The sequence below is a fragment of the Heloderma suspectum genome, chromosome 7 (genome assembly GCF_057233095.1).
Source record: "Heloderma suspectum isolate Gila_16-S chromosome 7, 16-S_ref, whole genome shotgun sequence".
NCBI classification, from domain to species: Eukaryota; Metazoa; Chordata; class Lepidosauria; order Squamata; family Helodermatidae; genus Heloderma; species Heloderma suspectum.
In genome coordinates this window covers 68216929-68361107 of record NC_139464.1, presented here as the reverse complement: position 1 = coordinate 68361107, position 144179 = coordinate 68216929, and the positions used below count along the sequence as shown (strand labels likewise).

The window sequence follows — 144179 nt, the reverse complement described above, 5'->3', positions numbered from 1 at the left end:
AACATACATTGCACCTCTTGTTGCTGTGAGTTTTATCATGGATTAATTTTGTAATATATACGTTAATGTTTTCTGGGGTTTTAATTGTACTTTCAATGGTTGACATCTATATTTATACAATGTTTTCAGAGATCACGCAAGTTCTTTTGCACTTTTTTTAAAAAACAGAAAAATTGGGTTAAAATTTGTGAAATTAATATGGGACCAGTGTGGTTGCTACTCCCCATGTATTTGCTTTCCATGCAGGAGAATAAGATTATGTGGGAGGGGCTAACAATGAAGTTACTTCTAATGATCTCACTGTGCTAGTATTATCAGAGAGGTTTGGGATGGTACAAGTCATGGGAGGTGGCAGAAGCAGTCCATAATTTTCTTTGTGCCATTTACACTAACCAACGGTGCATCTTTTAGATGTTGTAGGCTTTTGTCATGGCCTGGTCTTAAGCTCAGAGTCAGAGAAGTATGAAACAGCTGAATGAGACATACATACAGAAGTATGAGACAACAGTCCAGGGCTGCTATGCCAACATCTGGGGAACTGGAGCAGGTTCCTAGAGTGAACCTGAGGCTAGTGGTGAGGACCTTGAAGAAAATGAGCCAGGACCCTCATGGGTGTCTTCTTCTTGGCTTCATTCATTGAGTCATTGACCATCTTCCATTCCACCACACCTGCCCTCTGGCACAGGGAGCGCACCAGGTAGGAGGCCATGGGAAGGAGGAGAAATGTTCATCTTCAGGTCAGGCAGGTGGCCCTTTAAGGATTCGTGTTAATCAGGCAAGGGCAGGGGGAATCTTAGAAGGGGTAGACTGGATCCAGGGATTCTACCTCTAGCCTTCTTTGCAGAAAGTTGCTCACTTGGAGCTTTCCATGGTACTGCAACCACTGGCCTGCCTTGTGGGTTCTTGCTATGGATGGATGAGAACATCTTTAGATGCTTTCCATCTCTACTTATGTGACCCTCCCCACCCCAATATGATGATTCATTTAATTGTGCTGTGAATGGACTCCTATGAAGTCCTAGATATGCTTTACAAGGTTTGATAACATTAAAGTTGCAGAATAAAGTCTGACATGTATAATATGGAGGGAAGGACATCAATGCAAGATTTATAGAAATGGGTTTTTTAATAGGAACTCGTCTGTCACTTTGCATTACACTGATCATTCAATTGCTACTAATTTAGCTTAAATTCACTCTTCGAAGCAATATCACCCTAATGTACCCAGCAGTTTCTAGGAAGGTCTAGGTAGGCAGTCCTGTTCTTTGTAAAATTGTGCATTATGCCAATTACCGTTTAGATTTATTGCTCTTCTCTTTAATGAACAAGCAAGTGTTGCTTCTAGCTGGTTATCTTTTTAAAAAGAAGTTAGGTAACAAATGATTAATGAAAGTAACAGTCAACTAAAGGAGCATATATATACAGGTAGCAATTATTGCACAAAAGCAAACAATGACTAACTGGAAAAATAACAAGTGACCTTTGGACAGGTGGTGGCAAAAGATTACACATGAATTATTCAGTGTTGAAATAATTATTCAGAGTTGACATTAAGGGGTACTGCCTGTGGCATTCTGGGAGTGGAGAAACATGGGTACATCTAGAATTCCTGCTCCACTGGCCTTGGCTTTAATTTTACAATGGGAGGGGATGTAGTTGGGGAGAGGAGAGGAAACCACAACCAGCAGCAGCCTCATATGCAGTGGCTTTTAAAACGTTTAAAATGTTTGTGCTGCTGCTATAGTACCACCCCCCTGAACTGGACAAACCATCCTTTAAATGGCCACCCCTGATTCAAGGTGTGTGTGTGAAAACATGTCAGGTTTTAGGGGCAAATTCCAAAACTGGGTGAACACCGCTCACCCCAGCACTGTCTGAGATGTTACCTACAGTAAAAGAAAAATGTAAGGCCTATAACAACAGTTTTGAGCAACAGTACCTATACAAACCCCCTTCATGGATCACTGCCTTGTTGTGGTGAAGGGGCTTGCATAACTCAGTGAAGCCATAAGCTATGCTGTGCAGGGCCACCCAAGACGGACAGGTCATGGCAGAGAGTTCTGACAAAATGTGGTCCACTGGAGAAGGAAATGGCAACCTACTCCAGTATTCTTGCCAAGAAAACCCCATGGAATGTATCACAAGGCTAAAAGATATGATGCCGGAAGATGAGCCCCTCAGGTCGGAAGGTGTCCAATATACTACTGGGGAAGAGCAGAGGGAATTCCCAAGTAGCGCCAGAAAGAGTGAAGCGGCTGGGCCAAAGCCGAAAGCACACTCAGCTGTGGATATGTCTGGTCGTGAAAAGAAAATCCAATGCTGTAAAGAACAATATTGTTTAGGAACCTAGAATGTAAGATCAATGAATCAAGGTAAGCTGGAGGTGGTCAAACATGAGATGGCAAGATTGAATATCGACATCTTGGGAATCAGCGAACTAAAATGGACAGGCATGGGCGAATTTAATTCAGGTGACCATTATATCTACCACTGTGGGCAAGAATCCCTTAGAAGAAATGGAGTAGCACTCATAGTCAATAAAAGGGTGGGAAAAGGAGCACTGGGGTACAATCTTAAAAATGATAGAATGATCTCAGTATGAATCCAAGGCAAACCATTCAACATCACAGTAATTCAAGTCTATGCCCCAACCACTGAGGCCGAAGAAGCTGAGGTTGATCGGTTCTATGAAGACCTACAACACCTTCTAGAACTAACACCAAAAAAAGATGTCCTCTTCATCATAGGGGTTTGGAATTCTAAAGTACGAAGTCAAGAAATCACTGGGATAACAGGCAAGCATGGCCTTGGTGTACAAAATGAAACAGGACAAAGGCTAATGGAGTTTTTCCAAGAGAACACGCTGATCATAGCAAACACTCTTTTCCAACAGCACAAGAGGCAACTCTACACATGGACATCACCAGATGGTCAATATCGAAATCAGATTGATTATGTACTTTGCAGCCAAAGATGGAGAAGATCTATACAGTCAATAAAAACAAGACCTGGAGTTGACTGTGGCTCAGATCATGAGCTTCTTGTTGCAAAATTTCGGCTGAAATTGAAGAACGTAGGGAAAACCACTAAACCATTCAGGTATGACCTAAATCATATCCCTTATGAATATACAGTGGAGGTGAGGAATAGATTTCAGGGATTAGACCTGATAGACAGAGTGCCTGAGGAACTATGGACAGAGGTCCGTCACATTGTTCAGGAGGCAGCAACTCAATGCATCCCAAAGAAAAAGAAATGCAAGAAAGCAAAGTGGCTGTCTGAGGAGGCTTTACAAGTAGCTGAAGAAAGAAGGGAAGCGAAAAGCAAGGGAGAAAGGGGAAGATATACCCAACTGAATGCACAGTTCCAGAGAATAGCACGGAGAGACAAGAAGGCCTTCTTAAATGAACAAGGCAAAGAAATCAAGGAAAACAATAGAATGGGAAAGACTAGAGATCTTTTCAAGAAAAGCGGAGATCTCAAGGGAATATTTTGTGCAAAGACGGGCATGATAAAGGACAAAGAAAGCAGGGACCTAACAGAAGCAGATGAGATTAAGAAGAGGTGGAAAGAATACACACAAGAACTATACAGGAAAGAACTTAATGTCCCTGATAACCAGGATAGTACGGTCACTAAACTTGAGCCGGACATCCTTGACAGTGAAGTCAAGTGGGCCTTAGGAAGGCAGCATTACTAACAACAAAGCTAGCAGAGATGACAGTATTCCAGCTGAGCTACTTGAAATCCTAAAAGATGATGCTGTTAAAGTGCTGCACTGAATATGCCAACAAATTTGGAACACTTAACAGTGGCCACCAGACTGGAAAAGGTCAGTTTACATTCCCATTTCAAAGAAGGGCAACGCCAAAGAGTGTTCAAACTACCGTACAATTGCGCTCATTTCACATGCCAGTAAGGTTATGCTCAAAATCCTACAAGCTAGGCTTCAGCAATATGTGAACCGAGAATCACTGGAAGTACAAGCGGGGTTTCGAAGAGGCAGAGGAATGAGAGATCAAATCGCCAACATTCGCTGCATCATGGAGAAAGCAAGAGAATTCCAGAAAAACGTCTATTTCTGCTTCATTGACTACTCTAAAGCCTTTGATTGTGTGGATCACAACAAACTGTGGCAAATTCTTAAAGAGATGGGAGTACCAGACCACCTTACCTGTCTCCTGAGAAACCTGTACGAGGGTCAAGAAGCAACAGTAAGAACCGGACATGGAACAACCGAGTGGTTCAAAATTGGGAAAGGAGTATGATAAGGCTGCATATTGTCGCCCTGCTTATTTAACTTATATGCAGGGTACATCATGAGAAACACCAGGTTGGATGAATCAAAGGTCGGAATTAAGATTGCCAGGAGAATTATCAACAACCTCAGATACACAGATGATACCACCCTAATGGCAGAAAGCGAAGAGGATCTAAAGAGCCTGTTGTTGAGGGTGAAAGAGGAGAGTGCAAAAGCTGGTTTGAAACTCAACATTAAAAAAACGAAGATCATGGCATCTGGCCCCATCACTTCCTGGCATATAGAAGGGGAAGAAATGGAAGCAGTGACAGATTTTATTTTCTTGGGCTCCAAGATCACTGCAGATGGTGACTGTAGCCATGAAATTAAAAGACGCTTGCTCCTTGGGAGGAAAGCTATGGCAAACCTAGACAGCATAGTAAGAAGCAGAGACATCACCTTGCCGACAAAGGTCCGTCTAATCAAAGCTACGGTTTTCCCAGTAGTAATGTATGGCTGTGAGAGCTGGACTATAAGGAAGGCTGAGTGCTGAAGAATTGATGCCTTCGAACTGTGGTGCTGGAGAAGACTCTTATGAGTCCCCTGGACTGCAAGGGGGTCAAATCAGTCCATCCTAAAGGAAACCTACCCTGAGTGCCCATTGGAAGGACAGATACTGAAGCTGAAGCTCAAATATTTTGGCCACCTAATGCAAAGAGAAAACTCCCTGGAAAAGACCCTGATGCTGGGAAAGATTGAAGGCAAAAGGAGAAGGGGATGGCAGAGGATGAGATGGCTAGATAACATCACCGATGCAATGAATATGAACTTGAGCACGCTCCAGCAGAGAGCAGAGGACAGGAAGGCCTTGTGTGCTATTGTCCATGGGGTCACGAAGAGTCGGACACGACTTAACGACTGAACAACAACAACCTATACAAACACTAGTTTGAAACTTCTGAGGGGGCACTGCTAACTTAAAACTATTGGCTTCTCACCAATGATTCCCTGGAAGTTCTGTTCAATTAATATTTGTACAGTAGGCATAGCGATATTGATTATGTGAAGGATAAGCCTACCAATGGCTACTAGTCATGATGGCTATATATTATCTCCAGAATCAGAGGCAATATGCCTCTGTATACCAGTTGCTGGGGAACATGAGCGGCAGGGTGAAATTACACTCACGCAGATTGGTAGGCAGCAGTATTGCAACCGAAACTCTCCCCACGACCTGAGTTCGATCCCAGTGGAAGCTGGTCTCAGGTAGCTGGCTCAGGTTGACTCAGCCCTCCATCCTTCTGAGGTCGGTAAAATGAGTACCCAGCTTGCTGGGGGAAAGGTAGTCACAACTGGGAAAGGCAATGGCAAACCACCCCGCTATGTAGTCTGCCATGAAAACACCAGCGCAAGCGGCGTCCCTCTAGGGGTCAGTAATGACCCGGTGTTTGCACAGGAGGAACCTTTCCTTTCCTGCTTGTGGGCTTCCCACATGGATTGGCCACTGTTTAAACAATATGCTGAACTAGGCAGGCCTTTGGTCTGATCCAGCATGGCTCTTCTTATGTTCTTATGATGTTATGAGAATTATTGATTTCAGCAGCATACATGTTAATTATACATGCATAACTGGAGATTTTTAAACAGTGAGTCCCAGAGACTTAAAAAATGGCAACAAGCAATTGGTACCAGGAAAGAAGCTGGACTGAAGTGGGAGAAATGTCTGCTCCTATATTAGCAGAGACACCCAACAGGTATTCCATGGCCCTGGACAAAATAAACACATCCATTAGCTTTACTAACCTCTAATAGTTTGAAAAAAACTATTTTTTTTTTCAAAGGGTCAAGTTATCCCTTCATAAAGGGTTTTGTTCTGGCCCTGTGCCCAGGTCTATCTTCCTCCATTCTCACTCAGTCTATGTAGTGGATGGGGAGGGGGCAAGTATAATTTAATATCTGTCCTTGACAAGCCCTTGCACTTTCATTTCTCCCATCATGTGTTTTGAAAGCACGGAAGAGATCCTAATGGCCTTAGGGGACTACTCTATCTCCTTGATGGTTGTAGGTCATACTTGTTAAAGCTAATGGGAATTGTATGTTGCAACCAGGAAAGAATACACTATTCCTTTTAATATGAGAAAGCAATGCAAAAAAGAAGCGAAAAACTCTCATTCTCTCTCTGTGTGAAATGGGGATGTACATCACAATAAGTTATGAACACATTTCATATAAAATGGACACTGAGATTTTAATCATGGGAAAATGATGAAGCTTGTTGCTTGAAATAATTGCAATGCTTCTGTGCCTTGCAAATAATTCTTGGGAGACAGATATGTTTTCAGTTATATAGCAGCCAAAATGCATATGAAAAGTGAAAGGAGCTTACCAGGGAATTAATTTCTCAATTTCATTATCCCTTTTTCTACTTTCCTGTATCCGCAAAAGTAAAATATTATGAACTCTAGAGACTCAAGTCATTAGTCATTTATTATTTATCATTTTAATATGCTGGGATCATGGAGGAAACTCAGCAGTGAAGGAACTCATCAGCTAGGAAAACCAGACACTCTTTAATGTCACCAAGGCTGCAATCCTATACCCATTTATATGGGAGCAAGCCCCATTAAATTCAGTGGGACTTACTTTTGAGTAGACATGCATAGAACCGCAGTGTACACAAAGCCTGGAGATAGATAGATAGATAGATAGATAGATATGATGCAGATGTACTGCAATTCACAGTGGGGCAGAACTCACTCAAATGGAAGAAAAATGCATCTTCTACAAATTTCAGATGAGTTAGGAAAATATCATAAGTTAAATAACTCATCACTAACTTTTTTAAAAAAAATTAAACAGTCTAACCTGGCCAGCTGCTCTCAGGGTTGTAAGGTTTTCCCCATATTGAGGTGAGCATTGCAAGCTCACCAAGATTTGCAATTCCATGCCAGGAAACATGACTCTCATCAACCTCACTAGCATCGATGGGTATCTTCATATGTACTAGTCAATGCTAGAGATGGACAATTTTTTTCATTTCATTTTTTTCCTGCATTTGTTTTTTAAAATCTCAAGTTCTTTCCATTTCTGTATACAAAGACATTTGCCAATTTTGGTAGATTCTAAAATGAACTAAAATGAAGTTCTCAGTCATCTGCACTGACCAAAATCAATATGTACAAGTATTCCCAGCATGGAGAGGACCATGTTGTACCTTCCTGCCATACAGCTGAGGGGCCTGTCAGAAAAACGACGTGGCAACCCTAAATCAGCACCACAAACATAGTTGAATAAGCAAATTTTGAACCCAGACTTTTAAGAATGCAGCTCACAAAGCCCTGAGCCTGGCTGGATGAATCTGACTTTTTGGATATCTCCCACATTCAATTTCCCGCACCCTCAAGTTCTTTCCATCCTGTTTATGAAGAAATTTGTGAATTTTGGTAAGTTTGGTATAAAATGAGCTGAACATGATTCTCACCCATCCCTGTCAAGGCATGGCAGACAAGCCCCAATTCAACTGCTAATCTAAACTCTATATAATGTTGTTCACTTTCACAACTCACAGGAATGTGGATGGAGCAAGAAGTGCAACCTGCCCATGTACATAGATATTTTCCAGCTGGGAGAAATGAAAAAAAAAAAAAAAATTTTTTAAAAAATAAATATGTGGCAGAGATTTGGAAGAACAGGAAGTGTGAGGCACTTGCCTTTGCTGCTCCTTCTGCATTCACATGACACATCCGAAGTCACCCTTCGTTCACTTTTTATGTTATTCACAGCACAGTTGCTCTAGCCATGAATTTCTGCGCTGGTTGACTGAAGGAACTGATATCTGCTGTTGAGCTGTCTCCCCTGACTCCTGAGTGCAAGAAATGCTTTGGGGACATTCCAGCACTCATTTAGAATCTGATCGATGCTAATTTTGAAGTGCGCACAGAAGAGCTCCTCAAGAGATAGGAACATTTCCCATTCTGCATGCTCAGTGCTATTGCAGCTTTCTCTTTGATCTCATTCTAATACTTTTCCATTGCCAAAGACATAACCCACCCCCAATTAAATATTAGCACATCTGTTTGCAATGGGGGGTGGGTGGGGGAGAAAGAGATGCAAGCTAAGAGAACTAGAGACCTAAAGCATCTTTGTGGCCTGTCTGTGGGCTATGCTTTGGTAGAGGCTAGCTGAGGCAAAGCCTAGGCCATGCTGGTGGCTCTCTCTGCTCTGCTTGGCAGTGTTTTCAGTACAGCCCTAGGTTCTAAACCTGTGGCAGAAAACCTGAAAATGGAACATTTTCAAACTGATCTCTTCCGAACCCTCAAAGGTGAGAAAGCTTCTTTCAAAAGGCAGGTAAATAAATAATCGAATGGCTTCCAACAGAAACATAAAGGACTTATGGTTTCTACCCTCATTCAAATCCATATTTGTTTACTATACCTTTACACATAAAGCTAATGTTTAGAGACTGTCCAATAATTATTCATAGGAAATACTTTGCACAAGACGATTTGGTTTTTCCTTTGAATGAAATTCCAGCTATATTATTTGAAACCTTGTGGCTAGCTAAATAATGTCCTGAGAGTAGGTGGCTGAAGTATTTATTTCCCCTCTTTATTACAAAACCAACTCTGCTAGTTATTGCATCTCATTTCCCCCATGAACACACCATTACATCACATTTTAAATGCTAATTCTTTGTCCTAAATTAGATACCATGGTTTATGGCTAGTTAAGATTTCTATAGCACCAACACTGTGCAGGATAGAACACTTTAAGAGCAATAATAACCACTTGTGTTACAAACATTTCTGGCATGTGGAAAAAGAAATAGATGAACTGTTCAGATGAATCTAATAAGCTTGAACTATATAGGAGGTGGGACAGGCACAATCTCATTTCAATTAATAATAATGTTAAAATGCAAAGTAAATAGAAGCAAAATACATAAAAATTCAAATTCTATAAACTACATTGATATCTATTTATATATAAACTTCTAATTACTTATTTTCCATTAATGTTAATGGCACATTAAATACCAGGCCCTTTCTTTATTTTGGTACAGCAGGTTTATTTAATGATATATTTAATGTTAATGGCACATTAAATTTATGGCACATTAAATGGCACATTAATGGCACATTAAATTTATGTTAAATTTATGGCACATGTTACGTTATGTTAAATTTATTTATGTTGTGTTATTTATGTTATTTATTTATTTATTTATTTATTTATGTTAGTTATGTTAAGTTTATGTTAAGTTTATGGCACATTAAATGGCATATTAAATTTACTTAATGTTAATGGCACATTAAATCCCAGGCCCTTTCTTTATTTTGGTACAGCAGGTTTATTTAATGATCAGTACTTACATAATCACACTTCATGTTTAGATGCACCTGTAGCTGATGCTCATTAGTACGTTCAAAGTGAGAAAGCAGTACATTCATTTGAGAGTCTTTTTCAACTTTCTTTCAAGTTGCCATCACGCATGTATAAGGAATAAGACATGCTATGAGATTACACTACCACTACTGGATAATCCCGGAAGCCTCAGATAGGGTAACAGGATTAAAATGTATAGTTAGCTCATCGCTTTGAAATCACAGTCATTGGCATCTCATATCCTAACAGTCAACTCATTCACTGAGTATGGATCCTTATGTAGCCAAAACAACAACATCCATACAAAGGAAAGATGTATCAGCAGGAGAGCCCTGAGGTGTGTGGAAGTACAAAAAAGGTTAGAAAAAATATGTAAGGGCAGGACCAAAAGCTCGATGGAGGCTGAATGCAGTGGAGGCTGATGGCTCCAAAGTCAGTAGGGTGGTGAATCTCCTCTGGGTTTCGGTCAGAACCAGTCAGCACTCTAAAGGAGCTGTCCAAGGTGCTTCACACCTTGGATAACTCCTTTAGAGTTCTGACTGGTTCTGACCAAAACCCAGAGCGGATTTACCACCCTACTGACATTGGAGCCATCAGCCTCCACTGACTGAATGTATGCAGGGGCCGTGGATATTGGCTAGGTAGATCCAGAGAAAGGGAGGGGAGAATGAAATGAAGTATTCTGGAAAGAGTAGAACTTGCTGGCTGGCATCCTGAACAGGAGTACTCCACACTGCAACATTTTGTTGCAGGTTTCACTTGTTATTTTTTAATTTAATTTGATTATTATTACATTTATATCCCACCTTTTTTCTTCTAGTAAGGAACGCAAGGTGCCTTGCATAGTCCTCCTCCTCTCCGTATTATTCCCACAACAGGCCTGTGAGGTAGGTTAGGCTGAAAGTCGGTGACTGGCCCAAAGTGACCCAGTGAGCTTCATGGCTGAGTGGGGACTAGAACCCAGATCTCCTGAGTCCCAGTCCAACACTCTAACCACTGCGCCACGCTGGCTGTTATTGCTGTAGTAACACATTTAGGGCATGATCTTATGCATGTTTAGACAGAATGCATGTGTAGCATGGCTGGCTGGGGAATGCTGGGAGTTGTAGGGCTTTTTTCTGTCTAAACATGCATAGGATGGCACCCTTAGAGGAATATACAGGGAAGGATTTTTTATTGCCACTAATGGTTTGCCTACAAAAGCTCTTCATTTTTACATACTGTGGTCTTTCTAAAGAAGCAGTCTGACAGCCATTCAAATAATTGACTTCAGTGGCATGGGAACTACATTGTAAGATGATTGTGTTGCTTTATTTTATAAAACTGCAGCTTCTAATAAGATACCTATTTAGAATATGTTATTAAAGGAATAACATATAGATATTCCATTAATGAACAGAATGTGGATGTCAGGAGCTGAACTGAACAAGATCTTACACTCCTCACCTTTATATGTTCCAGGGGACGTCATGGCAGGGAAGGAAATGATATCTGGAGTCCCAGAAAAATGTCACATTCTGCAGAGTCCCACGCCTGTTCCAAAAGAACAAGTTGTCCTCTTAGATGTCCTTCCATTGTATGTACTGTCACAGAGCACACCATCACAATGTACCGAGTGCTTGAACATGAACTCCCACAACTTCCATTCCTTTCACCTCAAGTGGATCAGCCCTATACGATGCGCACAGCACAATCCTGTAATCTCATTCAGCCCTAACACTTGCTGTTGTCTTTTCAGGACAGATGGTCTCAGTCAAGCTTAGATCTCTCATTGACAATGACAGTTACGTGCTTCCTGGGTGTTTGTGCTCTGGAAATCTATCCTGATAGGTCAACAAGTCCAAATCAGAAAACTCTTCTCTGTTACTAGGGAATAGTTGTTCATAGACCTGGTTTACACATAATGATACCCCAGGATTTTTTCATGAACCAGCGAGTGCGCCAGTTCGCACTGCTCAGTCACTCCCACTGCAAGCAGGAGTGGCTAAACAACCCAGCGGTGCTCCATCCTTGGGTTGTTTGCCATGCCATGTGAACCAGGAACTCTAGCTTCTCTCTCCTTCGACAAGTCAGAGTTGAAACCCTGGGCTGGAATTCTGGCTTGGTGGAGAGACAAACCCGAGTTTCTGGTCTGCATGTCATGGAGCATCCCTGGGTTGTTTAGCTGCTCCTGCTTGCAGTGGGAACAACCAACCAGCATGATCGCTCATTCACAATAACCCAGGCATTAAAAAAATTCTGAGTTATTGTAATGTGCTCACCGGGCCTTGAAGAATACCATATTTACCTATTCAGGATGGAGTCTATTACCAGAGGAAGACGGTTTTCTACCACTTAAAGAGGGACTGTGCATTTTGAGGGTTCCACTAGGTAATACTACACAGCCAAGCTTCAATTGAATTTTTTATTTATTGCACCAGCTAAAATTCATCTCTAGCTCAGCTAACATAAAGACTGTCATGTTTGTTTTTCATTCTGCTCTCTACTTTCCCAGAGATCTGTGTGTTTCACCCAAGGCAAAAGAAAGATCTGAATTACAGCCAGCCTTTGTGTTTTTAGAAATAGGGGTCAGCCATTGCTTCTTTGACCCACAACACCAGGTGTAATCTGATACCTGCAATGCCTTGTAATTCATTCAGACTGCAATCTCTGAGACTGAGCCTAAAATACAGACCTCAGGGCTACAACATCTGACTCATCTTTGGACTTTTTTGTCCTCGTGCCTCTGCTTTCTGTACCATTCACCCTGATTAAGAGTTCTGGAGAATTCAAAAGCTTTCACGTTCCTTTGTGGTGTTTTGCTTGAACCTAGTAAGGGTATTGCCAAACCATGAATATAAGAATAGGGTGCACCAATGTAAGTAATTGCTTCTGATTTCTAAATCCTTGAAAGAAAGGAGCTGGAATGGTGTTGAGGCTTGGCAGGTGGCTAAAAACATAGCAATACATTCCAGTGTAATAAAGACAAAAGCAATAGTTTGGTTCCATTTTAATACAGGCCCTTAGTTGTTTGCTATCCAAGGTATGCTAGGTGGCTACTGAAGAGATGACCTTCTTGTGTCTGGCATGCTTTCCTGATGGAGGCTCACCTGGCACCTCCGTTGATGACAATTTGGCACCAAAAACCTTTTTATTTGGGATGTCAGAGGAATCTGTTTCGGGGTGGAGCTCAGCAAGCTTTCATTGGTTTGGCCCCCTGGACTTTGGTCTGTTTTCCACTGTGGAGCCCGACTTAGTCTGCAGCAAGCCAGGCCAGTTTGCTGTTTTTCTGTGTGTGTGTATTTTTTTTTTTTAACTGCACAAATTACAGCTGAATTTACAGCCTCAAAGTGAGCAATTCACACACATTTGTGCAAATCCCAGCTGTAATTTGTGCAAATCTCTATTTGCACAATTTATGGCTTGCTTCAAAAAAATATGCAGAAAGCTCATGGAGTTTGGGGGGAAAGCTGCTGCTCAGCCCTCAAATGCAAATGAGAGATGGGTTTCCCAGCAATGGACATCCCTACTTTTTATTTCCCTATACTTCTTAATGTTTCAATTCTCTTTTAAAAATTGCTCTTTTAGAACTCCTGCTTTTAATATGTCGTTGTTATGCTGTTATTTTAATGTGTCCTTTTTGTAAGCCACCCTGAGAACATGTTGAAGAGTAGGACAAATACGCTCTAAATAAATAAAGAGGTTTTGTTCTGTATTGTTTTCAGACTACTTAGGGGCTCTTCCCATGATCACTCCAGCAAGTAGTAGCTGTGGGGAAAAGCCAGGCTAGGTTGGCTACCAGCCAATCTCAGGGCACGCTAAGCCAGACCTGTGCACTTCACTGCCACATGCCAGAAATTAAATTCCGATTTTGGTATATGATTGCTAATATGGATTTAGGGTCATATGTGGTGCATTCTAAAAGCTGGATGTGGCAGTGTCAGCTTAGGATCAGCTTAGCATGCACTAAGAACTGAGCATCAGCACCTGCAATTTTCTTGCAGTCACTATGCCTTGAAATGGTCATGGGACCCAGATCTTAGAAGTGGGCTGTATCGTAATTACTTGGATCCAGTGGGGGTTTAACCCTCCTCCTCCTCCACAACACCCCCAATTTCATCCTCACAGGTACAATCCCCTCCCCCATAGCAGGCATACCCAATGTCGCATCCGTGGGCCTCAATGTACCCACAGTAGGGATGTCTGGATTTTGTGAAATGCATCCCATGTGTGTTTTGTGGATTGTGCGGTGTCATTCATTCTGGCATCTGTTCACATACGGATCTGATCTTTTTTCCCATTATGTGAAAAACTACTCCAGAGGGTTTGCAACAATTTATGTAATTTATGTTAGCATGTAATGTTTAGGGTTCTGTCCCCCATTCCATTCAGCTTTGTCCTGTGTATATTTTTCAGGATGGCATATGTCTCAGGAGAAATGTGTGCATTTTCCTATGAATAAATTTGTGAAATTTTGGGGAAAGAAAAAAAATAAGATCCCAAAGTCCATGGACTCCACATGGCCCAAGGAGGCCAGTCTGCAGTGGATTCTACAGGTTGGAGTCTTAGAAATCCAAACTCATTTTAGTCTGCAAAGCAAAGTGCCTCCCTCCAGTGCCACATTGTTTTTATTTCCAAGAATGCTTCTGGGCCCAATGTGAGCCCCAGAGGCCTTCTCAGAAAATAAAAATGGAAGGTGATAAGGGCATCCTAGGGGGCCTGAAGGGGTGGTGGGGAGTGAGGGAGATGTTTTTCCTCTGTTTGTGTGTATGTTTGAATGGGTTGCCTGGCTTTTTTCTTTTTGTAATGTGGTGCGTGTGTGTTAATGACTCCGCTAGTTCCTATGGGGCAGAAAATAGTAGGGCTGTGCACGGATCCCCTGCTCCACTTCGGATGTCACTTTGGATACCCCTTAGTGACCCCTATCTGCCTCGGACCAATTTGGACCCCCTCCGCTTCAACTCAGATCCGAATCCAAAGTGAGATTCAGATATCGGGATCACCCGTTTTTGGCGTTTTCCCATTGACTTGCATGGGAAAACACAAATGGCCATAACATTTTCAGTTTTTATAATACATACATGAAATTTGGAAACCTCTCAGCCCCTCTGGAGGGAATTCCACCTGCCAAATTTCAGACAGTGTGGCCCAGTGGTTTTTGTGCTAGGTGCAGGTGAAATCTGATGTTTTCCACCAAGACTCCCAAAGCAAAGAGATATACTTTTTCCCTGTGTGCACAGACATGCATGAAAATTTGGCCCCTCCTGGCCCCCTTGGGGGCATCCCACTCACCAAAGCCCAGGCAGTTTGGCCCACTGGCTTGTGTGCTAGGCATGGGTGGAATTTGATGTGCCCAGAAACTCGGACCTAACTCAGAAGGGATAGTGTGTTGAAGCGGAGGCCACTATCCCTAATCTCTGCTGCAGGTTTTTTTGAAGTGCGAAACAACCCTTATGCAGAAGAATCACTATGGCTGAATATGCACATTACCTGGCAGGAAGGCTGGAAGAGGTTTTTTTATCTGCTTTTGTTTATTTTTAGAACACACTAAATGTGTATTTTGAATGTATGTTATATTTTAACATTTGGGATTTTTTTGGCCACACCACTCCTGCCAAATTTCAAACAGGTTTTAATTAAAAACCTGATTCTAGGGAACTGGAGGAACTGATAGTGTAGCAAATGCACATAATTATCCAGTTTATGCAGTTGGTGATCTTCGATGACTTCAGGCTCTCAGTGGTCTTCTGACAGAGGCATGAAGACAGAGCAACTCTGCCAGGCAGGACCTCTGGTAGGTAGTTCTAGAACTACTACATGCCAAATACAGCTGCTATAGGGAAAAGCTGCCTGGTGAACGGCCATGGACCTTGGGACTAGTTACACTGATTTTCTAAATGAAGGATCTACGAAAGAAAGAAAGAAAGAAAGAAAGAAAGAAAGAAAGAAAGAGGAATGAATGGGCAAAAGTGCAATGCCTTGCCCACTGGGGCATATTGTATTGGGAAGAGTGGCCTGGGACTGCAAACCAGACAACACCAGGGCATATTCTCTAGGGAAGAACAGCCTGTGGCCAGAAAGGCAGATACAAACTGTATCAAGCCCGCCACGAGGACATATTCCTTTCTAGGGGACAACCGTGAGGTTCTTCCACCCTGGGGTTACTGAGGTTCTTCCACCCTGGGGTTAACAGCAACAGCAAATGAAAGACAGATACAGAAAGAAAAGTCCCAACAGACCAGGGGTTGGAGGGGAAAGGAGTAACAATGCATCACTCATCGCCCACCTCTGCCCCTGCCAACATCCTGAAGACGCCTCATACTGGGCTGGCTTGTTTTGCCACACAGGGGAATATTATTGGAATAAAAAGTTAATTAATATAAATCCTATGTCTGTGGTGCTTTCACCACTTTCTTGTGATGTGGACGTATTACTTTTGTGGAACAAAGCAGCAAAAGTGTGCGCGCACACACACGCACACACACACACAGAAGACCAAAAGAAAAGCAGAACTACCTAAGCAAATAAAAGGGTTTATGTATTATTTTATATTTAATTTTCTTTTAGGGAAGGCAGGTAATGTTCAAGAAATACAAGAGGATGGCAGAGGCAATACGATAACAGCCAAGAGCAAGCAAAGAATAGAGAAAAAAAAAACCTTCTTTAATTTATGTTTTGGGAGGATCAAGACAAAAAAGAAACAGACAGTTCACTTCAGAATGGGGGGGGGGAGAGGGGAGCCTAACACTAAATGCGTAGGCTGCTGTAATATGCCTTTATTTAAGAATTTAGAAAAAAAGAAACCACTAATTGGTTGAATATTAATTAAAAAGCGGGGGGGGGGGGGAGAGAGAAACATGACCAGAAGTCAATGTTTGTTTTAAAAAATCAGAATAATACTGGGTTCTTAAAAATCAGGACAAGACAGAGTTGAATGAAAAAATGACAAGGACTACAGTGAGCAGCGGTGAGAACGTAAAAAACAAACACAGCCTTTTCCGGAGTCCCCAAATGAGCAACTTGACCAATCAGCAATGGAAAGGCGCATGGGGGGGGGCAGCATAGCAACGAGTGAAGAAAAGCTATGTTTGTTTGAAAAAATCTTGAAAAGACAGAGTGGAATGAATAAACAGAATGAACAACTTGGAGGAAGAAAGCTGCAACAGGTCCCACCAAAAACAGTCCCAAAGGAACTGCTCACACAAGGAGCGAAGGAACAATCCCATGACAAGCTAGCTGTTTGCTTTTAAAAATCTAGAAAAGCCTGATAGCAATGGAAAACTAATGAAGGAATCTAAGAAGAAACTGCAATGATTGCACGCACACCAGATCTAACCACACACCAGCCCTCTCCCAAAGAAACAGCTCACACAAAAACAAAACAAACAAAAAAAGCAGCCTTTCGCCTCCCTCCCTCCCTCCTCCACCATCACTCTGATTGGAGACTGCTGGCGTAGGTACAGCCCAAGAGTTCCCATTTGCCCAAGCACACTCCCTCCCCTCCCCTCCCTTCCCCCTCTGCTTGCCTTCTTGCCTCCCCCCACCTCCTGCATCTGCTCACCTTCCCCCTCCTCCCTCCTCCTCCCCCTCCTGCCCATCCTAGTGATCTTTCAGAAGTTGATATATTTTGGAGTCAACCTGTCTGGACTGCTCAGAAAAGCGCCGAATATATGAGGCAGAGGAGGCACTTCGTGGAGGAGACGCTTTGCCTTGGGGTGCCTTGGTTCTGTTCTGAACTGATTCGTATCATGAGGAGGCATGACCAGCCCGCTTCGCCTCATTGTTCGGGCTTCATAACAAGGCCCTAGAAAATAGGCACTTGGAGCCCATTTATTGTGCTGTTGTGATTCCTCACTAGGGATGTACGAAAGTCACTTACCTTTTTGAAGGGTGACATTCGCGGTGGGGGGGAGGCGCTCTGCCCCCCCCAAATTCTCTCTGGCCAGCTCCACTCCGCGGTGACATCCAGCCGCTGGGCAGCCTGCACAGGGACGCAAATGGCGGCTGCCGTAGCCGCCGCCATTTGCGTCCCTGTATTTTGCCATGATAGGCTATGTAAATATTTACGTAGCCTATCATGGGGGGGGGGGGGGGGAAACAGCGAATGCAAATGGTGGTGGCTACAGCGGCTGCCATTTGCGTTCCCTTTTTGGGGGGGGCCATGATAGGCTACGTAAATATTTACGTAGCCTATTATGGCAAAAGAGATGGGTGCAAATGGCGGCCACCACCATTTTTTTGCCATAATAGGCTACGTAAATATTTACGTAGCCTATCACAGCCCAAAAAAAGGGAAGGCAAATGGCGGCCGCTGTAGCTGCTGCCATTTGCATTCCCTTTTTTTTGCCGTGGTAGGCTACATAAATACTAGGGATGTACGAATTGTGTACCTTCCGTGCCACTTGACTTCCGCAGTTTGTGGCCAGTTCTCCATACCGTCATTCGCAAGCCCCTGGAATTCCCCTCTTTTTTTCCTGCTCCAAGAATTACGAAGATAAATCCGTACCGACAGCCATAATTCTGCATAACTTCCATAAGAAAGGCTATTTTTCGTAGATATTTATGTATTTTTTCCCTGCCCTGAGATGTGTAGTAATTACTTTCAGGCAAAACACTTCCTCCTCCTCGGGGCTTCCCAAAACAAGGCTGCCCAAAACAAGGCTGCCCTAAGTGTGCCTGAGCGATGCACTCTTTGCTTAAAGCAACGCTGTTTGAAAGAAAGAAAAAACCTTTTAAAATGACCATGCCGGTCTGGAGCCCTGCACGAGGTATTATTCCTCCTGCTAGGCTTTCTATTTCCACATCCAGCCTTGTTGGTGACATTGTGAGGCTAAAATGGAGAGGAGAAGCAACTCTGTGCATGTCTACTCAGAAGTAAGTCTTATTGAGTTCAATGCGACTTACTCCTACACATGTCAGCACCCCACTTGCCCCCAGCTCAGCTTTGTATTTCCACATCCAGCTCATTAGCAATCCTGTTAGTTATCTCACTGGGTGACTTTGGGCTGGACTCTAACCACTACATCATACTTCTGTTATATGAAACTCTTGAAGAAAAAGAGACAGTATAATGGAAAGTTCTTTCTGAAGCAGTCACACTTGTACAAATGCAGCATGAAGAGAAAGATCAGCAAGCTTCTCTTTGTTTGAATAAAAAGCACACTCTGCACATGCTCAGGGAATGGACAAAATGAGGAATAAACATACCAGGGAATATGAAGAACTATATTCTTCCATTATGTGTGTGTGTGTGTGGGAATCTCCCTCAATCCAGCTGTTCCCTGGAAACCCCCCCCTTCACCCGAGGGTCTTCTGAGATAACTAACAGGAGGTTTGATAATGAACTGGATGTGGAAATACAAAGCTGAGCAGAGAGGAGATGCAAATGGCGTCCCTGCGTTAGCCGTGATAGGCTATGTAAGTATTTACGTAGCCTATCACGGCTATAATGAAGAAGCGAATGGCGGCTGCAGTCACCATTCGCAAAGCAGCATGAATGGCAGCAGGTAGGTGTCCCGTTTTGCATGCCTTCCGCAGGGTGGGGGGGGGCTTTATTCCGCCACGGATTTTGGGGGGCTGAATGCACTTGCATTTGGCCTTACCAAGATCCATGGTGGAATTCTCTGACATCCGTATTCCTCACTCATGGCAGCTTATGGGTGCTTAACACGATGTCGTCATCATCCAGGGCATCTCCCATGCTCTGCAACCATTATAATGGGGGGAGGGTTTCTAATGAGGAAAGTCTGGTATTTCTGTGAATGGTGGCATGAAACCCTGTGTATTTGCATAATTCTGCCATACTAACAGTGCCACCTTGTGGTTGTATAATGGAACATATAGAAAGAAAAACCCTGGTGGGGGGAGGGAAACCATGTGTAAAGGAGCAATCTTATTCCCACAAAGAATCTGGAAGCAGAAGCCTTGGTACAGTGGCGGGTTAAAAGCCTCATGTAGATAAATCCTTGGGGGTGAAATTTGAGGAGGGCAGGGTCTTAAAGCCAGCTCCCTGCAGGTTATCCATGGGGGGCTGGCTTTTGGCCCCACCTTAAATTTCACCCCCCAGTTTCCCCTCCCTGTTCCTATAGGAAATAATGTTTCCATTAGTTCTAGTGGGAGGAAGCCTTCTGAGATGAGCTTTTAGACTGGCTTGGAACAGTTACTCAAGTTCTTTAGTTTGTTTATTTTTTAAAGAACTCAGGTGAATGCTGAGTTAATTGAAGGGGAGTTTTTCGTAGCCCACCCATCTCTACATTTTATCTTCATGACCTACACACTGTTCTTTAATGGAAGAGACTTCCAATGCATGTGCACACAAAAATGGCTATTGCCTTCCAAGTTGCTCAGTGAGAAGGGAACCTCATACTGCCTGCCCACGACCACAACTAGGACAATGACTGATAGTTTGTCTCAGTTCTTCTCCTGGGGGCATGGCATCTCCAGCACTAGAAAATGAAGGCCATGCAATTTCTAATAGTTCAAAAACATTAAAATTTTTAACACTGTTCATCTCATAATCCTTTCATGATGATGATGATCATCTCATAAATGTATAGAATCCAACAACAATAAATGCAGAGAATCCATCATCAGCAAAATTGATTATGATATTTTTGCCTGAAAGTAGCCTAGGTGTTTTCAATAAGCATTTGCCAATGCTACATGCTTCTGCATTTGTGGCTGCAAGCATGGTTACATTCCTCAGCATTAGTACAGTGCATATTTTTTCATACTTGGCAGCACAAGAAATTTATGTCAAACAGTCAGGATTTTATACTTCTCATAAAATGTCACATGCCTTTACTTGGGTGTTATAATCACAGGTGTCCTTGCAGTACTTGTAAAAATCAAGAACTACAATGAACAGGCAATTTATTGCTCGTCGACCTTTGAGTTGACACTAATAGATTTTATTTAAAATGACTACATGGTGGGCTTTTAAAAGATTGTTTTAAAATAAAGGAATGATCTGTATTGAGAGTGAAGCAAACACCCTTTTCACTTGTTGCCTGTCAACCCACATAGTAATTTTGCTAGCAGTAAGAAACTACAACCTGCGTGGAAGCCTTCGGTTAAAGGATAGGAAATAGGGACTAAAGCAGACTGAAGAATAAAGAAAAAAAATAAGTGAACTGAAATTTTACCTCAATATCTTCAGGAAAGGTTTTTATCCACCTCCCGTAACACTGGGTATTACTGATACTGGGCTAAACGGAAAATTTCTCACCAAATACAAACTGTCCAATGACCGCTTCCACAAAAGACCTTTCTTCCTTAACATACTTGTGTCGCCCTTGCACAAGTGGTTGGTCCAATGGATTATCTGTGTTGTTATTGCTAAAGCACACGTGTGCTCAGCTAGCCATCCTTGAAGCATTTTTACAAGAGATGTCTGAATCTCTCTGTGAGAGAGAAATAAGCTGCATTTGGATGTAACACTGCACCATAATTTAGTGCTAAAGGAATGAGCTTCAGGTTCATGCACTTCAATCTCCTCTTCCGGGAGGAGGAGATTGGAAACATCTGCTTTCATTTTCAACTAACTACAGGTTTTTATTTCATCTGACGCAGGACAAATGTTGGTTAGTTTAAACTATGGTTTGTCCAAAGAAGCCAAACTCTGGTTTATGATCCTGGCTTGTTTGGTTAGGATAAACCATAGTTAAAACTAATCATAGTTCAGACCAAAGAATAAGCTGAGGTTAGTTGAAAACGGAAGTGGATGCTTCTGTTCTCCTTCTTGCAGCTGCATCAAAGTAGAAGATGGGAGAGGGAAGCAGGTTCTTTCACATAATGCTAAACTATGGTTTAGTGTTATGTCCTAACACCCTTCTATGGTTCCTCGCTACTTCTGGACAAGCACAGGAAGTATTTGGGAGCATATTTCTGGCCCTTAGGGCCAGACCTTAGATACTGACTAGGCAGAGGGACTATTTGTGAGCTCCAGAAGCTATCCCCTACCAACAACAGCTAAGTCTGAAGGAGAACTACCAGAGACCTTCCTGACCATTGGAGAAACACCAGCAGACCCTGAGGCAGGGCTTAGTCACTAAGATACCAGGAAAGCATTTGAGGCCTCCCTTACACAAGTAGGCCCAGGACCCTCCTTGCCCCTGCAGACAAGGACAGAGAATGCACCAAGAGATTAACCAGTGGTGCAAAGGTAGAACACTGCAAACTTGGGCTCTCCTCTCTTAAGGCAATTTAAGATGTCATTTGGGGATGGGGCAAGCCCAAAAGCTGAAATCAAAAAATGCCTAGCAGTAAGCCTGAATTGTGGTTTGTCAATTGCTGGTGCACCCCCACCTGAACCAGACCTTGATTCCAGGTTTCTGCTGTCTTTTGTTGTCCAGTGCTACACTTGAAGGGAGACTGCATCTGCTTTCCCAGTTGCCACCAAACCAGCCTGTACAGATGTGCATGACACCTGTTCCTTTCCCTCCATTGAGTTCCCCACTTTTCTGCCCTATGGCCTTGGATATCCCTGGAAATTCCACAGAATGTCTTGAATATCCTTGCTTCTAGGAATTGTGGGCCTAAATTGGATACGCATCCCCATTCTTAAGGTCCTGGCTAGTTGGCACTAGAATCATAGAATCATAGAATAGTAAGGTTGGAAGGGGCCTACAAGGCCATTGAGTCCAACCCCCTGCTCAATGCAGGAATCCAAGTCAGAGCATCCCTGACAGATGGCTGTCCAGCCTCGTCTTGAATGCCTCCAGTGTGGGAGAGCCCACCACCTCCCTAGGTAATTCGTTCCATTGTCGTATTGCTCTAACAGTCAGGAAGTTTTTCCTGATGTTCAGCTGGAATCTGGCTTCCTGTAACTTGAGCACATTATTCCGTGTCCTGCACTCTGGGATGATCAAGAAGAGATCCTGGCCTTCCTCTCTGTGACAACCTTTCAAGTACTTGAAGAGCGCTTCAAGACCTAAGGAAGACTAGTTTACTCATCCAATCAAAGATGGAAAATCAATCAGACAAAATCAAATAGAAGGTGAGCTTGAGATCATTGTCTGCACTAGGAGAATGACAATATCCATGTCTGAAAGTGAATCTGCTGGATTACTGTGATGTCCCTATTATCCTGCATTATTGCTGACTTCCTTAGGTCTTGTCTAAGCCTCTGCCCAAAGATCAGGATCAGCTGGGCTACGTTGAGCTCAGTCCCTGTGGCTCTCACTACTGATCTACATTGCTTATAATAGGAATCTGTTCCAAGCACAAATTAAAATGGTATCATTTCAATCCCCCCCTCCAAATGCGCCCATCCCAAACTGCACATTGTTGATTGCCGTTGAAAAACCAGCTCTGAGTAAAGTAACTTTGGTATAAGGAAAGCAGATAAGCAGAACAATCAGTGGAAGAAACTAAACCTTTTATACATCTATTAAACAAACAAACAAACAAACAAACAAAAAACAATCATGATGAGAAGTCAAGATTTCTAGAACTTCATTATACACAGTATCTAGAGTAATGTTTGTTGCCTGGAGTTTTCTAGTCAATGGACTAGAATTCAGAGCAAGTGAGTTTTATGCTACCTTGAGCTCAGTCCCTGTGGCTCTTCACTACCGATCTACATTGCTTATAATAGGCATAAAATCAGCATGCTGATGAAGCCAATTTGTTTAAGAAGTGAAATGAAGTATTAAAATAATTTGCTGAACCTGCTTTGGAACATAAGAATCAACTGTCCTTTGGTGAATGCCGCTATGAAAACTGCCGAACTTGAAAACCCATCATTACATTGTTTGGAAATCTTTAGAAGTCTATTTGTACTAGGGATGTTGGAGAATTTCTCCACAAATCTCCGGGAGGCCGAATGCCAATGCATTCGACCCCCTGAAATTGGTGGAGAAATTCTCCGACACCCCCCCCCCGGGATGGGACTTACCTCGTGTGAATCTCCCTCGTGGCAGCGGCTCCCGGCGGCGGTTCGGCGGCGGCAGCCGGTCTTCCGACTGGCTGCTGCCGCTGCCGCCATTTCCAAGTAAAACAAAAAAACAAAAACGTGATAGGCTACGTAAAGATTTACGTAGCCTATCACGGCTAGATTTTCAAAAAACACAGTGATACTCTACGTAAATCTTTACGTAGCCTATCACGGCTGACTTTGAAAAAAAAACGCGTATGCAAATGGCAGCGCCCATGGGCGCTGCCATTTGCATACGCGCTTCCCCCCCCCAAAGTCAGCCGTGATAGGCTACGTAAAGATTTACATAGCCTGTCATGGTGTTTTTTGAAAATCTAGCCATGATAGGCTACGTAAATCTTTACGTAGCCTATCACGTTTTTGTTTGTTTGTTTTACTTTACTTTTTTCTTTCGCGGCCGGAGAGGCGGGGCGCTCCCCCCCGGCCAGAATTTCGGCGGGGAGGGATGGGGCGCCTCCCCACCTGCCAAGAATTTCGGGGGGAGAAACGGAGCGCCTCTCCCCCCCGTAAAAAGCTGCAGGACCAAGTAAGGGACTTTCGTCCATCCCTAATTTGTACTCATCTGGTCCTATGTGAGACTGTTGGACCAAGGACAGGTTTATGTGCGTAATTCACACTAATTAAATAAAGTGATTAAACTAAAGGACACACAAAAAGCATAGCAGTGGTCTGTAAGTATGTTGGATATGATCAGACTTTAGACAGCTAAAATTAATTAAAGCTTGAATGCAAGTTGCCTGGTATGATGCTAATGAATTTGATTTTTCTCCTCTGCAGTGATCTTTGGTTTCATCTAACACTCTTAAAATCCACAAACTTCTTCTGCACTGGATCATCATGTAATATCTATGGCTCCCTTGATATAAGTGTTGACAGTAAAATGGACCATGCAATCAATAGGAGTGGTTTTAATTAGACAACACATACTGGTCACATTAAGCCTTCCCAAATGAGTCCATTGCAAGCAGGTTTTGCCCTGTATGGAGGAAGGTTAGGAACTGCCAGCAAAGCAGGGCTAGTATTCATTAGCCCCAAGGATTACTTTGTTCATTTTCCAAAGCCATGTTATATACACAGCAAAAGTAAATCATACTAGCAGCCAATTGTCCAAATGATTCATAATTACACGAATACCACCAGATCACAGAAAGGTCATAACAATTAAAAACAACAACAACAATTTATACGATTCTTGGACAAGAAAACAGCATTACAGTACAATAAATTTCACAACTGGAATGGCCCTATAATGGGAGCAGGATAGTGGGGTGGTGGTAGTGAAAATAACACAAATTGTTAATCAGAATAGGACTTCAGCACATCATAAATGTTTAAAAGCCATCAGCTCCCAAGTAGATAATATCATCCAACATCGTGTAAAGAACATGTTCTCACTTTATTCTCTAGGAACTGATAATGGATATAAAAATCTGTTTCAAGCCCACATTGAAACAAATACGGATATGCCTTATAACAGCCTTCCCCAAGACATTGGCCATACTGGGTGGGGTTGATGGGAGTTGTAGTCCAACACATATCAAGGGCAACAACTTGGAGAAGTCTGCCTTATACTGTAGTGTTGATGCTGCATTATAATAATCCTGTGTTATATGTGTACAAAATCCATATCTCATGCATTTATTACATATAATGAATATACCCAAGATGAACATCTAATTATTTATGATAATGTTTTATTACATAACATTTCTCATAATGCTTCTACAATGCAGCCAACTAGATAGGGATTAACTCAGCTTCGATTCTGAAAACTTTTCACCCATCTCATTCTGGAACACAGCCAAATAAAAATTAAGCTCCATTTGTCAGTCAGGAATGACCTTGAAGCAAAGAACAACAGAAGGATAATATAACATTTATTATAGTCCCTATAATATAGTAATCACAAGAAAGACCACAGCTTGGCCCTCTTTGTAAAACTCTTTAACAGACTGTAGAGGTTTTAAAAACATTTTAAGTACAGTACCATCAATATATAAGGTTACCTAATGCATTTGCAGCCTACCCAGCCATGATGCATTTATCATCCACAAACGACGTCATCAGGAAGATGGTCTCCATTCTGATCACTGCTAGTCCAAATAGAGTAGAAGGATCAGCACGGGAGGGCGAGCGATTGTTATGCCAAAACAGCAATGTTATTCTAAGCCCTCACAACTGGAAGTATGTTCAATGAAGTATTTCTGCTACACTTCCTGCTTCGTTGTTGCTTTGGCCAATCGGCCTGGGGTGATGTGTATGTCTAAGTCCCTTTGTTAGAACTGGATTCAGGTATGGGGTGTTTGTGGGACTACTAGGGTGGCCACTTGTGCATAGGGATGTCGAAGGAATCTGTAACAGAATCAAATGTGTTTGGATTTCTATGAATCCAACCCACAGATTCTGCAGCACACTGGCTTTTCTCAAGTCACATAGGTTCTGCGGACTTACTGACCATTTTTTTTAACTTTCCAGTAAATTACACAAATTCAGTCATAGAAAAATACGTAAAATTTTAAAAAAACCACAAGCCAAAAATGCACATTTCCCCTACAGGCTAAAGCATGAAAATGCGCATTGGGGGAGGGATTTGCACATTTTTGCAAGTGTGAATTTGTGCACATGTGAATTTGTGCAAATTCAGGAAATTGGGGAAAATCCAATTCTGTCAACGAGTGGACGATGGAACAAAAGGCATCCGACAATCTGCAAAACACAGATGGGATGAATTTTACAAAATCTGTACATGTCTACTTGTGCATCACCAAAAAAGAGGAAATGGATCACCAAAAAATAAGACGAAAGAGGACAGTGATTTGCATAAAAGTTACAGGTGCTAATTCATATGTACATGAATATGTACATGAATACAATTCATACATTTACAAATAATTACTATCACATCATAGTGGGAGTGTCTGTGACTAGGTGACCTGTGTGCCTACTCAGTTTGCTATCCAGGTGCTAACTGCTGATGAGCAACTTCAAGGCCCCTTCTCTCCCTTCTTATGGTTCTTTATCTTGGACTGGACAGCCCTTCAAATAGAGGATGCCTTCAAACAGAGGACTGTCTTCTGATAGCCCTTCTAATAGAAGACTGTCCTCTGTAAAGTAGGACACATGCACTGCCAGCTCCAGCTATTTGAGCATCCTTGGACAAGACACACTCAATGGGCCCCCTCCACCAGTGAATCTACCTTCTCGCTGCCATTGTCACCAGCTGCTATTGCTTCTCGTTCTTGTTCTTATCATTGCTACTGCTTGCTTGCTTGATGGACAGGAAGTCAGTGGCATTGACTGCTCCTCCTTTTCACCTCCACCACTGTCAGAGCCAGAGCAAGAGGCAGGTGAACAAGCAGTTTGCATGAACAGGAGGAGCAAGTCCAGGGGGCCCTTGTCAGTTGCCCCCTGCTGGGGTGTGGGCCCTTAGCAGGGGCCCAACTGTGCCTACCTTTGACATCACCCTGGACACATGGCCACCCCAGGAACTACATAAGGTCCACCACCAACTTTGTGGATGGTTCTACTGGGTTCCAATGGTGTGGCCCTCAGTGTACTGCTCTTAGCAAGCTCCGTGGCTTGCTAAGAGTGGAGGTTGGCAAAAGCACCATAGTCGCCAGAAAGATCTGATGGGAGAAGTGGGAAGAAGCCCCAACTGCCACATGAGATCCCTTTCCTGGGTCTTTTAGTTTAATTTGGAAGCATTGTTTGAATAAAATATTGTAGCTTTACAGTCTTATGGCATGTAACAGATCCTTCGTCTTTACAAATCAGTCTGTAATCCCACTCCAGCTCTTGACACATATGTTGCATAAGTTGGCATCTATCAAGTTCAATCGGGCCTGGATGAGTATCCATGTGCAGATTGCCCTTGCTGGATCAGGGCATTTTATTTCTTGAAATTGTAGAAAACAAAGATGTCACCATAATGTGCAACAGATGTTCAGGCTGTAACACATTTTATTAATGCTTTAGTTTCTTTTTTCCATCTTTTACACTGAATGTAATGTACACATACATATTCCACTGTCTGTACAGCCCCCCCCCCCATCCCTCACATGCACACCATCTGTTAAGGTGGTAGGGAAATTCTCTTCAATAATGCTATCTAGACTGAAAAAAGAAATATTCCAGGACATTAAATGGCAATTCCAAGAAGAGAGTTTATGCTAGGAAATAAAGGTGTATTGGCTTAGATCCTAAGATAGGTTAACTTATGGAAGTCCATCGATGGAAAGTTCCCTCCCCCCTCCAGCCACCTGTGTTAAAAAGCCGCTCCAGAGGGTGGGGTGGGGAGGCAAGACCAGCCTCAAGTAGCTGATTTGGGATGTCAAGATAGGGCAGCACACTGTTAGTTATTTAATTTTTATTGTTGTGTTTATACTTCCAGGAGAAGCACTCTTTGGATTTTTCACTTTGGGTGCAAAAAATAAACTTGGCCAGCATTGGCTACTTGGGGAGGTGGGGGGAGGTGCTGGGTGCCATTTGGTATTCCACTGTAGGAAGCAAAATATCTTGGGCCAGCCCTGGGGCTGCTGGAGGAGAGCAGAGTTGCCCAGAATCAGACTTGGATCCTAAGCTAAGGTAATTTAAGGAAGTTCATGGAAGGAAAGTTTCTCATCCACTTCTCCTTCCTGAATCCTCTCTATGCCCCATCCCACTTCGATGTGGAGCCCCCTGCTCCTGACCCCCAGGCAGACTTTTCAGGCATTGCAGCTGTCTGCAAGGGGGAGGAAGGGATGGTAAACTTTCCATCCCAAAACCTCCATAAGCTAAAGTATCTTAGGATCCAGCCAACATCTTTTTAAAGCACTACTTGCTTTTGCATTTCCCCAACAAATGTTCTTCAAGAGCTCTGACAGAATGTAACACTCTGGTTACGGCTGAAACACAAAATGACTACCTACACTGTACCCTTAGAAGTCCTCTCCATAGGGCATTTTGCTGCCTGAGAAAAAAGCACAAGATAGCACCCTCCCCTCCCATTCCATGTACAGAAGCTGCCTTCGAATCTTACTCCTACACTGGAGATGGGACAGCTTTCTCTACTATACCTGAGGGCAGTAGGCTAGCTTAGAGGGTACAGGGCACAGCATGTGGCACACACAGCTCTCTACTCCAGCAAGTTCTCAATGCTTCCAACCCCTAAGTATCTGCCACCTGAGGCATCTGCCTCATTCTGCCTAATAGGAGGGCTGGCCCTGACCATCCATTTCTAACATGAGGAGTCCTAAGGGTCACAGATACAGACTTGTGGTCTGTATGTTTCCCCCCAGCCCTGATTAGGCCTTGTTAGTTGCCACTTTATTTAGGCACATGATCCCTGCCTTCAGTGGGGTTTTCCCTGAGTGTCACCATATAAGGGCCAGTGTTGTACCACTTGCCAGAAAGTATTAGACCGATTTCAGATTTACTATAGAGCAAAGTATAGAGCAGATTTACTATAAGGCAAAAGGAAGAGGGGCCGACCAAGGGCAAGATGGATGGATGATATTCTGGAGGTAACGGACTCGACCTTGGGGGAGCTGGGGGTGGCGATGGCCGACAGGAAGCTCTGGCGTGGGCTGGTCCATGAAGTCACGAAGAGTCGGAAGCGACTGACCAAATAAACAACAAATAGAGCAAAGTAGAAAATAAATTCAAATTATAGGTTCTCCTTCCTCCAACATCTACATTAAAAATGATAATTTAAGAATATTTTGTGCTCTTTTTCCCTGTAGTGTTTTAGAAGGAAGATGACAAAAACAAACAAATATGCCTTGGGGATTTTTAAGCGTACATTAGATTCTAACACCATCTTTTCTGCCATCTCCATAAAGACTGATAGCAAACACAATGCCTGAAAACAGTTCACTCCACAGTTATCTCCACTGAAATGCACTGAAGGAAGCCAAAATGAAATGAGGCCAACCAATGCAGGCTCTCCGAACTTCTTTGAGCAAATAAAATACAGAACGACAGAGCTGGAGAGAAGCCGGAGGCTACCGAAGGCCTCTTCCGAGTCATGCCGAACATGTGCTGTGCCTGTTAGAATTATTAACAAAAAAGGGCGCTCTGTGTCTTTGCTTCAGACGGAAATGGAGGACTCAAGTGCTGCATGGCTGGAAGGACCAATAATGCAGCACAACTGTGCCAAGTCATAAAAAGAAAGTGGACAAATGGGGAGGAACAATTACAGGAACATGAAGCTAAATGGTAAGAGACATGCCTATAATGATCTACTTCCACACTGCATGCTGCTGGAGGGTACAACTGTGGTACATATATTCAGATAGAGAAAACTGAACTCATGTTTAATTAGCCTGGGGAGGGGTGAGGCCCTTCCCATTTTCTATGAACATTGAGAGGAGAAGATTAAAGAGAGGCAAGAGAGTGGTCTTCAAACATCTGCCATGCAGAAGGTGGGGCGGGCTTATTCACTGTTGCTCCAGGGGGTTGGACTAGAAGCAACAGGTGGAAATTGCAGAGAAGCAGATATAGTAAGATATAGTAAGATATACTATAGTAAGATATACTATATATAGTATATAGTAAGATATAGCCCCTTCATGGATCACTGCCTTGTTGTGGCGAAGGGGCTTGCGTAACTCAGTGAAGCCATAAGCTATGCCGTGCAGGGCCACCCAAGACGGACAGGTCATGGCAGAGAGTTCTGACAAAATGTGGTCCACTGGAGAAGGAAATGGCAACCCACTCCAGTATTCTTGCCAAGAAAACCCCATGGAACGTATCACAAGGCTAAAAGATATGACGCCGGAAGATGAGCCCCTCAGGTCGGAAGGTGTCCAAGATGCTACTGGGGAAGAGCAGAGGGTATTTCCAAGTAGCGCCAGAAAGAGTGAAGCGGCTGGGCCAAAGCCGAAAGGACACTCAGCTGTGGATGTGTCTGGTGGTGAAAAGAAAATCCGATGCTGTAAAGAACAATATTGTTTAGGAACCTGGAATGTCAGATCAATGAATCAAGGTAAGCTGGAGGTGGTCAAACATGAGATGGCAAGATTGAACATCGACATCTTGGGAATCAGCGAACTAAAATGGACAGGCATGGGCGAATTTAATTCAGGTGACCATCATATCTACTATTGTGGGCAAGAACCCCTTGGAAGAAATGGAGTAGCACTCATAGTCAACAAAAGGGTGGGAAAAGCAGTACTGGGGTACAATCTTAAAAATGATAGAATGATCTCCCAAGGCAAACCGTTCAACATCACAGTAATTCAAGTCTATGCCCCAACCACTGAGGCCGAAGAAGCTGAGGTTGATCGGTTCTATGAAGACCTACAACACCTTCTAGAACTAACACCAAAAAAAGATGTCCTCTTCATCATAGGGGATTGGAATGCTAAAGTAGGAAGTCAAGAAATCACCGGGATAACAGGCAGGCATGGCCTTGGTGTACAAAATGAAGCAGGACAAAAGCTAATAGAGTTTTGCCAAGAGAACACGCTGATCATAGCAAACACTCTTTTCCAACAGCACAAGAGGCGACTCTACACATGGACGTCACCAGATGGTCAATATCGAAATCAGATTGATTATGTCCTTTGCAGCCAAAGATGGAGAAGCTCCATACAGTCAGTAAAAACAAGACCTGGAGCTGACTGTGGCTCAGATCATGAGCTGCTTCTTGCAAAATTTCGGCTGAAATTGAAGAACGTCGGGAAAACCACTAAACCGTTCAGGTATGACCTCAATCATATCCCTGATGAATATACAGTGGAGGTGAGGAATAGATTTCAGGGATTAGACCTGATAGACAGAGTGCCTGAGGAACTATGGACGGAGGTCCGTAACATTGTTCAGGAGGCAGCAACTCAATCCATCCCAAAGAAAAAGAAATGCAAGAAAGCCAAGTGGCTGTCTGATGAGGCTTTACAAGTAGCTGAGGAAAGAAGGGAAGCGAAAAGCAAGGGAGAAAGGGGAAGACATACCCAACTGAATGCAGAGTTCCAGAGAATAGCAAGGAGAGACAAGAAGGCCTTCTTAAATGAACAATGCAAAGAAATCGAGGAAAACAACAGAATGGGAAAGACTAGAGATCTCATAAAGAAAATTGGAGATCTCAAGGGAACGTTTTGTGCAAAGACGGGCATGATAAAGGACAAAGAAGGCAGGGACCTCACAGAAGCAGATGAGATTAAGAAGAGGTGGAAAGAATACACAGAAGAAGTATACAGGAAAGATCTGAATGTCCCTGATAGCCATGATAGTGCGCTCACTGAACTTGAGCTGGACATCCTCGAGAGTGAAGTCAAGTGGGCCTTAGGAAGCATTAGTAACAACAAAGCTAGCGGAGATGACAGTATTCCAGCCGAGCTATTTAAAATCCTAAAAGATGATGCTGTTAAAGTGCTGCATTCAATATGCCAACAAATCTGGAACACTCAACAGTGGCCACAAGACTGGAAAAGGTCAGTTTACATTCCAATTCCAAAGAAGGGCAACGCCAAAGAGTGTTCAAACTACCGCACCATTGCGCTCATTTCACATGCCAGCAAGGTGATGCTCAAAATCCTACAAGCTAGGCTTCAGCAGTATGCGAACCGAGAACTACTGGAAGTACAAGCTGGGTTTCGAAGAGGCAGAGGAACTAGAGATCAAATCGCCAACATTCGCTGCATCATGGAGAAAGCAAGAGAATTCCAGAAAAATGTCTATTTCTGCTTCATTGACTACGCTGAAGCCTTTGATTGTGTGGATCACAACAAATTGTGGCAAATTCTTAAAGTGATGGGAGTACCAGACCACCTTACCTGTCTCCTGAGAAACCTGTACGAGGGTCAAGAAGCAACAGTAAGAACCGGACATGGAACAACCGATTGGTTCAAAATTGGGAAAGGAGTACGACAAGGCTGCATATTGTCACCCTGCTTATTTAACTTATATGCAGAGTACATCATGAGAAATGCCGGGTTGGATGAATCAGAGGTCGGAATTAAGATTGCTGGGAGAATTATCAACAACCTCCGATATGCAGACGATACCACCCTAATGGCAGAAAGCGAAGAGGATCTAAAGAGCCTCTTGTTGAGGGTGAAAGAGGAGAGTGCAAAAGCTGGTTTGAAACTCAACATTAACAAAACTAAGATCATGGCATCTGGCCCCATCACTTCCTGGCATATAGAAGGGGAAGAAATGGAAGCAGTGACAGATTTTACTTTCTTGGGCTCCAAGATCACCGCAGATGGTGACTGTAGCCATGAAATTAAAAGACGCTTGCTCCTTGGGAGGAAAGCTATGGCCAACCTAGACAGCATAGTAAGAAGCAGAGACATCACCTTGCCGACAAAGGTCCGTCTAATCAAAGCTATGGTTTTCCCAGTAGTAATGTATGGCTGTGAGAGCTGGACTATAAGGAAGGCTGAGCGCCGAAGAATTGATGCTTTCGAACTGTGGTGCTGGAGAAGACTCTTACGAGTCCCCTGGACTGCAAGGAGGTCAAATCAGTCCATCCTAAAGGAAATCAACCCTGAGTGCTCATTGGAAGGACAGATAATGAAGCTGAAGCTCCAATATTTTGGCCACCTAATGCGAAGAGAAAACTCCCTGGAAAAGACCCTGATGCTGGGAAAGACTGAAGGCAAAAGGAGAAGGGGACGGCAGAGGATGAGATGGCTAGATAGCATCACCGATGCAATGAATATGAACTTGAGCACGCTCCGGGAGAGAGCGCAGGACAGGAAGGCCTGGCGTGCTATGGTCCATGGGGTCACGAAGAGTCGGACACGACTGAACGACTGAACAACAACAACAACAACAACAAAGATATAGTAATTGAGAAGCACGAAGCCTCAGATTTCTGAACCTCGACTTGGGTTTGGTACCGAGTCAAAGTGGACAGACACTGAATCGGTCCAAGCCAAATCAGGCTGTTTTCCAGAACACCGAATCAGGGTCTGAGATGGTTAGGGGTTGGTGCACACCTCTAGTTTTTTTAACTTTTATTTTGTGAATTGCTCAAGGAGCTTTGGCTGTTGGGTAGGAAAGATGAGCAGTAAATACTTAAATAAAAATGACAGGATCATGGTACCATAAGACCTAAGAAAAGAAATAATGAATCCCATACATAATGGCAGTCTGAGAATATGTCAAAGAAGGGCGTGACTGTTCAAAGTAGAGCCCTGGTTAGTTATGCACCAAATGTCAAACCTAGAAATGGAAGCCAAAAAGGTTATGATGCCTCATGAATTTCTGAAAAGACTTTGGCAGAAGCTAGGAAGCTTTGACTTATTCAGATTTAAGGGAAAGACCCAGTTACCATCTATCAAAATGGAGTGTGGAAACCTGAAAAAATGACTGAGCAACATCTGGCCTCCAGATCATATTTGGTTTACACTGCTGCTGTCAACAGGAGGGACAGAAGAGGTGTACAGAACACTCCCAACTCTAGAGTCAGAGGAAACAACTGAGAATACAGATGTAGGGAACAGAGAAAAATTCGTTCAGTCCATTTTTTCCCCTAAGAACTTCCCAAAATTTGCAAATTTCTCCATAAACAGGATGGGAAAAAATTGAGAAAGAACTTGAATGAGCGAGAATGGGAGTGATTCATCCACCCAGCTCTTAAAAGTCTGGGTGTTAATCCTGGCGTATTCAACCTTGTTTGTGGTACCAAATTAAGGTTGCCACCTCTTTTTCTGACAGGCTCCTCATCTTTAACAATTTACAAGGCAGGCGGGGACGACATGGTCCTTTCCATGCTGGAAATAGCTGTACTTATTGCATTTGGCCCATGCAGATGAGTGAGAATTTTGTCTGGATTGTTTTTTTCTTAAGTTCTTATCTAATTTCTTCATAAACAGGATGGAAAGAACTTGAGAGTAAAAACATCTGAATGTGGGAGAAAGCAAGACATCCTTGCATAAGTTACAGGCAAACAGGAGCAGCGGTTTGATTTCGCTCTTTAGTTTCAGATTAGTCACTCCTGCAAACATTGACTCAATGGGAAACTAGCAAAGCCGCATTTTATTTTATTTCAGATGCTTTAAAAAAAAACCTTAAACAAAAACTTAAAGAGCAATAGTGGGTCTGAACCTGTGAGGACTACTTATGGAATAATGAAATTCTACTTAAAACACTTAGAAGCTGTATCCCTGAAATAGAAAATGCTAGAAACATCAGACAATATTTTCTTGCAACAAAGAACCTCTCACGGTTATATAAAAATATCCCTGGGGAGGCGGGGGGGAATAATCCCTCCACCTCTTACTCCACACAAATAAAATGCCTAACATTACCCCAGGCTGAATTCTAAGATTATTATCCATTAGCACAGGTCTTTTACTGAGAGATTCACAAAACAATTATTTTTTGCTCAGTTACGCCCACAGAATTCTACGCATTTGCAATGAGCTTCAAGGAAACCATTATGTGGCAGAGATGGTTCCTGTTCTACTGTAATTCTTTCACTCATAACAGCAACAACTGGCCCCCATCCAGCGCTGGCCCAAGACATTTTACTGCTTGAGGCAAAGGCAAGATGGCACCCACCCCCATTCCACATACAGTTGCTAACCAGACTGGAAGTTGAATCTTACTTCAAAGCTGGCAGTGTGACAGTATCCTCCATGCCACAGCTGGGGGCAACAGGCTAGCTTAGGGGCAGGCCATGTGGCACACACAGCTCTGTCCAACAACCCACTGCCACTCCTCACCCCTGCTCAAGGCATCTGCTGCCTGAGGCAGCTGCCTCTCTCTCTGCCTAACGGTAGGGCTGACTCTGTCTCTATCCCTGCTTGTACTTTTCAAATACATAAAACTAGATTGAATCCAAATTCCTCTTTTCTGCTGCAAACTCTGGCAACATTGATTTATTTGCATGAAAGGAGGCGGGGGACGACGACACGCCCAGACTTCCCTGTCATAACATGCTCAAAGAATGTAACTGGAACCCCAAGATAAAGCAGCTGGAGCCAGATGCGAAATGGTGGCTCAGAAGGCAGAGCCAGTTACATACTCTGTCACTATGAACCCACTAGGATGACATCCATATACAAGTACAAATCTACAACTGTATTATTATAGATCAGGAATTCTAAACAGCCTAATTTGGTAGGGGAGCCATTTGACATCAGGTGTCAAAATCTCATGCTGATCTACTAGGAATCATTCAAAGATCTACCACTAGATCCTGATCTATCTTCTTTCCATCCTTGGCATATATGGTTCTCCCTCCCCCCACTTTCTCTTCACAACAACCCTGTTAGGTAGGACCCTGTGAGGTAAGTTTGGTTGGGCGTGGAACTGAAAGGTGGCATAAATGGCTAAATCAATAAGTAAACTGCCTGAAATAAATGCCTTGCATGGGAACACAAGAGAAGCCCTGCTGTTGAAGCTTCCCTTAAGGCAGGGATGGGGAACTTCTAGTCCTCCATATTTTGCTGGACTGCAAACCCTACCATCCTGCACTGTTGACCATGTTGGCTAGTGTTGATGAGAGTTGCAGTCTAACAAAATCTAGGGCTGGATCCAGATTTAGCCATACTTAGAGTAGACCCATTGAAATCCTGACTAACTTAAGAACCACTGATTTCAATGGGTCTGCTCTAGATATGACTAAATCCGGATCCATCTTCTGCAGGGCCGCACATTTTCCATCCCTGCCCTTAGACTTCCCTAAGGGAAAACTAACCTTATCATAACACAGCCCCATTTCCTCCAAAGGAGCTTGCAGAGGTGAACTCCTTAGAAGATTGGTCCTGAAAAGGTCAGCAAGAAACAAAGCAGACATTACTGAAAGCTCAAGATCCCAAAGAATGAGCGAGTAGGGATGGGGGAGAATTTCTCCCCAAAACTTCGGGGGGCCGAGTGCCAACACATTCGGTCCTCCGAAGGTTGTTCGGGGAGAAATTCTCCGCCCCCCCTGCCCCCCGCCCCCCCCGGGATGGGACTTACCTTTCACGAATGTCCCTCCCGGCGGCGGGTCCCGGCGGCGGTTCGGCAGGTCTCCGTCAGGGGCGGGGGCGGCAGCTGGTCTTTCGACCGGCTGCCGCCGCCGCCATTACAAGAAAAGTAAAAAAAAAAAAAGAAACGCCCCTGTGATAGGCTACGTAACGATTAACATAGCCTATCACGGCTAGATTTCCAAAGTCAGCCATGATAGGCTACGTTAATCGTCACGTAGCCTATCACGGGTGACTTAAAAAAAAAAAAGCACGTACGGCTAATGGTGGCCCCCATAGGGAGCCGCCATTCGGGTTCCTTATTTGGTCCCTGTAGTCTACGTAAAGATTTACGTAGACTACGGCGAAAATAAGGACAACGCAAATAGCGTTGCCCTTATTTTCGCCGTAGTCTACGTAAATCTTTATGTAGACTACAGGGACCAAATAAGGAATGCGAATGGCGGCTCCCTATGGGGGCCGCCATTTGCATACACGCTTTTTTTTTTCTTTTCAAAGTCACCCGTGATAGGCTACGTGACGATTAACGTAGCCTATCAAGGCTGACTTTGCAGATCTAGCCGTGATAGGCTACGTTAATCGTTACGTAGCCTATCACAGGGGTGTTTTTTTTTTCTTTTGAAGTTTGCGGCTGGGGAGACGGGGCGCTTCTCCCCGGCCTGAATTTCTGCCGGGCGAGGCGGGAAGCCTCCCCCCCGGCCTGAATTTCGGCCGGGCGAGGAGGGAAGCCTCCCCCCCTGGCCTGAACTTCGGGGGGAGCAGCGAAGCGCCTCCCCCCCACCGCGAAGCAAGCTGCGAGACCAGGTAAGTGACTTTCGTGCATCCCTATGAGCGAGCGAGCGAGCAAGCAGAGAAGGTGGACTGCAATAAAACTGAATCATTCTACAAAAGCTTTTACAGAGGAATTGCTTTCTACAGGGGACGAACATGCAGATTGTAAAAATCCAAATCTCGCAGAACTGCTTGCAATGCAGACTGACAGCTTCCTTGGAACACCGGAGAAACCGTCTTGTCAAAACATCCCCTAAGACTTTCTTGAGGGAAAACCCTTTTCGTAAGATTATTCAGTTTGGCAGCTGACCCTCTCTCCATAATTGTGCACTGAAATACTGTTCTTTCCATTCCAACAAGGCAAGACTGAATAACACAGGTCTTTGGCTATACTGACAGAAGGCTTCATACTCTAAACAGAGACTAACCGGGTTCTTAATTCACACTGTTGTGCCCAGCCATGACTGCCATATGGCTCTTGGTCAGACTGCCTTTCATCATAGCAGCAGTCTTTGCTTTGCACCAATGCATTATGAAGAGAAACTCAGGTCTCCCACTAGGCCGTTAATGGAGATTTAATAGGGCAGTTATGTAAGAATGACCAACTGCAAATGTGCTTAATTTAGGCTTCAGGCAGCTTGGAGATATATATATATATATATATATATATATATATATATATATATATATATATACACACACACACACACACACACACACTCACACACACACACATACATGTATATGCATACACACACACACACAGAGTGGCCCAAAAGTAGGTATACAGTTGTTTAGAATGTTGATGGGAGGGAGGGAGAATTTTCAGTCCTCCAGTACTACTTTAGAATCCACTTTCTTTGTTTTTGACTCAAGTTCGCTGCCATCTTTTACAATATCAGTAAAATAAAACAAAAACTAAACAACTGTATACCTACTTAAGGGCCTCACTCCCCTCACTCTCTACACTTAACTGATTTTACTGTCTGTCACTCCCTGTCTCTCACTCTTCTCAGTTGTCAGTCTGACTCCACCCACATAGGGATGGAGGAGAATTTCTCCCCGAATCTTCGAGAGGCCGAATGCCAAAGCATTCGGCCCCCCGAAATTGGTGGGGAAATTCTCCACTGCCCCCCCCCGGGATGGGACTTACCGTGGCCGAATGTCCCTCTCGGCGGTGGGTCCTGGTGGTGTTTCGGCGGCGTTTTGGTGGGGGCAGGGGCGGCGGCCGGTCTCCCGACCGGCTGCCGCCACCGCCATTGCAAAAAAAAAAAACTAAAGTAAAAAAAACCACACACACACCCGTGATAGGCTACGTAACGATTTATGTAGCCTATCACGGCTAGATTTCCAAAGTCAGCCGTGATAGGCTATGTAAATCGTCATGTAGCCTATCACGGGTGACTTTGGAAAAAAAAAAACGCGTACGCAAATGGCGGCGGCCCATGGGCGCCGCCATTTGCGTTCCTTATTTTGGCACGACTGGTCTACGTAAAGATTTACGTAGACTATGGCGAAAATAAGGGAACGCTATTTGTGTTGCCCTTATTTTCGCTGTAGTCTACGTAAATGTTTACGTAGACTAGATGTGCCAAAATAAGGAACGCAAATGGCGGTCCCCATGGGAGCCGCCATTTGCGTACGCACTTTTTTTTTTTTCAAAGTCACCCGTGATAGGCTACGTGACGATTTACATAGCCTATCATGGCTGACTTTGGAAATCTAGCTGTGATAGGCTACATAAATCGTTACATAGCCTATCATGGGGGTGTGTGTGTGTGTGTGTGTGTGTTTACTTTTTTTTTCGTGGCCGGGTAGATGGGGCGCTTCTACCCGGCCTGAATTTCGCTGGCGAGGGATGGGGTGCCTCCCCCCCGGCCTGAATTTCGGCCGGGCGAGGTGGGGCGCCTCCCCCCCCCTCGCCTGAACTTCAGGGGGAGAACCGAAGCGCCTCCCCCCCACCGCGAAGGAATCTTCGAGAACAGGTAAGGGACTTTCGTCCATCCCTACCCACACAACTTCTACTCACACATTCTCTCCCCCTCCCATCAACATTCTAAACAACTGTATACCTACTTTTGGGCCACTCTGTGTGTGTGTGTGTGTGTGTGTGTGTATACACACACACACACACACCACACCAGAAGCATTCAGACCATACTGAGGGAGGTTTCAAATTCCTTCTTCCCATCGTCCATCTTTAGGGTACAGCTTTACCCAGTGTGTTAATGTGTGAGAGAAGAGAGGTCTCTTCATAAAACATTTGGCTATTCACCAGAGTTTCTTTTGGTATGTAGTAGATGAGCTTCCACTTTGTTTTAGTGACAGAGGTGCTGCACAGTGGAGGCTGGTGGCTCCGATGTCAGTGGAGTGGTGAATCCGCTCTGGGTTTCAGTCAGAACCAGTCAGAACTCTAAAGGAGCTGTCCAAGGCACTTCTCACCTTGAATAGCTCCTTTGTAGTGAGGCAGTCAACCCAGAGCGGATTGACTGCCCCACTGACATTGGAGCCACCGGCCTCCACTGGTGCTGCATCTCTAAGAGCTACATGGCAGGAAGAAAATGTTAGACAGCACAGCTGCCCCCGTTACTGCATCTCCTATGGCAGCTTTTCCCAACTTGGCATCCTCCAGATGGGTTGGACTATAGCTCCTGTTGTCCCCAGCCATCATGACCATCATGGGGCTGATGGGAATTGTAGTCCAACATGTTTGGAAGGCACCAGGGCCAGATCTACACCTCATGTCATCTCGATACGATCCCATCCCAGTAAACCTGCCCCACCCACATGCAGTGGTCCTCCCCACACATGCTTATAGACGGTAAAAAAGAAAGTGAGGATCAGCTGCACACTTCGTATTCAACATAGTGCCTAGTTTAGTCCCCAGACATAATTCACCCTGGGCAGAATCCAACAGGGTGCTTACTATTCCCTTCCCTGCCGATTCCCTGCTCCACCAATTGCATTGCACAAGTGGCCCCCACCACTTGCGCAATGGCAAGCTAGTGCTTCTGGGTGAGAAAAACTTGTTTCTGAAGGGGGGAACAGCAGGCCCAGACCCACCATTATGTGGGGTCAAGCACCTGCCTCAGGCCGCAGAGCAGGAAAGAGCAGCGAATTACACCACTCTCCCTGCCCTGCAGCTGTCTGGCCACTTACTCCTGCCTTGTGCCCCAGCTGCCCGTGGGGCTGGCCCTGTCCAACCTCTCACGGGAATTCGTGGGACCTCTCGCAATAGTTGGGGCACAAGGTGGGAGCAGCAGCCACACTGGCAGGAGTGAGCAACCGGCAGAAGCGAATTGTGCTGCTCTCCCTCCCCTGACCCTGCCAGAAGAGCCTCCACAGCTTCAGCTGCCGCCCACGTGCCCAGCCTACCTGCTCTGCTGCTTGCTCAGGCAGCTGGCTGGCCGCTTGCTCTGGTCTGCCCAATGTTTCCTGCCTTTCGCCCCACCCAGCCACCCGCCCAGCCACCTGCGGTGCTCCTACGCTGTCGTGAGAGGCTGCAATAGTTGGAGCAGAAGGTGGGCTGGCTTGTGAAGTACGTAAGGGGGAGGCCGGCCGGATGGCCAGCCAAGCAGGGACGAGGGAGGGTGTGCAGGAGCATGGGTGGCGATGGCTGCGAGTGTGGGCAGCAGACGTGGCAGCAAGAAGAGCAGGTGGGTGGGGGTGGCACTTCCATGTCCCCTGAGGTGGCAAGATACCCTGGGCCAGGCCTGGAGGCAGGCCAGCAGAGCTCACATAAGCTCTGCCAACCTGCCTCCTACTTTCTACAAGCTTTTCAGCTCATTTAGGGGCTTCCCCCAGCAAGTGCTAAATCTCCCTTGCATAAGCAGTAGGTCCTGCTTGTGCAATGGAATTGGCGGGACCCAACGCTTGTGGAAGGGAATCAGTGGGGCATAAAGGAGTCGACGGGGGTGCAAGTGCCCTACTGGATTCTGCCCATTGAGTTCAATGGGACTTACTGCCAGGTAAGTGTGCACAGGACTGCAGCAGCCTAAATCAAACACGCCCTTATCCTCCTGTAACAAATTGCCACCATTAGCCTGGAAATCAACAAGAGACTAGAGGGTCCTCCTGAGGACTTTCAACGCCTTAGGAAGAACAAGGAAACTTACCACAGTGATCACATTAGCTGCTGGGATGGGTAGATTCTCCACTTCTTGGTCCCTGTCAGTCATAGCTAAGAGATTGAGAGATGGGTCATGCGCAGGTCTTGAGAATGCTGATTTAACTATGATGGCTGGGTGCAGCTTGCTGATTTTTGCATGGGAATGGTGCCCATAATCATTCCGATCACTCGAATCCAAACTTTTCTCGATACTTTGCACATGATGATAAATGAACATTGGCTTCCTGATCTTTCTCTGATGAATTGCCAAGAAATGGTCATTGTCTCCTGAAAAGCATCCTGTTTAAAAAAAAAAAGAGGAGGAAGAGGAGCGGGATGAAGAAGACCATAATCTTGAAGTTCAACGGAACCATCTTAAGCACAATGAGTCTATTTTTCATATTATTTCTCTATTCTATTTCATAAAAAAGAAGAAAAAGCCTCATTTGGTAATTCATATTCATTACCATCCTAAGGACGAGAACTGCATTGGGGCAACGTGAAGGAACACATATGAATGTGGTACTTCAAGGTTCCTCAGCCCTACACTGAGTGTTCATAAGACTTGAAATGTGTTTCATGAAGTGCTGGTGTAATATTTGTTGACATTTTCATTTAAATGCAATTGTATTTCCCACTGACTTAAAAGCAGGACCCACACAAACACATGCAATATAGTCCATATATACACAATAATGTGTGTGTGAGAATTCATGACTACATTTGCCATAAGAGAGGCAGCACTTGACATCTCAGGTTTTGACTAGTTTGCTAAGCTCTCTAATACTATATGGTAATGCATTTGTTATTTAAAACCAAAGCAAACCAAAATCCTACAGAGATGCTGCTCTCTTCAAAATATGTTTCCAATGGCTGCAGTGAAGGATGAAATTTGCTTCTATCTCTGATATTATCAGTGCAGTTTGTACCTTGTCTGTTGATTAGGACAGGCAAGGCCTGTAGAAAAGGACAGCATGGTGGTTCTGATCAAAAACAGCCCCACAATCTTGTCTCCAAATAATTGATTTCTCATATATAATGAAACCAGATGGTGACAGAGAATTTAAGAACAAAGTTGGACCTCTACATGACAGCATTAGACACAGGAGAAAAAGGATAGATTTGAAGCCAATGAAAGATATATGGTACATCTCTTTGGAAGTGGACAAACGTCCAAGTTACCATGTTTTTAGGTTTGATCTGTGTGCGCGTCAGCTCATCACCCAGCTCTGCCTCACTGCAAGGCCTATGTGCAAAAAAAATGTCTTGCAAAGGTCATGGCGATTTCAGGGAAGAAAATCCCCAGTACTCTAAAAGCATTGAAAATGTTAACTGAAAAGATCCAAAGAAGATCTATTGCATACAGGTACATTCTAGTGACCTAATATTCTCACGGTAATTCAAGCTAGATATTTCCTTTGATTATAATCTGAAACTCTGCTCCTGATTATCTAAACCAGGGATAGGCAACCTGGTGCCCTCCAGATGTTTTGGATCATAAACCCTATAACCCCGACTGGCTATACTGGCTGAGGTTGAAGAGACCTGTAGTTCAAAATATCTGGAGGGTATCAAGTTGTCCACCCCTTATCTAAGCCATGGAGGCAATGTCTCCCTGCTGGGGTGAAGAAGAGGGTCTGTCACTGACATGATCCCAGCTTTCCCCCTGCTGGCTGGGGATGGTGGAGTTGTCACCCAAGACATCTGGAGAATACCAAGTTGGGGAAGGCTGCTTAAGTCCATCTGGCTGTTCATCTGGAGGGAAAATGGGACCGTAGCCCTTCCCATGAGCACTCTCCAAATAGGAAAGAAGAACTTTCCAAAGCAGTTGATGCTCACGTAGCATGGAAAAGAAGGTAATGTAGCAGGATTTAAGAGCAGTGGGCTTTGTAAGGCACCAAACAGAATGACAGGCTGTATTTCTTTCATGCCACCTTTCAGGCCAAAATATATCACCACCACCACCACCACCACCAGACACACACAAGGGAGCTCACAGAAAACAATGAAACATAGAATACAACTAATTTAAGACTAATAAAAAAAAATAGAAAAAGCAACCATCTTCAAACACCTCCAACTCCAACTCAGCAAATACACTAAAATAATTTAAAACACAGGCAGCAGCCATATAAACAATTAAAAAAGTAACCCAGCATCTTTAGCTAAAAGCAGAACATCGTTAAAAGGTTTTCAAAACCTATCTAAAAAGCAAGCAAAGAAGGAGCCAACCATATATCCCTTACATGTGAGTTCCATATGTATGGGGCCACCACCAAAAAAGGCCCTGTTTCTTGTGCCCACAAATCGAATTGATTTTATTTATTTATTTATTTATTTATTAAATTTATTAATCGCCCATCTGACTGGTCACCCAGCCACTCTGGGCGATGTACAACCCACCATAAAACAATTTAAAACAATAAAATTCTACCATAATTTTTTTTTTTTAAAATACCCTAACCCACCCCAAATGCCTGCCTGAACAACCACGTTTTTAATGCACGACGGAAGCTCATTAAAGAGGGGGCATGACGGAGTTCCCTAGGGAGGGAGTTCCACAGAGTGGGGGCCACCACAGAGAAGGCCCTCTCCCTCGTCCCCACCAGTCTAGCTGTCCTGGCTGATGGGACAGAGAGAAGGCCATCTGAGGCTGATCTTGTTAAGCGGCCTGTCTGGTGTTGCTGGAGGCGCTCCTTAAGATAGGCTGGGCCAGAACCATATAGGGTTTTAAAGGTCCAAACCAACACCTTGAATTTGGCCCGGAAAACAACTGGTAACCAGTGCAACTCCTTCAGCACTGGAGTGATGTGATCTCGCCGGCGGCTGCCTTTAATCAGGCGAGCCGCCACATTCTGTACCAGCTGCAGCTTCCGAACTGTCTTCAAGGGTAACCCCACGTAGAGCGCATTACAGTAGTCTAAACGAGAGGAGACCAGGGCATGTACTACCGATGGGAGCAGATGGTCGGGAAGGAAGGGGCGCAGCCGCCGTATCAGATGGAGTTGATACAGCGCTGTCCGGCTCACAGCTGACACCTGAGCCTCCATGGACAGCTGGGAGTCCAAAATGACCCCCAGGCTGCGGACCTGGGCTTTCAAGGGTAGCCGTACCCCATTCAACACCAGGTCAACATCCCCCAGCCTCCTCTTGTCTCCCACCAAAAGTACCTCGGTCTTGTCAGGGTTGAGCTTCAGCTTATTCCTCGCCATCCAGCCACTCACTGTCTCCAGACATTTGGACAGGGATTCTACGGCCAACCTTGGTGAAGATTTGAATGAGAGGTAGAGCTGCGTGTCATCCGCATATTGATGACACTGCACCCCAAACCTCCTGATGATAGCCCCCAGTGGCTTCACATAGATGTTAAATAGCATCGGGGAGAGGATGGAACCCTGTGGCACCCCACAAGTAAGTGGCCACGGGTCCGAAACCTCCTCTCCCAGTGCTACCCTCTGGTACCTGCTGGAGAGGAAGGACCGGAACCATCACAATACAGTGTCTCCAATGCCCAACCCCTCCAGGCGGTCCAGGAGGATACCGTGGTCAACGGTATCAAAAGCCGCTGAGAGGTCGAGGAGAACAAGGAAGGAGCATTCACCCCTATCCAGAGCCCTCCTCTGATCTCAATGGCAGGCTGTGAGCAGGTCTCTCAAGGGCCAGAGAGGTTCATATGGGGGCAGAAGTAAAACTAACAACAACATTGGTTCTTTGTATGTCCTTTGTAGGGTTGCCATTTCTCTCTTTTACAGAGGGCTGTCCACTGCCAGAGGACTACCCTGTATTTGAAGGTATACTCTGTTTGAAGAGCTGTCCTGTCCAATGGTTTAAAGATAAAGAACAGGCAGGCACACAGGTCATCTGGTCACAGTCTACCACACTATAGTGAGATGAACTGTATTTCTACTTAAATTAACAATTCATATAAATTAGCATATGCAAATTTTATGCAAGTCATTTTCCTCTTTTGTCATCTTTTTGATGGTGCATTTCCTCATTTTTGGTGATTAATAAGTGGCCACCCTAGACCTTTGTAACCCATTACATTACATTCCTTTCTCTTTTCCTTTTTTAAAAAATAAAATAAAAATACAAACAGTATGGAGTTATTACTATTTACCAGGAAATACTTGCTACCTGCAAAAATTAACAAGGCTGTTACTTTAGCCCAGTCTGCCCCAACAAACAGCTGGGCTGAAGCACAGAGGATGGTGTTTTGAAGGAAGCCGGTATATTCCATTCTCCTCTACTATCCACTGTGTACACCATGAAGCAACCCTTATTTAGTCCAGGACCTGCCATAGACCTGCATAAAGAAACAGATGTGTAGAGGATCTTGAACTCCCATGCACAGGTCAGCCAACTTGGAACATGGCAGCTACAGAATTCATGTACCAGAATGGGCATGTCTGCCCCAGTTAAATATATTCCTACATGGGCCTGTAATACTGTACATACAAACTTCAAGATTCTTTGCACATCTATTTTTTTATGCCGGTCTAGGACTAATTGGCCTTGACAAACATCTGGGTCAACACAGCAGGGGACAATAGACAGTAGCAGGGGACAGCAACAAAAGCAGACAACAGGGTTATATAGAACTGTGTTCACTGCATGGGTTAGCACAAAAGGACTATTCAGGGTGAAATACCCTAGTTGACATGTCCAAGATGCGGTGGGAAAAGGAATACAGCTATGTATCCTGGTTGCTGTAATCATTGTTGTTGTTTTGGCTATATTTTACTTTGCATACAAGCACAGAATGTTCTTGAAACACCTCTAAATAGAGCAGAGTTCTTTAATAACCTAGCTAGTATTTATGGTATATGGGGAAGTCTGAGAACTTACAGCCTGTTGCAAGTTGGGGAAGATAGTCTTAACTGTTGTCAACATCTGAAATCAATGACACCAAATCACCCCATGATTTTGCTGTACCAAAAAGTAACATGAGATGCAGCAATATGGACAGATAGAAAGGTCCTAGGATCTATTTTCAGGAGAAGTCCTACACTTCTGGCTTCAGCCCACAATCCTTGAAAAGAGACATATCTACACTACAAACCTATATCACTTTTATTCCAACTCAACTGTCATGGCAACTCCCAAAGAATCTTGGGATTTGCAGTTTGATGTTGGTGCTGGGAATACTCTGTTACGGATTTCTAGAGCTTCTCAAAAAACTACAGTTCCCAGGGAATGACTCTTATGCCTATTTAAGTCTATAGTACACAGGAGGATCTTCACAAAAAGAAGAATGAGAAGCACACTGGAGTATTATCTGGATTTTCATGGAATGTGCTTTGGTCTGTCAGGGACACATGAAGAAAGAAAAGCCGAGTGTATGGTACCTATAAAATCTGGTTTTCACAGGTCACACAGCACTTGACAAGAACATACTTCCGGGTTGGGTGTGTTTTGTGTATGTGTGTGTGGGGTGGGGCTGAACGTCATCAACCTGGCAGGGGCTGCTCAACCAATGAGAGAGGCTTGTTTCCCCCATGGCACTACATTATTATGAATGGAGAGTAACTAATTCACAATTCTGAAGGCTTCCCCCTGCTACCACATTATTATGAATGGAGAGTAACTAATTCACAATTTCATTCCAGCAAAGTGTCACAGAGTTAGCACTCCCCCACCCCCAGCTTTCCTCAGTGTGCTCACTTTTGCATGAAGAAGCCAAAACCCCTGATTCTCCAGTGCAGCATTTGAAGGATCCATATGAGAGCACCCCACCACCCCAATTTCACCCCATTCCAGCAAATTGTCATGGATTTATAGCTTCTAACCCCTCTTTCTCCTTCCCTGGGCTCTTCTCCCTGCTTGCAATGACAGACTTCTCTGCTCCCATGATCCCAAAACTGTGGTAGATTGCTACTGTGATTAATCCCTTATGCACATAAGGGCTTATGTCTTTAAGCCCTTACTGATATGGTGTGTGTGAGACAGAGAGAGTTAAAGGAAGAATTCTACAGAAAGAATGGTGAGAGTGTCCTCTTAACTGTTGGCCAGTGACTACACTGATAATATTTACCAAGCATATTGACATCAAAAGAACTTTGAGTTGATATCAGTGCAAGATTGTCCTCTTACATGACATTGCTGAAAATATGGTGATGATAGGATTATCCTAGGAATGTGCCTCTGTGTCTGGGGCATTATAGATAACACTGTTTTCTGTAACAGACACTGCTGCCTCTCCACATAGGATTGCTCCAGAAATCAATCTTGTGTGGTCAATTTCAGTTACAGGAATTACTCTAGTGGGTAATCAAGCAATGCAGCTAACCAAATCCATTTATTTATTTATTGACTGACTGACTGACTGACTGACTGTCAGGGTATCTTGCTAGCCTATCTGTTCCTTAATCCACAGACCCGAAAATAAAATACACTGCCTTTGTCAGCTCTATTGTTAAAATGCAAAATATTTTGGAAGGCCAAATTTCACCTTTGTTAGAATCCCACCACTACCACCATATGCCAGGGTTCCCCTTATGATCTGGACCCCCTGAACAACAAGGATCTGTAGCCTCCTTAAAAGTCCCACACCTTTCTTCTTTTACCTTCCCCTTTACAGTATTGTGGGGTTTAGGCTGTAGACATGGAGTGATTAACACTCTAGGCACAGGGTTTAACAGCAATAGTTTGCTAGTAAATTAAAGCAAGCAAATCAAGGGATGTCAGAGAATTCTGCCACAGATTCCAGTGAGAATCCCCCAGAATCCATGGCGGAACAGCCTCCCCCCCCATGGAATCCCCCCGGGACGGAAATTACCTGGGGTGTATGCGGCAGTTGCGGCGGCTCCGGCTCCAGCTCCAACGGCGGCCGGTCTCCTGGCTGGCTGTGGCTGGGCTGCTGTGGCTGCCTTTTGCGTCCTTGCAGCTGTGATAGGCTACGTAAGTATTTACGTAGCCTATCACGGCAAAGAACAGGGATAAAAATGATGTCCACTACGCCATTTCCGACCCTGCTCTTTGCCATGATAGGCTATGTAAATACTTACGTAGCCTATCACAGTAAAGGCAGCCACGCAAATGGCCGCCATTTGCATGGCTGCCTTGCCGTGATAGGCTACGTAAATACTTATGTAGCCTATCACGGCTGCTTGCAAGGACACAAATGGCAGCTGCTACGACAGCCGCCATTTGCGGCCGCAACAGCACAGCTGCAGCCGGAACTCCTGCTGCGGCAGGAGCCGCCGCGGAGCGGATCCAGCCAGGGAGGATTCCGGGGGGGGGGACGGAGCGCCTCCCCCCCACCGTGGATGCCCCTGTGCAGAGCCAGGTAAGGGATTTGTACATCCCTAAGAAAATCACAACTAAAGGTATTTACACAATAGAGCTGAGTGATACAAAAGGCATTAAGAGAAAATAAAAGTTGTGAAACACAAGTTCCTTTATCCTAGCTGTCTTAGACTTCTCCAGCTTGCTTCTTCTTGCTTCTGATTCAGGTTCTGGTCTCCCAAACTCTGCTCTGACTGGCTCTCTCATTTTCTTTATATACCCTCCTCCCTCAAAATCGAAAATTCTGTTTCAGACCTGAAGAAATGAAACTTAAATGGGGAAATGAAACTTAACTGGGGAAATGAAACTACTCCTTTCAGGGATACCTCTACCCAATAAAAAAACTCTAGTTGTCTAAGCCTGGCCTTTTTTCCTTTTGCCTCTGTAGGCCTCAAACCTTCACACTTACTTATTTTATGGTAAGGGTTCAATTATTCTAATAATGTTCAGAAACAAATCTCACTGGCAGACTTACTTGTATAGACTTTGAAGTGTTTTGAAAAATCAACAAACTATATTCCATAAGCACTTTTTGAGCCAGAGTCTGCTCTTTGTAAATGTGAGCAGCCCTGTTGATGTAAAGTGGGCTTTAAGGACTTGAATCAAAGTCAAATGAAGTCAGTGGAGAGTATCACTTTGATATTAGTGGGTTTTGGATCAGGTCATACCTGTGAGATCAGAATTTGGCCCTGAATTGCAACTCAAAACAACAATCTCCCAGTTCATGAAAGAAACTGATTAACCGCTGAATACGCCTTCATTTCAAAATGTACAAAACATGCTTGTCATTGTCTGGCTTGTGTTGAGCGTGCAGAACAAATGGAAGCACGTAAGACTGGCTTGATATGATCCCCATTTGTCATTAGGAAATATGTGAACAACAAAGCAAAAGAGCAGGGTTTTGGACTAATTTAGCATTGGTCTATGCTGGTGGCATTACAAAAATGCATTGTTGCACATATACACCATGAGTAATGCTTGCTCAGGACAGCACAATACTTCCTGAAGAAAAATGGCCTGAAAAAGAGGTGCCCCAGCTATTCTAGACACAAAGAGATTACAGGGCTGCCCTCTACACTTGTTAGAGGGCAGTACCAGCTCCAGGATTTGGGAATCCCATGGCAAACCGTGCTTGGTGTGTCCTGCAAGAGGTACTTCAAAGAGTTCTTTCCTGCTAGCCTTTTGGGATGGCTTGCAAAATGTCACAACTTTTTTGAGCAGCAGGTCATTTCCTGGTTTGAGGCAATATATGAATTTTCTGCCCTCTTGAGCCTGGAAGGGCTCCCACTTCTACTCTACAGCAACAGAAAAATTAGTAAGGGGGAAAACACCTGAATAACCATAAAGAGTGAGAACCTCAGTTTCCTTTTTTAAAAAATTCTCAGTTTTGTACAGCACTTCAGCTTGGGTTGCAGGCCAAACTAGGTTCAATGGTAAAGGTGTCATTTGCTGCTATGTTGTAAAATAATAATAATAATAATAATAATAATAATAATAGCAGGCATAGGTGGAAACTGATTTTCATTGGGACTGTGAGGGACAGGGAACAGGGCTGACCCTTTCCTCCCCTGCCACAGTCCCAATGCCTTCCCTCCCACCCAAAAGGAAGCTCCATCTAGGGAAAATTAGGTATTTTCCCAGTTTAACCTCATAGACAATTCCAGATAAGTTTTGTACACTAGAGCATTTTTGCCTTTCATCTAAATTATGCAATTAGGAAAAAGAATGAGGCAAATCCAGTAAACCAAAAAAAGAGAGCGGGACGTTATCAGATGCATACACATGCCATCTCTGAAATGAAGACCTGGGACCAGTCTATTGGTATACAGATGGAGGGGACTGTAGATCAGGGGTCCCCAACCTTTTTGGATCCTTGGGTGCATTTGAGAATGTGAGAAACTTTTCTGGGCACCACCACAAAATGGCTCCCATGGAGGATGTGGCTTGTCACTTAATGGCTGCAGTGGGGGCCTGGCTAGTCAAAAGAGGTGGGGAAAGAGAAATAGTGAGGCTAGGAGGAAGGGGGAGATAGCAAAGCAAAGCAGTAGAGGGGAGAGAAAGAGCAAGGCCAGAGTCTAGAAAGGGAGAGAAAGAAGACTGCCGTAATATTTTCCAAGGTTTTTCAATGTTTTTAAGGGGCAGGGAGGGGAGAGCTTCGTGGGCACCACTGGGGATCCCTGTAGGCACCATGCCACCCACAGGCACCACACTGGGGACCCTCGCTGCAGAGGTTCCTGATATTGAATGCATTATGGTCTGGCATTTTATGTTGTTAAGTAATGGGAAAGGGCACAGTTCAAGAACCATATGATCTTGGGAAGAGGGATCTCCCCTTCCCTCTGTACCACAGCCTCCCTGACTCTTTCTGTAGCATTTTCAGGGAACTGGAAGGTTGCCATAGGGAGGGGAAGGGACATTTGCTTCCACCAGTCCAGTTGCATGCACCTAAATCTGAATCCAACCTCATATTTGTGGGCTCCGCTCAAAGAGCTTTGAAAATTCAGAACTCAGGTCTTGCAAACTACTGCAGTACTCTGATCTATGGGACAACTGTGCAAGTAAGTGTGCTTCTAGATGTGTTCAGGTAATAGTTAACTCCATGGCTGTTTAGAAAGGGGAACAGATAACAGGCTTATAGCTATATGTGACACAGACCAGACACGCGCGCACACACACACACACACACACACACACAGTTCTGTAACTTTAAAATAAGAGAATCCAAATCAACCCAGGAGTGATTGACAATTATATCATAGAATCATAGAATAGTAGGGTTGGAAGGGGCCTTCAAGACCATTGAGTCCATCCTCCTGCTCAGTGCAGGAATCCAAGTCAGAGCATCCCCAACAGATGGCTGTCCAGCCTCATCTTGAATGCCTCCAGTGTGGGAGAGCCCACCACCTCCCTAGGGAATTGGTTCCATTGTCGTATTGCTCTAACAGTCAGGAAGGTTTTCCTGATGTTCAGCCAGAATCTGGCTTCCTGTAACTTGAGCCCATTATTCCATGTCCTGCACTCTGGGATGATCAAGAAGAGATCATAGAATCATAGAATAGTAGGGTTGGAAGGGGCCTACAAGGCCATCGAGTCCAACCCCCTGCTCAATGCAGGAATCCAAGTCACAGCATCCCTGACAGATGGCTGTCCAGCGTCGTCTTGAATGCCTCCAGTGTGGGAAAGCCCACCACCTCCCTAGGGAATTGGTTCCATTGTCATATTGCTCTAACGGTCAGGAAGTTTCTCCTGATGTTCAGCCGGAATATATATTTCAGGAGCCATTATAAAATTCACTCATGCCTTCAATCTAGGCACCAAATGGACAGGTGCACACATTGGAGAAATCACAGTTGACACATGTCAAGATAATTACACATAAGCATAACAATGCAGCAGCACTACTTCTGTAGCTGTCCACAGGCCATTTCTGCTGTCTAAGAACCTAATGTAGCAGATCCCTGAGCAGCTATAAAAGGCCATCAGTTAATATTTCTAATTTCCTTTCCACAGAAATTATTCTTCCAAAAATAGAATTCTTCTTTCATACTCCCAATTACCCCTCCATTAGTTGAAAAACTGATCAGTTCTGTTTTTAGAGCTTTTAGAACTGAGTTGATAGGACCAAAGGGGCTGAAAAGTAGAGTTAAGCAACATTTTTGCAATGATTTGTTATATTTTCCAATTTTGTGGAGGGGCTAATAGTTTCACCTCTCACCATGAGTTTATGTTAGTGCCAATGGGCAGTATCCAACTTTGTTGTTCTGCTAACCATTAGGAAGGAGACACTCGACCGCTGTTTGCAGGGGCTGGGTCCTGCCAGCACAGGCCAAGTTGCTTTCCATGCAGAGAGAGGCACAGAGCTCCAGGCCTCCTTCTGCCCAGAAAAAAGAAGAACTGAGAAACATGGCACCCATGATTTCATGGGCAGGGGTGGGGTTTCTGGGCAGCCCCACCCCTTGATGTCATCTGGCCTGCCAGGCTCCATCCAGGAGGCAATCCAGCCCCCAGACCAAAAGCGTTTGCCCCCCGCCCCCTGCGTTAACACAAATTACATTGTGCTACCATAGGGGACTTTTCAAGCAATGCCAATAGTGTTAGCTTGCACAATGGGATTCCCCAGAAAAACACAAGTGCAATGTAGTTTGCATTAGCGGAATGACATCACTGTATACTGCCCAGTGACCTTTCAGTTTAATTTTTTTCTCAACCATATAGAAACTTCTTGGTAGTTCTGCTCATGTCCTTCTGCCAACATAAAACAAGCAATGAAAAGGAACACATCTGTGCACATCTACACCACTACTTTGACATGGTGAGAATATGGATTGATGCATTTTGCTTGTGAGGAAGGGGTAACGTGATTGATTCATCACACACAACTCAATGAGCATTTTGGTTTTTATTTAGCTCACTAGTCCCAACAGCTGAAGGTCTCTGGGCAGTTCACAACTATTAAAACAATAAAACACGACATGATAAAATACAATATGAACATCTAAAAGTTTAAAACTACAGTATAAAGTGAAAATCAAAATCAAAATAAAACTTAGCAGCAATGCAAAGATTTAAAATACAGTAACAGATTTAAAACAACAGCAACTGAAAGATGGAGGGAGAAATCCTACAGGGATAGGTGGCTGCCTCTGAACTCGGAGGTGACTGCCTATCCAATGCATAGCAGGAGAAGTGTGGAGGGGATCGTCCCCTCCGCACTTCAGCTGCCCTGCATTTGCGGCTAGACAGACAGCCAATTTCGGCTGTCTAGCCACAGGAAGTCAGAGCAAGGGAAGCAGCAGCTGCATGACACGTTGGATGTGTTGTACCAGCATTTCTGAGTTCCCCGTCCCGGCACGCCCCCCAGGAATGCCTCATTTTCACCGCTCCGCACTCCTCTTCTGAACACAGAGCGTGGGGCTGTTCTGCACTGCCTGCAAGGCAGCACGGCACGGGGGGGGAGGTTGGTTCTCGGGGGCTCTGAGGTCAGTTCCCAGGAACTGACCGATCCTATGGCTGCCTCACCACTGACTTGTGGCCATAGGATTGCACCCTAACAAACTAAAATGCCTGGGAAAATAAGGTCTTCACCTGAGCTGAAAAGAGCACAATGTAGTTGTCAGGTGAACCTCTTTGGGAAGCTCATTCCAAAACTAAGCTGACAAAGGTACTCCATGCCACCAAGTCCACCTGTGCCTCAAGTGACAATGCTAGATCCAAGAGCATCCACAAACTACAAAGCTCAACCTCCCTCCAGAACAGGTTGAAAATCACTTAGCTGGGCAGACAAACCACTCACTAACATGGGGGACTTGAGAATTGCAGCCATGGCAAAGCAATCCCACAATCCCTTCCCCAAAAGCACCAGTCAACTTACATTCCCACTGGGACAATTTGATCATATGAATTTTTCCCCGTGTCCATTCCATTTTGGGAAGAGTAACATTCAGTTAATTATTATTGGTCACTTTAATGGTAGCATATTTCATGTTCATCCTCTAGTCATATTTTATTTGATTCTATAGCCAAGACATTTAACAGGGACCTTCTTTCACATTTGTGGTTTCCAGTACTGTGGTCAGCATGTTAAAGTGAAGCGCCACAACACATTAAAATACAGATATGTTTGGAGTGATTCGGAAATTAATGTGCACAACAGAATTACCACAAAGTCCCTTCCAAACATGTGGGGCAACCCTATAGAGTTGAAGTGTGGAAGACTGCGTTCAATTTCCCCCACCCCAACACAGATGATTCATGTTGGCAGAATTTATTTTATTTATTTACTAGTGAATGGACCTGGATTTAAATGGGTTGTAATAGCCCTTAGGTTGATAAGCGAAGCCTTCAAGCAAATGTATACAGCTGCCAGAGCTGGACACATTGCACCTGCCCCATCTGAGTGAAGCCACAACTGCTGGCACCCCTAGGCACTGACCCTGCCATGGTGACCCCTATTACCCCAAGGGAGGGGTGTGTCTACTCCATTCTGCTGAGTGGGGCAGCCCCACAGCAAGAGAAAGGGGACAGGCATATAACTCTGTCCCTCAGTCAGCTGATCTCTCCTCACTTCCAACTGTATGGACTGTCTGCAAAGCTGTGTGCTGGTTAGGGAAGTCTGCCCCTAGTGGTTGAAGATTTTACTGCAGGGTTCAACCAGATAGACACTTTTACATTAATTAAAATTAATTAAAGTGTTTAAAAAACAAAATAACCCTGAGGTGCATACTCCTAGGACCCCCTTAGTATGCATGCCAAGTTTCAGGTGTCTAGGTTTCACAGTCTTGGCACTATGGTGCTGACAGACAGGCACACATCCTCATTTATTATCACAGATTTAGGATGCAATCCTATGCATGTTTAGACAGAAAAAAAGGCCTACAACTCCCAGCATGCTCCAGCCAGCCATGGCTGACCAGAGCATGCTGGCAGTTGTAGGCTTTTTTTCCCTGTCTAAACATGCATAGGATTGCACCTTTATTTATTGTATTTCTATACCACCTTTCTCAAGCCAACCAAGGTGGCTTACAAAGAGTTCAGTAAATAAAAAACATAACCAAATAAAGACATAGTAAAATCTTTTTAAAAAAACTTCTTAAACCATAACAATTTAAAAAGCCAATGAAAAAAGCATGTCTTTACCCCAGAGAGAGTGGGAGCCAGTCGCAACTCCAAAGGGAGGGCATTCCAGAGTTTGGGAGCAACATAGAGTCGAACACACACACACACTCTTAAGGGACTGTATTCATGGTCTTAATCCAACAAGGATCCCCATGTGTACAGCTCCAATTCTTAGATGTGGAGTGTGGATTATTTTAAAATCCCATCCAGCATATTTTTGATGACATAGATCACATCTAGCAAGGCGATGTATGCACATCTGCCTGCTTCCAAAAGTGAATGATTCTTTCTGGATCTCCTCCCAGTAATCCATACAGCTCTCAGTGGTAGCATTAATGCTTGTTCAGAAACCAAGAATAATGCAAGCAGGCACACCAAGCTAAATTAGTTGGACTAATAGATTTAATTGCATAAGTTTTAATGTTGTAAAGCCGCCTTGAGTCCCAGTATTGGGAAAAAGGCTGGATATAAATAAATATAATAATCCATCCAGGGAAACTGGGATTTGTTGTTGTTATTGTTGTTGAATAGGAATGAATCTAAATCATAATGATTGTCCTCTTAATTGAACATGAACCAAAGTCAAGCCAAAATCAAAACTGGCATGAGCTGCTGAGTTCCATTCCTGTTACCCAAGATTATTAAACATGCCACTTATCCAGATTCACTATGGATCTCCCATGTATTTTCAAGTAAACTCATTCTGGTTTATCTGACATAGTAATTAATAGAACATTTTGGATGTCACCCAGGCTGGATAATGTAATGTTTGATATACTCACAAAATGTAAAGTAGTTTTTTAATAGACACAAAATAATGGAAATGATGCAAAACACGATGGAGATACCCAGAGATAGAAAACTAGTTCACACTCTTGGGTTTCTGGAGTTTGACCTTCAGGATGTCTTACTTTATTTTTCAGAACCTACCATGTTGTTATTTAACAAAAAATGAGGCAGAAGACAATGTGTTCTGCTGTCTAAAATGAAAAAAAGGGAGCAAAATTACTCTCCAAAGAGCAAGCCATTTTTAAAAGATAAGGTGCTATTTATACAACCATCTGATCTCTTGGTAGTGATGGGAAAAGGGCTGGAGTATTGGCTCCTTTTCTGAGAGGTTGCACACTGCCCTGCATTCCACACAGGATGAAGGGTGGCATATAAATATTTTTAATCTATCAACCAACCAATCAAATTATGGCACAGTCCAAAGGGATTCTGGCCTCTGAGTTCAGAGGCTTCCAAAAATCCAATGCCCTGCTGAGCTGTTCCTGGCAGGGCAGGAGGAGGATGGAGGCATTTTTGCATCTCATTCCCCCTCCTCAAAAACAACAACAACAACAACAACAACAACAAAACAGCTAGACAGGCCTCTGAGCCCATCTAGCTCACTTACCAGTGGTGGGCGGGGACGTGTGATGGAGACACAACAGGATACTTTACTTCCTGGCCTATCCTCTCCCCACCCACCATTCTACCCCCTTTTTGCTCTCCCCAGAGCTGTCCAAGGTTGCTTTTTTGTGACCTTGAAAGCAGGCACCGTCATTCTTTCCAAAACAGCTGAAAGGGGGTGGAGGGAGGAATCAGATTTCAGAGTCCCCCTCCTGAGGCAGTAGGAGTATTGTCTACAGCCTTGGGAAGGAGGCTCTGAAATATCCTATGGTTCCTGGGATGCTCACCCAGAACCATGGGATTGCTTTCTTAGGCATTCTATAGTTGTTCTAATCTAATTTGGGTTTCTTTATTTTACTGTTGAAAATCGAAATGATTTTTGTCTTCAAAAATTTTATTTGCTACTATTTCCTTAAGTCAGGCTCTGTGTCTTATCCCCTCTGCTCCTTTTCCTCTCTTCTTTTCTCAGAGGTCTGTCCTACCATTCAGACTTCTGCTTTAGACATTTTTAACACCCTTTCCACTGACCCAAAATCTATAGGTATCAATTTGGATACCTGCTCTGAATAGATGTTAAATCAGCAACATGTGGCCCTCTAGATGTTTTGGCCTATAATTCCCATGATCCCTCATCATTGGTTATGCTAACTAGGGCTGATGGGAGTTGTAGGCCCAACCATCTGGAGGGCCACAAATTGACTACTCCTGCTTTAAATTGACCCTACAGCCTCTTCACAGCAATGCTACAGTTCTTCACAGAAGATGGTACTTCCTGGTTATAAGAGAGTTGTGGACAAAGGTTTATGCAAATGTAGTAAAATAATCAACCACCTTTATATTGTGAACTTAAAAGTGCATTATTGTCAAACTTTGATGGATAGAACAAAAAAGTGATGGAGAGGCCACAGGATACTTCCCAGCCTATCCTCTCCCCACCCACCATCCTGCCCCCTTTTTGCCCTCCCCGAAGCTGTCCAAGGTTGCTTTTTGTGACCTTGAAAGCCACAGCACATAGTTAAACTATGGAATTTGCTACCACAGGATGTAGTGATGGCCACCAATTTGGATGGCTTTAAAAGGAGGTTGAACACATTCCTGGAGGAGAAAGCTATCAATGGCTACTAGTCTTGATGGCTATGTGCTACCTCCAGTACCAGAGGCATTGAGCCTATGAACACCAGTTGCTGGGGAACATGGGTGGGAGGGCGCTTTTGTGCTCATGCCCTGCTTGTAGGTTCCCGGTTGACAGCTGGTTGGCCACTGTGTGAACAGAGTGCTGGACTAGATGGACCTTTGTTCTGATCCAGCATGGCTCTTCTTATGTTCTTATGTTTTTAAGCACCATACAAAGAAGTCATCACATTTTTATTAGTGGCAGCTAGACAATTTATAACTAAATCCTGGAAATCAGATATGGCTCCATCAATAGACCAATGGGACAATACTATATGGAATATAGGTCTAGCAGAAAAACTAACCAAACAATTAAAACTAGCAAGAGGATATATGGACACTGACAACATCACAGGAACCTGGTACTGTCTCATTACATACAGAAACAATATGGAAAATAATATGAAACCAGCAAACATTCTGTTTCCTGACTCCTAACTGAGTAGAGCAGAGGAAGCTGCCCCAGCTGGTCTAGGGGCTATACAAGCAAGCAAGCAAGCTCCCAGAGAGCAAACAATCAGAGCAAGCAAACAGGGAGAGCAAACAGAGAGAGCAAACAGGAGTTTGGGAGGAGAGGTCAAGGGGGAGGTCCCTAAAAAAACATTAAAAAATAATTTTTCTTGTAACACACACTTCTATACCAGTGGAACTCTGTTGTTAACCTCCAATGAATAGAGGACAAAGCACAAGCTACTCCAGTACAATCAGAAAGCTAGAAACAAAAAGGGAATAGAGACTATGGAAGGAAAAGACTCTCCAGTGGTGGTGACCTGCAAGGTGTGTGCAATGTTTGTTTTCTTGCCTGAGATCAACATGACCTACATGTGCAACAAGTACAAGCTAATCATGCTGTTGAAAGAAAAGGTAAGAGGACTGGAGTGGTGAGTGGCGACCCTCCAGGGAATAAGAGAAGATGAAGAGTTCTTGGACAGAAAGGTGGAACTACAGCAGCAAAGTGAAGTACAGGAGTTAGAAGAGAAACAGCAAGCTGAGGCAGAAGAGGAAAATGCTGAGGTGAGGAAAAATGAGGTAGAGGATACTCCTTGGAAAAGGGTGACAGTTAGGAGTCACCCTGCACCAGTGGAAGCAGCGGAACTATGGAACCATTTTCAGGTACTTGAGGATGAGACCAGAGGATAGCCTGCAGAGGAAGAATTACAGGGGACCCTGAATGAGAGCTGGCAAGAGGCTGAAGGTCACTCAAGCAGAGGCAATTAAACCAAGGCCTACAACAACAGGAAGAAAAGAGTAGTAATTGTGGGAGACTCCTTGCTGCATGGGATTGAAACCCAAGTATGTCGTGAAGACCCATGGACTCACCAGGTATGCTGTCTCCCAGGAGGACAGATTAGAGACATGACTGAAGGGTTGCCTACCCTCATAAAGCCCACTGACTGGTATCCCTTTCTTCTTATCCATGTGGGAACAAATGATACCATCAAGCAGAGCTATGAAGAAATCACATCAGACTTTGAAGCTTTGGGCAGGAAACTCAAGAACTTTGGGGCCCAGATAGCTTTCTCATTCATCCTTCCAGTAGTTAGAAGAAGGATAGAAAAGGAAAGAAAAATACTCCGGGTCAATGACTGGCTATGAAGGTGGTGCCGACATGAGATATTTGGGTTCTGGGACCACAGGCTATACTTCCTGGAAGAGGGACTGCTGGCAAGGGATGAGCATGAAGAACTTCATCAGGACAGGAGGGCTTTAAACTGAACCCTATGGGGGAGGGAGATGTAAAGTTGGGGGTAACAATGGATGAAGGCTTATGCACCACAACAGAGAGAACAGCTCTAATAGCACCCAATAATAGTCTTTACTGTTATAAGAGAAAACGAGGATGAAACTTTTGAAAAGCAAATTGCCAAGATTTCAAGGAAGCATGATGTAGTAGTAATGGGGGATTTCATTTTCCCTGATATCTGTTGGGAGACAAATTCTTCAAAACATGGCCCCTCCAAGAAATTCCTGACTTGTGTTGCTGATAACTTCTTCCTACAGAAAGTGGAGGGAGGAACTAGAGGATTGGCTATCCTTGATCCTAACCAACAGAGATGACTTAGCAGATAAAGAAACAGTTGTGGGAACCCTGGGGGAAAGTGACCATGTAATACTTGAATTCTTGGTTCTAAAGGAAGCAAAAGCTGAGTGTAGCCAAACGTGTACCCTGGGTTTTAGGAAAGCCAATTTTAATAAATTCAGAACAATGATAAGTCAGGTCCCATGGCAAGCAACTATAATGAGAAAAGATGGGTGGGATTTTTTAAAAAAGGAAATTCTAAAGGCACAATTACGAACAATTCCAACAAGAAAAAATGACAACAGAAGAAACCAATGTGGCTTCACAAAAAGCTTAGAGATGACCTGAAAACAAAAAAGGATTCATATAGGAAGTGGAAGGAAGTCCAAGCTACAAAGGACGAGTACAGGCAGGTAGCACAGAATTGCAGGGATGGCGTCAAGGAAGCTACAGCTGAGAATGAGCTGAGTTTAGCGAGGGATGCGAAAAGCAACAAAAAGGCTTTCTTCAGATAAGTGCATAGTAAAAGACAGAGGAAAGAAATGGTGGTTCAACTATTCAATGAGGATGGCAAAATGATAACAGATGACAAAGAAAAGGTAGAGGTGCTCAGTTCCTACTTTGGCTCAGTCTTCTCCTGAAAGAGGGTCTATGACCCCCCTGGCAAAGGCGAAGTTCAGGCTGAAGGGGCAGGACAGCAGCTTGAGATTGACAGGCATATGGTCAAGGAACACCTAATTACTTTGAATGAGTTCCAAGCTCCAGGGCCAGATGAACTGCATCCTAGCATAATAAAGGAACTGGCAGAAGAACTCTCAGAACCACTGTCTATTGTCTTTGAGAAATCATGGAGGACGGGGGAAGTGCCAGATGACTGGAGGAGGGCTAATGTTGTCCCTATCTTCAAAAGGGCAAAAAAGAGGAACTTGGGAACTACAGACCAGCAGTCTATCAATCCCTGGGAAAATTCTGGAGCAGATTATAAAGCAATCAGTCTGTAAGCACCTTGAAAACAATGCAGTGATTACTCAAAGCCAACATGGATTTGTCAAGAACAAATCCTGCCAGACGAATCAGGTAACCTCTCTTGAGGACTGTGGGAATGCTGTGGACATCATATACCTCGGCTTCAGCAAAGCTTTCGATAAAGTGCCCTGTGATATCCTGATTAGCAAACTAGCTAAAAGTGGGCTAGATGAAACAGCTATCAGGTGGATCCACAGTTGAGTACAGAATCAGATTCAAAGAGTCCCAGATCAATGGGATCTTCTCAAACTGGGGAGAGGTAATGAGCGGGGTACCGCAGGGCTCAGTCCTGGGCCCAGTGGTCTTCAACATTTTTATGAATGACTTGGATGAGCAGGTGCAGGGGATGCTTATCAAATCTACAGATGACACAGAATTGGGTGGGATAGCTAATACCCTGGAAGACAAAAAAAAAATTCAAAGTGATCTTGATAGGCCGGAGTACTGGGCTGAAAACAACAGAATGAAATTTAATAGGGATAAATGCCAAGTTCTGCACCTAGGAAAAAGAAACCAAATGCACAATTACAAGATGGGGGATACTTGGCTCAACAATACTACAAGCGAGAAGGGTCTTGGAATTGTTGTAGATCACAAACTGAATATGAGCCAACAATGTGATGTGGCTGCAAAAAAGGAAAATGCTCTTTTGGACTGCATTAATAGAGGTATAGCTTCCACATCATGTGAAGTACTAGTTCCCCTCTACTCAGCACTGGTTAGGCCTCATCTAGAGTACTGTGTCCAGTTCTGGGCACCACATTTTAAGAAGGCAAACAAATTGGAGAGGGTTCAGAGGAGGGCAACAAAGATGATCAGGGGACTGGAAACAAAGCCCTATGAAGAGAGATTGAAAGAGCTGGGCACGTTTAGCCTTGAGAAGAGAAGATTGAGGGGAGATATGATAGCGCTGTTCAAGTATGTGAAAAGTTATCACAGAGAGGAAGGCCAGGATCTCTTGATCATGCCAGAGTGCAGGACATGGAATAATGGGCTCAAATTACAGGAAGCCAGATTCTGGATGGACATCAGGAAAAACTTCCTGACTGTTAGAGCAGTGTGACAATGGAAACAATTACTAGGGAGGTAGTGGACTCTTCCGCACTGGAGGCATTCGAGATGAAGCTGGACAGGCATCTGTCAGGGATGCTTTGACTTGGATTCCTGCATCAAGCAGGGGGTTGGACTCAATGGCCTTATAGACTCCTTCCAACCCTACTATTCTATGATTCTATGAAACACACAGAGTTCAATGTGGAAAGGGATCCTAAGAGAACTCTGGCCTACTGTGAACTTATCTCAAAGCTCCTGAATATTGTACTGTTCCGCAAAATGATAGGAACCTTTTGACGGTCATTGCTGTATTTTGGAGAGAACAGGTTGACTCTTCCATCCTTCCATTCAATGCACTTAATAATTAGCATTACTAATAAATTAGGAATTATAATCAGATTAATCAACTAAACCTTGTTGATTAATCTGTGGGGAGAAAATAACGGCTAATGAACTAATGACAGATTTGTGTGGGGTTTTTTTTGGTGTTTTTTAGGGTAGCTTTGTCCTAGTACATTATTGAAATAAGAAATGAAAATGACTAACTTGAGCTTATTGGCTTCAGTGGGTCTACTCTGAGTATGACTAAGTATGACCAACCCAATGATCCTAGATTATATTTTCTTACTTAATTTTTCATACTCAGAAACCATGTGTGTTACCACAAATTTTGCAGTCAAGTTTCCCGCATTTGGGGAAATCGCAGGGGTCAGCAGTTTTGACCATTAAGGCCTTGGCAGTGTAAATAAATTTGAACCTGCTTACACAAACAGACTCAAAGTTCCCCAGTGTTAACATTGCTCTCTGCTTCCAGATGCTTCCCCTGTACCTCTTTAATCAGCCCTGAACTCCCATCTCTCTCCCTGCTTGCCTGCCAGTTTTAGTTTTCCAAGCATGTATGCAGTGATAATCACATTGCCCATCTCTATATTTCAAAAGGTACAGGAAAATACATATAGTAAAAAGGTATGTATTTACTATATTTATATTCAGCCTCGAAGGCTTCTCAGGTCAGCTAACAAGTAAAATAATCAATTAAAACATTCAAAACCAGCAAGAGTAATCAATATTAAAATAACAAAGACCAAAAGATTAAAAGCAGAGGTAGTTCTTAAAACCAGAGAAACCCAGAGTCAGGAGGGTAAACACATAATAACAGAAATGATAAAGCCTGGATAAATGCAAAGGTCATAACCTAGTGCTGAAAAGATAACTAGTAGTGCAATCCTACACATGTCTACTCAGAAGTAAGTCTTACTGATTTCAATGGGACATGCTACCAGGTAAGTGGGTATAGGATTGCAGCCAAAGTTGGTGCCCAGGTGAACCACCCTGTGGAGAGGATTCCAAAGCCTACTTGAATTGCTTCTACTTTTGTTATTTTGTCTGTATACAGTTGAAGGCAGAGGACATACTATAAGAAATAGGCAGTTTTCTCATCTCAAAACCATAACCAGGGCCAACCCAAGACATTGTGTTTCTTGAGGCAAAGGACAAAAGCCATCCTTCCCTGCCATTCTGTCTACATCGGCCAACTGGAAGGTCAGTTGAATCTTACTTCAACATTGGTGACATGGGCCAGAGCTACACCTCGTGTCATATTGATACAATCCCATCATGGTAACGCTATATCCCTCATGAGCATTTATACAATAAAAAGCAGGAAATAACACCACAAAAGTGGTATATAGAATATATAATGTGCTGTGCACTTCAATACCGTTATAAAGCAGTAGTGTAGATCTAGCCATGATAGCATCCTCCACCACACCTGAGAGCAGCAGGGGATGATGGCAGGCTGTGTGGCACACACAGCTCTGTCTTTCAATACCTTTCCTATACACCCCAGCATACAACAGCTTGAGGCGGCTGCCTCACTCTGCCTAAGGGTAGGGCTGGCCCTGTCCATAACCTAACCCAAATATCTGATTCCATGAAGAGCCCTACAAAAAACTGCTCAGAAAAATAGCAGTGTATCCTTGCTTCAATTAGATCTCCATTCCCAATTAAAAACACCACAGTATTGAGCGTATTTACAAAAGGATGTTTGCAAATGATGCTAAATGTCTGATGGAATATAGAACCATCTGGAGTCATCATCCCTTGCATTTGTACTATCTTCTTAACAAATCCATCTCAAACAACAGGAGGTCATGTGCCAGTAACAACAGACTGATTGTCTGTTGTTGTTTTTAATTCAGTGTATCCACAACAAAGACTTGATGTTGTAAATCAAAAATACATTTAACATATACTTGATGGGAGAATGAGAGAGTAATTCATACAGTTTTACACAAAAAAAAATTACAGACTAGAAACTACTGGAAATAAATATGAGCATAACACAAGAACAAAGCAGTATTTTAGGGCATTCATATGGGGAAAAAAGAGTTAGCTTACCTCCCCACTTCTGACTAAAGAGATGCATTTCATGCTCAACTTTTAAGTGATGTGGAAATCTAATATTGCAGGCAATTGGATTTCTCTCTGTATGCTCATGTGACTTAAGAGTTGATGGATTGGTCCCTAATGCATTCACTCTTCTGACTCACTCTTACACAGAATATTGATTTATTAATGTTGTGTAAAACTTCCCAGAAGGTGCCAAGCCAATAATAAACTAAATTATGTGCTCTTTTTGCGTTAGCCCTGGAAGTCTAATAATAATAATAATAATTTTAAAAATAGCAACCATAACTATAACAATAATAATAATAATAAAAAATCCTCCTAGGATGGTACACAACATAAAGATATATCAGTTTTTAATAATTAAAATAATTAACTAAAACATACAACTAAACTAAAAATATAAAACAAACACAATCATAAAGCAGTAAGGTCCCAGGGCAAAGTTACATCTCAACAACCCAGATGAATAGATATGTTTTTGTTGTTGTACAAATCTCAACAGTGTGGGGACCCACTCAACTTCTCTGGGGAGGGAATTCCACAGTTGGGGTGCTCCCATCGAGAAGGCCCCATCTGAAGTTATGCAGGGCCTCCCTGACTGATCTTAAAGCATGGAGTGGTTGATACTGGGAAGACAATCTCACTTCCGAAGGAATGTGATTCAGAATGTGCATCTAAGGCTGTGTTCACATGAATAAAAGCATACAGTGATATTCTGAAGGGCCTGCGTTACTTCTCTATTGACCATACTTGTTTTTGCATAGAAGTTCATTTCCCACTTGTTCTTGATAAGCATTTGGACTTCAGAAAAGTCATATGAAGTTGACTTAAGGACCAACTTCTCCCATATGGACCTCCCCATTCACTCAGGTCATCTTCAGAGACCCTGCTTTATGTGCCCCCAACATCTGAGGTGTGGTGGTAGCTATATAGAACAGGGCTGTTTCAGTAATGGTGCCTAGACTGTCAAACTGCCTTCTGAGGCAAGGTCTCTTGGCCTCCTCATATTATGGTCCAATTAGATTAAGGCTGCAACTCAGTGGAACTTGCTTCTGATTAGACACATGTAGGATTGTATTGTAAGGCTGAATCTACACATAGCAGTTATACCGTTATCAAAACTATTGGTGCCCATTGGTGTCAGGTGTACCAATAGCTATGATAATGGTATAACTGCTATGTGTAGATTCAGCCAAAATCTCCTTCAGAGGGCTTTGGGAATAACCAATAATTAATTAAGGTCCTAGATGGTTTATTCTTTCTACTGTAGCTGTCTGATTACTGTGCTACACAGTAGGCGCATGTTTCTATTGACATTTTAACTTATGTTGTATTGGTTTGTTTTAAATTGCTCTTAAACTGCATTGGGGATCCCAGTGGATGAAAAGGGGTACAAATATTTTTAAATACATATCCTAGAATATTCCTTTGTTCTTCTCTCTACAGAAGAACCAGTCACTACAGCAGACAGAGGCACTCTAGGTAGGGGTGGAGAGGTAGGGGAGTAGAGGGACCATCCACTTGAATAAATAGTTCATGAGTATAGGTATGGATGCCTCATTAAAGAAAAATCCAAACTGATGCTGTTGATGGGACTAGGAAATTCAGAGAGGGGAGGAAGTCTGAAATTTTAATATTTCACCTAGGTGACCTACAAAAGGGCTAACACAGGGCTGTGTGTGTGTGTGTGTGTGTGTATATATATATGCATGCATAGTTAGGGTGGAATCTAGCACAGTTAGGGAGTTGTAGGACAAAAAAAGTCCTACAACTCCCAGCATGTCCCAGCCAGCATGGATGGCTGGGACATGCTGGGAATTGTAGGCCTTTTTTCTATCCAAACAGGTATAGGATTGCACTCTTAGTATAAGTAGATGGGTGAAATCTTTTGCTGAGCCACTTTCAATAAAGGTGGTACATGTGCACTCTTTATTTTCTCAGATGTCCTCCATCAGGCAGAAATCAATTCTCAGAGTCTGAAAGCTCACAGAGACACAGCAACGAAAGCTGCTCTGGGAAAAGATATCATCTTCCATCCTTTGCCTCTCTTAAGTCTTGCTCTCAGCCTTTACTGAGTGAACTGAGCTAAATTATACCCTAGTCTCTTTTCAAAAATTACTTAATCTTCTCAAGTTACCAAATTACATAGATGAGAGGACAAGTTCACACAATATTTTTTTGTCTGTGTGCGAGTGGCACCAGCCTCCCCTGGGGATGTCCCTGCAAAACGTACAGCCCAATAGAAAGTAAGAACCTATTGGCTAAAGCAGAAATCCTATGCATATGCGCTAGGGAGTAAGTACCACTGAAATCAGTCAGACATACTTCTCGGTAAAGATGCGTAACACTGCACTGTGCAAGTTGTTGTTCAGTCATTCAGTTGTGTCCGACTCTTCATGACCCCATGGACCATAGTTTTAGAGGGGCTTAGATGCCCCATACCCCTTCACGGATCACTGCCTTGTTGTGGTGAAGAGGCTTGCATAACTCAGTGAAGCCATAAGAGATGCCATGCAGGGCCACCCAAGACGGACAGGTCATGGCGGAGAGTTCTGACAAAATGTGGTCCACTGGAGAAGGAAATGGCAACCCACTCCAGTATTCTTGCCAAGAAAACCCCATGGAACGTATCACAAGGCTAAAAGAGAAGACGCCGGAAGATGAGCCCCTCAGGTCGGAAGGTGTCCAATATACTACTGGGAAAGAGCAGAGGGAATTTCCAAGTAGCGCCAGAAAGAGTGAAGCGGCTGGGCCAAACCCGAAAGGACACTCAGCTGTGGATGTGTCTGGTGGAGAAAAGGAAGTCCGATGCTGTAAAGAACAATATTGTTTAAGAACCTGGAATGGAAGATCAATGAATCAAGGTAAGCTGGAGGTGGTCAAACGTGAGATGGCAAGACTGAACATCGACACCTTGGGAATCAGAGAACTAAAATGGACAAGCATGGGTGAATTTAATTCAGGTGACCATTCTATCTACTACTGTGGGCAAGAATCCCTTAGAAGAAACGGAGTAGCACTCATAGTCAACAAAAGGGTGGGAAAAGCAGTACTGGGGTACAATCTCAAAAACAATAGAATGATCTCAGTACGAATCCAAGGCAAACCATTCAACATCACAGTAATTCAAGTCTATGTCCCAACCACTGAGGCCAGAGAAGCTGAGGTTGATCGGTTCTATGAAGACCTACAACACCTTCTAGAATTAACACCAAAAAAAGATGTCCTCTTCAGCATAGGGGATTGGAATGCTAAAGTAGGAAGTCAAGAAATCACTGGGATAACAGGCAAGCATGGCCTTGGTGTACAAAATGAAGCAGGACAAAGGCTAATAGAGTTGAGTTTTGCCAAGAGAATACGCTGATCATAGCAAACACTCTTTTCCAACAGCACAAGAGGCAACTCTACACATGGACATCACCAGATGGTCAATATCGAAATCAGATTGATTATGTCCTTTGCAGCCAAAGATGGAGAAGCTTTATACAGTCAGTCAAAACAAGACCTGGAGCTGACTGTGGCTCAGATCATGAGCTTCTTATCGCAAAATTTCAGCTTAAATTGAAGAACGTAGGGAAAACCACTAAACCATTCAGGTATGACCTGAATCATATCCCTTATGAATATACAGTGGAGGTGAGGAATAGATTTCAGGGATTAGACCTGATAGACAGAGTGCCTGAGGAACTATGGACGGAGGTCCATAACATTGTTCAGGAGGCAGCAACTCAATGCATCCCAAAGAAAAAGAAATGCAAGAAAGCCAAGTGGCTGTCTGAGGAGGCTTTACAAGTAGCTGAGGAAAGAAGGGAAGCGAAAAGCAAGGGAGAAAGGGGAAGATATACCCAACTGAACGCAGAGTTCCAGAGAATAGCAAGGAGAGACAAGAAGGCCTTCTTAAATGAACAATGCAAAGAAATTGAAGAAAACAATAGAATGGGAAAGACTAGAGATCTCTTCAAGAAAATCAGAGATCTCAAGGGAACATTTTGTGCAAAGACGGGCATGATAAAAGACAAAGAAGGCAGGGACCGAACAGAAGCAGATGAGATTAAGAAGAGGTGGAAAGAATACACAGAAGAACTATACAGGAAAGATCTGAATGTCCCTGACAGCCATGAGAGTGCGGTCACTGAACTTGAGCCGGACATCCTTGACAGTGAAGTCAAGTGGGCCTTAGGAAGCATTACTAACAACAAAGCTAGTGGAGATGACAGAATTCCAGCTGAGCTATTTAAGATTCTAAAAGATGATGCTGTTAAAGTGCTGCACTCAATATGCCAACAAATTTGGAACACTCAACAATGGCCACCAGACTGGAAAAGGTCAGTTTACATTCCAATTCCAAAGAAGGGCAACGCCAAAGAGTGTTCAAACTACCGCACAGTTGCGCTCATTTCACATGCCAGCAAGGTTATGCTCAAAATCCTACAAGCTAGGCTTCAGCAGTATGCGAACCGAGAACTACCGGAAGTACAAGCTGGGTTTCGAAGAGGCAGAGGAACTAGAGATCAAATGGCCAACATTCGCTGGATCATGGAGAAAGCAAGAGAATTCCAGAAAAGCATCTATTTCTGCTTCATTGACTACGCTAAAGCCTTTGATTGTGTGGATCACAACAGACTGTGGCAAATTCTTAAAGAGATGGGAGTACCAGACCACCTTACCTGTCTCCTGAGAAACCTGTACGAGGGACAAGAAGGAACAGTAAGAACCGGACATGGAACAACCCAATGGTTCAAACCTGGGAAAGGAGTACGACAAGGCTGCATATTGTTGCCCTGCTTATTTAACTTATATGCAGAGTACATCATGAGAAGCGCCACCGGGTTGGATGAATCACAGGTCGGAATTAAGATTGCCGGGAGAATTATCAACAACCTCTGATATGCAGACGATACCACCCTAATGGCAGAAAGTGAAGAGGATCTAAAAAGCCTCTTGTTGAGGGTGAAAGAGGAGAGTGCAAAAGCTGGTTTGAAACTCAACATTAAAAAAACGAAGATCATGGCATCTGGCCCCATCTCTTCCTGGCATATAGAAGGGGAAGAAATGGAAGCAGTGACAGATTTTACTTTCTTGGGCTCCAAGATCACTGCAGACGGTGACTGTAGCCATGAAATTAAAAGATGCTTGTTCCTTGGGAGGAAAGCTATGGCAAACCAAGACAGCATAGTAAGAAGCAGAGACATCACCTTGCCGACAAAGATTCGTATAATGAAAGCTATGGTTTTCCCAGTAGCAATGTATGGCTGTGAGAGCTGGACTATAAGGAAGGCTAAGTGCTGAAGAATCGGTGCTTTCGAACTGTGGTGCTGGAGAAGACTCTTACGAGTCCCCTGGACTGCAAGGAGGTCAAATCAGTCCATCCTAAAGGAAATCAACCCTGACTGCTCATTGGAAGGACAGATTCTGAAGCTGAAGCTCAAATATTTTGGCCACCTAATGCGAAGAGAAAACTCACTGGAAAAGACCCTGATGCTGGGAAAGATTGAAGGCAAAAGGAGAAGGGGATGGCAGAGGATGAGATGGCTAGATAGCATCACTGATGCAATGAATATGGACTTGATCATGCTCCGGGAGAGAGCACAGGACAGGAAGGCCTGGCGTGCTATGGTCCATGGGGTCACGAAGAGTCGGACACGAATTAACGACTGAACAACAACAACAAGATGCCCCATAATGCTCTCTGACTTAGGTTCAGAAGGCTGCTGTTTTCCCTAACAGGCCTCTGGATTTACCAGGATGAGTCAAAGGGTGATAATCAAGGACATTCCATACTAATGAGTGGAGTGTCTTATCAAGATGTGCCCGGGAAGCGAAGTTTGTTTGCCTTAAAGCTGCAGGTGTCTATGCTGGGAACGAATGCTAGGTGGTGCTTGCTAGTGTCATGCTGCCTCACTGCTAACATGTATGGTATAAGACCCATTTTACCGCATGGCTGTGGGTTCAAAGAAGCTATCTGATCCAACCATTGGGTAAACCTGTGTGCTGATTGTACTCAATAAAGTACTCCTTGTAAGTAAACCTGGATCTGATTTATCACTATCTTGGCACCTCTAAATTAAGAATTCGAAGCCTACGGCTGGGGCAATACAGTGCTGGCCTAGATTTCTGAGGGCCTTTGGACAAGACAACCTTAATGGGCTGCCTGCCTCAGTGAGTCTACCTTCTCTAACTACCATTGCCACCAGCTACTGTTGCTCCTCATCCTCTCATCACTGATACCACTTGCTGGCTTGACAGGCAGACAGCAAGTGAGCAGCTAGGCAATGGATTCTACTGCTTCTTATCACCATCACTGTTGTCTGGGCAAGAGTGAGTGGCAGGTGAACAAGCAGGTTGCAATGATGAAGAGGAGGAGCAACTCCAGGGGGTTCTTGTCAGTGGGCCTCTAATGACAGCAGGTGCCCAACCATGCCTAACCTTAACTCTGGCCCTATTTACACTGGACGATGATCTTATTAAGGCCATCTAAGGATCTATGGAACAAGAGGGACTTACCCTTAGGTCCCCTGTGTCCCAGTCCCAATCTGAGTTCCCTGGACTACAATGGTACTGACAAGTGGGTTGCAGGGTGAAGTGCATATCTGATTTTTTTTTTACCAGATTTCAATGTGCCACTGCAAATATTTCCAACAGTGGTATAGTGGTGGCAGAGTAAACTATTGATATGCCTTGAAAAATTATCTACCATTACATAATGAGGTAATTATGCAACCACTTCACATTTCTAAAGTGAACTGACTCAACTCACATCTTACCACACCAGACCTAGGTCAGCTTTCTTCTCCACCAATATTGTTGGAAGGTATTTTAACTGTTTAATAATAATAATAATAATAATAATAATAATAATAATAAAATAATAATAATAATGCTAGATGCAGAACTGCAGAGATAGTCCCCCCCCCCAGAACTCTGAAACCAAAAAAACACACTATATCATAATATGTCTGCTGAGCTTTCATAAAGAAAAAAAAAAATATTATGGTCTACATCCTCCTAGCAGAGATATATGTCCTAATAAAATTTCAGCAGAGAACTTTCTGCAACAGAACACATTTAAGGGATAATGGGTGGAAAGTATTTCAGTTAATGAATGCTGTGAACCAGCATTCTAAACACAATTCAAAACTGAGTCTGCTATGTTCAGTTGAAATATTCTTTTCATATGCATACTAGACTTACATAGTAAGATATTTCCTTTTCCCCCACAATGAAATAATTCTACAAAAGGAAAGTACAGTACCATTAAATGTACTTGGAGTTGGATCACACTGAGCTGCCCACTTCCATAGTGACAAGCTCTTATTTCAAGACAATACATTGGATTATTCTCTCGTTCATTTTTGGCTTCTGGGGTGCTGGGCAACATCGTGTAGCATCCATGTTCGTCATGGCTTCTCCTACTCTTCAGTTGAACCTCAAAAGTCACTGCTTAAAGGTGACCAAATATCTTGTAGAATAGCCTCCCCCAGTTTGGTGCCCTGCTGGCTGAGGATGATGGGAGTTCTTCCCCAACACATCTGCAGGGCATCAGGTTGGGGAAGACTGTTTTAGAGATTTACTTAAGGCTTCTTAAGCAGTGGTGTGGTGGTAAATTTTGAAGCAAAAGTACTCGTTGTGACAGGGCTAACAGCCCTGTCCCCAAGAAGAGTCCCAAAATACTGGCAGCTGTGTTGATCCATATCAACAAACCAGTTCTGCCTGTTTTCAGTACCACCAGGAGCAGGTCTTTTGTAAAGATAATGGATCTTAGTTGCCTATTCAAGACCAAGCCACCCCCAAACACTTTGCATTATGCCAGGGATAGCTCAGAACTATATACCGCTGCAGGAAAAATCCAGAGGGAACAGGGATGCCTGGGTGGGGCAGCGGATGATGTAATCATTCCTGCTAATTGAAATGTCCTGGCGCTTTGACCCTGTGAGCCCTTGCTCCACTACACCATTGTTCTCAAACAATCATCTCCTAGTGATGGCAGTATCCAAATGATGAAGCAGTGGAGGCTGCTGGCTCCAATTCTGGTGGGGCAGTAAATCCATTCTAGGTTTCATTCAGAACCAGCCAGAACACTAAAGGAACTATCCAAGGTGCTGAACCTATTTGGGGGCTAGGTTTCAGCAGTTTGGATAGTGCCTTTAGAGTTCAGGCTGGTTCTGAATGAAACCCAGAATGGATTCACGACCCTACTGAAATCAGATCCACCAGCCTCCACTGTGGTGAAGATTGTTGTTTGACTCCTTGGGATTCTGAGTAAATACTGAACACTTTCCCCACAAGCTGAAACTTGCACAGGATTCAGTTTAGGGCATGGTTAGGTATGTGCTATGGATGTGACTGATTGGTGGCAAGCCAGCACAGATACCCATTAATTTTAATGGTCTTAAGTGCACCCAACCATGCTGGACTGAGTTCATATTCTTTAAATAAATATTCTAATGTAAATAAATCCTCTAATGTAGCTGTTTTGGCATTGTACTTGATATATTTATGGAACTTTATTTTTATTTTGCGTTAGACACTGTCAGTACTATGCATCCCCTACAACTGGGAGATGCGGCAAATGTATTTTCAGATTGCAGTGGAAGGCTTTTATCTGAAACATGCTCACTTTGTTTTGATAAGCTTCCCTGATGTTGCTGTAGTAATAAACCAGACAATGTGATGTTTGCATCTCTCCCTTACAACAAAATAAGAATGGGGTTGCGGTGGTCATCCAATCCAGTCTCCAACCCTATTTTCCCTCTATCATCATGAACGTTGTAGATTTTATTCATGTCTTGCATATGTTATTACGCCACACTGAAAAGTCCCTTTTGTACTATGGACTTTGGATGGGAGCCATATTGAAAAGCTGAGTTGTTTCAACCAAAGCTCACAGAAAGGATATAATTCAAGACCCACAGCATCACTAAGTGCAATGCATTTATGGCTATAGATGGGTACATGACACAACATCACATCAATAATTCATGACTGTAGACCATGATTAGATGAATTTCACAATGCCGTTAGCTGGAAGATGGAGTCCTCTTTCGTTGTATGGGAGAGATCCAGGAATCATACTGTTAGGTTTATTTCAACAGCAGTGTTAGGAAGCTCAACAAAACTAAGTATATGTTTTGCATACAAACCACAGGTCCAATTCACAATAAAGTGCCAAACATGCATCTGGGCTGTACCACTTCAGACTGCATGTGGGGGCTCTCATGACTGAATATTATTCCATACAAAAAAAATAAAATAAAAAATCCCCTCGTAAGGAAAACCAGCAAGTCACAGAAGGCTACAGCCCTTCTCCCTAACACCTAGTTTTCTATTTGCAGAATAGTTATTTTTTGTAAGGAGAAGCATTAAATCATGGGTGAGCCTTTGCAGGAGTTTCTATGAAGTGGTGCATGGTCTACAGTGGTACAGCCCAGGCACAGGCTGGACTCTTTGCTGAGAACTAATAGATTGTGATCCTAAACCCATTTACTTGGGAGCAAATTGTCCTGATTTGTTGAAATTTGCTTGCTTCAAGTAAATGTGCTTAGGGTCAGATACTAAACAAAGGCTGCAGTCCTAAGCACACTTATTCATGCATTAGTCCCACTGAAATCAGTGGGACATTTTCTGAGTAAATATCCATGGGAGTGGACTGCACAGCTGCAATCCTAAGCATGCACAAGGACTGCACACTGTATGAATGGAGAGGGAAGGGGGACTGCCACTACCAATAACCCCAAACTCCCCAATGTCTGCGCATTCAGCAGACCATCAGAAAGGGAAGCCTACATGCCTAGAGCTGTACATGTATAGGCTGTCTACCTTATCATGAATGCCAAATGCACAGGGTTCCCAATCCTACATGGAGAGCCTACACATGTACAGCTGTGTATGCATAGTGGCTCCTTTCCTATGCTCCACTGAATGCATGGACATTGGAGGTGGGTGAAGCAAAAAAGCATGCAGATGATGGGGCACAGCTACAGAGTACACATGGAGATGCAATCTCACCCTCTTCCAATTGAACGTAGTGGGTCTTCTTCCAAGTAAACACACTAAGGATCAACCTACACATTTATATCCAACATAATGGGTTTTTTTAGTTACCCAAATGCACTACAATAATAAACACATATAGGCGCGCAAGTTAAAAATGGCAACTGAAAATAGCATCCAGCCCGGTCTGAAATAAATACATCGGTTTCTGTACATAGCCATGGTGACTGGCATGATCAGAGCCACAGCCCAATACATCTGGCTGCAGAAAGTCACTTTGGCTGCCTTTACACCACAGAACCCCCCCCGCAGTCCTCCCATTCTGGAGCCTTTCCATGTTTATCACGGGCCCCCAGACAGCAACCACATGATTGCTGAGAGGGGAAGCTTTTAATTTTCAGGGTTCCATAGAACTCAATGAAACAGCGCATTCTTGTGGCGGTTTTAATCACATAACTTTCCTAATTTAAAAAATGGTTCATTAGTTCTGGAACTTTTTGTGACGAAATAAGCAGGAAATACCTGTGGATGTGCCCTGGAGGTTAGCAACATCATGAAAGGGACCCACAAACTTCCATGAGTGAGCAATCTCAATAGCAGAAAGCTCTCTGTGAAGGAGCCCTTTGTGTAGCAAATGTGTGCCACCGCCACAAGGGCACAAAAAGAGGGGTGTCCAGCAGTTTCCCCACAACAGTGAAACCCAGCAATGTTCACCTCCCATCAGCCTCGCTAGCCTGGCCAATGGTCAAGAATATTGGGAATTGTAGTTCAAAATATCTGAAGGGCTCCAGGGAACGGGAAGGCATGGGCGTATGTCTTGGTTTTTTAATGGCAAGGCTTAAAGAAACTGAAGTTAACATTAATTCCCATGCGGTATTTCATTTTTATTTGTGGGTTTAAATAACATTTTGATTTTAATGTTATCCACACCCTAGAGGACCAGTTGGGTAAGCAGCCCAATTTTATGCATATGTACTGAGAAGTAAGTCTTCTGGCTATAGAGCATTAAGAACCACTTGGACTGACCTTCTCTGTTTCTAAAATGGCCCATTTGACCCTATTTTGTGTTTTGTTTGCTGCATTTCATTACATTTTTATTCCATTGTATTGTATTGTATGTTTGTTGTAATTGTGATTATTTGAACTTGTTCTCATTGTTATCTTGTATGCTGCCCAGAGAACTTCTGCTATAGGGCAGCCTAATAGTTATAATTAAACCATATTGTTCTGGCCAAATAAGTTGACCTCACCTGAATTTGCTTAGGGCACACAACCCTATCCATGTTTAGACAGAAATATGTCCTACAAAATGACTGGTGGGGGAATGCCGGGAGTTGTAGGACATTTTTCTCTCTCAACATGAATAGGATTGTGCCCTTACTCTATTAAACTGTGCATTTGTCTCCCAGCACTACAAGATCACAATCACAGTTTAACAGGCACCTACTCAATTTAAGAGCAGCCTTGAATCTGATTTCAGTCTTGTGGGGCCAGGGAATGCAAAGGGATAAGAATGGAACAAATGCAAAGGAGTGCTCTATAAGGTGGAGAAAGGCTGCAAGGAACTTATAGAACTGTAGGATGGCAATGAACTGGGCAGGCCTTCCGGGGAGCTTCACTAGAACACAAATGGGGAACCTGCACCCCTCCAGATGTTGTTTAACTCCTATTAACCCCAGTCAGCATGGCCAGTGGTTGGAGTGACAGAAGTTGGAGTCCAACAACTGGAGGAACACAGGTTCTATAATCCTGATCTAAATCTCTCTGTTAAGAATAATCCCCCCCCCCCCATGATATCTGGGTGGCAGTGGTGGCGGTGGCAGTTGTTTCCAGGACTGTTGACATGTTAATTAGGAATGACATAAATATAGTTATTTATTTCCAGAGGGTAGTTATGTTAGTATATTGCAGCAAAAACAATGAAGAGTCTTGTGGCACCATAAAAGTGAACAAATTTATGCTAGCATAAGCTTTTTGAGGACTATAGCCCATCAGATGCATGAAGATGTTTAGTTATTTTGGGTGCAATCCTATGCATTTTTAGACAGAAAAAAAGTCCTCCAATTCTCAGCGTGACCCAGCCAGTCTTTTTTTTCCTCTTTAAACATACATAGGATTGTGCCCTTAGCTATTTTTAGTTACTTAGCACCATTTTCTTGGTGGAAAGGCAGGATATAAATTGAATAAATAAAATAAATATATATGTTTGGTTGATTATCATAGCTATTTATGTAGCAATGACATTAAATGCAGTTATACACTATCTGTAAAGCTTTTGTATATATAGTAATATAATGTATGTATTTCATGGTAAAGGAATTAAAATGTAAACCATCGGTACAAATGTGGGGATACAGATTCCTTTGAGTACAGTGCTTTTGGGATTCTTAATCTCTCCCTGAAATGCTGAAGACAATCTCTTTGAACTTTCTGTGTCTATCCTATATTCTCCATGATCCAACACTTCAAACCAATCCAATAAAAAATTTAACAGAGCAGTTGCATACATGCCCCCAAAGTAAGTCCCATTGAGTTCAACAAGGCTTGCCAGATAAGTGGGATTAGGACTGCAGCCTGAAGAGCGAGCCTGGTACACCAGGCAGAGATAACGAAAAGGCAAGAAATAGTATAGTGGCACAGGCAGAAGGATTACTTCAGCTGCAATTCTATGCAGCCAAATTCAATTCTTACCTGGGAGTAAACTTCATTGAACACAGTGGGACTTTCTTTTGAGTAGACATATATAGGCTTGCACTAAGTGCCTGAGGTTTAGGAAACAAGGAGATGTGTAATGAAATGATCAGCAGATGTGACAGGCTGGGGTGGGGTGGGGTCCCCATTTCGACTCAGTCTGAGCCTGAGATCAGACACGTTGAACTGAATCTCCAAGAATTTCCTTCATTAGGTTTTACCTTGGCTTTAACATGATCTCTCCCCACCAGCACCAAGATGTAGCTTTATTTATTTATTGCTTGCTTGCTTGCATTTATATCTCGCCTTTTTCCCTCTTGCAAGGAGCCCAAGGCGGCTTACATTATCCTCCTCCTCTCCGTTTTATCCTCACAACAACAACCCTGTGAGGTGGGCTGGGCTGAAAGTCTGTGACTGGCCCAAGGTCACCCAGTTTTCTTCCATGGCCAAGTGGGGATTAGAACCCGGATCTCCCAGCTCCCAGTCTGTCACTCTCACCACTACTCTACACTGGCTATATGTGATCACTCAGACAAATTGAGAGTGTTGCTCAACATCGAAACAACTTAGACCACATCCATTTTCACAGCACTGTTGGCATAAACAAGGCAACATGCCGGGATTCTATTAACTAGGAAGCGTCAGTGGCTGCAGCCTTAGCAAAGCGACGTCTCTCTGCTCCACAGAAGGAGACCCCACACTATGTATTTTTGCAATGGCGAGAGGGATGATCAGATGAAGAAACCCGTGGTCTCGTTTAAGCCATGGCTCCCTCTGAGTGCAGGAATACAAGCAAATAACGGCCAGACTGAAATCTAAGGGCAGGAACGAAAAAGTATTTTCAGGCATATGGGGTGGGGGAGCTGCAGTGCTCTTTATTCCTAGCGCTTCCTGGAGGCTGCGAAGGTTTTGCTCGGTAAGCAGGGAGGGGATTTATTATCCCAGCTACAGGGATATCGCACAAGAAACGGCTGTCGCAGCGGGATTTCACCTTTCGAAAATGCTATTTCCACCTCTGAACACGCATTCCAGACATGTCACCTCCGTCGTGCTAGTGCAGTACATGGACCTGTGCAATTCCCTCTTTGAAAAAGCCCAAACCCCACCAGGAAAGGCGCACAGAAAGACACGCCCCTCTATGGGATGCGCCTTACCTGACAGGTCAACAGCTGAGCGGCTGCCTGCCCTGTTATTTCGAATTACCGTATTTCTTTTTAGCAACGCTCATCAGGACGGAAGGGTCCGTATTACAGCTGCGAAATGGTTTTCTCCCCCTCAGCCCTGCGCACACTGCCTGTGCCTGCCGCTCTGCATTTCTAGGTATTTCGGCTGCCGCTGACCCTGGTGCTGAAACCTGAAAACATGTATACAGATGGACAGACACATACCAAGACACACACACACACACACACACACACACACACACACACACCATCGCCCTCTTTCCAGAAGGTTACTGCCTTGTCAGAATACACCAGATCTTCAGCTTTCGGAAGACGGAATCGGCTCGGTGCTTCCAGGGAGAGCTCGAAGTGATTTGATTAAGGGAGCGAGACCGATTCCAGGCAGCCGCAGGAGCAGCGCTTTCCAAAGCGAAGAAGCAGAGCCGCGAAACAGATGCCTTCTGCATCGATTGAGCAAACCGTTATTTCCTCCAGATCTATCCTCTGGAGTGTGCGAAGACAAATGCTCCGCTAAGAGGCAACGCACTAGAAGGGGAGGGTGGTGGTGGCAAGTCCTTAGCTGATCCGGTACTCATTTGCCTGTTGGCAGCGAACAAATAAAAAAGCCTGCTGCAACATATAGATCTGACACACTCAGGATGTTCCCACACTGCCAGCACCCAAGGGTGCTTGCAGTAACTACACAACAGGTGCTTTAATCGATCATATGAAGTTGGTGCTGTCTGCAATCGGGCAGAGCTATTCTCTTTCTCAACATGGGTGAGTGCTTAGAGATCTCTCCCCCCCCCCCCCAACACACACACACACACACACACACCCCAAAGGATCCGCCTGGCCGATTTCTGCTTACCTGCAGCCTGGAGATGAAGCCATAGGTATACAACGGGAAGGTAGGCTGCTGTTGTCCACATGGTGCATTCACTTCGTGCAGCTGGAAGGAGAAGAGCGTCGATCTGGTTCTCTCTTTCTCTCCTCTCAGGTTTGGCTTCCCATCAGGGTTTTTCCTCCTTCCTGGTTAATGAGCATGCTTGAGAAAACCACGCATGGGCAACAGTGATAGTGAAGCTACTGCCCTCTCCTGCCCACAGACTTCCTCTCAGGCTTCCTGTACAGAAGAGAGGTCTCGAAGGCAGACAAATGAACAGGCATAGGAATGAAAAAGGGGGGGGAGTGAGAGTGACTAGAAATGGGTTGAAGGAGGGGGGGATCAGAACGCATGCCAGGTCTTGAAAAGAGGGGGGACGCAGCCATAGAGAAACCTACAGACCCTCTTTCCCTTTCAGCAGCCTTGGCTGGCCTGTTCCCATTTCCATCCATGTCCTCGCTATGCTACATGGGAGCCCAACATAGATAGAGTGCTTCCAGATGGCTGGCTCCTCCTGGTGCTACCTGTCAAAGGATGTTGTGCAGCTATTTCTTCTGTCTCTTATCAGATTTGTGGGATGGGGGAGGGATGGAGAGAGGTGGAAGAAGCAGTGGGAAAACATGGGAGGGTTACAAATGGAAAGGTTGGATCCAGACTTCTCCTTCTCTTTGTTTTTAATATAAGAAACCTGAGAAGAGCCAGGCTGGATCAGACCAAGGTCCATTTAGTCCAGCATTCTGTTCAGACGGCGGCCAACCAGCTGCTCAGGGGAAACCCACAAGCTGAACATGAGTGCAACAGCAACCTCCGGTCCGTGTTCCCCAGCAACTGGTGTTTCCCAGTAACAATTTCTTCTTCTTCTTCTTCTTCTTCTTCTTCTTCTTCTTCTTCTTCTTCTTCTTCTTCTTCTTCTTCTTCAAATTTCTTAGTTGCCTTTCTCTTTAAAAAGACCTAAGGAGACTTGCAACAAAACTTAGTCATACTTAGAGTAGACCCATTGAAATCATGACTAACTTAAGTCCCATTGATTTCAGTGGGTCTATTCTTAGCAAGACTAAGTCTGAACCCTTCAAAAATCTCATGAAGGCTTTTGGACATTCAGTTTGAACACACAAAAAGCTCAGTTTATTTGGGGATTAAACTGGATGAGCTCACACATCCCCAGCTAATGTTGCTGCATGCATGTGCCATATATTGCCACCTGGGAATTGTAATTACCGGCACCAGTGGTGGAGAGTTGCTTCGAAATTCAACAACCCACTCCCACCCAGCCCTCCAGCAAGCAAACACACATGGGAGCAAGTGAGAGCATATGAACTGGATGGCAGACAATAATCACATGAAATGCTTGCCAGAAATAATCAAGAAAATTCATCAAAATTGAGAAGACACTCACCAAGCAAAAGGTTGCTTGGTCAGATGGTTTGATCACGTAGTTCACAGCAAATCCGTGAGAGTTCCTTCCTGAAATATCTTCCTGAAATAAGAACATTCAAGAAGTTCAATTGTGTTCCACCACTCCCCCATGAATGCCAGTCACTCCCACACCTTCCACACCTCCCCCAGCCCCAGTCTTCCCCAAACCAAAACACAGGCATGCACACACCAAACCTCAGAGGAAAAGAGGGAGGTGGGCTAGCCCTGTTTTGAAGGCTGGGACAGGGTGCTATCTCTAAACAGATTTGCTCAGCTGCCATAAAATTCTGCAAATGAGGTGGGCACAATCAAAGCCAAATGATGGTACAATCAAAGCCACATCTGGTAACACTCTGACTCCTACAGCTCCATTACAGGTGATTATCATGAGGTCAGAGTAAGACACTTCAGGCTGCAATTCTCTATGCATTTACCTGGGAGTGACCCCCATTTAATTCAATGTGGCTTAATTCTGAGTAGACCTCTAAAATATTGTACTGTCAATGTCTTACTCGTTTTCCTCTTCTAACACCTGGAAGGCTGGACTAGAAGGTGTTACAAACAGCACAGTCATATGAGCACTACCCCACCATATGGTAGGGTTGCCACCTTTTAATCTGGCAAATCTCACTGGGGTCACATGGATGTGTTGTTTGTAACATCTCCTTTCTCTACATGGGCACATGTCCACCATGATTTGCACAATGTGCAGCAGCAAAGGATTGGTTATTGCACAAATCACAATGTCCATTGGTCTAGCCAAGGCACTTGCACGAGCACCGCTATAAAAGTGAGCCAGCTCGTAGAATTTCTGTTGTTAATGGATGTTGTGTCTGTCCATCACATCATCCCTTTGTGTGTGTGTGTGGGGGGGGGCTAAGTTACTTCCTGTATAGCTTATTTCTCTAGAACACTTCCCTTGCAGAGAAATTATGGGGAATTTAACCACTCAAAAGCAAAGTTCAAGGGTTTGTTGAGCTGTGCCCCCACTCCTTGCCCTGCCCCACCAAGCTAGCACCATATCCAGTCTTCATATTGCCTGCCTAGCCATACTCCAGTCCTGAGCACTGATAGCCCCACCTCAAGGAGGTGGCTGGATAGCCTCTCTTCCTTGACTTATTCTCCTCCTCACTTGGCCCAGAAGATCCAGCCAGGTGTGTTTTGTTCAATTCTGCTATTCATTCTGATGCTACAGAAAGAAGTCTAGGAGATCAGGGTAGCATACTTGCAGTCATCCTGTTTTATCTTCACAGCCACCCTGTGAGATAGATGTAGGCATGTGAACAGGCCTGACTCAATGGTTCCCAATTGTGTGGAAAACCTGAAATAATGGCATCTTGAATGCCATGATGGGTAGAATGGGCATTTTGTATGCTGCATAGGGCTGGGGGAACCTGTTGCCCTCTAGATTTGTTGGACACCAACACTTACCAGCCTCAGTCAGCATGGTCAATGGTCATGGCTGGCTGGATGTCCAACAATATCTGCAGGGCCATAAGTTGGCCACACCAAGGATTTGGTGTGTCTTACGAATTAAGACATTAAAATCTTCTATTACAATTCTTTAAGTACCATGGTTAGATCCATACTTAGCTATGCTTTGAACAGATCCATTGAAATCAGTGACTAACTTAAGTCCTATTGATTTCAGTGGGTCTAGTCAAAGTATGACTAAGTCTAGATCCTGTTCCATGTCTTTTGTTTACCATGTCACTACATGCTTGGTCCACTATAGGAGGATCTGACAATATGGACTAGGTAGGTTTCTGCATTGTGTTCTAAATGACAGCCATTTCCAAATTCTTACTCATCAAATTCAGATCCCGAATGTATTATTTCTGTGTTACATTTATATCCCACCTGTCCTCCAAGAAGCCCAAGTTGGTGCACAACATTCTCATCCTTCTCTCCATTTTATCCTTACAACAACCCTGTGAGGTAGGTTAGGCTGAAAATCGGTGACTGGATCAAAGTCACCCAGTGAGCTTCATGGCTGAGTGAGGACTAGGGCCAGGGTCTCTCCAGTCCTAGATCAGCACTCTAACCACTACTCCCCCTGGCTCCCAACAGCTAGTATACAGAAGCATACTGCCATCATGACTAGTAGCCATTATAGCTTTATCCTCCATTTATTCCTCCTCTCTTCTCTGTTCTTTAACAAGTTACTGATCCATAAGAGGCCCTCACCTCTTGTCCCATGGCTGCTAAATTTATACAGAAGTCTTGTTTGAGGAACTTTTGAAAGTCTATCTATTGGAGACCCCCTATCAGATTGATTTGGACTCTAAAATACAAAAGCCAATCATGTAAACCGCCTTGGGCTCCTTGGAGGAAAAGATGGGATATAAATGTAACAAAGAAATGACAGTTGATAAAAAACATGAGCGGGAGGATGCTATTGCATTTGCACTTATGTCTTGCTTGTGGGCTTCCCATGAGCATCTGGTTGGCTACTATGGGAACAGAATGGGCTAGAAAGGCCTTTGGCTCTTTTATCTTTCATCCAGCATGGCTCTTCTTAGGTTTTTATGTTAACACCTTTTGCTGAGAAGACCAAGTAATCCTTGCACAACTGAAATAATAATGCAAAGTAAAATCATGAAAACCTGGGGCAGCAGGTAGGTGCGGGGGAGATCAATTTACTATTTATGCAATGTGAAATAATGTGCAAACTTGTACAAATTGAAATAATAAACTTAATATTTATATAGTACTTTCCCCAAGTGTTCCATATATAACATTTCAGTAATTAGTGATGGGTCAGCTCCTCTCAGATTGATTTCAGGGGTGGGGATCTATTTTTCAAAGGTTCTTTCCTAACTGGTGATGTTGGTATTGACACATGCATGTTCATGGTTAAGGATGGTAGAAGACTTTCAGCAGGAGGAGCTGTCAATGCAAAAATCCCTCACTTGAAGTATTTGGCTGAGTCAGGTTCAACCACCTTCAATTTGGGCCCCACTCAAAATAGTTTTTCAACCCACCTGTCCTTCTGTGACAATTCCCAAATAAATAATCCTGACCTTGGGGAAAGGAGAGGGTGTAACAGGCCTCAGCATCTCCCCTTCCAGACAGGAGAGTCCCCTCAGGACCTTTCCTTAGCTTGTAAATGATGTGTCAAGGATAATGTCCTACAAGTCCCACGATCCCCCAGCAGTGAAATGTTTACTGTAAGGGAAAAGGCTATGCTGCTCTTCTTCAAAAAGTGAAAACAACAACAGAGCAATTTCTGATCCAAATAAATAAAACCCAGTTGCAGTATCATAAGAATCATAGCTGCAAATTCTTAAAACAAATCAGCATAAAACATCCTATCATGAAAGCAATGCACCAGCAGATCACCAGGGGAAAAAAACCCAACCCCAGTGCAAAACCAGAAAAGGATAAAAACAACTCAAGTCACCCTCAATCCATAACAGAGACCTGTAAAAACCCAGATCTTCACTTGGCATTGACATATATTGAAGGCTGGGGCTAGGTGGCCTTCACAGGGTTGGAGCCACAATCCAAATGGTCTTGCTCCTTAGAAAGGCCTACCTGCCTTCAGCAGGCACCTACAAGAAAATGATGTTCTGCACATCATTAACAGCTAACCAAAGGCCTTGAGGGGCTTCTTCTGATTGGAAGAGAGCCATCTGCTGTTATCCACCCCCTCAGGTGGCCACTTTTGAAGCACCCCCAAAAGAGGAAATGTATCACCCAAAAAAGAGGACAAAAGAGAGCACCGATCTGCACAATATTTCCATTTGCTAATTTATACATATAGATGCACATTTGGAATGAATTCTTATAATTTAAATAGAAATACAGTGCATCTCACCATAGTGTGGAAGACTGTGAGTGGGTGACTTGTGTTCCTGCTCAGTCTGCTGTCCAGGTGCTGCTGATGGGCATCTTCAAGGTGCAGCTCTTCCTTCTGATGGTTCTCTATCTTTTTATACCAGATTTGGACCGGACAGCCCTTCAAATGGAGTATGCCTTCAAAATAGAGGACAGTCCTCTGTGAAAGAGTACATATGGCCACCCTACCTGTCTCTTTCCCCCAAAGTAAGGTTGTTGTTGTTTTGTCTTGGGAAAGATTTGGATTAAGGAAGATGGGGAAAGGTGTGGGGGTGACTGGCATAGAAGGGGAAATGGCAGGACACAATTGGGCTTCTTGAATGTTCATACTGAACCCTTCAAAAATCTCATGAAGGCTTTTGGACATTCAGTTTGAACACACAAAAAGCTCAGTTTATTTGGGGATTAAACTGGATGAGCTCACACATCCCCAGCTAATGTTGCTGCATGCATGTGCCATATATTGCCACCTGGGAATTGTAATTACCGGCACCAGTGGTGGAGAGTTGCTTCGAAATTCAACAACCCACTCCCACCCAGCCCTCCAGCAAGCAAACACACATGGGAGCAAGTGAGAGCATATGAACTGGATGGCAGACAATAATCACATGAAATGCTTGCCAGAAATAATCAAGAAAATTCATCAAAAAATAGAAGACACTCACCAAGCAAAAGGTTGCTTGGTCAGATGGTTTGATCACGTAGTTCACAGCAAATCCGTGAGAGTTCCTTCCTGAAATATCTTCCTGAAATAAGAACATTCAAGAAGTTCAATTGTGTCCCACCACTCCCCCATGAATGCCAGTCACTCCCACACCTTCCACACCTCCCCCAGCCCCAGTCTTCCCCAAACCAAAACACAGGCATGCACACACCAAACCTCAGAGGAAAAGAGGGAGGTGGGCTAGCCCTGTTTTGAAGGCTGGGACAGGGTGCTACCTCTAAACAGATTTGCTCAGCTGCAATATATTGTTGTGAGGTATCCCTCTTGAAAAGTGTTTTGGGGTGTCCTGGTCTTGAATGGGCAATTAAGACCCATTAGCGCTATAAAAGACCTGCTCCTGGTGGAGATGAAAACTGCTAGAGCTGGGTTGTCAATCTGGATCAACACAGCTGCCTGGATTTTTGGACCCTCCTTGGGGGCATGGCTAAGGGGACTATCATGATGAGTGCCTGCACTTCCGAATTTACCAGTCCACCACTGTGCAGAGCAGGACTGTGTTATCCCTACATTGTACCTGGGAGTTTCAGACAGAATGGTTTGCTATAGCCACTCAGTGAGTTCATGATTGCAAGGTTTGCAGTGTAGACATGGGGTGGGCAGAAAGTAGGTCTGGATCACCTGGTGGATCTCTGGGTGCTTTGCAGTAGATTGGCTAGAATTTTGGACTCCTGATTTTTTTTTAGAAATGGCTAGGGATGGCGGAGAATTCTGCCATGGATTTCAATGAGGCCGAATGCACTGGCATTCGGCCCCCCGAAATCCATGGCAGAATAGCCTGCCACCCCCCCCCTGCCACCCTGTGGATCCCCCCAGGACGAGACTTACCTGGGGCAGATGTTCCAGACGGCGGTGGCTCCAGCGGCGGCGGCGGCAGCAGCTGGTCTTTTGACCAGCTGCCGCAGCCGCCATTTGCAGTCTGGTCTTTTTTTTTTTTTACCCAGATATGATAGGCTACGTAAAGACTTATGTTACCCTAAGCTTTTTCACCGTTTTAGTCTACGTAAATATTTATGTAGGCTAAAACGGCGAAAAATAAGGAACGCAAATGGTGGCCGCCGTAGCCGCCACCATTTGCGTAAGCTGTTTTGTTTTGTTTTTTTTTTAACCCAGATGTGATAGGCTACATAAAGACTTATGTAGCTTATCACGCCTCCCTGGCTGGATGCAAATGGCGGCCGCTATGGCGGCCGCCATTTGCATCCACACCAGCCAGTCCATGGCTGGAAATCCAGCTGCAGACGGCCCTGGCCTGGCTGGCTGCTTCGAAGAGCCACCGCGGAGCAGAGCTGGCCGTCGAGGATTCCTGGGGGGAGGACCAGATCGCCTCCCCCCCGTTGAGGATTCTGGGGGGAGGGATGGAGCGCCTCCCCCCCCCATGAACAGAACCCACAAAAAGGTAAGTGACTTTCATACATCCCTAGCAATGGCAGGAAACCTCCCTCCCCAAACACACTCACCCTAAATTATACTACTAAAATGAAGAAAGCTTAGGGTAACCAGGAGTGGGGTTTTGTATGGAAGACGGTGCATTCCATTCAGTCCTGGTCCTCAAAGGAAACCCTTGGACTCAGAATTAGTTCATATTATTGGTATGGCTTTTGCATCAGGCTTGGGCTGGTGGATCTTTGGCTTCTAGTAGAAAAACAAAACAAAGTAGATCCCATGTGCCTGAAGTCTGCCCTCTCCTGCTGTAGACTTCATAGCTCATGCTCTTAAGCATGATGCCACACTCATTCTGTCTGAGGAGGTCATCCAAAGATTAAGTGGTAGGCGGCAGTATTGCAATCGAAAATCTCCCCATGACCTGAGTTTGATCCCAGCGGAAGCCGGGTCTCGAGTCGCTGGCTCAGGTCGACTCAGCCTTCCATCCTTCTGAGGTTGGTAAAATGAGGATCCAGCTTGCTGGGGGAAAGGTAGTCACGACTGGGGAAGGCAATGGCAAACCATCCTGCTATAGTCTGCCATGAAGACGCCAGCACAAGCGGCATCCCTCTAGGGGTCAGCAATGACCCGGTGCTTGCACAGGAGGAACCTTTCCTTCCAAGCTGCCTTAGACTATTTTGTTAATCTAGCCTAGTATTATCTACTTTGAGTGGCAGCAGCTCCCCAGGGTATCAGGCAGGGGTCTTTCTCATCACCTGTTATAGGATGCTAGAGGTTAGACCTTGGATCTTCTAAAATGCAAAGGATGTGCTATGCTCAGTGGAGGATGGTGGCTCCGATGTCAGTGAGGCGATGAATCCACTCCGGGTTTCAGTTTTGCACCTTGGAATGCTCCTTTATTATTTATTTATTTGTTTGTTTATTAAATTTCTTAAGCTCATTAAAGAGGGGGCATGGTGGAGTTCAGAACTTTAGAGTTCTGACTGGTTCTGACTGAAACCCAGAGTGGATTCACCACCCCACTGACATCCGAGCCACCAGCCTCCACTGGATATACCAGTGAGTGATGGCCCCTCCCTAGTATAAGTGCTTTGGTCAGGTGGATCCACTTTTGGGCACATGCAGCTGGGTGGTGGAAGTGGACTTCCCTGCCCCCTCCACCCATGGCACCATCCAACCCACCAAAAATGCTATGCAATGAGTCAGGGGACCCTGCTCAATGGGGGAAGCTATGGAATGGAGGATAGGCTGTGGGATGGTGGATAGGCTTGGGGGCGGGTAATCCTGAAAATTAGGTGGAGGCATCTTCCAGGAGTCGAGCTCTAGTCATGGAAGGTGCCTGGGTCTGATTTGGGGGGGAAACCCTCCCTCTGAACCACACCCTACCCCATTTCACAGGGTCCCCCAACCCTCTGTGTACATGCTTCAATGTAGATTGTACTCAATCAATAATACAGTGTTGTTGGTAATATTTATAAAATATGCTTAATGTATGTCCGTAAGAAAGTGCATCCAACAGATGGTATACAAATAAAGGATGAAAGTCCCTCATCTCTTTTAAATCTCTAGAGCTGCCTTTACACTAAAGAAAACCCCCGCAGTCCTCCCATTCTGGAGCCTTTCCATGTTTACAGCAGACTCCCAGACAGCAACCATGTGATTGCTGAGAGGGGAAACTTTTAATTTTCATTTCAAGGGTCCATAGAACTCAATGAAACAGCGCCATCTCATGGCTGATTTAATCGTGTAACATTCTGAGTTCAAAAGCTAGTTCATTAGTTCCGGATCTATTTGAGATGAAATAACCAGGAAATACCTCTGGATGTGCATCTAAAGAACCTGCAAACTTCCATGAGTGAGCAATCTCAATAGCAGAATAAAAGCTCCATGTGAAGGAGCCCCAAATCTACACAAAACGTGGTTTAACAGCCATTTCCTTCCCTGGGGAAACCTGGGAACTGTAGCTCTGTAAAGTGGTGGGGGATCTCATTACCTTTATCACACTACAATTCCCAAGATCAAGAAGCCATAATAGTGAAAACCTATACAACAAGGCTGTCTTTCCTCTGAAGGTTATGTCCACCTAACTACTTGTCCACAAAGTAAGAGAGTCATATATCAGTCCTCAGTCTCCTTGGGTTTTAATTGGAAGGCTTAAGGCAGAGGTGCAGAACCTCAGGCCTGGAGGCCAAATCTGAGTTTCCCCAGAAGGACATGCCCCCTTCCACTGGCCTTGCCCCTTTCCCCCAACCATTTGTTGTTTTGGTGTTTTCCCGGCTTTTCTGCAGTTTCCCCCTCATTCTAAAAGGTTGAATGCCTCTCCTTAAATGCTGGCAGTAAGAGCTCTAAGCTAAAACATGCTGGTATTTGAGGCGGGGGTGGTGGCCTTGCCCCTTTTGCCGTCAGCCCTGCCTGTCACTGGGATGCGGCCCCCAAGAGTTTCTCCAAAATGGAATTTGGCCTTTGGGCTGAAAGATATTTGGCAGTGGTGGATGCTTTCTTCCAAGTATCCAGTGTCTCTCCAAGTTGCATTCGTTGTGGTGCCTGACCCACCCAGGACAGCCAGGCTCTGTGGCCAGGTACGGTATTGCAATTACCTTTCCCTCAAGCTTGGAGAACTTGTGGTTTGGGTTGCACTAGGCTGGTGCCTCTTCTGTAACTAACCCCGCATCTGATGTGCCTGGCTTCCCTGGCAACCAAGTGGCCAAGCATACAACGTTATTTTCCCCTCTAGGCCTTACCTCAGTGTCCAGCTCAGTTCAGCAGGTTCTCTTTCTCTTGGGACCTTGGGGAGTTATAACTGTCCTCCAGTGTAGGTGGGATAGAAAGATTTGCCTCTGTTGTTGTTGTTGTTAATTTAAAAGGCCCCAAAATAAAAAAATAAAAGAATTAAGACCTTACATACACAACTGCTACATACAAAACAGACCACCTGCAATTACCTTAAAAGCAATGGCCATGTGGGCTGGGGATGATGGAAGTTATAGTCCAACACACCTGGATGGCACCAGGTTGGGGAAGACTGATCTATTACTTCATATTACTACAAGTCACAATCCTGAATTTCTGGTATTCCTGAAAAAGAAACAAATAGGAGTCTGTTTCTTGAAAGGGATTTGCATGGAGATTTAGGGCATCTCTACACCAGCATTTAAAACCGGGCTTTCTGCTTCCATTTTAAATGCAGGATCACAACAACTCCCTTTTTGACGTGCTTTCTTTTCCCTCACCTCCTTTCCCCTTCTTCTTCCCGTATCTAAGTCCTCCATTATTTTTCGTTGATCTCGCTCCTCTTCTTGCCACTTTTACTCTTTTCACGGAGGAAACTGACGTGGAACACAACAGGGTAATTTGGTAGCTCATTATCTGTGATCTATTTAAAAACAGAACAAAGGGCATTTAGTGCAGGAGGGTCACGGCATCATGTAAAGAGCCTGCAAACTTCTGTGAAGGAGCAATCTCAATCACAGGATAAAAGCTCATTATGAAGCAGCCCTTAGTGGTTGCAGTGAGGCCCCTGTCCAGCAAGTGGCAGTAAAACATTCCTGCCTGTGCCATAATTAAATTCAAAAAAAGCTGAAGGAAAAGCAAGAGTACTGTATGGTCAGATAGGAATAAGGAACAATGCAAATATCACAGTGAGTATTTGATATTCTTCTAGAGCCAACAACCTGCCTAGAGCTAGTATGAGGAAATAGATGGCCAACCATCTTCAATTTTGATCTTGAGTGCAGAGATGGAATATATAATTATGGGATTAGCCAAAAGAATGACCCTTAAAGAATGGCTCTGTCCCCCTTCTACAGTCTGTGACATTTCTAAGGCAGCCACTTAAAAAAGAAGGGGATAACTTAAAATGGATAAAGTGTGTGTGTGTGTGTGTGTATACACACACACACACACACACACACACGTATATAGCCGCAGGGAAGCAGGACAAGAGAGCAAAGAAAAGTTGCCACAATGCTATTTAAAACACAATAAACATATTGGAACTGTGGTGTTAGGAACAAGGGGCACTCCATTGTGACTGGCAGAAGTAAAGGCTATCCAGTTCTTTATGTTTTATAATCCTGTGATGTTCAGGAATAAGGGACCACTTGATATAAGATGGTCATTCTTGCTGAACATGTTGACAGCTCTTTGCACGTTTGCAGAAAGTTTCATAGAGAAGCAGAAAATGGGGGATGGCATCAAATACAAAAGAGAGGTGTCGCCTTACCAGAATAATTCAGCAAACTGCATTTTTGCGCCCCCCACCGCCCCCCCCCCCAAGGAACATTTCCACCAAAACACACTGGGTAATTTAGTGTTTCATCCAAGTTGCCTGTTATTTTTCAGTGCCATTTTGAGGCTTGCTTCTCCTTCCCTTCCTTTTGCGTGCTCTTTTGCAAAACATTTCCTGCCTGCACAGTTCTTTTCCATAGAAAGGGCAGTTTCACACGTGGAAAGTGTGAAACCAAAGCTCTGCTTACTGACATGCTTTCATGTAACAAACCAGTGAAAAGTGGTGCTGTGGCTGTATTTCTGCTGCACAATACAATGAACACGTTTTTTTGGAAATGGGCAAGAGGACTTACTTGGCACCTGCACTTCCATTTGCTTTACCGCTTTGCTCCTGCCTCATCCTCCTTGATGGGGGAAGACACAGTGCAGGTGAAGAGCTTAGCACACCACTTGCCTTTCCAAATGGGAGGGCGAGTAGCATGCTGAAAGGAATCCCCCTGTTATCTCTGATCCATGAGTGGAGATAACAGGGGAATTCCTGCCCCTTCCCAAACCCCCAGTAAACTCCTGGGGCAGGGGATGAGGCCCACAGAGGGAGCCAAAGCCTCTGTGCATCAACCCAATCTAATGACTGGGTTAGACCTGCAGGCCAGAGGTTACCCTCCACTGGGCTAAAGCCTCCCTACCCCCCCCCCCAGGTTCCAATACAGATTGGGGGGGCTCTGTATCTACTCAAGAGTAAAAAAAAGAAGAAGAAAAAGAGACAGCTGCTAGCTACATTTTTAAAGTAATGTCTGCTTTGGCCCTGACGATGGCATTGTAAACACACAGCTGTTCCTTTATTTTATTTTATTTTATTTATTTATTTATTTTATTTACTACATGTCTATATCACCCAATGCCAAAGCTCTATGGGTGGTTCATAAAACAACATGTAAAACAGCAAAATATAAAAACTTAGAGCAGAATCCAATGCTGCCTTTGTGCGCAGTGTTAGAAAAAAGAGACTCCATAACCGTTGGCGCCTCAGTTACGTAGGAGCCCGAGTGGCGGGAAAAATGTGGGCGGAGCCAAAAGGAGAACCATAATGACGCGCTCATGACTAACGGCTTGGTAAGCTGATGTACTGACTGTTTCATTGGTTACTGGCAAGAACAATAGAAGTGATATGGTATAAAAGGCTTTTGCACACGTGTCTCGGGGTCCAGACTGCTCTGCACCCATTTTGCAAAACGTTCAATAAAATAGTGTTGGATCCTCTGCTGCCTGCCTGGCATCCTTTTCTTCTAAACTGAAAGCAAGGACTTCTTTTATCTAACAATTTGGTGCCGTGACTCGGATCCTGCTTCGGGGCGCGTCCCCTTCGCGCTGAGCCGAGGGGCCGCGGAGGAGAAGTAGCCACAGGCGGTTGTTTTACACTGCCTTCTCCTCACAACGGCGGCGGCGGAGGCACTTGGGGACCAACGCCAGAGGAAGAGGGAGACGTGATCACTCCTTTTAGGCACCGGCAGTGGATTAATAAGCAGCTGGACGCAGCTGCGGGCGGGACGGAAGTGGCTTTTGGGGTAAGTGAAACAGCTTACATTGGGGGATAAATGCAGGACGGTGGTGTGTTTGTGATTGTGTGAGACGCCTACGGGCGAAGCGAGTGGAGAGCCCCGATCTGCATTTCCCTACCCTGGAGACAGGCTGGGTCAGAGGAGGGTGAAGCGCAAGAATTGCTGACTGAAATTCCCACCGTCATGGGCGGGTCCCAATCTAAGTCTGCAAAGAAGTCCCATACGCCCTTGGAGTGTTGTTTGCGTAATTGGTCACGTTTTAAGCAGGATTATGGAACTAAGATGACAAAGGATCATCTTGTCTTTTTTTGCACCCGGGAATGGCCAATATTAGAACCCAAATGGCCACCCGAGTGGTCTTTTGACCCAACCTTGGTATCTGATGTGCGAACAACAGTAGCACAGAGGGGAAGTTGGGACCAGTTCCCTTATATTGATTCGTGGGCAACTTGTGTGCCCCTTGGCGGCAGACCCGCTCCATGGGTTGTTGAATGCATGTCCCTTGCCCTTCCCATGGTGGTCAAAAGGAAACCACCAAAAGAAGGACCACCTAGGGTCATGGCCACGGCACCAGAGGACCTATTGCTTCCTCCTCCCTACGGGACAGCCATCGCAGGGCGACCACGCCCATTGCAACCTCCACCTTCTCCTGAGGGGCCCGCCCAGCGGGAAGGACCCCTCTCACGAAATAGTACTAGAGGACCCCACCCCTCTAGTTGAATGCCGGGACACTCTCCAAGATCGTCTACATTCCCTAGAGGAAAGATTGGAGGTCCTACAAAGAGAAGCAAAAGGGGGACCTAACTATAACCTGCAAAAGGACCCCCAACCACCGGTGAAGTTCACCTTCCCCATCAGAGAAGTCCCCGACCCTACCGCCCAATATCCTCAAGGGACGATGTTTGTTTATGTCCCATTCACGACATCTGATTTGTATACTTGGAAACAATTTAACCCCTCTTTTGAAGAGGATCCCGGGCCACTCCTGTCTCTGATGGAGAATGTGAGGCTTACTCACAACCCCACATGGGACGATACACAAATGCTATTGAACACCTGTTTCCTCAGCCAAAAGCCAACCATCCTTGCGGGGGCACGAGCCAAGTATAGGGAGGAAAATCCCCAGGCAACTGAGGAGGAGACGGAGGAGGTTCTGCCCACAGGGCGACCCAATTGGGGGCTGGCCACAGTGGCACATAGACGCTTACATGCTGACTATTTTCGGCTCATTTTAGCAGGCATGAAGCAAGCCGCGAGAAGGGCCCCCAATTTGCAAAAAGTCCTGACTCTAAAGCAAGACAAAAACGAACCTCCTCCAAAGGCTGAGGGAAGCCTTCGCTAAATATACTGACATTGACTTGAATGATCCAAATAATTTAAGGATCCTCACGACTCAGTTCGTGGGAAATAGCTGCCAGGACATCAGAAAGAAGTTGCAAAAAGTTGAAGGAGGGTTGGCAGCTGACCTAGGAGTTTTAGTTGAGGTAGCACAAAAGGTTTATGAGAGGCGAGAAGAGGAAGAAGGAAAGAAAAAGACAAGAGGCAGGCCAAACTCCTTGCTGTGGTTCTTAGACCCGACAAAGAGGGAGCTAGAAAGGGGAGGAAAGGGGGAAGGAAGGGATCTCCCCTGGGGAAAGATCAATGTGCCTTCTGTAAGAAAATGGGGCACTGGAAGCGTGATTGTGAGGCTTTGAAGCAGAAAGAGAGAGGGGAAAATACGGGAGGAGCAGAGAGAGTTCTGTATGAACAAGAAAGAGATTAGGACAGACCGGGGCCCGGCCCCCTCTTAGCCATCTCTGAGGCAAGACGGGACCCCATGGTCAAAATAAAGGTTGGGGGCCGCTCCTATAAAGCCCTTGTGGACACAGGGGCCTCCCTGTCCATCCTCCCCCTCAGTGAGCCCCCAACGGGAGGTGGGGGGTTCACCACCATAATGGGGGTCGAGGGAAGGGCAACCCAAGTGCCCCTCTCTCATCCCCTGTTCACCAAGGTTGGGAAAACACACCTAGAACATGCATTTATCTGTACCCCCTCCTGTCCGGTGGCATTGCTAGGAAGGGACTTATTGACTAAACTCCAAACTGAGATTGCTTTTACTCCTGATGGAAGGATGGAGATATGGCTCCCTAAACAGCAGAGTAGTAACTACCAAATGGCCCTTTTGAAGGTTGCAGAAGAATCCACCCCAGAGGCCACCGAGGACTGGAGCCTAATAGAAAACAGAGTCAACCCTCTAGCTTGGGCCGGGATTGGAGGGGCCTCTCGTGCCAAGTCGGCAGCACCATACAAAATTCCCCTCAAGGAGGGAGCAAGGCCTGTTCATGTGAAACAGTATCCCCTTTCCCGTCAAGGAAAGGAGGGCCTACAACCAGTAATAACAAAGCTCCGAGAAGAAGGCCGGCTCATTGAGATAATGTCCCCCTATAACACGCCCATCATCGCTGTGCCAAAAAGGGGGGGGGCAAGGGCTTTCGCTTAGTGCAAGACCTCCGGCTCATTAATCAGCAGATCGAGGCCCCCCATCCTGTGGTCCCCAACCCACACACCCTCCTTGTAGGAATTCTGGAAGAGCACGCCTGGTTCACTGTCATAGACCTAAAAGACGCCTTTTTCAGCATCCCCCTCCACCCTGATTCAAGGCCTTTGTTCGCCTTTGAATGGGAAAGCCCGGGGGGGGGGTCAAAAGTTCAATTAGCATGGACAGTCATCCCTCAGGGGCTGAATCTCTCACCGGTGGTCTTTGGCCAGCAGCTCCAAAAGGATCTCAAACCCTGGGTCCAGCAGCACTCAGAGGTGCATCTCCTCCAGTACTGTGACGACCTCTTGATTTCAGCCAAGGCCAAGAATGCGTGCCTGAGTGGGACGGTTTCCCTCCTCAACCATCTAGCGGGGGGGGGGGGTGTTATAAAGTGTCAAAAGAAAAAGTACAGTTGGCCCAACCAACTGTAAAATTCCTAGGCTACCACATAACTAAAGGGACTCGGAGCCTAGGGCAAGAAAGAGTCGAAGTCATCCGTGACACTCCTGTCCCTAAGTCCCCCCGCGAATTGAGGGCCTACCTGGGGTTGACTGGATTCTGCCGACTATGGATAGCAAACTATGGGGAGACAGCGCGGCCGCGGTATGAGGCGCTGCAGAAAGATAGACTGGATAAATGGAAATGGACGAAGGAAATGAATAAGTCTTTCCTCAGTCTTAAAGCTGCTCTTGTGTCACCACCCGCACTGGCCATACCAAATCCCAGCCGGCCATTTAGACTTTATATGCATGAAAATAAGGGCATAGCTTCGGGAGTGCTTTGCCAGCGAAAAGGGCCCTCTTGGAGACCAGTGGGATATTATTCCAAGGTCCTAGATGTCGTAGCACGAGGATGGCCAAGTTGCCTGAGAGCAGTGGCGGCAACAGCTCTGATCTGTACCGAGGCCGAGAAAATGACGATGGAAGGACCCATTGAAGTTTGGGTGCCGCATGGGGTGCCACAAATTTTGGGATCAGGAGGAGGAAGCAAATTTCTCAACCCGGCCCGGCATTCCCGATATGAAATAGGTTTACTAACAAACGAAAACCTCACTTTTAAGGCTTGCTCTAGCTTTAATATCGCCACACTACTGCCAACATTACTGGGCACAAATGGATCGGGACTCCCAGATCATGACTTCCTTGAAGTATTACACCTAGACACCAAAGGCCGACCGGACCTTGAGGATGAACCAATAGAGGGAGCCAGAGACCTGTTTGTAGATGGGTCTAGCTATATGCTGGATGGAAGGCGCTACACAGGAGCAGCCGTCGTTACTCTAGACGAGAATGTGCACGAGGAAAGGTTGCCTCCTCATTTCTCCACCCAATCTGCTGAACTGGTAGCCCTGACAAGAGCCCTGCAAGCCAGCAAGGGAAAGCAAGTAAATATCTATACTGATAGCAAAAATGCCTTCGCTGTTGTGCATGCTCATGGGCAACTGTGGAAAGAGAGGGGATTCCTTACAGCAAATGGATCTCCAGTGGCTAATGGCGGCCTAATAGTGGATCTTCTGGATGCCCTCCAGCTACCCTCACAAGTGGCTGTTGTCCACGTCCGAGCCCATGGGAAAGAAAAAGAGGAAAAATGGAGACAGGGAAACCAGAAGGCAGATGAAGCCACAAAAAGAGCAGCCAGAGAGGGAATCCAAGGAACATTCCTCATTCTACCCAAAAGAAAAGAGCACCCCACATACTCCCCTGCTGAGTTACGGATGGCACAAGAACACGGAATAAGTCCCTGCGATGACGGATGGATCCAGATGACAGATGGAAGACTGCTTCTTCCACAGACCCTGCAGTGGGTTGTTCTAGAGCAAGTTCACCATTCTCTTGGACACCCTGGAGCATCAGCCATGATTGACTATTGCAAGAGGCTGTTTGTCTCCCCTGGCATAACTGTATGCGCCCACCGACTGGCTGCAACCTGTGAAGTCTGCCAGAAAACCAACCCTCCCAGGGCACCCCCTCCTCCAAAAGGAGGGCGACCATGGGCCTACTATCCTTTCCAGAGGGTGCAGATTGATTTTGCTGAAATGCCACCATGTAGGGGTTACAGGTATTTGCTTGTAATAGTGTGTCAAATGACAGGGTGGGTAGAGGCGTTTCCACGTAGGAACTGCCAAGCTAAAACTGTTGTTGCTAAATTGTTACAGGAGGTGGTGCCCCAGTTCTCCCTGCCCGAAGTTATAGAGTCCAATCAGGGCTCACACTTCACCTCAGTTATTACATGGGGACTGGCACAGGCTCTGGGAGTAGAGTGGCATTTACATTGCCCCTGGAGGCCCCAGGCAAGTTGACAAGTTGAAAGAATCAATCGGAGCCTCAAGGAGACTTTAACCAAACTCCAACGAGGGGTGAAGCTCACTTGGGTTGAGGCTCTGCCAATAGCTTTAATGAAGCTTCGAAGGATGCCAAGAAAGGACATAAAATTGTCCCCCTTCGAACTGATGTTTGGGTTCCCGCCTCGGGTACACTGCGGAAGGAGGGAGGAAGTCAAGTGGGAGATGGGTGATCAGATGCTAAGGGATCAGTTGACTTCTCTACAGTCTGTTCTTTCACCGCTACGAGCTTATTCCGTTCCGTTCCAGAGATTGCCGTTAGATGCAACTATCCATCTCTTTCAGACGGGAGACGAGGTGTTGCTGAAAAAGTGGAATAAAGAAGCTTTAAAGGAAGGGTGGGAGGGGCCTTATTTGGTGGGACCAACCAGCCACTCATGTGTAAAGCTTGTGGGTTCTAGCAAATGGACACACTGCAGCCGGATAAAGCCATTTAGACGACCCTTGCTTCCTTCTGTCACCTGGAAAGAACAGAATGACACGGGCAACGGTCCTTTGCTCCCTGGCACCCCTCCGGAAGCTGCCAGGGACACAGGCGAAGAAGCCATCCAGGAGCCACAATCACCTGTAATATACAAGTCACAACATCTGGGCAAAGCTCGGGTTCGAATTACAAAAAACTTGTAATATGAAGCAAGTATTGTGGGTGGTGTTGGTAATGTTAGTCAAAGAAATATTAACATGGATGGTGATGCCTCAAGGACTTGGGCTTGACAGCTTTAAGATAAAACCCCGAAATGTCACACCTACACCCCTCAAACCACTTCTGGTACAGATCCCCGAGAAAGAGAGGCATCCCTGGAGAACCAGGTTAGGAATCCCAATAACAGAGGAAACTGATAATGTGTGGTTAGAGTGGATAAAGTATGCAGCCAAGTCCTTAAATAAGTCTGACTGTTTTGTTTGTGCCACAGGAAGATCAGTAGCAAAGGTGCTGCCTTTTCCTCTGGGGTGGGACACTCCTTCCCTCCTCACCTGCGTGATCCATTTGTTCCAACACCCTGATGCATGGGGAGAGGAGGAATGCCAAACCCTCAATAAATTATACCCCCCACTCAAATTAAAGGATCGCGTCAGACCTTCCACAGTCTTCTTGCAAAGAAGAAACCATACCGGATGCATACACCGAAACCTTGCAGACACAGAGGGGCGTATAGGGAACCTGACGAGTAAAATAAGATGTGTTAATTCCACCCGCTTTAGGAATAATTCCCTTTCAGTCCCACGGGCTGATCTCTGGTGGTATTGTGGTGGTCTAGAGTTGTATGAGGTATTGCCCTCCAATTGGTCCGGAGCTTGTGGGTTAGTTCAGCTGGCAGTCCCCTTTTCAATTGCATATCATCCAGCAGAGAAGACTAGCCAACCCCGGCAGAAACGATCAGTAACCCCTTTTGATGATCAAATATACATTGACTCCATAGGAGTACCAAGGGGAGTGCCAGACAAGTTCAAAGGAATAAAGCAAATTGCTGCAGGATTTGAATCTACCCTGTTTTGGTGGGTGACCATTAACAAAAATGTAGATTGGATCAATTACGTATATTATAATCAACAGAGGTTTATAAACTATACCCGAGATGCTGTAAAAGGATTGGCTGAGCAGCTAGATGCCACCAGCCAAATGGCTTGGGAAAATCGGCGTGTTCTTGATATGATGTTAGCAGAAAAAGGGGGGGGTTGTGTCATGCTAGGTGGACGGCATTGCACCTTCATCCCTAACAACACTGCCCCAGGTGGCATGGTAACAAGGGCTTTGCAGGGCCTCAACGCCTTGTCTGAAGAATTAGCCGAGAATTCGGGGATTAACAACCCTGTGACCGCCTGGTTAGAAAAGTGGTTTGGAAAATGGAAACACCTAGCAGCCTCAATCCTTATCTCGCTTGTAGTGGTAGTAGGAGTTCTGGTATTATTTGGTTGTTGCATTATCCCCTGTGTTAGAGGCTTATCCCAGCGATTGATAGAAACCGCTCTGTCAAAACAGATGCTCTTGCTTTATTGTACCAATAAAGAGGCTCCGTTTTAAATGCTTTAAGACGTGAGTAAAGACTTAAAGGAGGGAATTGTTAGAAAAAAGAGACTCCATAACCGTTGGCGCCTCAGTTACGTAGGAGCCAGAGTGGTGGGAAAAATGTGGGTGGAGCCAAAAGGAGAACCATAATGACACGCTCATGACTAACGGCTTGGTAAGCTGATACTGACTTTTTATTGGCTATTGACTTGGTAAGCTGATGTACTGACTGTTTCATTGGTTACTGGCAAGAACAATAGAAGTGATATGGTATAAAAGGCTTTTGCACACGTGTCTCGGGGTCCAGACTGCTCTGCACCCATTTTGCAAAACGTTCAATAAAATAGTGTTGGATCCACTGCTGCCTGCCTGGCATCCTTTTCTTCTAAACCGAAAGCAAGGACTTTTTTTATCTAACAGCAGGGCCAGCCCCGCCATTTCCGGTCCACAAGCAAACCCTACTTCTTGCAGAATGGCAACACAGCACTTCTGGTAGTGAGCCCTGAAAGGAGCAAAAATGTTCATTTCTGGAGGGGGCGGGTCAGCAGAACTCCAGAGGCTTAAATTGAAGAACGTAGGGAAAACCACTAAAGGACAAAGAAGGCAGGGACCTAACAGAAGCAGATGAGATTAAGAAGAGGTGGAAAGAATACACAGAAGAACTATACAGGAAAGATCTGAATGTCCCTGATAGCCACCCATGATAGTGCAGTCACTGAACTTGAGCCGGACATCCTCGAGAGTGAAGTCAAGTGGGCCTTAGGAAGCATTAGTAACAACAAAGCTAGCGGATATGACAGTATTTCAGCTGAGCTATTTAAAATCCTAAAAGATGATGCTGTTAAAGTGCTGCACTCAATAAGCCAACAAATTTGGAACACTCAACAGTGGCCACAAGACTGGAAAAGGTCAGTTTACATTCCAATTCCAAAGAAGGGCAATGCCAAAGAGTGTTCAAACTACCGTACAACTGCGCTCATTTCACATGCCAGCAAGGTGATGCTCAAAATCCTACAAGCTAGGCTTCAGCAGTATGTGAACTGAGAACTACCAGAAGTACAATCTGGGTTCCGAAGAGGCAGAGGAACTAGTGATCAAATCGCCAACATTCGCTGGATCATGGAGAAAGCAAGAGAATTCCAAAAAAAATCTATTTCTGCTTCATTGACTACACTAAAGCCTTTGATTGTGTGTATCACAACAAACTGTGGCAAATTCTGAAAGAGATGGGAGTACCAGACCACCTTACCTGTCTCCTGAGAAACCTGTATGAGGGTCAAGAAACAACAGTAAGAAGCAGACATGGAACAACCGAGTGGTTCAAAATTGGGAAAGGAATACGACAAGGCTGCATATTGTCACCCTGCTTCTCATGATGTTCTTATATGCGAGTACATCATGAGAAACGCCGGGTTGGATGAATCAGAGGTCGGAATTAAGATTGCCGGGAGAATTATCAACAACCTCAGATACGCAGATGATACCACCCTAATGGCAGAAAGCGAAGAGGATCTAAAGAGCCTCTTGTTGAGGGTGAAAGTGGAGAGTGCAAAAGCTGGTTTGAAACTCAACATTAAAAAAACAAAGATCATGACATCTGGCCCCATCACTTCCTGGCATATAGAAGGGGAAGAAATGGAAGCAGTGACAGATTTTATTTTCTTGGGCTCCAAGATCACCGCAGATGGTGACTGTAGCCATGAAATTAAAAGACGCTTGCTCCTTGGGAGGAAAGCTATGGCAAACCAAGACAGCATAGTAAGAAGCAGAGACATCACCTTGCCAACAAAGGTCCGCATAATCAAAGCTATGGTTTACCAGTAGTAACGTCTGGCTGTGAGAGCTGGACTATCAGGAAGGCTGAGCGCCGAAGAATTGATGTTTTCGAACGGTGGTGGTGGGGAAGAATCTTACGAGTCCCCTGGACTGCAAGGAAGTCAAATCAGTCAATCCTACAGGAAATCAACCCTGACTGCTCATTGGAAGGACAGATTCTGAAGCTGAAGCTCAAATATTTTGGCCACCTAATGTGAAGAGAAAAGTCACTGGAAAAGACCCTGATGCTGGGAAGGATTGAAGGCAAAAGGAGAAGGGGATGGCAGAGGATGAGATGGCTAGATAGCATCACCGATGCAATGAATATGAACTTGAGCACACTCCAGGAGGGAGCGGAGGACAGGAAGGCCTGGCGTGCTATGGTCCATGGGGTCATGAAGAGTCGGACACGACTTAACGACTGAACAACAACAACAACTCTAATGTGCTGATTTCATGCATCCAGTCTCAGATACAGCCCAGGGTCACCCAGCAAGTTTCAGAACTGGGGAAAAAATTGACTCCAAGTGTCTCTAGTCCAAAACCAACCCTCTTACCTGCTGCCCCACACTAGCTCTCCAACTGCCCAACTGAGCCATCATTGGAAGTCAGAATAATTTCATTGCCACATTGCATAAACATTAGTTTCATCTTCCTTTACAATAAACTGAACTAGTAACATAAATAGGACAAGGATTAGTATTTATGCTAAGAAGACAGAATTGTGTGTAGAGATGCTGGAGAAATCTGAGACAGTTTAAAGTGAGTCTGGATTTCTAAGAATCCACCTTAAGGAATCTACTGTGGCCTGGCCTTTTCAGGCTGCATGGAGTCTGTGGACTTTTGGATCTTTCTGTTTATTTTCCCAAAATTTATGCAAATGTATTCATAGGAAAATAAGCAAGTTTCTTCTGAGACTGGAAAATACATGAGGGAGAAAGTTGAATGGAATGGGGCATGGGGGACAAGATGCTAAATGTTATATACTAATGTAAATTATGTAAATTGTTGAGAACCCTCTTATGGAATTATTTGCGTATTTTTCCAGCATATCAATGAAAAAAATTGAATCCGTCTGTGAACAGATGCCAGAATGAATGACACCACACAAACCATGAAATACACAAGGGACAGATTTCACAAAATCTGGACATCGTTAATGGTGTGTTGCAATTAAACTCAATGGGTTGGATCCAGACTCTGTCATGCTTAGAGGAGACCAATTGAAATCAGTGGGACTTATGTTAGTCATGACTAACAAGTCCCACTGATTTCAGAAGGTTTACTAACTCTGATGCCAGTGGGGTGGTGAATCCACTCCGGGTTTAGATAGGCCTTAGATAGCTCCTTTAGAGCTCTGGAGCTATTGGTTTGACCGAATTGGTTCTGACAGAAACCTGGAGCAGATTCACTGCCCCACTGACATCAGGGCAAACAGTAGGGGAGGGCTCTTGGCTTAGGAACAGAGGAAGGACCCTAGGAAGCTGCCCTATTCTGAGTCAGACCATTGCTTCATATATTCCAGTACTGTCATCACAGACTGGGAGTGGCTCTCCAGGATTTCAGGCAGGTGTTTTTCCAGCCTTACCTGGAAATGCTGAGGATTGAACCTGGGATGTTCTGCATGCAAAGCAGGTGCTCAACCACTGAGCTATGGTCCTTCCCCCAGGACCTAGATGAACTTTGGTCTTCATGCCCTTCTTGTGAGGCTTCCAGAAGTATCTGCCAGCCACTGTGAGAAACAAGATGTTGGTCTAGATCTACCCTTGGTCTGATTGAGCAGGGCTCTTCTTACCTTACCTTCTCTACAGCTCCAATTTGCAAGGGAATCATGACTACCTCCCATAAGGGAGTGAATACAAAAATATAAGTGCTGCACTTCATGTCTGGAAAATGAGACATATGCCCACATTTTTATTCTTGGCACAAACATGCTGACATTTTCTGGCAGGTGTGAAGACTGCAGCACTTGAAGAAGCAAATACATGTCAAATGACAGTTTCCAACATCTCTAGTTTTCAAAAAACTGGCAGTTGGCAGATAACATTGTAACATGCCAAATCCCAACCAGATCCCCTGTGAAACACTTCACTTGGGAAAAAAAGGTCAGATCGTGGCCTTGTTCATCTCCCAGATTGCACAAATAAATACTGTCCAAACTTTGCTGCAGCCTTCTTGCTCTCCTTAATGAAAGCCATGAAGAGTAGTGAAGTGATTCATAATAAAACCTCAAGATCAATTCAAGCCAACTGGGTATCCCTTCTCAAACATCTTCTGTGTGTCAAAAACTCAAAACCACAAGGACCTATTGATGTTGCTCTTTTAAGCTGGACAAGGAAGACTGGAAATCACTTCCAGTTAAGGTCACTGATCCTGATTTTAGCAGAGCTTTACATTGGCATCAGATCAACAGTTTGTCTTCCCCTACTGTCTAGAAAAGAATCTTCTTGAATACATTAGCCAATGCTGGTGTACTCTTTGATGCAACATTATATGTTCTTAGCAAATCCACCCATCAAATGGGGGCTTGGCTCTCTCAGTCATTTGGCTCTTCAGGTTGTGCTTTGCATAGCCTGTTCCAGAAGGTCCGGAACAAGAAGAAGATTCAGAGAACAAATTGTCCCTCTTTAATCAAGAACAATATGGTACTGAAGGTTCTTTAGTCAATAGTGCTTCTTTGACAGAGCAAATAACAGCACTCTGTCCTAGATCTGTGTGCAAATGGAGGTGGAGTTCAACATCAGCAGTAGTTGTAGCACAGCTTCTTTTTCCCCCACCCCCAGTGTGTGTGTGTGTGTGTGTGTGTGTGTGTGTTTGTGCGGGCGCGCGGGCATGCTGTCACTGCAAGTGGCAACAGCAGCAAATATGTTGACAGCCTAATCGCCATTTTGTGCCCTTCACTGTGGCCCATACCTAATGTGTGTGTGAGTGTGTTTTGTGGAGGAAGGGGGCCACCACAAAAATGGTGAAGAAAATTTGCAGTGGGTGATAGTGCTGTGTGTGTGTGTATTTTGTTTTATACATCTCCAGTGCTTTCCAGCCCCCAGGCTGCCTGCACTTCCTGCCCTGAAAAAGCCTTATGGGAGGAATTACCCCATGATGTCTTCCCTGGAGCTTTAATTGAAGTGCAGGAACCCAAGGAGACTACAGGCTGCCAGAGTGATGAGTGTACAATGAAAGTCAGGAAACTCACACACGTGCATCAGCCATCTCATAAGTAAGGTGATGTCAGTAAAGATGATCAGGGGACTAGAAACCAAGTCCTGTGAGGAGAGACTGAAAGAACTGGGCATGTTTAGCCTTGAGAAGAGAAGACTGAGAGGAGATATGATAGCGCTCTTCAAGTACGTGAAAGGTTGTCACAGAGAGGAAGGCCAGGATCTCTTCTCGATCATCCCAGAGTGCAGGACACAGAATCATGGCTGAACATCAGGAAAAACTTCCTGACTGTTAGAGCAATACAACAATGGAACCCATTACCCAGGGAGGTAGTGGGCTCTCCCACACTGGAGGCATTCAAGACGAGGCTGGACAGCCACCTGTCAAGGATGCTTTGACTTGGATTCCTGCATTGAGCAGGGGGTTGGACTCGATGGCCTTGTAGATCCCTTCCAACCCTACTGTCCTATGTATGATCCTATGATTCTAAGGTAAGCACAAGTAGACTGAACTCAACCCATGAGCATTTCTCCAAAATGTTCTTCTCCTTTGAATTTGTTTTGAAAGCAAATTCTTTTTAATCAAATTGAATGAGAGTTGTCGGGAAAAAATGTGGGAGAAATTTTTGACGCAGCACTACTCTGTACCCATCTGTGTTGCAGATGCATGTTTGGCACAGTGAACACAACTCATGTTATTCAATTGTGCACTTGTGGAATACTGATGGGCAGCTGAACCATGGGGCGTGTACATTTTCCTAGCTTATAAGTTTCAGGGATTTCTGTTAAGAAATCCTTTGGTGTAGGCTGTGCTGTCCAAAGGCAGGGTTTTGGATGAGATGACTCATTGGCTCACTTCCATCTCTATGACTCTAATGCAGAGCCAAATAACACATTCAGAAATATCACATATTCATAGTACTAGGAAGGCTATACTAAGAAGTTGTTCCTATGCATAGTAAAGAAACACGTCTGGGAGAAGGTATAGGAGGAAATGCGTAGCACCACAATGTTGCTTGGATGCAATGGTCAGAGGGCATGTCATTAGTGTTTGTCTTGTTTTTGCCATCCATGCCATGACTTCCTGCTTTATCAGGAGCAGGCCAGTCCTATGGTTCAAGGACCAGGAAGGTGAGGCTAGCAGGGGAACTATCCAGCAGAGAGCACTGTAAGAAAGGTGTTGCTTCGGCAAGGGCTAGACATCAGCTGAGCAGCTTTATGGAGGTTTGGATGCCCCAACCCTTCTTGGCTTATCATTAGGAGCCTGATCCAAAGCATGCTTCCTCCGCAGGAGTAGGACTCAAGGATAGTTGATGCACTGCCACAAGGGCACTGTGCCTACAGTTCTGGGCTTCTGTCTGGCCATGCTAGTGACTTTATTCCTGGCGGTCATCCTGGTGGGCCTGGAACAGGGGGATATGACCAGTCGAGGTGCTTCGGTTCTTCTAATGCTACGGCCTCCTCAAATGAGGCACCAGTCCTGGTGATGGTCTCATGAGGCCTATCAGCATCTTCTGACTTCACCTGATTCTAGCAGCCAGCAACAGGATCCTCCTCCTCCTTCGAGATCTCCTCAAGTTGCAGAACTGCCCTGCCAAGAAGTTGGTAGGATATGACAGTGCCTTAGGACTTGCATGATAGCCCAGCAAGCCCTCCCAAGCCTGCTAAACTCAAAGGAGCTATAGGGCTCCCTCTTTGGGGAAAAAGAATATTGTCTTCTCTAACTGGGCATAGACATGTCACAATGCTGGTAAGGATTTTAATATTAAGATCACTGCCTATACTGACACCTCTGACCTTGTTAAATGAAAGAAAAAAAACTGGCACAGCCTAACCTCAGTGATAAATATAAACAAAAGACCTATAGATTCAATACAGAGAGACTGTATGATTGCCATTGTATAACCTAGGCTGAGTGGACAATAAATCCTTAGTATACTATATATACTATTACTTGATAGTCTTCCTAAACAGCTTTGGATTCTCCATTCACCCCCATACCTAATGGCAAATTTATTCCAATTGGATAGGGAACCAATTCTTAAAGAACAACACAGAGTCCTGTGGCACCTTAGAGGCTAACAAATGTATTTATTCTGGGATAAGCTTTCATGAACACTGTCCACTGTTGATACTTCGTGCATTGGATGAAGTGGACAGTGTCCACGGAAAGCTTATGCCAGAATAAATGTGTTTGTCTTTAAGGTGCCACAAGATTCTTTGATGGTCTTTCAGGACTTTCTTTTGATCAATGGAAGCAAAGATTTCAGCCCTAAGGAACTTTTACAAGTACCCCTAAAATGGTTTACTTTTCTCATGTCTGCAATTCAAATAATTCCTTGGCTACATTTTAACGTGCACGTATCCCATATGCATTCTGGCCCCACATGTAAAAAGTCCTTACTCTGACTCTGTGCAGTGTCCGGATCCTGTAGGAACTCTGAGTGAAAGATTCTTGTAAACTTGAAGGACTGCCTGGCTGAATATGTACTTACCCATACATTAAGATCTTCAGTGCAGGGTCTCCTGAAGATTCACCACTTAGACAGGTGGCTACCAGGTTGAGGGCCTCCTGAGTGGTGGTGCCCTAGTAGTGGAGTGCTCCCCCCAGAGCAGTTCACCTGGCATTGACTTTATTGGCCATTCAGGACCAGGGAAAGACCTTCATATTTTCCCAAGCTTTTTTAGAGGCAAGGTTCATCCTGCTTTTACAATATGGTGGCTTTTACCCTTTGTTTTTTGTATTTGTATTTAAATTATTTTATTGTTGTTTTTTGAAAACTGCCCTGGGAATATGATTGAAGGATGGTAGAAAAACAGGTCAAATAAATAAATAAATAAATAAATAAATAAAATAAGTCAGCTGTATGGATACTACTTAAAGAGGAATATAAGCAACTTTTCTTAAGGACATGTTATGCACAATCATATTTTAGCCAATGTCATAATGCAAATGTTCATACTGGTTTCCTTATTCAACCCAAAGGTTTGTACACTAGTGGTACCTCCTACAACTGGAAGAAAACTAAGCCACATTAATTCCCCTCCCCACCCCCAGAATGCCTCCATGTCCTTGGTCCCTAAAAAAACAAAACCAAACCATTAAGCTTCATCCTGCTGCCATACTGGAGAAATCAAATAAATCAAAAGGAATGAATTAATTTGGAATGCCACAAAAGCCATCATGTTCATGTTCTAAGAATACCACAGACAATTATAAGCTCAAGTAACACAGGCGAGCTTGATCTAATATGATGAGCCTGTCTGGCGCCAAGAGTAGTTTGGGCAAAATGCCAGCAAGCAGCCCAGCATTCTAGCCTCATATGCCGAGGTGAAATGGTCAGGGAAAAACTGTAGAAGATTTCCTTTTGGAATAACCTCCCAGTTGCAAACACGCCCAGAATTTGCATGCACTGGTCACATTTCCCAGTGGGACTGTTGGCGGAAACCTTACCGTCACAGGCAGTAATCTGGAGGCATGCGCTGGAGGTGTATTCCGTTTATTAAAAAAACAAAAAACAAAAAAACGTGTTCTACATGTGAAAGAACTCTGCAAGGCACTCTGCCCAACAACCTGATCTAGTGTGCTCATGATTTGCAAGAGGTCTTTGCCTCTAACTAGTCTGCGACATTTTAGTTGATCCTACTGGATTATCCTACGGTGGCTTTTAGATTGTTTCAGATTTCTCCCCCTTCCAGCTGATACTCTTTGGAAGCTCTAGGGACAAAAATTATGAGCACAATCGAGACAAAGTTAATACCATTTAAATCTCCTGGATTTTGGTGGTAGATAAAAGTTCACACTTAATTCTACACTAAAATCAATGGGACTTTTAAAAAAGTGCTTACATTTGGCTGGCTTCCCTGTGTGACTTGTGAAAACAACAGAGGCATCCCAGGACTTGCTTTTAATGACAGGGATCCCCTCCTAGAACTTGCGAAGTAATTACAAAAAAATGCTCCTGAGCAATTGTGGTTGTTATTATTATTATTATTTACATGTATATTTTGCTTTCCACTGTAAAAAGAGGTATTGAAAGAATACATGCACGAATACAGAAAACCTATAATTAATATAACAGAAAAAATGATATAAACCATAATCAGCACAATAATACAAATAAAAATAAACACGATCAAAAAACATAATCTAAAAAGATTACAGTATGAAAAGTGTTCATCTACAATGTCATGCCTCACTAATGAAGCAACACCAGCAACCCTGATACTTTTGAATCTTCAGGTAGATATTTCCGGTCTGAGGAACCCAGTCTGACACCATGTTGGGTAAAGTGACAAGTGATGGAATCTCCTGCTGCTAAGCCACACCCATGGCACTTCCCCTCCATTCCTTGCTCCGCAACAGCTGTGTCCATGAAAGCACTTCCTAACAGCCTTGGCAGCTGGAGGCAGAATGATCACAGAATGAACAACAGGGAGAGGCTGTTTCCCTCAAACATGGCTTGTAAGCTTCTGTCATGCCTTAGCCTGGGTCTGTCCCTGTTTGCTCGGAGCAAAGACAAGTCCATGGCCCCAAATGGGCAAGACTGACACCAGAGTAAGCAGATGAACATCCAAGAGGCCAGAGGCCAGGCTGAGTCAGGGCCATGCTGAGATTCAAGTTGGGGAATGGCTACTGCTACTTAGGGAAGAACAAATATCTCAGTTTTGGTTTCTTTCAGTTTCTCATTTTTCCAATCTTAAGTTCAGTTATCCCCAGAGTTGAGGGTTTTTTTTAAAGTTGTGGTTCTGCAAGCGGTAACAAATGCTTGCAGACTGGAAGTGGGGGGACAGGCTACGCATGGACCAGAATCAGCGACCAGCTCTGCTAGTGGCTGGGCAGTGTTGGATTCTGCCCAGTGTTCCCAATGTCCCTCCATGGGGCTCCTTCACACAGGGCTTTTATCCTGCTATGGAGATTGCTCACTCACAGAAGTTTGCGGGTCCTGTACACGACACAGTCCTCCTCCAGGGCACCTCCCGCTCTTTGTGAGCTCTATTCCACTGTTTTCCATGACAATGAAAGTCTGGCATTTTCCCTCCTCCCACCATGGTGTCAATATAAATGAGGGTATATTGTTTAAAGTCACTTTTATTGCAAGTAAAACAACTGTGTCACCTAGTGGTTTTGTAATGAAACACATAGCCCTTATGGAGAAGTTTAGTTTTTTTTAAAGCCACGTGGAAAGGACCTGGTCTAATCCCACAAAGATTCTGGAAGCAGAAGCCCTAGTAAATTGCAGGATTTTTAGCCTTGTGTGATGAAGCCTATGGAGGAAGCAGAGGTCATCATTTCAGCTACCATCTTGAAGGTGAAAAAATACAGTAAAAATCAATGTGCATTGGTTTTAGTGTAGTTTTGCCCTCAGATCCCATGCAGCCTCTTAAAGGTGTTAGTAGTTGTTAGGTATTTCTCTTTCTAAAAAATTGCAACTGCTGAATTGTATAGTCAAGAACAGAGAACTCAGTTTTTCTGTTTTGAATCCAGGTGGTTGCCACAGAATCCCTAAATGTGTACTTATCTGGCTTGAGTATTGGAACTGGAATTGTTATTATTTGGCTCCACAAACAGCACTACTGTAATATGGCATCCAGGTACTATTAGTAAATTGCTGGCTTTTCATATCCAGGTTCCAGTTTCAGGCCTACATTTTCCATTTCAAATGCACAAAAGGGTAGAGAGTGGGCTCACAAAGATGGAGAAAAACCCAAATACCATTATTCTTTGTTAGGGCTGTTCATGTGTGTGTGCGTGCACAAGTGTGTGTGTTCAAAAATGACACTGTCCACCCCACCAGCTATAAAATAAAAAAATGTACTGAGACATAAGACGTAATAATTCTGGAAAATAAGATTAAATTACTCATTTGTGTCTCACTAACATATTAGCATCATTCCACTCCCACCTCAAATGAGTTATCTCACCTTTTAAAGATTTATCTCCATGGGGGCTGAAAGAGCTTTTCTTCACCCCAGTAGGTGGAATACATCTTAAAATGACACTTTACCCATTCAGTCAGTTGACTCAGCTGTGGGTGTGTGTCAGAGCAGAAGATACAGCAGAAATGATGGGAGTGTTGTTTTTGTGGGGTCTTGGTATCCAGGAAAGGGGGAAAGTATCTACCTGTCAAGTTACCCAAATACACCCCCTTTTAAGTGTGCATACAAACTCAATATAATTTAAAATGGATTAATTGCACCTTGTGTAGCCTGTGCAATCCATGTGGGCAGAGAATGGTGAAAGTATGGATTTTATCCCCTTTCGGAGCCTCCTCACAGGTGGGGTGGAGGCTTGAATCTATTGCAAGTTGAAATTGTGCTATTTTAGTTAATTAATTAACTGTCTATTAACTATTAATTTAGTTAACTAGAAGAGCACATAGATGTGACCATATATGTAGCAAAATAAACCATTGCCTAAAAGGGAGATGGATCATTAACTAGAGAGTATGGTTGTGACAACATGCATATCAAGTGGTGCTCGGGGGGGGGGGAGCAAGCAAATCTAGAAACAAACATTATTTTGAGCCAATAGTATGGCACAAAAAAGTGCTGGACACATCTTCCACCACAACTGGAGGAAATGCATCATAAAGGTGAAGATAAACAGGAATACTGATATATTGGAGGAAGACTTCTCCAGAGGATTTCCTTGGAGAGATTAGCAAGTGCATAAAAATCATCTTTTTGAGAATACAATATTGCTATATTTTGCTGTAAAAGAATGCTCAGAAGGAGTCCTTCTGATGGTGTTACGTGCTCCTGAGGTTCACCTCAAGAGTACCTGTAGCAGAGCATTTGGTGTTGCAGCACCCGCCCTCTGGAATGCACTCCCCACTGACATTAGACAAGGGCCTTCAGTTTTAATCTTTAGTTGTCTGCTTAAGACCCACTTGGTCATGCATGCTTTCCCTGAGCTATGAGCCAGCCGGTATAGTTATAGTTTTCTTGCCGACCAGAAATTATTATTACTTTATTGCATTCTTATTGTTATATTTTTTGGTTATATTATTACCATTAACCACTTTGATAGCTCATTGGAAAGTGGTATATAAACCGGTGCGATAAATAAATACATAATATTAACTCATTCAACTTTTCTGCTCCTTAGGAGAAGACTGTCTGCATATTGGGCTAGACTTCTCCCAACCTGGTGCCCTCCACATGTTCAGTCCCGGCCATTGGCCATGATGGCTGGGGTTGCTGTGAGTTGTTCTCCAAAACATCTGGAGGACAGCAGGTTGGGGAAGACTGTCTTAGACCAAGCATAGAATAGATTCTAGTCACATCCACATGTATAAGAACATAAGAAGAACCACACTGGATTAGACCAAGGGTCCATCTGGTCCAGCATTCTGTTCACACAGTGGCCAACCAGCTGTTGACTGGGGACCCACAAGCAGGACATGAGTGCAACAGCACCCTCCCACCCATGTTCCCCAGCAACTGCTGTACATAGGCTCACTGTCTCTGGTACTGGAGGTAGCACATAGCCACCAAGACTAGTAGCTATTGATAGCCTTTTCCTCCAGGAATTTGTCCAACTCCCTTTTAAAGCCATCCAAATTGATGGCCATCGCTACAACCTGTGGTAGCTAATTCCATAGTTTAACTATGCACTGTGTGAAGAAGTAGTTCCTTTTATCTTTCCTGAATCTCCCACCAATCAGCTTCATAGAATGACCCAGGGTTCTAGTATTTTGAGGGAGGGAGAAAAATGTCTCCCTATCCACATTCTCCACACCATGCATCATTTTGTACATGTCCATCATGTCTCCCCTCACCTTCCTGTTTTCCAAGCTAAACAATCCCAGCTGTTATAACCTTCTCTCATAGGGGAGATGCTCCAGCCCCTTGATCATTTTAGTTCCCCTTTTCTGCACTTTTTCCAGGTCTACAATATGTACATCAATGTATATCAAATGTATATCAATCATCATATCATCACTGGATGCTTCAACACTCAGGCCCCATGAATGTGTAATCTACCAGCCACATGATTACATTCCATACTTGTGATGCATTCTGAATGTGACAGGCATCACTAGCACAGTGGATAGCCATGCAGTCTGCTTTAACGATGTGCACAGAAGACCTAGATGTTACCAGGAATATCTGGATTCTGATAGATTGTGATGTGATACGAAAGCTCTGGCCGTGCTGTTTGACCTACAATTGCTGTTTCACACATGCAAGTCATTGTTTGATCCTTATTATGTGCATTAATAGCCATATGTGGAATTACCCAGTGGTGCTCAGTCATGTGAATGTTGTGAGGCACCCTAGCTGTGATGTGAACCCCAGAGGTGAGGACATCATGACCAGCAGCCAAATCCAGCTTTGCTGGGGTTCCCATCCTGCCTTCTGGGCTTACTCAGAAGACTGCATCTCCTTTCCCTGGCCCCTTTCTTCAACCACTCATTGTTCTCTGGTTTCCCAGCTTTACACTACAATGTGCTGATTACTTTTTTCATTTTGGCCCTGCCACGTCTGCCTTCAAGTTCAACCCCACCCAGCACTGGAATGTGGTTCCTGAGAGCTTCTCCAAAATTGAAACTGGGCTGAAAGAAGTTCTACACCCCTGCCATACCCCTTGGCTCACTTGACTTTTCCAGAGAAATCCAGGCAGTGATGAGCTGCGATCTCTCCACTTGACTGTTGTTAATTGGGGCAGACACATGAGTTGTCACTACTTGGTGGTTTCATCACCCCTGCTGCTTCTATGAGAGGAAGGGCACTGAGGATGGTACATCCATTTACAGAACCATCTAAAGTGGGAATGAGGCAAGGAGGTGCCCATTGGGAAGAGTTCCAAAGAAGGACCTTTGCAATGGTGGCATTTTCCTCCCTCCCTCCAACCTTGCTGCTATCAGTGGCCTAGTACAGGGGTCCAGAACTTCAGGCTCATACACCAAAGCTGGCCCTCCTGTGGTCCCAGTCCTAGCCCTGTGGTGTTCCTCAGATGGCCAGGTCCCTTTCTCCTGACCCCACTCCCTTTCCCCCAGCCACGGATCATTTGGTGGTTTCCCAGCTTTTGTACAATTTTTCCGCCACTCTAAATGGATAAAATGCTTGTCCTGAAGTGTCGTTACTGGCAGTAAGAACTTTAAGCTACCATCTGCTGGTATTTTTTGTATTTGTCAGGAATGAATCTGAGCGTGTGGAGATGTCTGGCAGCTCAGATTCAGAATCAGAATGAGAACACCAAGAACAGAGGACAGCGCCCTCCCCAGTGAGCCCAGATATGGCGAGACCATCTTCCCAAGATCTTGACACACAGATGGCCCAGCCTGAACAGCTCACCCATTCCTCCACCATGAGAACTCAAGTTTCAGAGGGAGAGGAGGAGGAGGGCAAGGGGTGTGACTTGAGGGATGCTAGGGTCCATCACAAAGTGAAGAGGGATAAATTAGGGGCAGGGCTCAGATGCTCCGCCAGGTTGGCCATGGGTGGAAGCCAATGCCCTAAGGGAGGGGCATCCCTGCGAGGTATGTCTGGCCCAACAGTTCATGCCCAGACTGCTGATAACTTCTCTAACTTCCACTTTGGCTCCTCTATTGATAATTGTAGAGGTGTGGATTAGCTGGTTCATTGCAGTCTGAGAATTTCCTAGAATCTGCATTTGTAAATAAGCTAGTCATTAACTAATGGAGTGGTGTTAGCCTGAAGCTTTGTTTCCTGGAGTGTGTTGATTGCAAAGGGAGAGGATGTAGTAATGTGACAATATTTTGGCCCTGCCCCTCTTGCCTTTGGCCCCACCCACCACAGGAGTGCAGCCCTGAGAGGTCCTCCCAAATGGAAGTTGGCCCTTGGCTGAAAGAGGTTCCACACCCCTGGCCTAGTACTTGAAGGAGACCAAAAACAAACAGACCCTCAACCCCCACTGCCACAGTTCATTTGTCAAGCTGTAGCTGTGCAAAAGGTTATCAACAGTTAATTACTTTAAGATTCATTCATGCTGGCTAGCTTCTAATGTCATTTGTTATCTTGGATCCACAAAGTCGGTTGAGCTGTTTGACCATGGTAACCAAGTGCAAATCAGAGCAGCCGACTTTTGGTACACCTTATAAAAGCTAGACAAGAGGTAATCTGCCAAAGCACCACCCATTCAACCTTGCACAATCTTTGCTGTTGACTTTAGCTGTATATCAGCTGAACATAAATTGCAGTTTGCAAGCCAGATTCTAGTAGAGGACTTCCTTGTAAACATTTACAGTCATGACAGGAAGTCATTTGCCTCTCAGTTAAACAATCCAGTTATTGTAAAAATGGTATCTGAGCAGGGTCTATGCATCATGTTTGCCTCAACAGACATTAAAACCAATTCAAAGCAAATACTCATACCCAGGACTCCCAGTAACATTGGCTGGGTGGCAGGTGAGTTCAATATTTGAAGAACTCAAGTTGCCTTGAAGTGAAGCTGATATGGCACACTTGAAAGGGTTGAATAAGCCTAAACCGATTTCCCTTTGAAAGGACTCATCTTATTTCATAAATAATGCATGATATTTTGATATCGACTAATGGGTCCTGTAAGACATACAGCACTTTAAGGAATCCATTAGTAGTTACGTGCTGTTGACTTTGCCATACCAATGTGTGTGTTTTTTACTTAGCACTCACAAAAGACATCTGCGGTTCTTCTTTGTTGTTGTTGTTTCACTTAAATTATAAAAAGATAGACAAAGGAAATTCAAATAAAAGTACAATTCCTATCAATCTCAGGTTCTCATTACAATGTACCTCTTCTATTACAACAGGTATATTGCAATACATGTGTGCTTTTCTTATACAATAGATGTTGTCAGGAACAATCTCACAAAGGAAGTTGCATTTTCAAACACATGACTGAAACAATCCAAGATTGCAAAATTACGTATTGGAAAAGAACAGAAAAAAGCCAAAGTCAAAAAGCATAACGCTGCCTCACCTCTTTTGACAAATATTGATTGCAGTGACTGTATTCCACCACTACCCCATCAAAATTTTTGAAGCACTCAAATGGTTTGTTTATTGTATTGGTCATGAGTTGGCTTGCCATCCCTCACAGATTTTGAGTTACCACTTGGATAGGCTACCATTCCTCCTGTTCAACATGTGGTTTTCTCAAGCATATGGAAGTAATATTTCACACTACACTTTATACTCCTTGTTAAACCCCCGTTTCATGGCAGATTACGCCTCTCACTCCATTTCTTCTATTCTTTAAACCCACTTTGACCCCATTAATGCATACCAAGAGCTGCCCGCAGGACATTCCTCCACAGTCTTGTGCTCAGTGTGGTGAGATTTTCTGCCCAGGTTTAAACATTGTTTGCAGGGTGGAGGACAGAATATTTGCCATGCTGAGCTTTCAAAAACCAGGTTTCATTACTAGATGAGTTGTTTGGATGAGTGGACCATTTTAGTTACACAAAGGGTAAGTTCTGGATATTCATTGTGGTTTTTCCTCCTTGAGCAGTTAATGTTACTGAGTGTCCATTTTGAAATAATTGCCTGTATAGGAATCCATGGGAATCACAACAAAAACCACCCCAAGGAAAAAATACTGCCATATTATCTAGAACAGCATTTGCCAAACTTGTTCTCTCCAAATACTTTGGACTAGAACTCCCACCATCCCTGAGCATTGGCGATATCAGAAGATATCATTCTTCTGATCTGATCCATCTGTCTCAGATCTCTTTGCAATATTGTGGATACCTGACTGGTTAGGAGTCACCCAGTTAAGCTGTGTGGCTTCTACAAGCAATGCTACTCTCATTTTAAGAGGCAAATGGCCAGGCTAACACAGGAGCAACAATTGAGGAAGTCCACCAAAAAAGAAGAAATCTCTTCCATACTCAAACCAATTAGAGCTGATTTACATGCGACTTTTTTTTTTTTTTTTAACATGGGGATCATCTCCATGTAGCAATAAAAGATGCACATCAACCTGTGTGAAGAACACCACAGCTGTTCGTTTTCTTGCAAATTCATTTATTGGGAAGGAAGTGGCACTCTGCAAGTCTTTAGATTCCTTTCAGAAACCAAAAATCCAGGCAGCAAAACTTAAGGCAAGTGTTTCCTTACTGCAAAGTGCCAGTTTACACTTCAGCTCTTGTAATTACATACATATGCCCAAGAATGCAGGTATTGCATCAAAAAGGTATGCATGTGTATCCATTTTTGCATTTTTTCTTGCCAAGTCCAACTGGGGGTCTAATTCTTCCCAGATTATGTGCTTGCATTTTAAAAGGGATATGGGGTGGTAGGGTAGCATCCAATGGTGTTGTTCCACCAGTGGGAGGGAGGGGAGACCTCTGGCAGAATAGCTTTCCCTCCCCACTACGGCTCACAGCACACATCCCAAATCTGCTTCAGAGGGTTGGGGGACCCTCTCGAACAAATTGGGGGGGGGGCTCAGGGATCTGCAGGGAGGAGAAAACAGAGAAGTCCCATTGCAGAAGTGGCAGTCCCATTGTGTGAGCAGACCTCTGCTTGTGCCACATTGCCAGCAACCAATATTTAACATCTGGTACAACACACATGTACTTTGTACTTGAATGGAGGGCCAGCCCTACCATTAAGCAAAGTAAAGCAGCTGCCTCAAAGAGCTGATTTTGGGTGTCATAAAAGGGCAGCAAATTGCTAGTTGTTTAATTCATTTGTGTTGCATTTTTACTGCCAGGGAGGGAAAGAGGTACTTATGGGATCTTCTGCCTTATGTGCCTCAGTTATTTGACCACTCTTGGGCACTATGCACCAAGACTGGGACAGTGGTGGGAGGGGGAATCATTTGCTGCTCTGTCTCAGGCAGCAAAATATCTTGGGCTGATTTTGGTTGGTGGAGTACTTAAGTGCATATGGCGACATAAGGATCACCCTAAAGAAAGAGGTTGTATGAACTGATCAGATCACATGGCCCCACTGTGTCTATTTAGGTTCCCTGCTATGGTTCCCAAACAAAACCCTGATCAAAGACCTAGGAGCTCTACTAGTGATGCCAACAAATTTTGTAATTAGTCCACTCATTGGTCAAACCTCACCCATTCATAACGCTCACCTTTTTAATGAGCCTGGAATGGAAGTTTACGAATTCGCTATGTAGTCTGGAATTGATTGCAAGCTTCTGAGCCTGTACAGTCTGTATCGAAGCAGTGCCATTTTTGCACAGCCTTGTGTTGGTGGGATTAACCCTTTCCTTGCCTAATTCAGTGCTGCTTCCCTCCTCACCGCCATCGCCACTTTTGCTCCATGAGAAGGAGGAGGACTTGGCAGCACGCCCTTTTAACATTTTAGTTGCCCTATGGTCTCCCGAGCAGCTTCCCTCATTGGTGCTGCTGCCACCACTGCTCTGGCTCCAAGGAGGCACTCTGCGATTCCAAACTACAACCCCCAAGACGCACGTTGATCTCACACATGCACAAAAACTCGTTTACATGGAATGAGCATTCGCTTTGAGGGAGAACTCTCGTCCAAGCTGATGTGGGTGAGGTAATTATTTTCTGAGTACATAATGAACTCACTTGGGGTTAAGTTTGCCCATCACAAAGCCCGGCTCTTTACGGGCTCATAAACTAGACTCCCCTGCCAACAATTGCATGCAGAAACAGGCTCAAGGTAAATGCAGACATATAGAGAGAAAGTGCCTAGCTTGCTTTTGTGCATTTAGTGCTTATCAGAAATGTGGGGCAAGCACGATCTCATCCAAGAGTATTTCTTTCTGGCATACTAATCAAGGCAAGGAATTCAACAGAAGAGCCAACAAGCAAGGGAAACAGATTTTGCTGAGCTGCTCGAGAACAGCAAGCAAGGCACAAGACAGATCTGTCGAGATCTTTGATTAATGACTCATAATAACAAGCCAGAAAGAAATAGGATGTGTTACATGATACACAATGGGGTGACTGGCTGTATGTGATTTACTCGATACATGCAGAGCCAGTAGCACAGACTGTGCTTGTTGGGGTAGGAAAAAAGAAGTTCTCCATCCTGGCCCTAGAGGGCAGTGACACATAAGCTGTAGATCCCTGACATGATTTAGACCAGCCTTCCCCAACTTGGTGCCCTCCAATTGTTTCAGACTACAGTTCCTAGCGTCCCTGACCATTGGCCATGCTGGCTGAAGCTGATGGGAGTTGAAGTCCAAAACATTTGGAAGGCACCAGGTTGGGGAAGACTGATTTAGACATACTAGGGGGCTCTGTCCTGGGAGCTTTGGTTTGAGGCTCCCATCAAAATGCCTCCAAGAATGACTTTTGGTGCAGAGGATATGTTGTCTTGATATTGGCTAGTCTACCTATATGGCCTCATCCAGAGATAGCTGCAGAAACCAAATCATCGTACAAGACTAGCACTATGGTTGCACTTAGGAAAACACTTAACTCAAGTGGCACAAGGCAACATATGTGCATGCAACATTCCATTTGCAAGGACTGAAGGATGGAAGGCACAGCCACATCCATCTTGTGCAGGAATTCTCATTGTCACACTGGACTGGTAGGATCGATGCACAGCCTACATGCTCATGCAACTTATGTATATTGGTCAGCTTGGTCAGTTGCACCCAGTTCCTATGAAAGATGGATCACTCCTTCTCTTTCTCCTTCTCCTTCTCCTTCTCCTTCTCCTTCTCCTTCTCCTTCTCCTTCTTTTTAATGGAAATGCTGTATCACACACAAATTCCTTCCTTTATAGGCAAACTGATTACTACATGAGAACAATCCTGTTTCCTTCCATCTGTCGCTGCTCTGCCTTGTGATAAGAGTTCATCCACCATACTATGAGAGTTGTGGGATATTCAAGAGACCAATGCAGAGAATAAAATGGGCAGACACCTTAGTCCTGGATCATTGTATCACAGCATTGACCCCCAGTGTGACTTGAGTCTCTACTCTATGGTGTACTGGTCATGAACATTAATATGGCCTTGCCCTGCATCAACCAGATTGTCTGCTCTCCTTCACCTGAAGATCATTCCCTGTTTTAAAACAGTGAAAATGTGAAATCTTTGTTAGCAATATCTAGCTCAAATAATCTGTTTCTAACATTTAGGCAGGGTAGGTGACAAGAAAGATGTCAATGCTTTTAGGAAAGGATTTTGAAAACAAACTAGTTCATTCTGCAAAGAACACTTTATCATTATTCAAGGGGCTGCAGTTGTTCCATGGCTTTTTTGTTGTGGATCTTTGGTTTTTATGTATAGCATTCAAGCATAAAAACCTGTTGACCCATTTATTTGTCCTTCTGCTGAAATGCGGCCAGTTTGACAAAAGGTTAACTAGACTGAGTAATTATGCACTTTCACTTCATGAAGCTAAACATCTTCCCCAACATCTTTCCAATTATACATCTGTACATGCACACATAGCACATTAGTCAATTTATACCACCCATTTCTACCTTTGACTTGAGAGCATTTTGCTGAGCATTAAAAATCACCTTAAAGTGAATAACAAAGCTAAAAGCCAGATGATATTCTTTCTACTTAAAAAGTAATTTAATAGGCTTTTCGAACTGTGCACTATGAGACCCAGATGGGGACCAAGTCTAGAAAAGATTAACACAAGGTACTGAGAGGAAGGGGAAACAAGATTATTTGAGCTTTTAGATAAACAACCAACCAAACAAACAAAGTTGTATCACTGTTTTACTTTAGGAATCATCAGCTAGGCCAAATTTTGTCCTTATAGTTGCCATCCAAGATGGTAACTAAAGGAGAAGATGAAATGAGAAATTTCTGTAGTCATGGGCTTTTCAATGGCACTTGGAGGACGGGTAGTGCTGGGGGTGAGGGGTGATTTGCCAGCCTCTACCTCCTCTTCTAAATGACCGTCTAATAAAATGAATCATCACTAGAAGATAGGGAACATGCAATTAGTTCAAAGTCCCTCTCCTCTCACATGCAAAGTGTTTCCACCCTTTGCTTTTCAGAAGAAACCACAGTCCATCATTACATCTGCCTCAGTGTGAACCAAGGTTAGCTTTAACCATGCCATGCAAATTGGTTCTAACCATGGTTGCAGCCTCTAGTTTTAAGCTGCCCATGGTTAGCGCTAACATTGGTGCAGGTGTACCAAACCATGGTTATCTCTGCAATTCACATGTGAGAGGGGAGGGAACCATTAGCCCTTTCCCATTTTCCTAACCATGGCTGGAGATCAGGAATGTTAGAGCTGTACCAGATATCCCTCACAAATACTGGCGAAAGGGTGTGAAAGCACTAAGAACTGAAACATTTCTTTGTAAAGAGGGTTTGTATCCTCTGCAGTTTGCCTGTTCAAAAATCCTAGATGTAAGGACTGTCTGTCTTGGTAAATAAGATCTCAAGACCAGCCATGGCTGAAAGAACTTGATGAAGCAGCCAAAGGAACAGAACAATATGTTTCAAAATATGACTTCTGACTGGATTATACAGTCCCATAATTGGGCCAAGTGTTGTCATGTGATAACAAAGTCACCAGGAAACATAACATGACTCCAGAAGAGCCTTTTTCAAAGGGTTTAATAATATGGTTTTATACATTTTGAAAGGCCTATTTATTTCAGGTTGTATACATGGCAAACTATGGTGTTGATGAGCTAAATGGATTATTTGGTAGCAATGTCTATTATAGACCAAAAATCAGAGTGGAAGGGGGTGGGGGTGGGGAATCACAGGATACACATTATTTCATACAAATCAGCTAGCATCTAAAAGCATAAACATTACTGAGAGAGTTGAGTAGCCTAAATACAAGCCATCAGTTATGGCTGCCACATGAGGGCTTTCTTGATCTGCTTTTCATGGTGGCTTCTAGGATGTGATGAGCCAGTCATTGCTCATTATATGCATTGAGTGAGTTTTTTCCCTCAGTCACCAGCATCCAAACCACTAGCAGGGGCCAGGCCCTCTTCAGAGATAACCTGCAGCAAAGAAGGCAATATTCATGGTGATCCCTAAACTCAGTTATCTTCTCCCATCCCAAGACCACGGCCAGTTGCTTCCATCCAACCCTCACATGGTCATGGACTCTGCAAGGAAAGAAAAGGAAGGGGGAACGTTAAGAGTGGTTTCTGTCTCCTGGATCCTTGGAGCTAGGATTAACTCTGGTGTTTTGCTCTCTTCCCTTCCCGTACAAAGATACAGCTAAGCAGGTCCAAGAAAACCTCCTGGTGATAGGCAATTGAACCCTCCTTCTTCCAGTGCTTAGGATTGCTCTTTTCACTCCCTACAGCTACAAGTCAATTTATGGACAGAGAGTTTATGCACAGGCTCATCTCAAGCAGATTTCCAGAAATCCCCATGCAGATTTCAGTCATTTGACACAGTACTTAGATGGGTGTAAAGCAGGGGTAGGCTGCATAACCAACCAACCCCCAGCTGTTTTTGAGATCCCCGCCTCCCCACCACCACTGCTGAATTTGCCACAGTGGCAAAAGGTGTTTCCCTTTAAAACAAGATGTACGGGGAGCACACGGCTTGTTGAGAGGCAGAATTTCTCTCCTGGAAGCCTCCTAGGACTGTGATTTTGCTTCCCATAAAGGTGCATGCTCCCTGCACATCTTGTATTAAAAGGAAATTCACTGCTTTTTCACTGCTATTGCCATGCTGCCAGTTTTCAGTGGCCATTTCAGTAGGGAGGGGTATGGCCCCTGGTGGGTTCCAGGGGGGTAATTGGCCCCCATACCTGCAGAAGTTGTCCACCCCTGGTGTAAAGGATCATGGAATAATAGAAGTGAAAGAGATCAAGATGCAGGAGCATCCATCAGGCAATACCGTCCCAAGAATTAGTCTACATCAGGGGTGGGCAACTTGTGTCCCTCCAGATGTTTTGGCCTAAAGTTCCCATGATCCCTCACCACTGGCTATGCTGCCTAGGGCTGATGGGAGTTGTAGGCCAAAACACCTGGAGGGCCACAAGTTTGCTACCCATGGTCTACATAGTGGAGATCTGAAAGTGCCACATACAGAAACAGCAGATTCAATGGGGAAAGGCTGTTTCTGAGCAGGTTGCCTAATGTAAGCCCTTTCCCAACCCAACCCACAAAATGGTGATCAATCAGACCCTGAACATAAGCAAACTAGCCTAACCATTCAAGCTACAGTAAAGTATTAGATTTATCCACTGCAGGATACAACACTATTTGGAGCAACTGAAGATTCCTCAGTGTTTACATTCATTGTGACTATTGTTGTTGTTCAGTCGTTCAGTCGTTGTGACTATAGCCAGTTATTATTGTCTATACTATATAGACCAGCCTTCCCCAACTTGGTGCCCTCTAAATGTTCTGGAGTACCACTATTCCTGATCATTGGCTAGCTGGCTGGGGCTAATGGGAGTTGAAGTCCAAAACATCTGGAAGGCACTTGGTTGCCCTGGGCAAATTTTCAAACTCGTAGAAAAAACTGTTTGCCCTTTGTAGCATAACAGGATCCAGCAACATATAACAGGAAGTACAGCTGTTATTAGTTTGGGTTTCAGAGGAACTCCTTAAGATGCTTTTCCTTTTGATATCTGCAAATGCTTACACTTACTTATTAAAAGCAAAATATAACGTGCTTCTCTTGTAGTAAATACATTATACCTTTATTGTTTCCTCTATTACATGGATGCTTACATTGGTATTGGCCTCTGAAGTTGCCATCAAAGGCAATTTTCCAGTTTTAATGACTAAGTAAGCATCTATCCATATTCAGAGGTGGAGTTGTAGTCGTGTTAGTCTGTTGCAGTAAAAACAACAAAGTGTTTTCTGGCACTTTCAAGACTAAGTGGGCAATCCTATGCATGTTTAGACTGAAAGAAGTTCAACATCTCCCAGGCATGCTGGGAGATGTGGGACTTTTTTTCTGTCTAAAGACACATGGGATTGCACCCTAAGATATTTATGATGACATAAGCGTTCATTGACTACAGCCCACTTCATCAGATGCATGAAATGTTTTCCTAAGTTGGCAGATATACATATAATTGTATGGATGTATGGAATTATAAGCAGTGAGGTTGGAGTTAGATGAAATGTGAAAAGTACAGACTGTAATGATTAAAGCTTAAATATGTATAGAATTGTCACAGTGACAGCTCATAAAGCAGTTTCGAGAATAACAGAAACACCCATCTGGCATTACCAAGCCCATCAACCCTTGCAGAGGGATACTTAATATCAATTGCGAGTGCACATGGCGGAAGAAAGAAGGGTTGCCTTCAAAGAGGGCTAGCTTTGAATACCGGCACGATTCTGAAATTGCTTTCTACATCTTGATACTTAATTCTCAACAGCATATTCCTTTTGCTAACAGCAACCCTTGCTTGCTAAAGGGATGCTGATCCTTTAGAAAAGCCCAAACTCCTAAGCCCTTCTGTACGACCTACTGACTTCAATCTCTGTGTAAGTTTACACTCTTTGTAGGACAAGTTTGTAGGGCAGGCATATTTTACTGCCTTCACCAGGTTATAAATCACTGAAGACTTTTATTGGTCTGGGAATGTTTCCATCACCTCCCATACAGTCTTATAAAGTAGTTAATGAAAATGGTTTTGCTGAAACCAACAGTAGCAGCAACAGCAGCAGGTGTTGTCATGCAGCCAGCAAACAGCAAGCAGGGGTTCTTCACCAACAACTTCGAGGCACACAGGGAGAGCAGAAGGTAGCGCCTCTAAGCGCGCTCAGGTGGGAGTGAAGTAACCCAGAAATGAACAGCGCATACCACCGATTCAGCCCCATCGTGCATAGCCATGGGAGGGTGTCATCAAAAACTGCCTCTCTATGAAAAAATAACAAAGAGTCCTGTGGCACCTTAAAGACTCGCACACTGGCATGGCCCACTTCGTGTTCACTTCATCAGATGCCCGAAGTGTTATGCAGGTACAAGCAGAGGGAAATGGAATGCAAAAGGTACAGACCATGACACTCCTATTAGAACAGGGATGGGGAACATGGGGCCCTCCAGATATTGTTGGACTGCAATTCCCATCAATCCTAGCCAGCATTGCCAATGGTGAGGGATGATGGGAGTTGCAGTCCATCAACATATGGAGGGCCACATGTTCCCCATCCCTGCATTACAGCTGGAACAGTGGTGATAAATAACACAATCAACTTATCAATGCCGACTTCACTAAAATCTGTAGTGCGACAGAAAATTATTGTCTCTGCTCAGAACCAAATGAACAGAATTAATTTTCTTGGTGAATTGTAATATATTAATTTCACATTGGAGCCTCTTTTTGAAATCCCTTTGTTCAATTATGGCCACCTTATGATTGCCATAGGTGCCTCTCAGTGCTGAGTGGTCCCTGTCCCAGCATAGAGGGTTTGTCATCCTTACTGACTAGTTCTGTTATACTGTCAGTTAAGTAGTTATACTGTCTTAGCCCAGCTGGTGTTTGAGGCATATATAGGGCTGTAGCAAGGGCCAGCCCTACCATGATGCTCAGGCACAGTGACATGGCTGCCTCAGGCGGCAGATGCCCAGAGGTTCTGACTGGTTCTGACTGAAACCTGGAGCAGATTTACCGCCCCACTGACATCGGAGCCACCACTCTCCACTGAGTGTCAACAAGGTGTTGGAGGTGAGAGCTGTGTGCCACATAGCCTACCCTGTGTCCCCTAAACTGCCTTCAGGTGTGGTGAAGGATGCTGGCCCATCACCAGGGTTGAAGAAAGATTCAACTGCCGGTCCAGTTGGCTTTTGCAGATGGAATGGGAGGGGGTGCCATTTTGTCCTTTGCCTCAGGCAGCAAAATGGCTTGGGCCAGCTCTGGAGGGACCACATGCTTTGCACGCAAATGGCCCCAGGTTCAGTCCCAGCATCTCCAAGTGGAGTTGGGAAAGACTTCTGTTCGAAACCCTGAAGAATCACTGCTGGTACAATGCAGCTTCCTATGTTCTATGTATAAAAATGGGGGGACATAGTTGCTAGATATGGATTTAAAGTAATGTCTGTTTTGGCCCTGAGAAGGTTACTTGATTGAATAAATGAGAAGTTCTAACTGCCTTATTCATTGTGAAACCATGTAAACCCCTTGAGAAAGCCTGGTGTCAGAATTGCATTGGGAATCAAAGATATGTTCTTCTTTTTTTTGATCTGCACTGACAGGTAGTGTTGCAGTTAATTCTGCCCCCCTTCCCCCTAGTTGGATCTCATTTGATGTTTATTCCCACTTTGCCTAATGTACTAGATGTCACAAATGATTAAGCTCTGCTAAAAAACTAAAGACAATACCTCAAGGCACTAAAACGCCAAATAGTTCAGAATTAATAGGAAGAATTCATGAATCACTGCTGAAGGGCAGCTTCCATTCATTACAATGAGGATCAAGCAAGAAGCAAGTCCCTCAAAATGAATGGAAGTTATACAGCAGCTAGATCCCTCCCTGTGAGGTACCCAACTATTGTAATCCAGGAAATCACAAGAACATAGACTCTTGTAACTCTCACAAGTACAGACTGTTCGTAGTTGTCTGAATAGACTCTGTCATCACCGCCTACTGGACAATGAACTCATCACGGCTCCAAGAGCTATCACTTCTGCACAGTTCTGTAGTTCTCAAAAGTCCCATAAGATCTATAATAGCTCTGCACCATTTCTCACTATCTTACAAAATATTCGATGATTTTAAAAAGCTTGCCGGTTGAAGATCAGAGTTAAGGCAATTTCATGTTGGCTTAAGCACTGCAAAGCCAGGATACTGGAAGTTTAGGCTGATGCCTTAACTGACGTGATCCGTGATCAGTAATGATGTTGTGCAATGTCACAACTTCTGCTTGCTTACAACTTACCCTCCATGTACTCCTACTTTTCCTTGATCTTTCAGGCCCAAATCCAGATGAGGAGGATGGAGTGCCTGGGACAAGCAAAGACGACCCACATTGTCCTGGTCCTGTATTGCCTTATGAAGCATCTGAGCCTTACTGTATTGCTACAGGAATTCTCCTGTGAGTTAACCCATGCCTGTTTGTTGCTTGTAAGCAAGCACAATTTGTGACATTGCACAACTTCATACTGATCACAGGACACGTCTGTTAAGTCATCAGCCTTAGCTTTCAATTTCCTGGCTTTGCAGAGCTTGAGCCAACATGAGATAGCCTTAAGTCTGGTCTGACACCGGCAGGTTTTTTGATCACTGAATTTCCCTGGTTTCTAAAAAGGAAATTTATTATTAGAGTGTTCTAAAAATAACACAAAACACAAACTAAAACACAAACAAGTCATTAACTGAGTAGATTTGTACAAATGGATAGATTTGTCCCTGTATGTTCAGAATAGCTTACTTCTGAGTAAGCTTGCACAGGATTCCAGCATAGCCTTTTCCTTGCTCTCTTGATCAGTGAGTGATCTGTCAACCAGTGAGAATGATTCTCTCAGCCTTCAAAATTACCTCACTCTTATCTTAGTTGACAGTTCCTTCTACACACACCCCATCCCGCCCTCTGTCCCTGGTCAGAATGCTGACAGGAACACTGAAATTCAAAACACTGCAGTACTGGCAGCATTGTAGCTTCAGAGTGAAACTGAACACGCCCAACATAACTTTGCCAGCAGTTGCTGCCATAGGCTTTCTTGGGGCAGAAAAACCTTGATAACTTTTAATTTCACACCTCCTCAACAAACCTGAATAAAGTACATCAATAGTTTGCCCCACAATTTGAATGAAATATATGGCATGCCAAGCAGCAGCTTGGAGTAAAAAGTACAAATGTGTCAATTTTCAGCACTTTTTAACATTCTGTATCTGTGGCCATGTATATCAGATCAGTTTGAAATGTTGCACAGTTGCTGACTTCATCAGGTAGATTGTGAATGCCAAGTTTCACATTATTCACTCAAAAGGTGTCATTTTTATAAGCAGTAGGATTTTGAGGCTTATAATGGTGGAACCTTTTTTTGTGACTTACCTGAATGGTTTTCTTAGTTCTAGAGCAATTCGTTCATTCATTCATTCATTTACAATATTTATATGCCACTCCATATCTAGAACAGATTTCAGAGTGGTGAACTCAAGAGCTAAAACAGTAAAAACTGTTTTGCACACTTTTCTCTTGGCATTTTGCTTGAAACTGAACATGCCTCCAATTTGAGGTCCTGTAATAGTACTTGCAGCCAAAGAAGACCTGCTTGTCCACAAGCAGTTCCTACATACCTGGGAAACATGACCTAACTATGTGGATGGAACCAATCACGTGAGTCTTTACTACAGAATTGGCACTATCCTGGGATGGGGGTGGGGGTGATGATTCCATGGGAAAGACCCACATGATGATCCCCTGTTCATGTGGTTAGGTGATTAAAACATTTCCCCATCTGCCCAGGAGCTGCTCAGACATAATGGCTCCTATGAGGCTCAGATAATGGGGCTATTCACACAACACTCTAACCCTCACTCAGTGCTTGAATGTGAGTTGTTGTTGAACTGTAGGTTGTTTGTTAAACCGTGGGTTCGTGTGTTGTCTGAACCCAGGACATTTTCCTCAGGGTGGCTTGTTAACTATGCACTGTGGCTTGCTAAACCACCCTGAGCAACCCAACAACAAACTATGGGTTCTCAAGGCAGCCTGTTTGAGAAAAATAAACCACACTGCATGGTTAACAAGCCACCCTGCAGAAAACATCCTGGGTTCAGACAACATGCTTACCCACAGTTCAGACAAACAACCCATGGTTCAACAACAACCCACACTCAACCACTGAGCATGGGTTAGCGTGTTGTGCAAACCCAGTCAATATCTAAAGGACAATGAAGGCGGCCCATTTGCAATCTGTAGCTGATGAGCATTTTTATGCCATCTGAAGGTTCACAGCTGCATGACTTGTGTAGAGCCAATCCCAGGGCAGGAAGGCCAACTGTAAAATAATTTTGCATGTTTCGTGTCTCATCTGCTGTGAGTTCAGGAGCGTTGCATTGACAGAGCTCCATCAGTGTGGTTTCACAGGCTTGCCAAGGCTACACCAGCCCAGCTCCAAACTCTGCCATCTCTGTCACATGGCTTGAAAAAAATGTATTTTTAATCGAGTTGATATAGTGTGTGTTGTTTGTTACTGTGCAATTTTTAAAAATTAATTACAGTTTCACTCTTTCCTTTGGTGAGCAAACCAGGGGGAATATATATTTTTCAAGGTGGGACAAAAATAGCTTAAATAAACTAAATAAAGTCCCTTCCCTCAAATAATGAACTAATTACCACATAATAACCCTGTCTCCTAGTCAAGTAAACCATAAGCAAATATTTTGTAAAGTTGTTGATGTAAAATGCACACTTATATTACAGGGCAGAGAAATGTTACGTTACTACAACCTTAGCATGTGTTGTATCAGTGGAGGCTGGTGGCTCCAATTCTGGTTTCAGTCAGAACCAGCCTGAACTATGAAGGAGCTATCCAAGGTTCTGAAACCTATCCCCAATATATTTCAGTACCTTTGCTAGCTCCTTTGGAGTTCTGGCTGGTTCTTACTGAAACCCAGAATGGATCCACAGCCCCACCAAAATCGGAGCCACCAGCCTCCACTGTGTTGTATTTCCAACAATTCCACACAACTATTAAAACACAGTGCACAACTGGAGATTGGAATTCTGCACCCCCAGAATCTGCTTCTGCAGTTTCCACTTTAAACATTACAACCAAATGCAGGGGTTACTGCATTCAAGACATGATGATGCTTCTCAGTTAATATTAAAAACCTCTGTCAGTATAACATAGTTCCTACTAGAAACTAAGGTTGCAATCTTACAAACATTCTCCTATGAAGAAGCCCCATTGTACTCAGTGGGAATTCTGAGTAGACATGCAATGGATTACACTGTCAGAGTTCTTTCAAAATGGCTGGGGGCAGGGATGTTGTTTATTAAAAGAATGTGTGACTTCATTAGGCCTAGAAAATGAGAGTCATAAGATCAGTAAGATGACACAATCTATGGGACTGAGAGCCTTTCTACATGGGACATTTATTTTGCGCTCGTAATTCCTCACTTACAGTAGTTTGTGGGTCCTTTACACAATATTGTCATCCATCCCTAAAGGAGCCGATCTTAATCCTGCAAAGAATCTGGCAACAGAAGCCTTGGTAAAGTGGAAGATTAAAAGCCTCATGTAGAAAAGCCCTAAGGCTGCAATTCTACAGTTTTCAAGTGGACACTCCAGGGGCCAAAGGATTTTTCAGATCTCGCCCTCCAAGGGCAGAAAGAGGGGTTTACCCTCAAAGGGGGAGATCCAACCTCCTCTGTGAAACTGTGGTGAGGTCTGCATCTGGTGCTTCATGACATTGAAGAGCACCAGTTGGAGCTGAACCAGGGAAATTCCGTGGGTGTACCAGGAGAGGCTATGGATCCATCAGTTCTAAAGCACTTCTGTATCCCCTAAATGTCTCAGGCATGGGGGAAGAACTACACCAGCTCTGTGTAGTCCATTTCCCTCTCACTGCATTTAATGGAAAGGGAAATGTTGGTGGGGGGGGGGGACAAATGGGAAAAGAGAATGAAACAGAAAAAAGACAGATGCCACTCCTCCCTCCTTTGAAGCCCCCCCCCCCCCGCCGCCGCTGCTGCTAGGAATGCTCTGCCCAAGTATGATCCTAAGGCCTCAATCCTATGCATGTTTAGAGAGAGAAAAGTCATACAATTCCCAGCATGCCCCAGCCAGCCATGCTAGTTGGGGCATGCTGGGAGTTGCAGGACCTTTTTTTCCTCTGAACATGCATGGGATTGAGGCCTAAACATATTTACTAAGTGGTCACCATTGTGTCCTTTGCCTCAGGCAAAGGCAGCAAAATATCTTGGGCCAGCCCTCTATACCTATCTCCTTGTCCTTTGTAAGGCACCTTTGGCTATATAAATAAATATACATTCCCATCAACCAATAACACAAATAACATCACACTTACTCGTTATGAAAGATAGGCCAGAAATGTATCAAAGGGAATAAAGTTCCTTTATCATTTCATTTCCCACAACTCACTTGCATTATTTTGCTCTGCTGCATCTAGAGACAGAAAAGTAATGGAAAATATTGCTGGAATAACAGAATAGTTTAACAGGTATAATCTGGAAGAAAAATACATGCCAGCAAAACAATGAGGTTTGAATTTGTGGAGAACACAGCTTGAGTTTGTGTGCCAGTACCATCTGAAACAAACTGAAATAAGATTTGTAGCTTTATTTATCCCAGCATCCTTTGCCTGTAACGTTAACAAAATCTAATACCCAGAATTGCCTTTCTAAATGACTCAACGTGATAAATAAAACATAATTTTTGCATCTGCCAAAGATTTTGGCATATGATTATTAATTTGAACATCATGGCCAGTAACCAATGTGTGCCTGTGATTATAGCATTTTGAATAAATATGCCAGAAATGATTATTTTTTAAAAAAACAACAACACTTTTTGCAGGCTTAGAAAAAAGTTGTCATCGGGTCAAGTATGAAAACCTCATTACACTTAAATACCACAGGCACTGGGAGGTAACATTCCAGAGTATGGGATGCCGCTAACACAATATTGATTGTGAGATTTAAATCAGTTCTTGCTCCAAATCTTGTTCTCCTCTCAACCCCTTGGCCCAAATGCACTTTTAATTTTCTTCTACATATGGTGATTTAAGCTGCTGAGTTCAACATTATTGGACAACTATAAATCTGAAGCCAAAGAATGGTCTGGTTAGTTCAAATCACAGGTGAAAAATAAAAAAATTAGAAAACCTTTCATTGCAGAGAAGAGTTCAGCAGCTTGTAAATTCACTCATGTGCCAAAAAGCATGGAAATGGCAAATAACCACACTTATTTTTAACTCCTATCCCCTTCAAGTAGTAAACATGTTCTACGGCAATGGTGGGCAATTGGGGGGGTCCGGGGTCCAATTCCCCCACCTGAATTCACCGGGAGCTGCACACACACACACACACACACACGCCAAAACGACTGCCCAAATTTGACCATGAAGTAACGGTGGCAAAACGTTGCATTTTTCCTTTTCAGCAAGGCACCTGGGCATTATGTGCCTTGTTTTAAATCAAATTAATTAATGCCTCCCCCCCCTGAGCTCTCAGGAGTGCAATTTGGCTTTAAAACAAGGCATATGTTTTCTGTGCACCTTGTTTAAAATGAAAAAATGCAGTCTTTTAGCCCCAAGTGCCACACTGCCAAATTTCAGTGGCAAATTCAGCAGCGCGGCAGCAGTGGCTGCAAAAAGGGTTGCGGGGGGCTGTGTAATCACTCTTGTTCTGTAATCACACATGTTGTGCTAGCTTGCAGTTCAGAGTGTCCAGGCATTCACCCTTTCCCTTGCTCTTTAAGCCCCAGCCAGGGCCAGCATCAAGGGTAGGCAGGGGTAGCACCTGCCAAAGGCCTAAACCCCAGCAGGGGCACACCCAGGGCTGGCCAACCCATGAAGCAGGCTGAGGTGCCCACATGAATTCCACCACTTCTCCTCCCCCAGACCAGCCCCAGCCTAAAGAACCCACCGCCACCTCCAGCAGGTGCTCCAGAGAGCCCCGCCAGCCACTTTCCCGCCATGGAATTTGCTGCAGTGATAAAGCAGCCAGAAAGGCTGTTGGGAGCAGCTACCAGCTGTCTGTTGCTGTGGCCCTCTGTTGCCATGGGGCTCTCGCCATATCTCCGCACTTGGCCGACACCTTGTGATATCTCAGCCATGCACCAGGATCTTCCTAGAGCCCCTGCACAGCAGCAAAGGAAAGGCACTGGGCTCTCTGAGCTTGGGCTCAGGCTGGGTGTGGCGGGCAGTGGGGATGGAGACAGCGGCAGCGATGAGAGGGAGGGTTGCATGGTAGCAGTGGGAGGAAGGATTGCATGGCGGTACAATTTCTGCTTCAGGCAGTAAAAGAGCTCACGCCTGGCCTGGGCCCACAAACAAGAGGCCCCTGGCCTTTCTCCTCTCTGTCACCACTGCAGCCTGCCTCTTCTTCTGCCTCTTCCCTCCCTGGCCACAATCCTGAAAACAACCCTGCCCCCCTTCCTAAGCAAAAATTAGCTATACAAAATAGCACCCATGTTAATGCTGCTGTATGGAACTCTTTTAGCTTTACATTGTGCATTTGAGCCAGCATTGATATTAAATACTATTGACATCCAGTGGAAAGTCAGAATAATGGCAAGCATTTAAACTGATCAGATAGTATGCAACAACTTGCATTCTCCCTTCAGTTATTCAGGATTTATAATTAATGTTAATTACTTGGGGGTGGTATGTGTGATTATTGAAACACATTTCTGAGGGAAATCTGGAATAAACAGAAATGTGAACTCTCTTCTTCCAAAGAATGTATTACTTTGAACATTTAGGCCACAACGTCTCTTTAATAACGGTTTGTCAAACTCTGCTAATTGTTGGAGGTGTAATGCAGTTAACCCTTCTCTTATTTACATGTTTTGGAAATGCCCGATAGTTGCCTCCTTTTGGGGGGAAGTTATTATATGGATAACTTTTGTATTGGAAAGCTCTTTAATATTTACTGATGTAAATGTTCTCTTAAATTACTTACCTGCTTTCTGGAATCTAACATACGGTCAGCATAAATAGATCTTCCGCACCCTTTTGGTTGCAAAAAGACTGATACTACGATACTGGAAGGATAAAAGCTCACCGCCCATAATGCAACAGATTGAAGACTTAGGCTGGATCTACACTTACCGCCTTTTTTCGCTTCCAATGAGGTTTCACCGCCCGCCTTTCACACTACGCAGTAGCCGCCTCGAATTGGAACCGGAATTTCCCACTTCCATGCTCCTGCTTTCAATACCCTAATATCCCGATATTTCCCCTTAATGTGCTCTGATTTTCCACCTTCACTACCCATATCCAGTCTTAGTCCCTTCACCCGCCTGTCCATATGTGGTGGTGTTTGTATTTCCCTCCTGTCCAATCACAGCTTTCGACAGCCCCATGTCTTCTTCCGGCTACTGATCGCATAGCTTCCTTAGGAGCTCCTGTTTCCTTAGCAACAAGCAAAGGGATGGATGTGCATGTGCTTGTCTGATCTTGGAAGCTAAGCAGGGTCGGTTAGGGATGGACGAATCCCTTACCTGGCTCCGCGCAGGGGCATCCGCGGTGGGGGGGAGGCGCTCCGTCCCTCCCACCGGAATACTTGATGGGGGGGAGGCGCTCCGTCCCTCCCCCCGGAATCCTGCCCGACCGGCTCCACTCTGCAGCCAAGCTGCGGAGCCGCCGGCTGGCTCCGGCCACCCGCAGCTGGACATCCAGCCTCTGGGCAGCCCTGCAGGGACGCAAATGGCGGCTGTTGTAGCCACCGCCATTTGCGTCCCTGTATTGAGCCATGATAGGCTACGTAAATATTTACGTAGCCTATCACGGCAGGGGGGAAAACCCCAGCGTACGCAAATGGCAGTAGCCACCGCCATTTGCATACGCTGGGGTTTTTTCCCCCCTGCCGTGATAGGCTACGTAAATACTTACGTAGCCTATCACGGCAGGGGGGAAAAACACCCAGCGTACGCAAATGGTGGTAGCCGCCGCCATTTGCCAATGCTGGGTTTCCCCCCCCCCCGCCGTGATAGGCTACGTAAATACTTACGTAGCCTATCATGGCCTCCGCAGGGACGCAAATGGCGTCCCTGCGTTAGCCGTGATAGGCTATGTAAATATTTATGTAGCCTATCACGGCTATTGAGAGGAGGAAGCGAATGGCGGCCGCAGGACAACTGCCATTCGCAAAGCAGCGCGGACGGGAGCAGGTAAGTGCTCCGTTTCGCGCACCTTTCGTGGGGTGGGGGCAGCAGGGACTTCATCCCAGATGCCTTTTGTGGGTTGGTGGGGCGGGGGCTTCGTTCCGCGATGGATTTCGGGGGGCTGAATGCACTGGCATTCGGCCTCACCGAGATCCGTCGCGGAGTTCTCTGACATCCCTAGGGTCGGTCCCTGTCAGTGCTTGGTTGGGAGACCACCTGGAAATCAGGCTTCCTGCACTGAGCAGTTGTGAAGCTTCACAACTTCCAAGCTTCTAAGATCATGCCTGAATTAGAAGAAAAAAAAAAACATCACGGAGAACTAGAAGCCCCGATTCTGCGAGGATAACTCCTTAATTTTTAAAAAAACATCCAGAGCGGGGAATAGGAGGGGGTAAAACTTAGTCTCATTTGAGGGGATAGAATAACCCCCTGCTCAGTGCAGGAAGCCTGATTCCCAGGCAGTCGCCATTCCAACTACTGACTGGGGCAGGCCCCGCTTAGCATCCGAGATCAGACAAGTGCGTGCAGGAAAACAGCAGGAAAACAGCATAGCGCTCAAGTGTGAACCAAGCTCGTGCATTCGATGAACCACTGAGTGCAATGGGGAAAATCGGTGAGTGTGAATAATCACGTTTTAATGCGAGAGTGTTTAACCCGACAGGACACCGAATTCATTGTGATGGCGGACACAATGTAGATCGGCCCTTATGCTAGCAACATTTGAAAGAGTGAGATATAGGCATAACTTGCAAATGGACTTATATTTGGATATCTGCTCTGCTTTTACTGAAGTTTATGTGTAACCTTTTTCTCTTTTTTTCTCCTTAGAATATTGTAGTATTTGAAACTGAGGATTATAGAATATGTTGTTAAATTTTAATTGTTTGGTTTTGTTATGTTACAATTAAAACTCACAATTAAAAAATGATTTTGAAATTAATGTTAATTACTTTTTGAGGGAGGTGTATGTGTGATTATTGAAACACATTTGCATTCTGAGGGAAATTTGGAATAAACAGAAATGTGAACTCTCTTCTTCCAAAGAATGTATTACTTTGAACATTTAGGGTGTAATCCTATGGATGTTTAGACAGAAAAAAAAGTCCTATGACTAATAGCATTCTCCAGCCAGCCATGCTAAAGGGAAATAGTAGGGATGGGGTAGAATTTTAGTTCAGTTCACATTTTAATGCGAACCTATCTAATTTGCACTTTCCATACAAATCTGCGAACCAAAACACAATTATGCTTTGGTATTCGCACTTGTCCTAATTTTGCCATACAGCTTTCCAATCAAATGGGGAAAGTGCACCCAAAAATGTGCATATTGGTGAAAATAACATGCAACAATATATTATATTAGGGGAAATTGCTTGCTAAAATATATATATATTACTCAAAATTGCATACAAAAGAAGGGGTAAACTTGGGAGAAAAGTGTGTATGAATTTTCATGCAGACTGTATATAAAAAAAAGATCACAAACTGATGCAAAAATGGAATGAAACAAATTAAAAAATGAGAAACTGACAGAAACTGAAAGGGTCAGATTTGGCCATCGCCGGAAAATAAGACTAGTCAGTAGAGGTCATCCCCCCGCCCCCGCCCCTCAGTTCAAAGCACAGTGATATTCCAGGCACTACAGCTGAATCTGGAAGCCTGGAATTCAGCAGTGTCCAAAATTCCATTCAAAACTCACCAGTCAGAGTTTCAGTATTTTGAACATGTCCTAAAGAATGTAATACGTCTGTTGATGGCAAGTACAGGGCTATTCTTTCTTCATAATCTAGCCATCAACAAGAATAAAAGCATTGTGCATTTGAAACCACCAGGCATGAGGTATGATCTTTTAGATTTAGCTACAAAAAGAATGAACATGAATTGTGGAACAGGTGTCAAATCTATTTGCCTTACCTTAAATTATAATGAGACCCATGTGCAACATAAGAAAACAAAATAATTTCCCCATTAGTGATGGGAGGAGATGGTTGGACTTACACCATAATTAAAGCAGGACTGGTCTGCCCAGAAGGATAACAGTGTCTTAAGATCATTTGAAAGAGAGATGTCACATTGGTCAACATCCTTCCACTTTTTGTTGAAATGTCAGAAATTATGCCAACAAAAAGAATGGAATTTAATGCCAGGTACAAAGCTTTCCATGAAGAAACAATGGGCCAGTCTCTGCAGCACATTCCATGCACTGTGCTACAATTTATTTATTAATTAAATTTATTAATCGCCCATCTGGCTGGTCACCCAGCCACTCTGGGCGGTGTACAACAACAAAACAGTTAAAACAATAAAATTCTACATTAAAAATATTATAAAAAAATACCCTAATCCACCCCAAATACCTGCCTGAACAATCACATTTTTAATGCATGGCGGAAGCTCATTAAAGAGGGGGCATGGCGGAGTTCCCTAGGGAGGGAGTTCCACAGAGTGGGGGCCACCACAGAGAAGGCCCTCTCCCTCGTCCTCACCAGCCTAGCTGTCCTGGCTGATGGGACAGAGAGAAGGCCATCCGAGGCTGATCTTGTTAAGCGGCCTGTCTGGTGTTGCTGGAGGCGCTCCTTAAGATAAGCTGGGCCGGAGCCATATAGGGTTTTGAAGGTCAAAACCAAAACCTTGAATTTGGCCCAGAAAACAACTGGTAACCAGTGCAACTCCTTCAGCACCAGAGTGATGTGATCTCGCCAGCGGCTGCCTGTAATCAGGCGAGCTGCTGTGTTCTGTACCAGCTGCAGCTTCCAAACTGTCTTCAAGGGTAACCCCACATAGAGCGCATTACAGTAGTCTAAATGAGAGGAGACCAGGGCATGTACTACTGATGGGAGCAGATGGTCGGGAAGGTAGGGGCGCAGCCGCCATATCAGATGGAGTTGGTACAGCGCTGTCCGGCTCACAGCTGACAGGTTTCTATACATCCTTGTCAAGGTGTCTGTTACTTAGAGAGGGTGTAGCTAGAGGGCAATGCAGTCTATTCTAAGGGCCAAAGCAGACATTATTTTAAATCTGTAACTAGCAGCTAGGTTGGGGGGATTCATTTGTTACTCTAGAGTAGGTGCAGGGGGCCTGATCCAGATGGGAACCCTAGTGTGGGAGGTGAAGGGGCTTTTAGGATCTGAATCAGTCCCCTGCACCTATGCTAGAGTAGGGATGATGGAGAAATTTAAGAAGGAGTAAAATGAATTTGGATTTCTAAGAATTCAACCTGTGGAATCCACTGCAGATTGGCCTCCTCAGGCGCATGGAGTCCATGGACTTTCAGATTTTGTTTCACTTTCCTGAAATGTACGTAAATTTATTTGTAGGCTTGCAAGCTTACATGCAAGCTTCTGCTGAGACATATGCCATCCTGGAAAAAATACATGGGGAAAAGTTGAATGGAATGGGGACAATATGCTAAATGTTACGTACTAACATAAATTACGTAAATTGTTGTGAACCCTCTTATGGAATTATCTGTGTATTTTTCTGCATAATGGGGAAAAATTGAATCCATTTGTGAACAAACACTGGAATGAATGACACTGTACAATCCATGAAACACACATGGGATGGATTTCACAAAATCCAGACTTCCCTACTTTAGAGTAAAAGAAAAGCCGTAGCTGCTAGATACAGATTTAAAGTAATATCTGTTTTGGCCCTAAGGTGGCTGATTCACTGAAAGTTGGTCAACTTCATAGGAAGAGGAGTAAGAGTAGGCTGGTGTTGCTTTACTTTGCAAGCATCCTCTTTGCTTCAGTCTCCTAAACATTATTTTGGGAAAGCAAGCATAATGGTAGAACACATGTTGCACCTGCAGAAGGTCCCAGATTGGTCCAATCCCTGCCACTCCAGTTAAAAGGATCAGCTAACAGGTAATGTGAAAGACCTCACCCCTGCTTGAGACCCTGGAAAGCCCCTGTCCATCAGGTAGACAACAACAGGCTAGCTGGACAAAATATCTGATCCGATATAAGGCAACTTCCTGGGTTCCTATTGGAGCAACAGTGACTACTTTAAAACAAGATATTTTAAAAGATGGAGGATGGATCCAATGAACTGTTTCTGCCAGCAGAACCAGGAAGTGGCGATTACTTGTGTAGGGATGCTGGAGAAATCTGCCACAGACTTAAATGAGGCCGGATTCCAAAAAGGAGACCAGGGTGAGAGTGTTGGGGGCTGGCCACACCAAGGACTTGGCAGTCAAGCCCTTGTGCACATGAAGCACAAGGGCTTGACTGCTGTAGTCCTTGGTGCAGAGAGGAGGGGCAGCTCATACAGCTCAGTGGGTGGGCAGGGCGAGCAGGGAGGCTTGCTGACTGGGTCTGGGCCATGCAAGCTGTGGTGACAGCTCACGGAGCTCCCCACACCCTGGACCAAGATGGGCCCATCCATCCCTACCCATGGTTCAACAACAACCCATACTCAACCACTGAATGTGGGTTAGCATGTTGTGTGAACAGCCCCAGATGAAAGGTCCTGTTGTGTGTTCAGGTTTCCAAATTGTGAGGAGAGTCTCCATGGACAGAGGAGGTTCTCCCCTTCAAAAAGTTGGCTTCCACATGTAGAGGGTGTCGGAAACAGTGATGGAGTGGGGCAGGGCTCCTGTGCGTCACCTCCTTGTGTGTCTATTGTACACAGAATTTGACTGCCGGGACAGGAGTTATGACATTGCATTTTGTGGAAATGGGTCGCAAGATGCTCCAGTATCAGCTTTTGAATTTATGTTTAGTGTATATCCATGATTAGTCTATTATCCTCTAGCCCCTGCTTTGGAATTACTGCTGCTAGTCAGGTGTCAAGAATCACACTATATTTTGTTCGTGGTTTTGTTTTGCTTTTTGGTAACTGGTTTAATTTTTATCCATTTCTGTATGTTGTCTGTCCTGCTGATTTTGTGAGACTGAGAGAACATGGACAGCCATATTGCTAAATCAATTGCCAGCTATTTTTTGAAATGAAAAACAAACTAGTAAAATGCCAAATGTAACAAGAAAAAAATGAAGTGGATCCTCACTCACCCAGCATCTGCTATAAAATACCAAAACAAATCAAGTGTGAACCCTGTAGGAGGCCTTCTTTTGACTGTTGCCAGTACAAGGAACCCCCACAACAACCCAAAGAATATTTGCAGTTTCCAAAATATTTTTTTCCTTCATTTTCATTTTTCATCACTCACAAATGAATTGTGTGTGAAATGATTAACTGGGCCTAGCTGAATTACAAGTTAAAACAATGTAGAGCAGAAAGAACCCACCCACCTCACAACAGTGAATTAATTTGGATGTGTTAATGCTCAACAAAAGTTGAATAATAGGTCAAATCTTAAGAATATTAAAATTCGTAGCCTCTGTAGCCTCTCAGAGAAAAATACATATTAGTCTCCAAGAGTGGGTACTATTTCTTTTGGGTAAGAGTCAGTGCCAAATATTTCTTCCTTCCTCAGAAACTAATTCTCTAACTTTACTCAGCCTGTTAACTACAATTTGGCAATAGTGCTCTCTTCACATCTGACATTTTTCCTACACAGAGATTATTTCTGAGTGAGAAAAATTACCTCTGTGAAGAAGACCTAAACACCGGTATCCTCTAGTTCAGTGTCAGGAACAGAAAAAGACACAACATGTTTCCCTTAATGATTCAGACGTTGCTAGGATGAAGACAAGTATTACTTATAGCAAACGTTGCTACTCAGACTTGATTTGAGCCAATGAATTCAGCTATTATGAAAGCAACAATTTAACAAACCTTTAATTCAAGTTAGTTGACTAAGAGTTGAGTTAGAGTTGAATTAGAGCCAAGTTACATGTGATCCTATTTCATGGAGTTTCCCCCAAGGGTCTCCCCCTCTGCCATCATAAGATACAGCAGCAGAGGCTGCAATCCAAAGCAGAAGACCCAAGGAGAAGGCTCACAAAGGGACTTTTAACCCTTTGCCCAATGGTATTTTTTTCTGCTTAAACTCCTCCCCACCCTAGTTAGTTTTCCCTGTGTGGAGAAAAAGATATGTGTATCTATGGGTTGAATCCAGATTTAGGCATGCACAACTGGGCTGATGGAAGTGGACTTCTCTGACCCTTTGTCCCCAAAGCAGCCCCTCCAGCACTCTGAAAATGCTGGAGAGCCAGGTGGTAGCCCCTGGAGGGCCTGATTAGGCCCATGGTCCTAATGTTCTGCACCTCTGGACTAGATGAACAAACAGTCTGGCACTTGTATAAGGCAGTTTCCCATATTCCAGAGCCAGCTTGGGCCAGGGATGTCTGTTGCTGGGAATCCTGTTCTTTTTGGACTTGACAGAGTTTTGCAGTATGTACAACTCACTTTCCATCTGTGAGCTGAGCGATGGGCTGTTCCCTGAACTTTGGGAACTTTTTTGTGCCTTTTTTAAAAAGGTTCTGCAATTTGTGCAAATTTCCGAGCAATTTGCTAAAATTATGGCCAAATTTGTGCAAATTGCTCAGGCATTCATGCAAATTGTAGAACCTTCCCCCCAAATACGCACAATTCCTGGAAAATCTGCAAACTGGACTGTCTCGCTGCAGTTTGAGTCGGGCACCACAGCGGGAACCAGACCAAAGTCCGGAGGGCTGAGCCTAGGAAACTTATTGAACTCCACCCCCAAAATGTATTTCCCTGACATCCCTAGCTTGGGCTCATGGAATTGGTCATGTGGCTCTTTGAATCCTGACCATGGATTTTTCTTCTGTCAAAACAGCAAGCAGCAATATGTACTAGTTGGAATTTACTTGTTAGCAATTGCTCAAGAGAATCTTGGTAAAGCAAAATTTTGCACATATTTAGTTTGCATTACTTCTAAGTCTCCTGTTTTATATGTGCCCTACAAAATTAGGGGAAAGCGAAGCTGCAAAACTAGGTGCCAAAACAAGGTGCCAGACCATTTTGGATATATGTATGATATGCATATGCATAACAATCACACATCATGTTCATTAACTTGAGTAAAAAACACCCAACTAATGAATTTAAAGAATAGCACGGGCGTACCATAACCTTACACTCTGAAAATGTAACTGAGAATTGTACTGATTTTTAAAAACTGTTTCATGTGACAAAGAAGTTAAAAGATTTCCATAAGGTCAGGCAGGAAGCCTGTAGCAGCGTTTAACTACAAAACTACCCTTACTCCTTTTTCTCTTTGCATTTTGTTTTCCTACCAGAGAGAATACAGGCATCACAGGAATATGCAATTTTTGGAATTTATTTAAACTTATGCATAAATGAGGCACACATTATTTGCATTTTGTAAGTGTAAGGCACCACCTGAAAAATGTGCCACTTGCTGCATTTTTATTTTTTGTTGTTGCTTTTAATAATTGCATTTTGAATTTTTTTTCCATTTTACTGTGTTTGTCTTGATCTGTAAGCCACCCAGAGAATATTTTTTGATGGGCAGCCATATCAATCAATGTGATTGCACAAACTGCTACCATTGTAGCTATAGAAGGCTAAAGTCAGACATGCTCTGGATTCTCTATGCAGGTGAATTTCTGGAGACACTTGGGCCACCCTGCATGGAATCGTCTTGTAATGTGTGAACTGTCCTCTTTTTTTATGCGATTGGTGAATGAGGTACCTAATGACTTTTTTATAGTATACGTCATGCAATATACATCCCAGTTACTATATATATATTTACATGTTATAGTGAGATTTGCTGGATGACAGTGGTGAATATTGACAAACACAGGCAACTTACCAAAAACACAAAGCAAAATCTGGTATTATTTACTAAAAAAAAGAGAGAGAATGTCAGAACAGTGATGTGTAGCCATAACAGCATTGTAGATAAAATTCCTGCTTGTTCCTTACCCTGTCATCTCCCAAATTGACCTTTTACAGACAGGTGCCTAGCTAAACAAACTGAAATTCAGGTATCTTCAACATGGCCTTTTACCTGTGTGTGTGTGTATAGTCAGACAGACAGACAGACAGACAGACAGACAGAGGATAAGATTATACATATACACATACATTTCACACATCAAAAATGTTATACCATTGAATGTTGACATTCATGTGATTATTATCAGCATCCCCCAGTGTACATCTGGAAAGGGGGCAGATGTATATATCTTTGGACTGTCACAAAATTAATCTGCTGTTGTCAACATTCGTATGTGACATGCACCAAATTTTGAACATCTCGCACTTTATATCTTGCTTGATGGGATGCCTATTATGGTGAAATTATGTTCGATACATGACTCCTCAGTCACTCATGTCTCCTACCAAAACATGCCAGCCTAAAACATCTGCTCTTGCCTTGGTGTAACCAGCTCACCTTCAAAGGATTTGAGCAAGTATCTCATCTCATGTATGTTTTGAATTGATGAAGTTCCTGTAAGAATGATTGATTATTTCCAATTTCCATCTGTATCCGAGTGTAATGTTCACAGATCCAAAAGTTGGCACAGTCAGGTATGGAGTAAGTAGCCCACCTGGCTCCACTTATGCCTTTTTCAAATTAAAGGCAATGTAACCTAAAACCTCTATCTTCTGCTTTTTAACATTTCACACAAAGCCATTTGGGAAATTTATGGAGGTTTTAAAAAGACCTGACTTTTTCATGTGGTGTGTCACACTGCAAACACAACACAGTACCTGTTAACCAGATGGTTTGGGAACTGCAGGCCAAAAAAATAAAGGTACCAGATCTCCTATTTGGAGGTTGTTGCATAGCATTCACATCACTTTCAGGTGATATTAATGAAAAAAAAAATCTGGAAAAATTACAAGGCATTATTCTCAGCACAAATGGCATCCCCCTCCCCCATCCACTTTTACAAGTATACTCAAGTTAAATAAGCTTTGAACTTCCAGATCTGAGAGTTTGCAGGGGTTGGATTATAGCAGTCATAGACCCATTATGACGACAACTTTGGAATGGGCCCAGGTATTTTTAATCAGTGAAACTGTACTGCAGTGTATGAAACAGATGGGTCGCGTTTGCCTTTTACATGGCTAACATTTTCTTTAACTTAATAGAAAATCTGTACAAACCATACACCAAGTTCCAAAAGGGTTTACTGCTTCCCGGCAACATATATAGTACTGCAGTCATAACTGCGAGGCCTAATAGGATCTTGTAACGTTTTTATAGAAAACAATTTATTTTTAGAGATTGTAAATGATACAATGACTGTGTCAGTATAGGTGCAATCAAATTGGTTTACTATGATATCAAAATTAATTCTGAATTTTCTTGTCTTTTCTTTTTGTGGCTGGCATTCCATCAAGACAGATGTTTCCAATGAGTGGCCCAGTATGGTTAACATAAAAAAAGCTCAACACAACCTCCCAGAGATAGGCTCAGCTCTGCAATTCGAAGTAATAAGCTGTGGCTTGGAGTTTTGACTCTCACTGCACCAAACCAATCAACCCACGAAAGCCAGGTTCATGTGGCAATTAGTGTTGAACTAGACCTAGGTCACCTGAATTCAAATCCCCATACAGCTATGACTGAGACAAAATGGCCTTCAGAAATGGTTGGTGGCCAAAGGAATGGGAATTTGTGCCATTTTTCAAAAGGGGAATGATATGTGGGTGGAACGGGCGGGGGGGGGGGTCCAACTACTGCCAGCCAGCTAGGTAAGGTCAGAGTTGGGAGGACCACCTTGTTGGGGAGGTGGCTTCAGACCTGGATCCAGCCTTACCTGAGGCAACAGTAGAATCTCCAACTTGAACCAATGGATTGGACCTAATAAATTCTTATAATTCACAGAATTACAGAAACCATATGGCTTTTTCTTGACAGCTGGTTAGAAGTAAAATAAGCTTAAGCACATTCTTATCTCCAAATTTGGGTTTGATGCCTTCACCGATGTGGTCCCTCCATATGTTTTGGATTACAGTTCTCATCAGCCCCAGCCAGCTTGGCCAATGGTCAGGGATTATGAAACTTGTAGCCCAAAACATCTGGAGGACACCTTAGGGGCTTCTGAACCTTTCCCTTGATTAAGCTTCCTGAACACCTTGATGTACTCCCAACGTCATCAACAAAATTCAGCACAGACAAATGCTGTGCAGAATGCAGTGGGACAATGAGTTGGAGATACCAATATCTTTATCTAACTGGAAAATGATTTTGCTAGCAATCATACCATCTTTGTTGGATCTTACACTATGGCTAATCCAAAAACAATTACTTGATTTTGCAGAGATACAGAGATTTTATTGGACTCCTTGTGGCTGAAACAAAATGGCATGAAAGTGGTTCCCTTCTAGCTGGATATGTGGCAATGGCATTGGGACCTTCATTCATATCTTTTGGTTGTGTCCAGTAATTAAATTGTTATGGCTGGGAGTTTGTAGATGTTTACATTTGATGTTGAACAACAACTGGCTTGCTCTACAGCCTTTTAACGTATGATAATGCATACAGGTGTCTTTCACTGATGATCAAAAAGCTATTACTTACATGGGATGCTGGCTTATGCTGAGTCAGCCCAGTGGTCCATTTAGCTCAGTATAGTACTGACTGGCAG

At 44.2% G+C, this 144179-nt stretch overlaps 1 protein-coding gene across 2 annotated transcripts; it reads right to left on the bottom strand.

The window, feature by feature from the left end:
* Nucleotides 1-24434: 24434 nt before the first annotated feature.
* On the bottom strand, nt 24435-79492 carry LOC146339897 (receptor-type tyrosine-protein phosphatase R-like). 2 transcript variants are annotated; one of them, XM_084810524.1, is made up of 4 exons: nt 79015-79492; nt 41329-41621; nt 36172-36238; nt 24435-25381 (listed from the first exon to the last, which is right to left on the bottom strand). In XM_084810524.1, the coding sequence occupies exons 1-3, from the start codon at nt 79073-79075 to the stop codon at nt 36176-36178; spliced, it is 417 nt and encodes a 138-aa protein (XP_084666650.1). In that variant the 5' UTR covers nt 79076-79492; the 3' UTR covers nt 24435-25381; nt 36172-36175. The 2 variants fall into 2 exon arrangements, with proteins under 2 accessions (XP_084666650.1, XP_084666651.1); XM_084810525.1 differs by lacking the exon at nt 36172-36238 and having other exon boundaries at nt 25165-25381; nt 79015-79152.
* Between the last annotated feature and the right edge of the window lie 64687 nt (nt 79493-144179).

Coding starts and splice junctions, on each gene's coding strand:
- LOC146339897 (XM_084810524.1), bottom strand. CDS start 79,075: ATGTGGACAACAGCAGCCTACCTTCCCGTTGTATACCTATGGCTTCAT. Junction 41,622..79,014: donor GCTTCATCTCCAGGCTGCAG/GTAAGCAGAAAT, acceptor TTTTTTAAACAG/GATGCTTTTCAGGAGACAAT. Junction 36,239..41,328: donor CAGCTAATGTGATCACTGTG/GTAAGTTTCCTT, acceptor TGACCTTTTCAG/GACCAATCTTCTAAGGAGTT.